The sequence below is a fragment of the Sorghum bicolor genome, chromosome 1 (genome assembly GCF_000003195.3).
Source record: "Sorghum bicolor cultivar BTx623 chromosome 1, Sorghum_bicolor_NCBIv3, whole genome shotgun sequence".
In the NCBI taxonomy this organism is placed as follows: Eukaryota; Viridiplantae; Streptophyta; class Magnoliopsida; order Poales; family Poaceae; genus Sorghum; species Sorghum bicolor.
Window position 1 is genome coordinate 68,982,502 of NC_012870.2, and position 117,038 is coordinate 69,099,539.

The 117,038-nt window shown below is 44.0% G+C and overlaps 15 protein-coding genes, 2 long non-coding RNA genes and 1 other non-coding gene across 19 annotated transcripts in view; 5 read left to right on the forward strand and 13 right to left on the reverse strand.

Moving 5' to 3' along the window:
* Positions 1–573, reverse strand: part of LOC8084713 (trihelix transcription factor ASIL1) — a 609-nt gene extending 36 nt beyond the window's left edge. Inside the window, exon 1 of the mRNA XM_002467983.1 lies at positions 1–573. This exon is cut by the window's left edge and continues 36 nt beyond it. Within this exon, the coding sequence (XP_002468028.1) occupies positions 1–573 (573 nt within the window).
* On the reverse strand, positions 6,045–18,311 carry LOC8084714 (6-phosphofructo-2-kinase/fructose-2,6-bisphosphatase). Of its 2 annotated transcripts, none has more exons than XM_021463922.1 (23): positions 18,060–18,311; positions 17,913–17,976; positions 17,272–17,570; positions 16,271–16,486; positions 15,444–15,584; positions 14,541–14,636; positions 12,792–12,890; positions 12,682–12,711; positions 12,439–12,492; positions 12,297–12,350; positions 12,153–12,230; positions 9,363–9,454; positions 9,226–9,283; positions 9,058–9,132; positions 8,739–8,786; positions 8,293–8,390; positions 7,670–7,745; positions 7,526–7,588; positions 7,341–7,432; positions 7,098–7,166; positions 6,940–7,003; positions 6,795–6,860; positions 6,045–6,483 (listed from the first exon to the last, which is right to left on the reverse strand). In XM_021463922.1, exons 1-23 carry the CDS (start codon positions 18,195–18,197, stop codon positions 6,382–6,384), a joined length of 2,172 nt encoding a protein of 723 aa, XP_021319597.1. In that variant the 5' UTR covers positions 18,198–18,311; the 3' UTR covers positions 6,045–6,381. The 2 variants fall into 2 exon arrangements, with proteins under 2 accessions (XP_021319597.1, XP_002468029.1); XM_002467984.2 differs by having other exon boundaries at positions 14,541–14,633; positions 18,060–18,228.
* On the forward strand, positions 18,414–24,088 carry LOC110436583. The gene is made up of 2 exons (XR_002454382.1): positions 18,414–18,696; positions 23,429–24,088. It is a non-coding gene; the product is annotated as an uncharacterized LOC110436583 (long non-coding RNA).
* LOC110436581 (protein CHUP1, chloroplastic) lies at positions 19,326–22,720 on the reverse strand. The gene is made up of 5 exons (XM_021463931.1): positions 21,948–22,720; positions 20,137–20,453; positions 19,896–20,007; positions 19,637–19,768; positions 19,326–19,554 (listed from the first exon to the last, which is right to left on the reverse strand). Exons 1-5 carry the CDS (start codon positions 22,566–22,568, stop codon positions 19,480–19,482), a joined length of 1,257 nt encoding a protein of 418 aa, XP_021319606.1. The 5' UTR covers positions 22,569–22,720; the 3' UTR covers positions 19,326–19,479.
* LOC110436585 lies at positions 25,777–26,273 on the forward strand. The gene is made up of 2 exons (XR_002454386.1): positions 25,777–25,887; positions 26,000–26,273. It is a non-coding gene; the product is annotated as an uncharacterized LOC110436585 (long non-coding RNA).
* Positions 32,130–35,140, forward strand: LOC8084715 (pyruvate decarboxylase 2). The gene is made up of 6 exons (XM_002465369.2): positions 32,130–32,840; positions 32,942–33,105; positions 33,477–34,127; positions 34,217–34,334; positions 34,422–34,610; positions 34,717–35,140. Exons 1-6 carry the CDS (start codon positions 32,301–32,303, stop codon positions 34,885–34,887), a joined length of 1,833 nt encoding a protein of 610 aa, XP_002465414.1. The 5' UTR covers positions 32,130–32,300; the 3' UTR covers positions 34,888–35,140.
* Positions 37,033–40,992, reverse strand: LOC8084030 (transcription factor bHLH140). Its single transcript, XM_021450857.1, has 6 exons — positions 40,775–40,992; positions 40,541–40,689; positions 39,085–40,040; positions 38,148–38,847; positions 37,874–38,044; positions 37,033–37,586 (listed from the first exon to the last, which is right to left on the reverse strand). The coding sequence occupies exons 1-6, from the start codon at positions 40,830–40,832 to the stop codon at positions 37,254–37,256; spliced, it is 2,367 nt and encodes a 788-aa protein (XP_021306532.1). The 5' UTR covers positions 40,833–40,992; the 3' UTR covers positions 37,033–37,253.
* On the reverse strand, positions 41,142–41,213 carry TRNAH-GUG. Its single transcript has one exon. It is a non-coding gene; the product is annotated as a tRNA-His (tRNA).
* On the reverse strand, positions 41,273–42,421 carry LOC8084716 (translation initiation factor IF-2). Its single transcript, XM_002467986.2, has 2 exons — positions 42,262–42,421; positions 41,273–42,179 (listed from the first exon to the last, which is right to left on the reverse strand). The coding sequence occupies exons 1-2, from the start codon at positions 42,370–42,372 to the stop codon at positions 41,445–41,447; spliced, it is 846 nt and encodes a 281-aa protein (XP_002468031.2). The 5' UTR covers positions 42,373–42,421; the 3' UTR covers positions 41,273–41,444.
* Positions 45,691–50,039, reverse strand: LOC8084717 (dnaJ protein ERDJ3A). Its single transcript, XM_002467987.2, has 7 exons — positions 49,716–50,039; positions 49,259–49,314; positions 49,069–49,142; positions 48,032–48,570; positions 47,598–47,939; positions 46,376–46,732; positions 45,691–46,206 (listed from the first exon to the last, which is right to left on the reverse strand). Exons 1-7 carry the CDS (start codon positions 49,953–49,955, stop codon positions 45,925–45,927), a joined length of 1,890 nt encoding a protein of 629 aa, XP_002468032.1. The 5' UTR covers positions 49,956–50,039; the 3' UTR covers positions 45,691–45,924.
* On the forward strand, positions 55,332–58,291 carry LOC8081427 (ran-binding protein 1 homolog c). The gene is made up of 4 exons (XM_002465370.2): positions 55,332–55,637; positions 55,742–55,893; positions 55,999–56,124; positions 57,780–58,291. Exons 1-4 carry the CDS (start codon positions 55,480–55,482, stop codon positions 57,971–57,973), a joined length of 630 nt encoding a protein of 209 aa, XP_002465415.1. The 5' UTR covers positions 55,332–55,479; the 3' UTR covers positions 57,974–58,291.
* LOC8084031 (mitogen-activated protein kinase kinase kinase 2) lies at positions 60,300–62,081 on the reverse strand. Its single transcript, XM_002467988.2, has one exon. It carries the CDS (start codon positions 61,923–61,925, stop codon positions 60,393–60,395), a length of 1,533 nt encoding a protein of 510 aa, XP_002468033.2. The 5' UTR covers positions 61,926–62,081; the 3' UTR covers positions 60,300–60,392.
* LOC8081428 (mitochondrial succinate-fumarate transporter 1) lies at positions 72,435–75,171 on the reverse strand. Its single transcript, XM_002467989.2, has 2 exons — positions 74,541–75,171; positions 72,435–73,256 (listed from the first exon to the last, which is right to left on the reverse strand). Exons 1-2 carry the CDS (start codon positions 75,006–75,008, stop codon positions 72,723–72,725), a joined length of 1,002 nt encoding a protein of 333 aa, XP_002468034.1. The 5' UTR covers positions 75,009–75,171; the 3' UTR covers positions 72,435–72,722.
* On the reverse strand, positions 81,715–83,703 carry LOC8081429 (probable protein phosphatase 2C 32). Its single transcript, XM_002467990.2, has 3 exons — positions 83,071–83,703; positions 82,541–82,879; positions 81,715–82,372 (listed from the first exon to the last, which is right to left on the reverse strand). Exons 1-3 carry the CDS (start codon positions 83,554–83,556, stop codon positions 82,025–82,027), a joined length of 1,173 nt encoding a protein of 390 aa, XP_002468035.1. The 5' UTR covers positions 83,557–83,703; the 3' UTR covers positions 81,715–82,024.
* LOC8081430 (BTB/POZ and MATH domain-containing protein 1) lies at positions 91,565–92,407 on the reverse strand. The gene has a single exon (XM_002467991.1). The coding sequence runs from the start codon at positions 92,405–92,407 to the stop codon at positions 91,565–91,567; it is 843 nt and encodes a 280-aa protein (XP_002468036.1).
* On the reverse strand, positions 97,430–98,542 carry LOC8081431 (BTB/POZ and MATH domain-containing protein 1). Its single transcript, XM_002467992.1, has one exon. The coding sequence runs from the start codon at positions 98,540–98,542 to the stop codon at positions 97,430–97,432; it is 1,113 nt and encodes a 370-aa protein (XP_002468037.1).
* On the forward strand, positions 99,016–100,274 carry LOC8081432 (BTB/POZ and MATH domain-containing protein 1). The gene is made up of 2 exons (XM_002465371.1): positions 99,016–99,121; positions 99,184–100,274. The coding sequence occupies exons 1-2, from the start codon at positions 99,016–99,018 to the stop codon at positions 100,272–100,274; spliced, it is 1,197 nt and encodes a 398-aa protein (XP_002465416.1).
* Positions 104,698–109,234, reverse strand: LOC8084032 (protein trichome birefringence-like 28). The gene is made up of 4 exons (XM_002467993.2): positions 107,875–109,234; positions 107,027–107,407; positions 106,747–106,905; positions 104,698–105,545 (listed from the first exon to the last, which is right to left on the reverse strand). Exons 1-4 carry the CDS (start codon positions 108,654–108,656, stop codon positions 105,173–105,175), a joined length of 1,695 nt encoding a protein of 564 aa, XP_002468038.1. The 5' UTR covers positions 108,657–109,234; the 3' UTR covers positions 104,698–105,172.

Consider the following 117,038-nt stretch of genomic DNA (forward strand, 5'->3'; position numbering starts at 1 on the left):
CTGCGCCTGCTGCATCTCCATCTTGACCTTCTCGGCGGCGATCCTGGCCAGCTCCACGCGCTCGTACACCTCCACCAGCTTCACCACCACCGCCCCCGGGCAGAACCCCGTCCCTGCGGCCGCATTCCTCGGCCTCCTCGGAACACTCCAGCGATCCGCCAGCCCAATGCCTCCTCCGGCCGCCTCCTCCGCCACCTCTTGCTTGGCGTCGACCGCCGGCTCCCCGGCCGGAATGCCCGGAGGCGAGTCGTCGTCGGGGCTGGCCAGGAACGCGTGGAGCCGTGGGAGGTGGCGCCACCCCGACGGCGGCTGCTTCAGGAGCTCCTCCTTGTACCGCTGCTTGAGGGTGCGGACGCGGGTCTGGCACTGGACGCGGGTGCGGTTGAAGCGGCGCCCCGCGGCGGCGCGGTGGGCGTTCACGGCCCTGGCCGCGGCGCGCCACTCCTCCAGGCGGAGGCCCCGCGGGCGGCGGCGCAGGTGGACGGGGCCCCACGCGTCGATGAGTCGCGCCGTCTCGCCGTCGCTCCAGTTCCCGGAGGCACTCTCCGGCGGTGGCGGGCTGCGTCCGGGCATCTCGTCGTGCGTGCGAAACTAAACGGAGGCTGGCTAAACAAGCAGGCCGAGGGCAGGGTGGGGGTGGGCACTTGAGCTGTTGAGCAGAGAATACTAGTATGGTGGTCACAGGCCGCGCAGGCTGTTCACTATAAAGGAAAAGAAATTGTGGGTATGGTATGACTCACAATTACCGTATGAGCAGGTCACCAGCCCACCAGCGATCTGTAATTGTGAGTCACAGCCACCAATGGTAATTGTGGGTGGCTGGTGTTTCTCAACAAAAAAAAAAAAAAAAATCGCTGGTGACTATTTACATAATTATTACTACTATAGTAAATTTTGTGGGCAGAACAGGAAAATATCATTCGTGGGTAACTAATCGTTCTCTTCTTGAAACTTCTCTTTATTTTGGGTAGTGCATTCTTCTAAACACTAAACGACACACTTTGTTTAGTATTTAGATTGTTTAGGTAGTATTTAAATAGAGTCAGATGGTCTAAACATTTTTGTATATTAACATTAAGATATAAATATTATATGTGTAAATGTCAAATATGCTAGAAAGTTTACATATTGCCGTCTATAAAAAATAAATATTCTACTATTTTTTAAAAAAATATTCCACTAGATCTTATGTACTTACTATGTTAATTGGTTGGGTGTCAAATGTGGTAATTTTAATTCTTTTATTTATTGATTAAATCGTGAAAATCTCTCATAAATTTTCCAAATTTTTGGCTCTCTTGTAAATTTGAGTTGAATCATTTGGTGCCTTACGGATCCATAATTGCTATCTGTCATCACACCAACATCCATTGGTAAGCATTTCAAAGCAAGCCATGGAACCATCATTGACAATGAGCTAATGATCTTTGATTTGCCCTTATGACACTCTACTGCATTGTTGTGGACCATACTATGACCATGTTAATTTTCACTTTGTGACCACAAACTCATGAAGAAAAAAAAAGCCGAACTATGTCCCTTGCACTTCTCACAAGCTTCTTGCACAAACATTCATGACTTTGTCACAATCTTGGATGCTAAACCTGCTTTACTCTCCTTGGTCACCACTCGCCACCATGGAATAAATAAAAATTGAGCCATAATCATCATAACTGACACATTCTATTTAGTTGTTCCCTTCGTCGATATTGATGGTAGTGCTAAAACTTTGAGAAACATATGAAAAGAGTGATCAACGATCTTAGAGCGATGATGAAAGGACAGTTTTAGATGGAGAGGTTTAGAGCACAACGGCTGAAGCAGCGACGTGGAAATTCAAAATGCTTCAATGATTTTTATGGACATGCAAAAAAAAACCATTAGTGGCTAGATTGGATATCTCTTATGGATGCACTTATCCATAGGCCATAAACATTACTAGAACATCAGGTTTTGGGCGCCCTACAATGATTTCACGACATACTAATCTGACTAACAAATATAGCTAAGATATAATCTTTGTCACTATCACGCAAATGGAGGACATAACTTCAATAAGCACATAGCACAAATTATGAGCCATCGTACTTCTGCTCTCAATGATGCATTACACAACTAAATAGTTACAGTTGGGTTCAGGATCCTCCTTATAACATTAATCTTAGATCAAGTTTTTTGAAAAGCCAGAATATGTCTTCCACCGAGTGTGTAGCTGACAAAAGAACTTTCACAATTTTCAAAAGCAGGCATATGAGGAGCAACAGAAAAAAAGCGCTAATTAATGCAATAAAAACACTACCTTGTCACCCTTGATGGGTTCATAACATGCACAATGGCTTAGGTTATGCAAGATATAGCAGGTAGAGTAGAGAAATCCAATTTTAAATATAAATGAAACATTATGTCAAACTCTCTGTTCATTGCTTTCCATAATCTAGAGAGAAAAAACATTGAAAGAAGCCAAGAAGCTGTAGAAAACTATAGCAAGAATGGCGTTATATAGTTCCACTTAACAAGCATCAAGAAGTCATATACAGAAAACCCAGCACTGTCCTCTTACTCTTAGAATCCGTAGGACAACCAAAAACATCTAGACGAACTGCCAAGAAAGATCAATTGTTCCATTCACCGCTTTACAAAATCCAGCAACAGAGCTATATGTGTGCTCCCATTTCATAGCTGAATTTACTGCCAATGAAGGAGGGGAAATAGTAGGCACCAAGAGATAGCAAACACACTGGAAATTGGAAAACTGCCACAGAAAAAGCATTGGAAGAAGCCAAGAAGTTGTAGAAAGAAGCATTATAATAAAAACATTGCAAGAAGCGAACTATGACAAAGGAACATATTGACAGGTATACAATATAAATCAAATGGACAAAGTATCATTTGAGGTAGCAGTAAGAGAGTATTCGAAGCACTGACTAACAATTGGATTATTATGTTTTTTTTGTCCAGTAGAATCCAACATTGTTGGATGCAAAAGTGATGGATGTCCACATCCAAGTCAGTTCAAATACAGTGATATTCAAGTGCTAAAGTCCAAATGGGTGTTGAATTAAGCTCAATCCAATACCAGCTCTAACCAAACTGTGATAATCATGAGGGGAAAACAAGAATGCTGAATAAGCAAGTATACACCGATGGATTAAATTTAAACTTGATCTCTTTTTTTCTTATTTCCAATCCTTACTATCTAGCTTATTCCTGCCATAATATGTTCAAGTTCATACAGAGTGATATTATAGTAGCAACACCAAATGAAGAAACGGTCATCAATATAAGCACCAATTCATTTATATGTGGTTTTGAGAAGACAACTGCTGAAGGAAAGCCAGCTAAAATGAAAACCATTCAAAGGAGATGAACACAAGGCATTCACATAAGCATAAACACTTGCATGGTATGGCTACTTGCTGCTTCTAGGTGTTAAGGCCTGTTTAGATTTGAAATTTTTTGGCCCAAAAAGAAAAAAATTTGTGGAATTGGGGCCTAAGAACTAAACGGGGCTAAAAAATTTTAGGGCTAAAATTTTAGGCTACAACTGTGCACGCACTCCCATGGAAGCCCACCAATGATAACTGCAATTGCATGCAGCTCAAGTTGTTATTGGTGGGCTTCCATAGGAGTGCGTGCACAGTTGCAGCCCAAAATTTTGGCCCCAAAATTTTTTGACCCCGTTTAGTTCTCACGCCCTAATTCCACAAAAAAATTTCTCTTTAGGCCAAAAAATTTCAAATCTAAACAGGCCCTTATACTGAACCTCTTGTGCTAAGGAAATAAGCAGGTCGCCGGCACACGTATGTAGATGAATAGGCGATTGGAGCAGAGGGCGTCCAAAACTCACCGGGAAGGATGTAGTGCGTAGCTAAATAGACCTACTGGCTTCACATGCGCCTTAGATGAGGTAGGTGCATTGGAGCCGGAGGAAGAAGCACGAATAGCCAGATTCGACCCTGCACCCGCCATTCTCCCTGCGCACGCATGTGGCTATGGGCGAGCTGTGGCCAGTGTGCCACAGTCGTGCGACAGGTTCTCTGTAGGTGACAGGTGCCTTATCTCCCTTCTTCTAGATCTAGTGGCGCTTGACGAGGTACACTCACATATGATGGAGAGCTCGTTGATATGGTGGAAGAAGGAACGCTCCCACATGATGGCCAAGGAGCTCGCAGATCTGGTGGGAGCAACGAAGCTGCTGGTCTTCATGTGTTGGACTGTGTCCCAGCCCATGGCGCGAGGTGGAGCCATCGAGGGCTCCGGCTCTGCCGCACCACACTCCTCACTTCATAGATCAGGGGTGGGGGCACAATCGGAGCTACTACAACATATCTGGAGGCGGAGGAGCTCACTTCACCGGATTATGAGCCATATGGTCGAATTCGTGCACATGTTGACGTGGGGAGTCCGTCGAGCTCAAACAGCGGGGAGAAGAGAGAGAAAGGAGAGGAGAATGATTGAATGAGGAGCAGACGGGGCTAGGGTTCAGGGCTTCGTGCTGGGTGGAGGGGGCTGTCTGGAAAATGAACATCAAGAGGCTGGCTGGATTGCGGGTTAGTTTTTAGAAAGTACAAGGGCTTTTCTAAAAAATAAACAACGCTAGTTGTCAACAGGGATGAGCCACGAATCCCCGAATGCTTTGGTGCTCCCAGAATCGAGTGGGTTTTAATAACTTCCGATATGTCGTTTCCTTATCTTTTCTCACCATGGAAAAAATGAGTTGTGCTCCATAATGCTATATAATTTCTATGCCATTGTCTCTTTCTGTACTTGAGTTTGGTCTGCATGCTTTATTTTTTATATATCTTTTGATAGATCTAGACACTACAATCTAGACCTGTAGGATCAATGTGGTAGTTCTAGCACATGAAAATGAAAAGAGAAGACTATTTTTTTTAACCTGAATCCCTAATATAGTTGTAGTATCTGAACTCTACTCAACACACTCACACCGCACACACCGACACACATGCACACCCCTAGAAACTACAACCTATACACATCGCGTGTCTTTCTGAAGATCACCGAAGCCGTACAGACCTCATAGACGACGGGCACGTCATAATCCCATTATGGCGCCACACGAATATCTAGAACCTATAGAAAACAAATATGGGAAAAATCTCGAGGCGCGACACCTGAGTCATCCCAGTCGGGAATCGAACTCAGGTGGGTGGCGCTCCCACTGGCTATCTGCGAAAGTTAACTTCACTTATAGCAATACACTGTTTTTTATTTGTGTTTTTTACAACATGAAAAAGAAAGACTTATATTTTTATCTCAATTGATTTCCTGTCTAATTTATATTGACTACTTATTTGGGTACCTTTTCGTTTCCAATTCATTTTGAGATAAAAATATTATTTTTTTCATAGTTTTTATTTAAATGTCGCCTTTACTACTTGTGTTATACATGGACCGTTTATTTAGGTATTTTTTTCTTTCCAATATTTGGCCACTTTTTCTTTCCAAACTCAAATGTTACTTTTTTTTCTTACTTTATTATTTCAAATTAACTATTTCTTAGTTGTATCCTGCACGGACTCTTTGATTTAAAGTAATACATTAGATCATCTTAAAACCAAATGGTTTATATTATTTTCTTTTTTCATTAATCTTGTTATTTCTAGACTCTATCAGCGAACGGTCAAATTCTTTTTAACAATATAGTGTATCAATATATAATAGATTCAATTAGTTTAGGACTACCAACCAACGTTGTGTGCGTGATAACTAACAAGAACGAATGTAATTGCACGGTCTATTACAAAATCCACTGCAGTGTTTACTGAATTTAGTAGTGCCTTGTTGTATATTCTTCGCATGTACTAGCAGAAAAAAGAAGGAAAGTTGTACTGGAAAATTTCAGAATTCGGTTCAATTATATCCAATCATACCTTCAAATTCTGGGGGTTTGGGATGAAGATCATGTCCAATCATATCTTCAAATTTCAGGCCCATTTATGTCAATTGGACAGGAAATCAACCCACTAAATGAGACCCATGAAACTCTTATATTTCACGAAGACAGAAGGGGCAGGCAGGCGCACACCAAAATGTAAATATTTTCCAATAAAAAAATGTAAATATTTTTGAAAGGGAGTTCGTTACGAAAAAAATGTCTTCGGCACGAGCCCCGAGTCTTGAGGACCTGAATAAACTTGCTTAAAACTCATACCTGACTTAACATGCTCAGAACTCATGAATTACGAAGAGTACATAACCAGCCAAAATTTGTAAGTCAAATGTCAAATCATCTATGAGCTAAACCTAGTGGGGTAATATTCCACTTCGAACTATAGCTTCTAATTGATTGAATGTTGTGATGCGTATATCATCACAAAATTTATTTGTGCCGCCATTGCTTTTAGAAGGCATTGTTTCTTACAACCCCGCTGTGGGATGAATTGCGTCCATGAGTTTGTACCGTTTTTCTTGAACACCAGCAACACCCATTTGTATCTCAATTATTGTATGCAGAGGTATCTGCAGGAACATATTTTTAGCCACAGTAAAATAATCAATTACTACCTCTGATCAGAAATATAAGTCCATCTATGTTTGTGTTAAGTCAAATTTGTTTAAGTTTGATTTCTAATATTTATAAATATATACATGAAAATCATTATGTATTATAAAGATAGTTTCCATAATGAATTCAGTCATGCCAAACTATGTTGTCTAACTATACAATTTTTAAGATATTGATAGCCAAAGCTAAACAAGTCTGACTTAGGACAAGCCTAGATAGACATATTTCTGACCGGAGAAAGTACTGTTGGCACAAAATGCCTTACCTCAATATTTGGGACTTCCTCGAGTGGTTTGTCCGCAAAATATGCATAAAGTGCTCTTAACACAGCCTATACAGAATATTCTTCTCAGGCATCTACAATAGCTTAGTACCAAAAATAACAGAAGAATGAAAATGGTGGTCCTTACCTGGTGAGCTATGACTACAACTGGAGCACGCTGCCGTTCAAGCTCAATTATTACAGGTTCTAATCTGGACAGAGGAATTTTAAGATTAAGTATCAACACATATAAGTAACTGAATCATGTATAGAGGCATGCAATAGTATCAAGTAGGCCATACCAACCTTTGAATGACGTCAAGGTAGGATTCTCCTCTTGGATAACGATACCTCAGCTTGTCTTTTCTTCGTGATCTGAGAAGGTATATAACATGAGGCAAACAGAATGGGGGAGGGGTGCTACTGAAAAATTGTGTAATAACAAGGGTCCCCAATCAGATTTACAAGCTAGTGGAACGTTGACCAAAATTTCAGTGATGAAAGGGAATTTTTAACATAAAATGCCATGATATCAGTGAATTCACGTACTCATATTCTTCAGGTTTACTTTTCTTTATTTCATCGTATGTCATCCCATCACATACCCCAGCATTTATCTCGTCAAGAGCACGCCATTGTATCTGAACACAAGGAGAAACAAGTAGTTTTGGTAACACTTCTATAAGTAGAGGACAGTCTTGCTAGACCGTTTTCTATCACCTATGATAGCTAACCTTTGGAAAACCAATGATCGGATGTGCTGTTAATATTGTTCTCTGGAGTGTGCTAGTCCATATCTGAAATCATTGTCATTGTTGCAAATGAACTTAATGGTTATTTTTTCCTTCACTGAACGGAGAAGCAAATGGCATACTTACAGAGGCAGTCCGCTCGGACTTCAGTCGCTTCTCCACAAAGCTTGCAAGCTTTCTTGAATAAAGCTCACCAACCTCACTGCATACCAATTATTCCATCACATGAAAGTCAAAAGCAGAATGCAAAATTAGCATACACCAAGAATTGCCCAAATATTGCATCCATGCAAGCATAAGCAAAGATGGATGGATTTACTTCTCCCATACATGTAACTCCCTCTCTTTTTCCCCCTTTCAAGGTAAGCTCACAAGTCCAATTTACAGTACATATATCACAAAGTTCATCAATGATAATATAATAAATAAGGGCAAGGTGGTGTTTGTTTGTTCATAACTTCATTCCTACTTTACCGCAATGACATACAGTTCTCCTGTGCACTTAAGTAAAAAAAATGAGAGCAAAAATTAGCAAGAAACGATTTTTTTACTTGGACTTGATCTTCTGATGTTTCACTTCTACTGGTTGTGCATGTTGGCATGCAAGACCGCGAACATTTGAAACTTACTATGGATTTTTCCTTAGCATGGCACCCAAATTAAAATGACAGCAAAGAGGTAAATAACAAAAGGCAGAACAAAGAAATCAAAGATACTAATGACAGAAATACAAATAAAGAAACTAAGACCTCAAAGAAGAGTCTCCACCAATTCTTCCTCTGACATTATCCATACTTTCGCCATGTCTTGTTAGCAGGATAGGACGAGGCGTCAGATGACAGTTAACCTGTAACAATACATAACCCAGTTGAAAAAGCTCATCATGATTTGATCTATATCTGTCAGTGGTGTGTTGAATTCTCCAGGTTCAAGCGAGAAAAAAAGATGCTGTGAGGATTCACTGTTACTCAATTACCACATTGTGAGGATAAAGAGCAGAGTAGAAATTTGACAAAAATATTCATATAAACATAAAACTAATCAGATAGACCCCAGCAGATTAGATAGCTGTATTATTGAATCACTAAACACAACACAAATTATGATTTGACCTACAAGGGTACACCAAACTGCAAAGGTATCCAGTAGTCTTAATGTGCGCACAACAAAAGGATATGATTTTCTGTGTATGTACCAAGAAGAAAACAATCCGTCCAGGCAAGTAACCACTTATGTCATTAATCTGCATGAAAACCAAAGTAGGGTATGAGATTAGGAATATGCCACTAGAAGCAAGGCTGCAAGGTATGCCATTAGTATATATATGCAGAAAGTCAATTTGTCTTACATTTCAAAACAGTGCATATGCTTCTACTCGATATATTAGTATTTGTATGATAAGCAAAAGAACCAGTTCAAGATTGTACAATTAAGCAATCATAAAGTAGCAATATCACAGGGAATAAAACTTTTGATATTACTTTTACATGTGCCACCTGACTGTTCATACATACCTTTATTTGGCCTCCCTTCCCACTAACCATGTCAATCATTTTTATGTAAGAACCTTCTTCCACAGGTTCATAGACCTGAAAAGGTTTCAAAATGTTACAGATAACTATACTATATTCTCTTGACAAAAAAATTGTGTTCCTATATAATATAATTTGGCAATTATAGACCTTTTCATAGTAGGTCAATCGCTCTTTGAAATCTTGTACACCAGCTTCAAAATCTGTTCTGTAACATCAGACAATGATTGCATAAAATGGTGCACCAACAGGATGCAAATAGGCAGGCAAATAAATTTATTTCTTACTGCTCTGCATAATCGGGACTTTGTTGAACTTTCAATCGTATATTTCTCTCAAGAACATCTTGGTCATTACATAATGTTTCCAAAAAGATGATCTAGAAAGCAAAGGCAAGGACCCATATGTTAAAGGGAAATAGTAATACACCCCATACAGGAGCACAGGAGCTTAATATAGTGTTCCATAATGTACATATGCGACGCCTCGTGAAAAATCTTATCAGAAAATCTGTTTTGTGCAACTACACAAGATTACTTTGTAAATGCTGTCACAAAACAAAACAAAAATTCTTCCAAAGGAGTGCACTAGATCTTCACTTGTTTTAAACTGTTTGCATTGAAAAAAGAAAAAAGAAAACTTCACACATTTTTTCAATAAATGAGGCAAATGGTCCAAATTTCACTCTTGTGATTGTAGTCACCCACCCTCTCCCTAAGCAAATCTTCAACCTCTCCCCACACTACCATATAACACTCAGAAGAAAGATTTATTAGTCTAGGTTCCAGTTGGGTGGCAGCAACAGGACCATAAGTACCTCAGCAATGACTTTTCTGGATAATCTAATTTGCTCTCAATATGTAATACTTAAGGTTTGGCGGTATAGCGATTTTTGTTCCTGAACTATCCCTCGATGCTCAATTTTGTCCGTAAACATACTAAAGTGGTTGTTTCAGCCTTTAAAGTTTACTTTTTTTTTTCAACACGGGAACTACCCATTTCCATTACGAAGAACGGAAATACAAAGCAAGTAGCATAGTTTTACAGATAAGGCAGATAACCAGAAACCGAAGAAAAAAACCAGAACTGGACCGCTAACGAAAGTCACCCAAACAAAGAACATCGCCAGCAGTCTTAGTGGAGCCTACCAAAAGACCCCCCAAAAAAACTATTCCGGTTTTAAACGATCTTCACCAGATCACCTTGCAGCAAGACTAAAACAAGTCCAAAAGGACCCCCCTAGCTCAAAACCTACAAACGGGAAAACACAAGAACACTCCTCAGTTTTCTTTTAAAGTTTACTTTTAGGCTCAATTTCATCCCTGAACTATCAAAGTGGCCATATCAGTGCTCAAACTTCACTTTTTAGCTCAATTCTGCACGAACTATCAAAGTGGCCATTTTAGTCCCCAAACTTTACTTTTGGGCTTATCCTTGCTCCTCATCCTACGTGGCATGCCACTTTCATTTCATGCCTCATCAGCTCCAGCACTGCTCCTCATCCTATGTGGCACACCATGTTTACTGTTCTAGAGATGCTAAAGCAAATCCTGGATGCATTGCAGCTCAAAGGCCTTCTCCACCAGAACACTCCACCACCTGCACCTGCCTGCAGCCCTCCACCCCATTGGTGTCATGCACTTGTCCCATTGTGCACAGTTGTAGGTCACGCCACCTTTGGCATAGTTAACGGCCCCTGCGGTCACTTGACCCAGCCGTGTCATCACCCGTGTGTATCCCAACATCCCTAGCTCAACACAACCTGCAGTCCTCTCAATAGAGACCATTCACCTCCGCTCGTGATGGAGCTGGGGTTGATGAGGCATGATAATGTGGTGTGCCACGTAGGATGAGGAGCAAGAATGAGCCTAAAAGAAAAGTTTGAGGACTGAAATGACCATGGATGAAATTGACCCCAAAAGTAAATTTTGAGTGCAATGGCCACTTTGGTAGTTTAGGGACGAAATTGAGCATCAGACGATAGTTGAGGGACGGAAATGGCTATCCTGCCTTTAGGTTTTTTCATGGTAATTCCTGTTTTGCTGAGTCTGCTGGCAAGAAGAATCTTTGCATGGTAAATGTATTCTCAGTTCTTTATATTTTAGTGTTAAATCAGAATGCTGATAGCTCCCATGATCCTAACATGGAAAACAATGACGTGTTTCAAATGCTCTGGAGTGGCTGATCCTATATATAGTGATAGGATGGAGTAATGTTTATTTTTTGAGCCAGATAAGACCAAATCTCTTGCTGATATAACTTTTTTATGCATTACTAAGAAGCAACAGGCCATGAGCTATGATCTCCACACCATGGTGCCAAATGCATAGACCATTCAAAGAGGTTTCCACTTTGCAACCGAGCAGTGGCGAAGCTAGCTACAAGCTAGTGGGTGCAAATGCACCACCCAAATTTTGGAAAAACAGTGATTTTTTCTAAAATTTTACCATATATGCACCACGTATAGCACAAGTCTATGCACCCACAAGACAAGGGCACCACCCTCTAATTTGTTCTAGCTTCGCCACTGTAACCGAGAGAAGGTCCTTTAGAGAATGCAAGTACATGGATCCAGTCTAGACGATGATAATACTATTCGCCAACTGTAAACTGCCAAGCAAATTTCTTAGCTCTTCAGGAATGAATACACAAGAGAACCTTATTAGAAGCCACCATTTCTCTATTTAGATCATGTTCACTAGGTATGCATGTCTACTAATTTAGAAGGGAGGGGAGCGGGGAGGGGGCAGGTTACCACAAGAACAAAGATGTCTACAAGGAAAGGTCATTCATCCTGATATACGGAGTGCACCCAACATAAATGATTTGAAAATGTCATAACTTCTAAATGCAGTGGGCATGAATGCTTGACAGCTGTAAAAGTGACATGTGAACAAAAAAATAATCATGAATCATAGCTGACAACTGCCAAACACTACTATTGGCACTTTCTTAATGAAATGACACGTGGCACTCCTGTTTAGTTCGAGATAAAAAATACTATTGCCACTTGGCAGGAGACAAAAAATTCAAACAACCCAAAGGATGCCAATATGCACACAATGATTTAATCATACCTTACATTTTCCTTCAGCCATTTTCATCAGCATGTTTCTCCGTATTCTTGTGCTGTTTGTGGCATCGAAAATACCAACCTGCAGACCAGCTGAAAGTAAATCATCGAGAAGCACTAATGCAGAGCTACCAAATCAATGCCCTACCTGACCACCTTCCTGCATCCAAGATAGCATATCTTCCATTGCTAATGCAGCCACCTGAAAAAGCATGGGGAAGATCTTACAAGAAAAAAAGAAGAAAATAGTATATGTTTCTAGAAAGGCATGCCTGATGCAATTCACTAACCTCGTTGCGTGCCTCCACACCCTCCCTGTTATCTCCACGAAAGAAATCAGCAGTCTGCTCAAAATAACAAGATGCTATTAGAAATTCTTGGACAGGGTTATATAGGAGCAAAACGAAACTGGAATTGCAAGCTATATATTTCATAAAAATAACAAGAACTAAATAAAAGTCTGAGAACAGTAATGGATCCCCCCCCCCTCCTGCCTGAAAAACCAGTACAATGAGTCAATAAGTTGCAAGTACCTGATTAGTTCCATGCTTGAGCCGGCGGTACTACAAAACAAAATAGCAAACACGATTAGTGATACCATACACATGTTTCTCTACAAAATTAGCTTAAGCTAAATGATCACCTTTCCAACATTGAAGTGCTTTGTTTCATGACCTAACCATCTGAGATATCTTGTAAGTTTAGCTGCTGTAAAGGTCTTACCACGAGCTGGTAGCCCAACCTAGAATATCAGCACATGATTAAAAAAGAAATGCATGCATACTTGTCTGAAGGAAAGTAAGGCATCTCAGGAATAGTTCCAGCTATCTGAATATATACATACCATGTTTTAGATGCAATATATAGAGCTGAACCACGCACATCGAAAGGCTATATTTTTGTAAGACTGTGCTGTTTTTTTAAAAAGCAACAAAAGGAAAAAAAAGCCCTCATAGCACTCAATCCAAACCGTTATGCTGCAGTACCATCATTTTTAGGGTTGAAAACACACCACTGCATCCGTTCCCCTCCCCCTACTATAGCACTCTGTCAAGCTCTGTCAGCGTCGCCTTCTCTGGTGATCTCTGTTCTCTCTGATAAGCGGACATAACCAAAGAGAGGTGAGAGGAAAAGCAAGCTGGCACTTGCCTGCTGTAGAATGTGCGATGACTTGGCAGCCTAGGGCACACATCTCCACGTGCTCCTCACGGCTTCTCCTGTTTCATACCATTGCTCTAGATGCAGGGCTTGGTGGGCGGGCAGCTCAGCAACCGGGCACAGTATCAGGCTTGCTCGTCCCCTGATTGGTGGTGGTGGCTTGATTTGAAGCAGTGACTCGATTTCATCGACTGCTTGTTTTGTGCAAAAGAGGGTCCAAGGGCGCCAGGGGGATGGGGTGAGGATAGTAGGGAGGTGACAGACTATTGGAGATATGTATAGTCTAACACATGTATATCATGTAACTTGTACTCCAAGTTGTATCTTGACTATATATATGAAAGCCACCCCTCCCTAATGGTTGTGAGGTGTTCCCATAATTCTCTACATGGTATCGAGAATCCGGGTCCCTTCCGGCTCCTCCATCTACCCCAACTTCTCTTCTTTCCCGCACCACCAACTCCAAGGACCACGGCCACCCACCTCACGACACCTCTGCGCGCGACTTCCTCTGCCCACAGGTCCTTCTCCCCGCGCGCATGATCCCCTCCTCTCCACCCCTCCCGGTCGCGGCTCCTCTCCGCCCCTCCTGATCCCTCCCTGAGCGCCTTCCCATGATACTCTACACAGACGCAGGAGACCTTGCCACTTCCAGATTTGGGCTGGATGTGAATGAGCATGAACCATGTTCATGGGATTAAATGGAGGTGATTCAAGGTGTGATCTGGACCATTGATTTGCTATCTAGTGGTACAGTGCTAGATGAAGCATGATTCGCATCTGCAGTGTTATTTTTGCAATATGGTGAAAAATGATAGCATGGGAGCAGACCCTTCAAATTGAGTGCTATCAAAGAAAGTGCCCCCATTTTTTTATCGGTGCAATACTTAGAGGAAAAAAAGCTTGCTGGATACACAGTGACAGTGCTATTTGACTCATGTACATGAGTACATCAGAACAATTGAACAAATGATGTGCAAACTAGGCAGATGAGGTTGCATATAGACCACTCATATCACTTAGCAAGTTATTCTTTGTGGATTTTGGGCTGAGCAAAAACTTCTGCTGAGATAAATTCTTAGTCTTACGAAACCACTGTTTTTTATATTTTATACAGAAAATGACAATTCTGCAGAAATGGAAGACACTTATGTAGCTTCAAGTTTAAGTAATCTACAATAACTGGGTCATAGTTACCAAGGTAAAATGAACATTCTAAGTGTACGAGATTTACCAACACGATGGCCAACTTGCGGTCCTCTTTTGGCCCATACATCTGATCAGCTACTGCAGCTGCTGCAACAGCGCCTTCTGCTGCTGGCATACCCTGCTGGAGGCAGCAGTCAGAAGTTAAGGTGACAAAAAATGAAGCAACAAGTTTTAACAGATTCAGATGCTGTTACAACAAATATCATAGGATGACAAGAAATCAATCTTTCCACATATATGTGGCAGAATGTAATAATGAACCAAAGAAAGGGTGAAATGGAAATAGGTATCCTCGATATCTCTCTACCCTTTTAGCTTGAGAGTTCAAATTAAAGCAGAAGCCAAGGGTTGATTCTAGCTACTTAACTTCATGAGCTTCAACATTGTGCAACTTTTATTGAAAGAGTGAAGCATTGAAGCACAAGTAGGGGATGCAAGTTTTGTTTATTTCTGGGTAATTGGGTTGATAAAAAACTTATCAATTGAACTAATCTGGATTTCGAAGAAAGAAAAATGGGATGCGAATGAACTGTAGTAACCCAAAAGTACCCACTGGGTACCCAATTGCATCCCTAAACACAAGACATGTTTCTATGCATTGAATGTTGCTGGACATTTGAGATAACTAGGTGTGCACCCTCTACACATGTTATGGCAAGGGCATATTTGTTTCTCTTGCCCACCATTCCCCAACCTTGCCAATGGGCAAGAAAGAAAATGTGCTGAAGTATATTCTTCCTTCCCTGGAACCAAAGGTACCCTAACCAGTTGTGATTTGTGAAGTTTCCCTTTGGTACTTACAATTTAATACTACCTATTAGGACGTGTGAAATAGCTAGTGACATAGCATATAGAGATTATACTTGCTATAAGCCCACGAGTATTAAGTTTTACTAAATCTAGTGACCTGAAGTGAATAATGTACAACCTTTGAGTCAGAATCCAACTTAAAGTTGCTCATCGAAAAGGTTTCCTTTGTTGGTCTTGCAAAGTTTGGTGAGCCAACACCTCTATCAACAAACATTGCCCTTTGTTCTTCCAGTGATGGCGCATGCCCTCCAATTGCACTCTGAGCAAAATATTAGAAAACATCTCTAGATTAATTACATCTAGAACTGCTATATGTATATATATATATTCATAGGGCTATATACAACAGATGGCAAGAAAGGGTCAAAAATCAGTGTTCCTTTCATCTAAACAGGATGAAAATGCCATGCTGGCCATACCAGAGACATAAATCATAGCAAAGTGCATAAGTATAGGCCAAAACTCTTTCAGGCAGAAAATGCTAGCTATTAGGTATTCAAGGTAGTGAGGTACAGAAATCTAAATGATCCAAATCTTGTCAAGAGATAGATTCATCCATTGTCTGGTGTTGCACCAACAATATGTATGAGAAACTTGAAGAAATTGATACTACGTGGCTTATATTCCAATAAGTAAAGGGAAGTTGGTAACTCATGACCATAAATCCACGCACTTCAGCACTAAGTTTTTCTGGCTAATGAACTCAATCAAATTAATTTAACCTAATTTTTATTTCGGGGTGAATTAAATAGCTAAAAGCAAAAGTTAACTGGCTGCATGCTTGAACAAATTATGATGACACTATTGAAGTTACTTCTAAGCTCCCAAAATTCTCACATATTTCAGCCCACAGTACAACTACCTTTTCTACAGTGGAACACCTAAATTACCATAGTTGCATGATTTAAGCTAAGATTTAATCAAACAATGAAACTGAAGTTATACCTTCATAGTGTTAACATAGTGATTCGAGGATGAGTCTCCTTTAGTTGAGCTGTGCAAAATGTCCTTTGTGGTATCATTGTTTGAGGAACTCCCAGTTTGCAATAATGAGCGTGGATTTTCAGTCAAGTTAGCTGCATAAACAACACCTGAGCCCATGTTTGGTGTTGGAACTACATACTTCTCTAAATCAAGCTCCAAACCAGAAGCGAAGCCATTCTGTTTGAATGAACAAGAGAAAATTGGCAGAATGGAAAAGGAAGCAGCATTTACTTTGATACAGAAACAACAGCTTTGTGGGAAGAGTGTTCCTTTAAAAGCATGCGTGAGCCCACACTATTCTTGACCAAAATAATTACTTTAATTCAGTCCTTTATGGTTGGACATATTTTGCAATGTCGGTTCTATCTGTACCTGAGAAATATTGTGGTTTCTCACTTTCAATGGTGACAAGTTAGTATAGTACGTTTTAAATGCTTGCAACTCTTCTTGAGGTAAAAGAGTCATCATCAAGTTTTAATGCATCATGCAAAGATCCCCACTTGTCACAAGTTACAGTTCGAAACAGGCCGTTAAACATCTTGACATTATCCCAAAAGATGGGCATACACTCATACTCTTCATAGTGATATGCTTCGTAATTCTATAATATTTTTGCTAAAATATTTACAGTCCTACTCACATATCTCCAGTAAGTTCATCATGTCAATGTAAACTAATAATAGAAAAAACAACACTTGGAATAAATGTGTTCTCCTAGGGCCCAAAGAATTGTCAAGTCCTGCAACCAAGTAGCAAAACGTGCCAAGTTGTCTACATCTACAACAGCACCCTTGAAAGTAGCAGACTGTTAAGTGTCGACCATTGCTTGGGAACCATTTAGACTGTGGCCAGTGTCACTAGTCGAATAGTTGTTTTCATAACCAATCTTGCAACTTTTAAATTTCTAAGCATATCACTGATCTATGCGCGTCCAAATATAAAATGATAACAGTGAAACAGACCTTGGCCCTGCCTTCTAACCCAGGGTTGATAGTGACATCGTGGGTCCCTCGCACCCTTGAAGGCTGAAAATACTCCTGATGAGCCCTCCAACTAGCTGCCAGGTCAAATGGGGATAACATTTCTGTCTCAATCTGAACCTTGCACTCAAGTACCTCCTTCCCTTCATTGAGTTTAAACACTGCAGTCCTCATTTCAAATTCATTGCTCTGGCAACCGAGTGGTCGGTTAGGTCCCTCCTCAATAATGTACTGAGAACTATCATCTTCTCGCTTCAAAACAAACTTGAAATCCAGCGATTCTAGTAAAAACACAGAACAACTGCTTATAGAATGCTAACAACCAAAACGAAATCCAACTGAACATATACAAAAAAGAAAAATCCTCAGAGACAATCGACAAGTCACTAATTTTCATATTTAAAGCACAACTTGACACACTACATTGTTTCCCTCACACACAAGAATTCATTCATTCCCAATTAAAAGTAGCACAGCCCAATTCCTGAAATATCAGTGCATGCGCATCCCAACAGCATAGCACGGATTGCGCTCGTCCTATCCCAAAACTCGCTATGGAGGAACCAAGGACCTCTGCGGCCCTACGAAGCTATCAAACTCCACGATCAAACCAACCAACTTACCGTGCTGCGAAGGCACGACGCAGCTGAACTCCCACACGGAGGTAGCCGCCCGCTCCAACGGCAGCTGCGTGGGGGAAAAAAAACGAAACGAGTCAAAAATCCGCTCCGCGCACACATCACGCGGAGTAGAGGCGATCCGGAGCTTACGGCCTTGCAGGGGTCCCACGAGCCAGCCACGGGGTGGGAGCCGAAGAGGTGGGGGGCGAGGTCGAGCTCCGCGAGGCGCGGGCTCTCTAACTTGACGGAGACGAAGAGCTGGTCGGAGATTCCGCCGGAGCTCGCCATCGCCGGCGAGTTCGGAGCGAAGCCTTTCTCGTGACTTGGGAAGGTGCCGGAAGGAAGCGCCGATGTCGTGGGCTCGCCGATTCGGAGTGGGGCCGACACGGGAGCGCGATAGGTGTTACGTACAGCGGATATACTTCCAGTGACACAGCAAGTGGGGCCAGGACATATCTTGGCCCACCAGTCAGTAAATAATACGCCGATTATGACAGTAACACAAGCCTGAACTGAAGCAGGGAAAGTGGGAATTTGATGCGCGACGGTGACTGTGCGCGAGCGTCTCGCTGGCTCGTGGGCCCAGATGAGGTGGCGAGCCGTCCCCGTCCCCGATCCCGTCTCCACGGAGTCTATCTAGTGGGGAAAATGTGAAAAACTGCGGGGAAGCAAACGACGGCGACCGGCGGCGGGGTGTCGCCGCGGCGAGATGACGTCAGTTAGGACCCTGATCGACCAGTTTGTCTCTGCAGCGAATTCACCCACGAAGGGCAGCGCCGCGACCCAGGTATATGCCTTGCCCTCGTTCGTGTGTTAGTGAATAGTGATTTAGGCCCCGTTTGGTTGCCCACATGGAATGTTTGAATATATACGGAGTACTACCTAGGCTCTGTTTGGTTCCTTTTGTTAAATTTTAGTCAGTTAAAAATATTTTAGCTACTCTTGGATGACTAATGAGACTAAACTATTTTAGCTCCTTTTGAGTCGAGGTGTTTAGAAGTTTAGATACTAAAGTGACTAACAAATAGACCCTAAATATAAACTATTTACGAAATTAAAAATAATTTGTGAGATGAATCTTCTAAGCCTAATTAGCCTATGATTAAAAAATAATCGCCAAATAAAACGAAAATGCTACTGTTAAACTCTAACACTCTCAACCAAACACCCCCTTAGAAACCAATTCGCATTGCTTTGTTTTTGTCATGCTTCGCGCTCGCCCTTTTTTTTTGGATGATTCTATGATCGACCAGGACTTAATGATCTCAATTCTCAAGGGTATGTTGGTGGATTAGTTTTTTTTGTTTCTAGACGGTACGCAACAGGCAAATAAGTAGCCAAGTAGGTGTGTGCTTATTTGTACGATTCGTTTAGAAATTTTCAGATCCTCAACTTGTATCCAAGAGATCAGCAACCTGATGCCAAATAAATTAAACTTTATAAAATTGAGCGTTGTCCTCAAGATTTGGTGGAGTCCCCTTTGAGCCAACCTCGGCAAAACTTAATAATCTATGTGTCTCATATAATCTATGTGTGATCTCAACTTTATTTGGACGCACTTGAATTCTGATCACTCTGACTTGCTTGCATAAGTTTTTAGTTCTTGAAATGCTTTTCTGCATCCTTCGTCAAAGCCACCAGCAAGCTGCAAATTTGTTTCGGTGCAATCAGTTAATTAGTTTATGCAAATGTCATTGCAAAGTAATTTGTGGTTCGGAACAAGTTACCTGATGTATGCGGAAGGCAAAGCGGACACCTTGCAGAAGTAGCTCCTCGTCATTCGCAAATGGATCTGACTTCAGTGTGTTGACAATGCGGTTCATGTACTCTTTTGCAAGCTTCAAGGAAGCCTTCTTTAGCTGTTTAATAATGTAGGATGGGCATGCAGATATGTCTATTATTATATTTGGACTCCATACTTTGTGACAAAGTGCCTCTTCTTTATTGTGAGTTGCGACAGAACATACAAGGAGTTTAGGATCATACTTGGCTTATGACTCCAGAGTCGAGCATCCATTCCCATGGTATCTTAAGATCCTTATATCTTCCGCTTGCACTGTCCCTTACTCGTTCAGTGTTATGAATACCTTGTTCAATTCTACAAAAAGGGAAAGTGTAATTAGGTGAATGTTGATGTATTGATTTAGTATCATTGCATATAGAATTTAAAAGAAGCAGGTAGTCAACAATTTTTGTTCTGTTAAATAGATTTCAGTCATCTACTCACTTATCCTGCAGAGCTTGCATGCGCTTGAGAGCCATAGGTGTAGCCACTCTTCTGTCATCATGGAAGGATGATGCTTCTGACTCTAGGTTCTTCAGATCTCGATAGTTGAATGCTGCTTCTCTCATGGCATCTGCTTTCTTCTCAGGCCAGTTAGGGAAGTGTTTCAGCACTGCTCTTTCATCCACAAGGTATGACAATTCCCCATCAAGCCATTTCACAAACTCTTCAACATCAGCTATCTCTTTGTATGCTGCATTTTGAACTTCACTTGCAAGGAAGTTCACAAAATTGCCTTGATTTTCTACGTCTGATTTAATCTGTTGAAAATTGATAATATAAGGTGGTTGATTTGGCTTAGTTCTGAGAAGAGTTTGATAGGGGAAATAACTGACACTCCCAACAGTCACAACTCACAAATAAGTGATGGCTTGGGTATTGACGTGGTACTCCGTCCGTCCTAGAATACAATGCATTGTGGCTATTTTGGGCAATAGACGCATGTAGCTCTCACTTAACTTCTAATTTGTTGAAATCTGATCATATTCCGCATGATTAAAAGGTGTAATCTAAGTTTTTTTTATAGAAAATATGGTAAGCACTCAACTACTTTCATCTCCGTATTTTTATGTAAGTAAATATTATCTTCTTCTTTTTTCCTGAATACACTATATTTGGAGATACCTCTCAAATGTCAAAGTTCACTCTATTCCAGGACGGAGAGTACCCTGTAAACAGCTTGGACCACTACTTTCTATTCTAACATGTTATGGAACCAGTACAGCTAAGTATTGTAAAAATACTTTCTATACAAATATGCACACATATAACCCAGATTTTTATTTAAGACACATAGCAAAGGTTTTATGGTAATGTTTTTTGTGCCCTTAAAAGCACGTGCTCTTACTCTCCCACCTATTGGATTCGCATTGAGAAGTATGCAAACGCACATCTCAATGCAAAATTGCATTGAGATGTGCGTTTGCACACTTCTCAATGCGAATCCAATGAGTGGAAGAGTAGGAGCATGTGCCCTTAAGGGCAAAAAAAACTAAGGTTTTACTGCACACATTCAAAATGTTCTTTTTATTAATGGGGACATATAGAGAACATTAAAGCATGGCTTAAGTTCTACACCATTTGTACGAACCATGATCCATCATTACAATTTTGCTAGTAGTTATACAACTAAAGAGTTGTCAACTATATAGTAACATCACAAAAGTTTTTTTTAAAAAAATTGTTGTTAAGATTCTTTTTTAAAAAAATCACAGACATTATGTACATAGATATATTTATATATGGTCTCTGTAGTGAAGTGTTAACTTAAAAATTCTCTGAAAACTATATGTTAGCTACCAAGATGGACAAGGCAGGGGTATCGCTAGTCTATCTGTGAATCAACAGCTAAAATGGTTGTGGCCAAGACTATCCACGAGAACCTCATTCTGAAACAAACCAAATGTTTTTCCTAAAAAAAAAAGTTGGCTGCTCTCAAGTAACACATGGATGGACAGAGAATATAGATATATTCTGATGAGCAGGCTTTGAACCATGAGGGAGCATGTTATACACGAAACAAATTTCCCTTTGGATATCAGAAATTAATTTATTGGTGACGATCCTTCTCCGATGTCTGTAATCCAACAAAGAACTGCTAGCTAATGCCTTGGAGAAAAATATTGTCCCAACCATTTATTGAAAGTGTTTATTAAAAGGAAAAATAATAAAAGAACAGGAGGAATCAGCAGATAAATAGAACAATATGTTACACCTCAATATGCTTGAACATGATAGAAAAAATATGTACTTACAGCTAAAACATAAGCTGATCTGTTCTCAATCTCCCCAATCATCTCTCTGCTGTTCGTTGCTGCTGGAATTCCTACAGATCCAGACTTTGCATCATTTTTTCCTTCACGCCGCACCAACGACCGGTACAACTCGACTACCTCTGGTACCCTTTGTATCGCCTTTGTGCTCCTCTGCAACTTGGAAGGTAGTGGAGGTGGTGGAGGAGGAGGAGGGGCCATGCATCCTTCCTTTCTGACAGTTGTCTTTGGTTGGGTGCATGTCGGATTGGGCGGTGGATTTGGAACCCTTGGCGCCCTTGATCTCACTAGTGTTGCCCTGGAGAATTGCTGCCTTCTGTGACACAATGAGCTGTTGAGATCCATGGCTTCCTTTGCATCATCATTGCTTTGGACAAACTGCTTTTCCTTGGAGTAGCTGATGCTGGTTGCAGAATTCTCCAGCTTCTTCCATAGCATCTTCTTATCAGTATCCTGGCCTTCAAGAGAGGAGATCTGACCTTTTAATCGGCTCACTTGGTGTCTCAATTGCTTGTTCTCCTCTTCCAGAGCACGGTTCCTTTCGACCAGACCATGGAGCTTGCTTCTTAGAAGCGTAACACATGCATCACCCTCTCTCATCATCTCTTTCTCATCAGAGGAGACGAGGTTACAGTATGGTGGTATGGGTTCCTCTCACTATATATGTCTCCTACCTCCTCACTCATATAGCGGTAGCATTAAAGGTGATGTTTTGTAAGTGAGGTGTCGTATCATTGTTTGAAGCCTTGGCTAGAGAAACTTACAAATGTGCAAGCAAGAATGGGTCAAGCATTGAGTTTGGTGGGAGCTGTTGCTGGGCTAATTACTTGTCCTTAAAGTGATTGCTATGGGGTAGCTGACTTGTCTGTGGAACTTCCCTAAAGTAAAATGCAGTCAATACTTGCATTGTTTTCTCATTTTTCCTGTGTGCCAAATCGATCATCTCAATCGAATCACCCTTGTTTTATTCTTGGATTCAAGTTGAATTTATGTTACTTTAGCAGGTGCTTTTGAGATTTTAGCTCTAGCTGTTGAATTGCTATTCTGTTCTGGAAAAGATGAAAACTAGTATGGTGTCTCCTTTTTCTCTCTTGTTTTTCATTGTTTTTTAGTCTGTATCATTTCTCAGAGATTATGTTGCTTTCTTGGTTCCAATTTTTTATTAATTCTGACTGCAAACCCTGATTTTAAGCTTTCTTCTGCCTCAAGTTGTGTAAAAGTAGTTCAGATAGAGCTCCTTTACCAGCCAGAGCGAGGGACACCTTTTGCTAATAACAGGCAAGTAAAAGTTTTATATCATATAGGAAGAAAAAGAAATAAAGGGAAAGCCGGCCAAAACAGAGAATAAAAGGGTTAAATTCTGTGTGTTTACTTCTTGAACACATGAAGATGCTACATTCTTTCAGGTTGTTTGTTTCAGTTCACGTGTTGTATAAGTAATGTCTATAATTTCTGGACTATAGTTATTGCAGTTAGCAAACCTTGCTGAAACAATCATTCTGATTTATGAAAGTTCATTGCTTTGAGGGTGGAAATCTGAAGAATCAATTAGAGCTTTCCATTTGGTATTGGAAAAAACAACCCATGTCACTGTCAATCTGTTTATGGGGGGAAATGGCAACATGGATTGGTGTCCCTACATATTAAGGTTCTGAAACTGTTGTCGGAGGTGGCAACACAGAAAGAAGAACTGCGTAAACAGAGCTGACAGCAAGAAGTTTCCCTCTGTAACATGGTGCAGAGGTCCTAATTTATAGCAAGAAGTTCCCTGATGTATAGGGAATTGTTGACACATTGATGAAGGAGTTCATTGATTTAGCATTTACGCAGTTCCACATGTTCCCACTATTTTTTTTTCCTTTGGAATTGATTGACAAAATTGCCAGATATTTGATCTATGGTGCATGAACCATGGAAGATGCTTCATCATCTTTCATGTATGGAGCTCCTGAAGGCATATCTGACACTGTGATTAAAGATGCATCGGCAGTGTCACACATAAATGTGCGGAGCTATCGCCAAACTGTAGATACTGAAGTTGTACCAGTGAGTGATCATTGCAAATTTGCAATCATTTGGGTCCAATCTATATTAAAATCACGCTGGATGAGTTGCACAGGATACATGTCGCTTCCTTGAGTTTGAGCTATGATTGTGAGAATCCACCGCAAGAACTATTATACCTTTGATTTTTTTTATATAAAATAACATGAACTCGTAAATTTGTGCTAGTGTCTCCAGTGTTTCTGCTTGGAGATTCCGACAAACGTGTCTATTTACACGCTGTTCACCATCTTGTCCTGGTTAACAATTCATCTGAAACCACCAACAGTTAATAATGACCGACACATCTCAAGGGTGATGGAGGATATTCATATTCATAAATAATCTGTACTAGTTTGATTCAGGCACAGAAGCTGCCAAAGCGTCCGTACATCGTGACGCCACTTTTCTTGGCTGAGGAAACGTTACACCGGAACATTATTGCGTCAGTGAAGGCAACCTCATACTTGCCACGGTGAAAGTGAGTTTTACTCCGGCCATTGGCGTTGCAGCTAGCGCAGCACGCAGGACAGGACGGCTACCCGTTTGGAAATCGGGGCGGCGTGCGCGTCGACATCAACCTTTTTTTTTTTCTGGTGTGAAACTTTTTGGGCGGTGCTTGATCAGACGTTCGCCATGGAATTTCGTTGTCAGTGGTACACAAGATGGAGCCACCGTTTCTTCGCCCAAGCTGACGACGAAGCACTTGTTGAAATTAAAGGCAGTACCACGCCGGCTTCGTTCGGTGAGACGGTGAGTGATCCCATCACGCGGCTCTAGATCACAAATAGCATCCGATTTAGACCAGGGACCAGAGAACAGTTTCAGTGTTCCGATCCACCCTGAACTACCGAGCTGTTTGTAATGTTTCCCACAGGATGGCAGCAGTGGTAGGAAGATAGGGGCACTATCATAGAACAGTAGAAATAAACTAGAAACAGCTTGTTGTATAGCCACTTGCTTCATCAGCAATTCAGCAAACAGCAGTGTTGAATGTTAAATGGATCCTATACCGACGTAGCCGGTGCTCCAAAGAAACCTAGGTGACCACAGGTACATTTTTGTTTTGCTGGACCCAAGCAATGCCTATATTCCTCCCCAGCTCGGCACCTAACTTGCCGTTCTTCGGTTCCAAGTCACTGTTTTGATTCCATCCAGTGGTTTGCCTTTTCCGCTCCAGAAATTCCCCTTCAGTCATCAGAGACAATCGTTTGGGTTGTGTTGCCAACATTCACGCCGCCCGCAGAGTTTTTTTTTTCTATCAACAAGCAGTGTTTTCTTTCATAATAAATTAGCAAACAATACTTTCAGCTAGTACGAACCCGTGCCTTCGGGACATCAATAGTGTGTTTGAAGGACAATGTAGGCCTTACCAGTCTAGTGAAGTCTAAAGAATTGAAGATTGCCAATGGCCAAACGAAACTGCGACTTGAGAGGATCTGAGAGGCGTGCTGAGCAGTAGCGAGTACGTGGTAGGTGTGTGCTTGTACGCAGGTCTAACTGGAGTTTGGTGTTGCTGGTCTAGTCTTAACGGAACAGAGGCAGGTTTGGTGGCCTCCGCTGGTCCTGACGACAACAAGAGTTGGGGGCAATGGCGCCGTCCGTCGCGCTCATCCAACAGGACAGGACCGGTCGGTCGTCCACGGGAGCTTCGCCCACACGCACGGCCGACGTGGGAAGACAGCGACCGGGACCCCGAGCAGGCGGTCGCTGTTGCGTTGCGTCCTCCTCGCCGCCGCGGTCAGTCAGTGATCACTGATCAGTGTGGCGGGGGCATTGCCCACCGACACCCTGTCCCTCTGTGCTCGATGCTTTGGGTTCAGCCGTTGGCATTCGTCCTTTCAGTTTGCCAAAAGCTTTTTCTGCATGTTTTTGCCAGGTTTCAACTACATCAATTTCATCTCTGCTCCAAAACCTGCATAACGCGCTTTCCCTCCTTTTGAACTCTCCTGTGAAGCATTTCTGGAACTAATAAATAACCATTTGTTTAGGTCTAACATTTTTGGGGTGGATTCAGTTCTTCAAGTGTTTGAAGGACTGGGTTCATCGAGGGAATTTCTTCACCAACGACTTCTATGCTTCCAGTGAATGGTGATGAGGCCCCTGGCCGTATCAAGCTCTTCACAGCAGGCTGGTCTAGCAGCCACCATGAATAAGCTCTTCACAGCAGTCATTTTTCCTTTTTTTTCCAAAGAGATTAGAAGAGTGTGATTCACAAATCTAGAAGTACCCTAAATTAATCTATTCAATGGGATACTTTGGTCTTATTACTCTTACCTTAGCTTTGTGGTTTACATCATTTCGAATAAGCACTTATTGCCATCTTTTCTGTTGATGTTGAAGACCATCCATTTACTCAGCAGCAGCTTCAAGCACCGCCAGTTTATACTTACACCTCCGATTGTGGAGTTCAATTTCTTATCCATATTTCATTGCTTGTTAGTTCTATCACAAGTTCATAGCACAAAATGGTTTAGTAATTCAATAACTTGTGCTTGTGGGTGATCAGGATATTGCTGCAATTGCGTTTGTGGGCATAATTTTTATTCCGATATGGTCTTGCCTGCATGGCATGGCAGCCTCAAACAAGGTATGTTTGCACTGTGATGTGCGTTATATAATTCTGTTGTAGAGATCCAGTTCCAATAATTGAAGTTTGGAGTGAGACTTCCTGATTTGAAATGGGTTGTTGAAGTGCTGGATCAATATGAAACCGCGTACCGGAAAAGATGAGTAAATTTGCTTATATCCAAAATCCTTCAACGGAGAATAAGTCATGCACGTGGTTGCTCGTGGTAGTAAAACAGTTGAATGGAAATAATAAACAGGAAAAATGTCATCTTCTGTTTTCAGATGACACGGTGAAAATTTCCATGAGATTAGGCGCCTTCGTATGCGTATGAAGGCACAAATTTACATATATTATAAACTTGACAAGTTCTACCAGAACACAATATAGTATAGGAGGTAAATAAACGTGGGTATCGTATCGCTTGTGACGAATTTCCATAGAAGCTAAACTAGGGCTGTTCACTTCGCAGGAGTATGCAAGAGCCGTAAGCATCTGCCAGCTTGGGGTGGGGGACTCCATCACTCCAAGTTGGGGAAGGACACAAAAACCTGCGGGCCTCCGTTTATAGCTCGTTAAGGCTACGGGCTGGCCTGACTTTCCAAGATTGGGCTGGCTTCAAACGGGCCAGCCTGACTTTCCATGGTTGGGCCACATTCAGACGTTGGTTTCAGACCCCAAATGCAGCCAAGAATAATCTTCTTTCACAATTTCGTGCACCTACATCTAGTAGAGTTTCAGACCCATCTCATCAACAGGATAATAGTAGCTTTTACAATTTCGTGCACCGACTTCTAGAGTTTCAGCTCGCTTTTTACACCCCACACCAACATACGAAAAAGAACCACCGACAAGGACTTTTTTTTTTTGTGACAATACGAAAAAGAACCACCGACAAGGACTTCGTCACGTGGTTCAGACGCAATGCTAAAAAACCTCCTTCTACAGAGCAGCTTACGGCCCATTCTGGTAAACTGAGGACCTGTTTAGATCCATTATTTAGTACTACTAAAAAATAGCTCCTGTTATAATAAACTAATAGTTAGCAGCCTCAGCTAATAATTAACAGGTTTATTAAAAGGTCTATGAATCCACCCGTATATATATTCAAACAAATCCTTAGCAAACACAAAAGGCTTTACCATGCCATTACAAACTCGTGCATAGATATATTAGTGGAAACTATAACCTTTATGAAAATTCGTGTAAATCATAGTAAAAAAATTATCTAAATTCACTAAAAATCACATATGTAAATAATATGATGATACATAGTCTTGTAAAATATCTTGTTTAAACTTGAATTTTTTTATATAAAAATAACAAATTTCTAACAAATCATATGGACAGTTTTTTGGTTTGAAATTTGTATACGCTGTTACAGTCATGCATGGATATGATACTGTTACAGTCATGCTACGCATGCAGTTGACTCGGTCTATGATTCAGCATCAGTGCATGCATGCATGTATCACACACACAGATTTTGCTTTGATGTGTGCGCGCCAACAACTGAGTGACACGGTTGGCTGACGATCAAGGAATTGTTTAGTTCACCCCGAAATCCAAAAAGTTTTCAAGATTCTCTGTCACATCAAATCTTACGGCATATGTATGAAGCACTAAATATAGATAAAAACAAAAACTAATCACACAGTTTGACTGTAAATCACGAGACGAATCTTTTGACCCTAGTTAGTCTATGATTGGACAATATTTACCACAAACAAACGAAAGTGCTAAACTTTTGAAGGCCCAATTCGCGACTTGACGAGCCGATCCAACTGCTGTGCCGCAGTCGTCTATTCGACTCCGGGGGTAACCGAGTACCGAGATATCTAGAACTGCTGCCAATAATTCTGTGGTCGCCTGGTCGGTCGAAACTGGCCGGCCGGGAATGAAATCGTAATAACGTGCACATGTTTTGTATGGCCCCCTGGGTTTGACACTTGACTCGCCCTAGTATTACGGCGATTCGAGCCGAGAGAGGGGCCGGCCGCCGGGCCACACGTACACGAGTTGTCCACAGGCACCAGCGCACCAGGCCAGTTGCATACGCACATGTTGGCTGTTGGGGGGCGTCATGCGTTTGAGAAACTCGTCTACGACGTTGGCTTTAACAAACGAATACGGAGTACGTGCACATGCTTCTCTGTGGGCAGCAGACGATTGTTTATATATCTATGCCTGAACTTAATTAAGCCAGCTGATCGAAGACAGTTAAAATCGTTTTCTGTACTGGGTTTACGTAAAGCTTATGCTCAGCTCATTAACATGACGAAACCGAGCACTGGATCGGAACTCACATTAGTATATACACAAGTATATTCTCTCACACGGCTGGCTTCTACCCTACGTAAGAAGCAGGAATGTCTTCCACATGGATGTGGAAGGTTGGAAGATTAGCCGAATGAATTTGGTCTCCTTCAATTTGGATGGGAATAAGTGTAGGTTTCTGTAGTCGAAAAAATGGTGATTTTTGACTGAATCTTTATATAGGGAGATCATGAAGAAAGAGACTTTTGGTGAGAAAGATCTGTTCTGGAAGACAAAGCTCCCATTAAGAATAAGATTTTTCTCTGATATTTAAAAAGAAAGATCATACTTACAAAAGATGTATAACTTGTTAAAAAGGGATGAAAAGGGGACGCAAGTTGTATCTTTTGTGGTTTAAAGGAGACAACGAAATTAACATCTCTTTTTTTTCGTGTCCTATGGTGACATTCCTGTGAAATGCATTTTTCATCCCTTTTAATCTTCAAACACCCCAAAAAAATATTCACACGTTTGGCTCGTGGCTAAGGAATTTTAGTCAAAGTTTGAGAAGCTAGATAACCATAGGTTTTGTGGTTGAATATACAATATTCAGTAAGAAAAATGCTAACTCCTTGTAGTTATTTTTTAAGGAATCTTACAGGATCATACAATAGTTTCTCTTATCTAAAGAGGAAGAGAGAATGATGATGAAGAATGAGCGTAGACGTTGGAGGTTCTGATGATAGAGGTGTTTGGAGAGCGGGTTAGAAGCACCTGATGAGAAGTTTGGAGATCTAAGTGTCTTCGTTTTGTTTACGTTATATCGTTTGGATCTTTTTTATGTACTAATCAGCTGTATCCACTCACTTGTGAATGTGGAAGGCCGAAGTACTTTTATTTCTTAATTAAAAAAATGGATAGATCAATTTTTTCAACGACTAAAATGAAGAGGTCTCTGACGGCATCTGGAGCAACGGTTAGAATGATCTCTCTTAATTTCCTTTGGTTGTAATAAAATAATAATTGGAATCACTCGCAAAGCAGAAGGGAGCCATCAACCCTCGGGTGTCGGTCGTGACGACGCCAGCTTAATTAGGGCTTGTTTACTTTCAAAAATTTTTACAAAATGAGCATTATAGTAATTTCGTTTGTATTTTGACAAATATTGTCTAATAATATATTAACTAGGCTCAAAAGATTCGTCTTCCAAATTACAGACAAATTGTATAATTAATTATTGATTTTATTTATATTTAATATTTTATGCATATGCGGATGTAACACGAAATTTAAAAAAAAATTGCAAAAAAATTTAAAACTAAACAAAGCCTTAGTCGTTTTTGCACGCGGCAGGCGACTCTTCTGCCGCCGGTCCACATCCAGCCGACGACTCGCAAAACAGTGGGAGGCTTTTCTGGCTTCGCCCTGCATACCGCGACGTTGTTTCGCGCTCGCTGCTCTGCAGTCTGCACCGGTTTCATCATCCATGATTGCGCTATTCCCATTCCGCCGCCATTCGAGTGTTCGTCCGACTCCAACCCCAACGTACGCTAGACCAGCCGCGGAGGGGGACTAGGGAACACATACCATCTGTGAGGCCTTGTTTAGTACCGATTTTTTTTGCAAAATAAACACTATAGTATTTTCGTTTATATTTAATAAATATTGTCTAATCATAGATAAATAGATTCAAAAGTTCGTCTCATAAATTACAGATAAATTATGTAATTAGTTATTATTTTTATCTATATTTAATGCTTCATGCATACGCTGCAAGATTTAATGTGACGCATAATCTGATTTTTTTAAACCCCTAAAACCAAAAACTTTTTCAAGATTTTTCGTCACATCAAATTTTGCGTCACATGTATGGAATATTAAATATATACGAAAACAAAAACTAAATACACAGTTTACCTATAAATCGTAAGATGAATTTTTTAAGCTTAGTTAGATTAAATAATATTATTGCCAAATAAAAATAAAAATATTACAGTATTTATAAAACAAAAATTTTGGAACTAAACACGCAGAGTCGGTGGTCTTCAGTACGGCCGCGCAAGTTCAACCGCTAATGGGACGGCTTCGGCGTAAACGGGGATGAACCATCAGCCGTGACTGATGGATTATTGGGTCGTGATCTTGATCACCACGTGTCAAGGCCGCAAGAGAAATGTCGTGTTGCAGAGTTCTGTGTTGTGCTTCCGGTTGTTCAGCAACCTAGCAGTGCAGCACGACGGCCTTCAGTTTCTACCAAAATTTTTTCATCTGGTTTTATCAAATATATAGACACATGTATAGAATATTAAATATAAATAAAAAATAACAAATTATATAGTCGTTTACATAAAAACTAGGAGATAAATCTTTTAAATCTAATTATTTATTATTAGCCATAATTACTATAATAACACACATGTTTAATGATAAATTAATTGAGCTTAACAAACTTGTCTGGTGTCTCTAGACAAGTTACGTAATTATTTTTTTAATTAATATCTGAACAACCGTTTCAACATCACGTGAAATATCTGGGCCGTGTTTAGTTCGTGAACTGAAAAATTTCGCGATACCGTAACACTTTTGTTTGTTTGTGGTAATTATTATCCAACCATGAACTAACTAGGCTCAAAAGATTTGTCTAGTTAATTCCGATCAAACGTTTTTATTTTCGTCTATATTTAATACTCTATGCATGCGTCTAAAGATTCGTTGTAACGAAAAATTTTAAAAAATTTTATGTTTTGGGTGAAAGTAAACAAGGCCCTGATGCATCTAAAAACTTTTTATGAACAAACGGTGCGACGCGACACATTGCACATGAGCCAGAGCCAGGTGTGCTGCCCTGGCCAGTTGCATCGCAGAGCGTCAGCGCCGCGCGGCGGCTGCTGGAAAGGAGTCAAACCAGAGTCCACCTTGCGCCGCAAACAAACACCCAAAACCGCGACGTGCGCCCCAAACCAAAACCACCGCCACCGCACACGCCTTTCCCTACGAGGCTACGAGCGCTGCGCGAATCCAAAATCCAATGAAACCCACGACGCTGCTACCTCGCTCACCCTTCGTTACACCGACGCATGGGGCCATCACGCACGGCATCCCTGTCCCAGCCCACATCCCAGTCCCACGCGAGTGCAACCCCAGCGGGGCTCGCCGCCCTTCCCCACCGCGGCCGCGCAGCCCCTGGTTTTCCCCGAAAGAGGACGAATTTTACGCGGAACGCCCCCGTGACCACACGAAAATCCCGTGCACGCCCCTCTGCGCCACCTCGGTATAAAACGACAGGTGGTGCCTCCGCCCAGGTCCAAATCCAACACAAGTCAAAAGCGAAAAACCTCAGAAAAACCCCAGGAAACCGCATTATATTCTCACCCACCACTGTCCTCCGATCCGTTGCAACTCCACTCGGCCGCCCCCTCGCACCCACCCACCTTGATCCTCTGGTCCGTTGGTAGCCTGATCGATCCATGGACACCCACGTCGGATCCGTGAACGGATCGGCGGCGGCGCCGGCGTCGAACGACACGGTGGGCTGCCCGGCGTCGGCGCCGGGGTGCCCGATGGCGTCCACGCCGGCGCAGCCCGCGTCGACGCTGTCGGCGGGGGAGGCGTCGCTGGGGCGCCACCTCGCGCGGCGCCTCGTGCAGGTCGGCGTCAACGACGTCTTCGCGGTCCCCGGGGACTTCAACCTCACGCTGCTCGACCACCTGATCGCCGAGCCCGGGCTGCGCCTCGTCGGCTGCTGCAACGAGCTCAACGCCGGGTACGCCGCCGACGGGTACGCGCGCGCGCGCGGCGTCGGGGCCTGCGCCGTCACGTTCACCGTCGGGGGCCTCAGCGTGCTCAACGCCATCGCGGGCGCCTACAGCGAGAACCTGCCCGTCATCTGCATCGCCGGCGGGCCCAACTCCAACGACTACGGGACCAACCGCATCCTCCACCACACCATCGGCATCCCCGACTTCTCGCAGGAGCTGCGCTGCTTCCAGACCGTCACCTGCCACCAGGTGAGTCCGTGCGTGCCCCCACTTTTGCTTGTGATTTTTGGTGGGTAAGTGTCCGTTTCGTCGGGTTGGTTAATGACTTGTTTGTTTGTTCATGGATTCAGGCGGTGGTGACCAATCTGGACGACGCGCACGAGCAGATCGACACGGCAATTGCCACGGCACTGAGGGAGAGCAAGCCGGTGTACCTCAGCATCAGCTGCAACCTCCCCGCGCTGCCTCACCCTACCTTTAGCCGCGACCCCGTGCCCTTCTTCCTCGCCCCCAGGTACCACCTGTCCTGTACTCAGATTCACGGGCTGTTTTTTAGGTAACGTTGATAGTAGCTTTGCTTGGATCATGAAACTTATCCACCAAAAAACTCTTCAGATTTGTAACTATTTATCCCACTGCTGTCACGTGCTAATTGAATAGGTAGCACTGAGGCAATGCAATATCATCATACATGAAGTCATCTGATGAAATCTTCCGACTAGATGAACAATCGGCTTATGTGATAATGCAGTGTCTTATGATTTTTTTCCGAGTCATTTAACGAGTGTCAAGTCTGTAAACTTATAATATGGCACTGCAAAATGTGGGAAACTTGATGCTATCAGAAATCTTGATATTAATAATTCTGTTGTAATAATACTGCAGGATGAGCAACAAGATGGGGCTAGAGGCTGCAGTGGAAGCAACTGTCGAATTCCTGAACAAGGCGGTGAAGCCAGTGCTTGTTGGCGGCCCCAAACTGCGTGTGGCAAAGGCAGGAAAGGCATTTGTCGATCTGGTAGATGCCAGTGGCTATGCCTATGCAGTGATGCCATCGGCCAAGGGTCTTGTGCCAGAGACGCACCCCCACTTCATCGGCACCTACTGGGGCGCCGTCAGCACTGCCTTCTGTGCTGAGATTGTTGAGTCCGCAGATGCCTACCTCTTTGCAGGCCCCATTTTCAATGACTACAGCTCTGTTGGCTACTCATTCCTCCTCAAGAAGGACAAGGCCATCATCGTCCAGCCTGAACGTGTGATAATTGGTAATGGGCCGGCATTCGGATGTGTGATGATGAAGGAGTACTTGTCTGAATTGGCTAAGAGGGTTAAGAAGAACACCACTGCCTATGAGAACTACAAGAGGATCTTTGTACCTGAGGGGCAGCCGCTGGAAAGCCAGCCGAATGAGCCACTGCGAGTCAATGTGCTCTTCAAGCACATCCAGAAGATGTTGACCGGTGATAGTGCTGTGATTGCTGAGACTGGTGACTCCTGGTTCAATTGCCAGAAGCTTAAGCTGCCAGAAGGCTGTGGGTGAGCATTCTGTGCCTTACTCTGTTCTATGTGTTTCTCTTTGAACTGTTCTGTGCCTTGTTCTCATGAGAACTGTTTGCATGCTGCAGATATGAATTCCAAATGCAGTATGGTTCAATTGGATGGTCAGTGGGTGCATTGCTTGGCTATGCTCAGGGTGCAAACCAAAAGCGTGTGATTGCCTGCATTGGTGATGGGAGCTTCCAGGTGATGTCTCAATTAATATTTTTGCTATCTGCTTTAACTTGTTGGATGATGGCTCAATTAATGTGATCCTGGGGCAACCTTATGCAGGTTACAGCACAGGATGTGTCAACCATGCTGCGATGTGAACAGAACAGCATAATCTTCCTGATCAACAATGGTGGGTACACAATTGAGGTGGAAATCCATGACGGACCATACAACGTCATCAAGAACTGGAACTACACTGGCTTTGTGGATGCCATCCACAATGGAGAGGGCAAGTGCTGGACCTCCAAGGTAAACTGTTTGCTCTTTGGCTAATGCTTACAGGAAACATTTGAACTAGCAGATGCTGTTCAGCTGAAGAACTGGTATTGACGGATTGCAATGATAACTTGTGCAGGTGAAGTGCGAGGAGGAGCTGACGGCAGCTATTGAGACGGCTCTAGCGGAGAAGAAGGACTGCCTGTGCTTCATCGAGGTGATCGCGCACAAGGACGACACCAGCAAAGAGCTGCTGGAATGGGGTTCCAGGGTTTCTGCTGCCAACTCCAGGCCACCGAATCCTCAGTAGAGCAGCCTTGCAAGCTCCAAGCCTCAGACGACTGGTGTCGGGAGTGATGGTAGCACGCTGGGGCTCAATCGAATAACGTGAACGCATTGCCCGTTTCTGTTACGTTGGTTCTTTCTCTCTCTCTCGTGTTTCTGTGGTCCTGTATAAATTTTGTTACGTGTTCCCTGTTTCCCCATGTGAATCGCACAAGAATTATGAGAATTTTCAGGTTGCTGATCGCCCATTTTGTGTTGTGACTATTTGTGCTGTGAAACCAGCGTGATTTTAGTGATCAGGTGAACATCGCCACCCAGGGATTGAATCATGTGATCCGCATCACGATATGTAGCGGTAGATGCATCTCTTTGTGCATCGTCGGTTGGGCCTTGTTTAGTTTTAAAAGAGTTTGTAAATTTTTTTAATTTTTATTACAAGACGGATCTTTTGAACTTAATTAGTTTATAATTGAATAAAAAATAACTAATTGTACAATTTGCGAGACGAATTTTTTGAACCTAGCTAGTCTATGATTGAATAATATTTGTTAAATATAAACGAAAATGCTATGATGTTTATCTTGAAAAAAAAAGGAATGTTTGAAGAATATAGACGAACAGACGATATGTAGTGGTGGTCTGGTAGATTTTATCTCTTTTGATCTTTGTCCATTGTCGGCTGGCTGAAGAATATAGAAGGGGGGCTAGAGCCTAGTAGTAGTAGATCCTGATACTGTGAGAGATCGTGCATGAACTGATGTGCACTGAATCTGGCGTAGAGGCAGCATGTAGAGCACAGAGGTGCGCGCCCCGGTGCGGATTGCTTTATCCTATCATCCTATCAGTGTGCAGCCGTGCAGGTGGGTAAGGCCTTGTTTATCCAAAAACTTTTTAGATTTTAACACTGTAATATTTTCGTTTTTATTTGACAAACATTATCCAATCGTGGAGCAACTAGGCTTAAAAGATTCGTCTCGTGATTTACAGATAAACGGTATAATTAGTTATCTTTTTTATCTATATTTAATGTTCCATACATATACCGCAATATTCGATGTGATGGAGAATCTTGTAAAGTTTTGGGTTTTTGGGTGTACTAAACAAGGCCTAAGCCTAGATAAAATCAACTTGAAACTTTCTCGGCAAGTTGCCGTCCTTCGTGCATCATTCTTTACATAGGCAAAGCATGTTGTTGCCAATCCTGGATCCATGTGAAAACGTTATTCATTCTCGGAGACATGTTGTGTTGCTTTTGGCAACCCATGTGGCCCTGCATAACCAATTAACCATGTTTTTTTGTATTTGATTGGTGGTCTGTGATGTGATGGGTTCGGTGGCGGGCCACACAGGAAGCAAAGGTTACTTTGTATAGAAACATACACAGCTATACAAAAAACAATTGAAGCTTTTGCAGGGGAAAAAAAAAGACATCGCCGTTGTCATTGATCAGGACGTGGGAGAAAGCTCCCTGCCACTAGCTGGCGCGATACAACAGCTGCGCTTGCTGTTTTGCTCGATGGAGCATTGCCAAATTCTAATTTTGTATTATCCGGTTCAGTAATCCTTTGGCCCCTGCACTCGAAAGTCGAAGCCGATCCCGAGGCAGCAGCTGGATAAGGACGCTACAGGATGAAGTGCATTGTCATTTTTGTCAGTAAGGATGCAGGCGAGTTGGGTACGAATGGTTTTCTAGTTAATTATGGGTAGCATTGCCATTTGAGTCTTTTTGGCACCATAAATCGTTCTCAAAAGACATGAATCGGTAGAATCGGAGCATCACAGGGACCAAGAAGCGTCTCTGGCACAAAATGATTCTCCATCGCTAGTCGCTACCTGAGAGCTCGACACGGTGAAAACTGGTTTCTATTCATTTCGTTTCTTGCCTCTCCTCTACACCGGCCATTTTATTTTTCTCAAGTTAATCATTTTAAAGTGCAACAGATTAAAATATATATTATATTTAAGTTGCTCTTCGCCCACAAAAAGTTCAGAATTTTTTAAAACATATTTTAATTTATATGTATTTTTTTATATTCATTATGAATCAGAATTCAGTCTATTAGACAAAATAGTATCATAAAATGAGTCTGATTGATCACCTAAAATGTTTCCTGAAAAAAATCTGGATCCCAAAACATTTTTACGAGAACCTAGACCTAGTTCATTTTTAGCAAATTTCAATATTGATCCAATGACCCAAAACAAATGTCATCCCCAATCTTCAGTAAGCACACTAACACAGGTAATGGTCTCTGAAAACATAAGTTCAGAGCAAGGCAGGATTCCACTAGTTCGCATTAAAAGAAAAAAAAAATTGATCAACACTATCCTTAGGCAAGCACGACATGCAAAATGTGCGTGCAAGGACAACTGATCATCGAGTTCTAACATCTACTTGCGGTCCATATGCATCGTAGAGGACAACAGCCTGTTTTTCTGCAGAAGATGGGAAGGGAAGGAAGATTTACAGATCGCAATGTGGGATTTCAGCTTTGGGATGTTTGGATGAGCGCTCCTGCACCTGTGGCACCGGAGTTCCATTGCGAGTATCTTTTCATCACTGCTGGTGGTTGTTGATCCATTTTGTTCAATCTCCTCAATGACATCAACAGAATCACGGAAAAATGATGTGGTGAAGGAGTTCCAATGTTTCTTATTTTTCAAGCTTGCAGAGTTGAAATCCTGACTAACGATGTGAAGATGCAATTGTCGCATTGATGGAACCTGTAATAAAAAAAAACATGTGAAATTGCACATGCCACTAGTGTGTTTCGAGAGGAATGACGGATAATGAACCCAAGCATAACCAATTTCTTTGGTTTGAGAAGTCAAATCAGTTAGCCATCACATTATCCCTCGTAAGAAAATGTTTATATAAATTGAGTAATGAGGTTATCATACTTAAGTTCTGGATACATGCCATGATGGACCAGTCCAATAAAGATGAGGCAGTTCCTCAAATTAAAACACACTCTACTTCTCAAGGAAAGGAACTTGAGTTAGGATCATACCGAATGGTATCCAAGTCTGAATTCCAAAGCTGCATCTTCCTCTAGGAACTTCTGTGCCCACTTCACCCCAGCTGAATGCATCCTCCTCAACAAAGGCAAGTGTTCTTTCTTGACATCTGCTAGAGAGTCAAGACCATCCATTCTAGATATCACCAAAATATGCCTTTTGGCCTGCATATATAAAGATTTTTGCTAAGATGACAACTGGATCACTAAATATCATTAAGAAGCACACAACAGAAAAGGTATGTAATTAGAAAAATCCATAATAAACCTTTGGATAGAGGTCTTTCAGAACAATATATTCATCTGATGTCTCTAGGATAGAATCTGAGTTCTTGTATTTTTCTGGGTTCATGGCAAGTTCATAAAGAGACTGGGCCCAGGATCCCCAAGTCTTTCTGGTAACCACATCATTCCTTTTGTTGTCTACTTGTCTAGTTTGGCTAGGAACAGCAGATGAAGTCATGGCATCAGCATGGCATTTTGGACCATTAACCTTTGTACACTCATGCTGTTGCTTTGAAGTCATAATGGGTTGAAACAACTTATGTTTTTTCATCCTTTCAGATCCATGGCTGTCCTCTCGCTTCATTTTTGTGTCATTGGGAGATGTCCCTCCAGATGCTGACTTTTCTGCTCCAGATTCATTGTTCTGCTTTCCCATGTAGCTCTGCACAATGGATGCAAAACTCTCAAAAAGTGAATTGTATGCTTCACAAAGAATCTTAGACCCTCTGGTATAGTCATTCTTAAGATAGTCTGGCCGCATTGGATTCATATTTGGCCCGAGAACATGTATGACATGGGTCACACCTTCCCGTTGATGCAGAGGAGAAGTTGATGGAAGTGGAACAACAACAGAGGTTCCTGGTCTCAGTGCATCAGCACATTTTTTAGTTGCATGTTGTAAAGATTCTCCAGCAGCATTATATATTGCCGCATTAACCCCTCCACCTCCAGGTTTTAGCCTCCTGCGTTAAAAGGGAACAAATATCATCTCCCTGTCTGTAATAAGTTTACTGACCTTCTCCAAAAGCGAAACAGCCAGTTTGGTCCGCCCAGAAACATAATAACACAACTTGTTCAAAAAAAATGATTCAACCAAAAGAAAAAAAATTAAACATAATGCTTCTGTTCTAGTTGAGGAAGCGTAAATTTAAGAAGGTACGTAGGAATACCAAATATTTTTAAGTAACCAAAATCATTACCAATTAGCAGCATTAGCAATCACGCTGCACTGAAGACCTCCTTTTGTGTGCAACTGAGTGATATCTCCAACATATGTGAAAAATCTGTTGGAGTCGATGCTCTTCTTAGCAGCCTTCTGTTTGACCAATGACAAAATTCTTGATTTCTCGCTCAGGTCTACAAGAACTAGTCTTATATTATCAAACTTCTGCAAGAACTTAAAAGCTGTGTCCACTATAACATCAGATGCTCTGTCAAGATCAAACTGGAAGTCAGCAGTAGAAATAGATGGAAATGCCAGAGTACGGGAACCAACATCACAATAATCAATTTCTTTAGCATGCTCTTCATTTTCCATCTTGTCATTCAACCCCTTCTCAACTTCCATTGGGCAGGCAAAACCAGCTTCAACATTTTCCTGTTTTGGCAAAGGATTTTGCTGCGCTGGCTTTATTTCTGTCAATGCAAGCTTAGGTCCACTAGATGTCTCAACACTGGAAGTATCAGCTTTCTTTAGAAACTTCATTATACCAACTTGTACAGGTTTTTTGCTCTTCTGACCAAAAACTCCTGATGGAAGACTATCTGAAGGCCCTAAACCATTATACAAATCAACTGCTTTTTTAATGTCACCATCATCATTGCAGCACATGATCCGACTGAAACCTTCTGTGAGCAAGGGTGTCTCCTTCTTCTGCAGCATGCGGTTCACAACAAGGGCAGCCTTCCCACCCTGCAGATTTCCTTCATGGCCCTTTCGGCTCACTGCACGTGAGATACAGACCTTTGCAGGTAGATCCAGGGAGATAGCATGCACATCTGTGTGCAATGTGCCGCCCAGCTTCACAAAATCAGCACGCTGCTCGCGTTCCAAGTTACAGCGGTCAATGAGAACACTCTTGCCCTCCTTCAGAGCATCTGATGCAGCCTTCAAGCACTGTATTTTTGTCCCAGCTTTGCCGTTCCCGATTGTATCCTGGATAACAGTAAGCACCAAAACAGAGTTCTGTCAATATGTGTAACTGTTGTGTTAGTTAATGAACAGGTGAACAGTCATCGTGAAACTGTAAAACACTGTGAGTAAAATTGTCTAGATAAAGTGCAAAGCAAGTTGATTGGGAACAAAGACATTAGTATTTGAGATTCTCTGCTTCCCTATGTGTGACGGCATCCTTATTGTAACATACTAAATTGTTATTACAGTGTTGATCCAGTAAGCAGTGAAGTAAACAATGAAGTGTCCACATGAGAGCATAAATGGACTTGGACTCGCAAGTTGCAACGACGAAATTTCGACCAAATCAAGTATCGGTTGGCAATTATTAGCACTCAACTATTCAACAAGTGTGTTTTTTCAATTAAATAGCACACTGTCTTGAAACATCACATTTGTATATGTAAGGAATAAGGGATAACTTAACTAGCAATAGTCAGCACATTTGCACTCATTGAGACCAAGAGCGAAGGAGGACCCACCTGGCAGACGCGAACCCAGGGGCGGCCGGCGGTGGAGCCGCCAACTACGGCCTCGGCGAACGTGGACTTGCCGCTGCCCGGTGGGCCCACCAGTACCAGCACCACCTGCTGGCTGCCGCGCTCCTCCTCCTTCGTCTCCGCGCCCGCGCCTGCACGACGGTTCGAGACAGCACGCTCTAGGGTTTAAGCAGCGACGGCGGGAGCTGTTCGATTAGAAGAACGAATCGGGCGCACCTGAGGTTGCCGACGGAGGTGGTGGAGAGGAACTGGAGCCGCCGGCGTCGGGATCCATCCAGCAAAATGGACGAGACCTGGTGTGCGAGGCTACGGCGAAGCACAGAAGTGGGCGCGGAATAGGCGAGAAACGAAGGCGAACGCCGGAGCGGTGGAGGCAGCGACGCGGGAACCGGCGGGTTCTGGCCGTCCGCGGCTCAGCACGATCCAATCTGATACGTCGGTTACGCAGCACGGTCTAATCAGACAATTGGCGAAAAATGGGGAAAAAGAGAAATTAACCAGATCTAATCAGACGAGTGAAAAAAATTAAAAGAGCAATTAGCCAAGGTAATCAGACGAGGGGAAAAAAAATCAAAAATGAATTTGTGGCTGCTGGGATTCGAGCCCAGGTCTCTACGGCCACAACGTAGAATTCTTACCACTAAACTACAGCCACTTTGTTGTACTTCTTCATAACAAACTTCTTAAGTCCTCACTCAACATGACACCAGCATCGTGCAAACATTCAACATTTCTATATTCTCTCAAAAATCTGCGCCAAACCGGTGTTGGCGATCAAATATAGTACAGTACAAAGCCACGCAATTCTCTCATCTAACACTTCAAGAACCACTGAATAATCGCCCTTTATTTATCCCCCATAAATCTAGAGACAGTCTACAACAGGCTAGTACTCGTTGAAGTGTATGGCGCCGAGCTTCCACACGAGGAAGGCGGTGCCGAACATGATGGTGGTGATGAGCGTGAAGGAGACGAGGACGAGGAACACGTCCACCCCGAACGGCAGCTCGAACGTCCACCCGTCCTTGGGCATCCCACGCTTGCTGTCGTCGAACAGGTTGCCCGGCGCCTCGGGCAGCCGCGACCCGCGCCGGCCGCCACCGCCCCCGCCCTTCTTCGCGTCCGCCTCGCGCAGCGCGTCCAGCACGCCGCTCCCGAACTCCGGCTTGGCCGGTTTCGACGACGACGACGAGCCTTTCGCCGATGGCTCCGCGTACTTGCCCAGCACGCGCGCCGCCCGCAGCCGCTCCCGCGCAGTCAGCGGCGCCCGCTTCGGCGGCTCGCTCGGCGCGCTGCCGTTGGCGTTGGCGACCGGCTGCTGCGGCTGGCCGTTATTGCCGGGCGTCACCGGGGATCTCTCCGCGCTGGGAACGGGAGAGCCTGGGAGAGGAGGGGTGTTGGCTGTTGTTTCTTGCGCCGCGGCCGGCGCCGCTTGGTCGTTGTCCGTGGCCCGCCGGCAGCTGGTTCTTGCATGCTTGCTATTCCTCGCCGGGTAGCTCAGCCGGAGGAGCTCGGGTGGGAGCTTCTGGAAGGCTGCAGCTGCCGCCGCCTTCTCGAAGGGATGCCTCGAGCAAAAGGTCAGCTGGGTGTAGTACGACGATGATCTTGGTAGTCCTGCTAGCTGTGGAGTGTGGACATGAGAGGTAGCATCAGGAAGCAAGAGGAAACAAGATGAAGCGCGATGATTTAGAGAAGAAGCTTACTTTTGCAGTAGCCCTGGGCAGGGAGGAGCAGGAGCTGAGGCTGGTGGCAGCCATCTTCCTCTCATCCGCTCGGCCACAGCATTTTGTGCTCGAGGCCAGTGAAGATAGCATTCGTCTGAGGATGAGGCTGTCCACGAATCGGGGCTGTGGGGGCGTTGGCAACTGGATAGATTGGGCTGGGCCGAATTTGTTACTCGGCAGTCATCAACCGTAGGCCCAGACTTGTCTTTTGGAGAATCGTCAGCAACTTTTTGTCATAAAAAAGATTCGAGGGCAATTTTTTTTCTTGGATCTCAACAGCATTTTAGTTTGAACTTGGAAGTAAACTCTCCGTTCCAATAAATGTGGGGGTATAAACCCCTATACCCTTACGGCTAGATTTGGACCAGGAGGCTTGGCCCATTACGAGACGAGTTCAAGGCTTGATCCGACAGCTTGGAGTTTTGCGCAAGGAAACAAGATGTGGAGATCAAGCAGGATTCTAGTCGGTTAGAATAGGAATTGATATCGAATTATCCATGGCAATTGTAACCGACTAGGATTAGTTTCCAGATCTGTAACCCTGCCCTCCAGACTATATAAGGAGGGGCAAGGGACCCCCCTAGGACAGATTATCTCTCAACACAATCCAATACAACCAGACGCAGGACGTAGGTATTACGCCAACTCGGCGGCCGAACCTGGATAAAAAGCTTGTCCGTGTCTTGCGTCACCATCGAGTTCGTAGTTTGCGCACCGTCTACCGATAAACTACTACCGTGGGTATACCCCAAGGTAGACTGCCGACTAGCTTTCGTCGACAGTGGCGCGCCAGGTAGGGGGTGTGCGTACAGCTCTCCCGACGAACAAGATGGCCATCATCCCCGACTTCGCGGCCATGGCGGGCGACTTCACGTTCACCGTCAGCTTCAACAACTTCACCGCCATGACCACGGAGGAGGTGTAGATCCGATCTGCGCCAACCACTTCTTCATCCACGTCGGCGGCGGCTTCAACCACGCTGGCTACGACTCCGACTACTCCAGCAACGTCTCCGACCACGCCGACAACGCGTCACCCGCTTCCCTGCTACAAAGAGAGGCAGATCGACAACACCGACCTGCTCGGGCCATCGACCAAATTGTTTAGCCTACTTGCTCTGACCACCAGTCGCAAATAATAATCGCCGCGAAGAACGACGCTACGACAACCGCGACCACCGTCATGACAAGTCGAAAAGCTCGAGGGCCGGACAATTTTGTCGTCACCGACTAGACTTTCATCCAAAGATAAGTACACTTCTAATATCTTATTTATTTTTGGCATAATATTTTTTATTATCATTCAAAAAAACTTTTTGTTTAGCCACACTAGTTTTTTCTTCTACACGAGCTTTCCAGAGCCGGTACTGTCTCCGACTCCTCCCTACACGTGCACGAGATCCGCCCTCTGCGTTCCGGGTGGTCGGCAGTAGCTCTCTGGCGAGGCTGACAATCCCACGCGTGTCTAGGTTCCGCACCTCATGCTGATTGTTGGCTAGACCAGAGCTGGTACAAGCTCTAGGATGAATTAACTACTTGTGCTAATTTTATAACAAAAAATCTAAAACTTATCTCAGTACTGATTTTTATCTAAAGTTTATTTATACATCATGTACTACCTATTCTTTATATTTATTTTTCAGGGGTTTGGCCCAGTCGACAAGCTACGCTCGGGGACTCGTCGACTATTCCCTACGCTGTGCCCGGGGACTGCTCCGACCACCGAGCACGTTTACGTTCCCAACCACGCTCGGGGACTTGTCGACTACTCTCTATGCTGTGCTCGAAGACTGTGCCGACCACCGAGCACGTTTACGTTCCCAACCACGCTCGGGGACTTGTCCACCGGTCCCTACGCCGTGCTCGGGGACTGTGCCGACCACCGAGCACTATACGCTCGGGGACTGGTCGACCAGCTCACCAATTTAAGAACTTGGGGACTGCACCGACCACCGAGCACTATACGCTCGGGGACTGGTCGACCAGCCCACCAATTTGAGAATTCGGGGACTGCACCGACCACCGAGCACTTGATGCTCGAGGACTGGTCGCCCAGTCTATTAACTCGGATGTGAAGGACTGCACCGACCACCGAGCACTTGATGCTCGGGGACTGGTCGCCCAGTCTATCAGCCCGGAACTTCGAAAATTCCGGCGACCACTGAACGCTCGATGCCCGGGGACTGGTCGCCCAATATAGCAACTCAGAATTCTAAGGAGTGCGCTTGGTGCTTGGGGCCTGGTTGTCATACTTTTGTACACCCGGAGACTGGTCGATTAGTCTATTCAACTGCAGACGGACTGGTACTTTCAATTTTTTTAGACCTTGCTACAAGGCTCATACTTCGCCTTACAGCAAGCTCGGGGACTACATCGGTACGATGCATCTGGCGATGCATCTCAGTTACAGAATTTCTTTGAGGACTTTTCTTTTAACCCTGGCACCACGTGCCTACGTCACCTACTACCAGACTTGGGGACTAAGTGGGCACACTTCACCTTGCGGTGAATATGTTTGCTTTTTTGAGAATAATACCTTACAAAAAAGTAAAGTGGGCACACTTCACGAGGAAAGAAATCTTTTTTAATTTAGAGCACCATGCATTCTTCGAACAACCTGCTTCTTCGATGTCAATGTTGATCAACTGTCTTTTGAGTTGGTCAAAATACCGTTGCAACTGTTCGGGCAACTTTCCTGAAGACGTCAAGCCTCACTGATCGAAGAAGCTCAAGACGGCGTGTTACATCACAATACATGGTGCTCGGGGACTAACTGTGGGGGTATAAACCCCTATACCCTTACGGCTAGACTTGGGCCAGGAGGCTTGGCCCATTACGAGACGAGTTCAAAGCTTGATTCGACAGCTTAGAGTTTTGCGCAAGGAAACAAGATGTGGAGATCAAGCAGGATTCTAGTCGGTTAGAATAGGAATTGATATCGAATTATCCATAGCAATTGTAACCGACTAGGATTAGTTTCTAGATCTGTAACCCTGCCCTCCAGACTATATAAGGAGGGGCAAGGGACCCCCCCTAGGACAGATTATCTCTCAACACAATCCAATACAACCAGACGCAGGACGTAGGTATTACGCCAACTCGGCGGCCGAACCTGGATAAAAAGCTTGTCCGTGTCTTGCGTCACCATCGAGTTCGTAGTTTGCGCACCGTCTACCGATAAACTACTACCGTGGGTATACCCCAAGGTAGACTGCCGACTAGCTTTCGTCGACAATAAATAACATCAAAAGTTCAAACACTAATAGACCGTCGACCCTTACCCGTTTGTGTCTCTGTGATATTAGCTTATCCCTGTGTTCCTCCACCACGTCAGACCAACAAAAAAAAAAGGCTAGTATAATTGGCCAAGACACCAGAATCTTGTGAAAACAAAAGACAGTACACATGGTTAAGTATAGAAATGGTCCGCTATGTATTCAACATCTCGACAGGACTGTAGCACTCGCCCAATTACATTGGCAGAGTTGAGGGAGAGATAAGTCAGTAATTCTGGTTTACCGAACGACAAAACTGTCCAGTAAACGTTATACACAATTTTACTCTCTTCGTTCAGCTATGTACAAACCGTAATAAAGATAATAAATGTTAGATCTAAAACTCTTGCAAAACTTGCAATAGTCGTCTACCTAAGGACAGGCTTTTGTTTGGTCGGTGACAGTTGAACGTCTCCGTTCAAAACAGATCCCACGAACCTTTCAGCTTCTTCCAATGTCACCTCGCCGTCGTACACCGCGAACCTCCCCCGGCGAGGCTTGTAGGCGATGAGCAGTTTGTCAGATGACCTATATCCAGACTTGTCAAACGATGACAGGAATGCAGATTGTTTGTCCTTATCCAACAAAGCATAGGAGACTGCATTTCTGGAATTATAGTTCTGCCCCCTTATCAGAGTCTTCTTAGATATCTGGATGCAATCACCAGAAAAGAGATGGGATGTGTGAACAAATGGCTATACCGAAGATTAAGGAAAGAACAACCACAAGATAATAGATGTTACTATGCATTCAGAAGAACAAGAAAACATGTGCTTCTGCTATCTACTATGATTTGGCTTTTCAAAACAGAAGATATACCTCAGACAGGACTGTTTCAAGCTGCCCCTTGGCTTTGTTTGATCCGAAAACACCAATGATGCATACTGAAGTCTTATCTCCACATATTTCCTCAAAGTTGGAAGCTGTGAGGAGAGGGACCTTTTTTTCTTCCCATTGACTGGAAGGTTTGCTGTTAGCTTGACTCGATGACAGCTTCTTATTCTTCTTCTCAAAACTTTCTAGCAGTGTCTTCAATTCCTTGATACCAGATCTGAGATCTTTCACCGAAATGCCATCCTTCAGAAGGAGCTCCTCACCATTCACGGTTCGGCCAATTACAGCTGGAAGATTCTTCACACCAAGACTTTTGAGCAGCGGATGAGAAACATCATGAACCTAAACATGCACAGCAGTTTCTCATGTTACACATGCTTCGGTTGTTGTTGTTTATCAAGTCCTAATAGCATATAAGAGTTACCCCCTGATTGTTCACCAGCATGGTAAAGGTATGCTGTTTTAATGGAAGCTCAAGCATCTACTGTCTTCGTTCCAAACTGTAAGTCGTTTTAGATTTGTCCTAAGCCAAACTTGTCTAACTAATTTATAAAAGAAAAAATTAGCATCTACAAATCAAACTGATACACTATCAAAATATGTCATGGTGTATATAATGAATGGCGTATCTAATCTAACGAATCTAGTTTGATGCTGTATATGTTTGTGTGTGTTTTTATATAAAGCTAGAAAAGGTTGACTTAGGATAAAAGTAAAACGACTCAGAGTTAGGAACAGAGTGAGTAAATTATTTTTCATACCATTTTTATATTATAACCATTCATTACTGCTTACTGCCCAGAAGCAACTAGACCCCACACCAATCGACATCTCACAGTATGCTACTCCCTCCATCCCAAATAATAAGTCTTTCCAGGAATCTTGGAGAGTCAAAACATCTCAAGTTTGACCAATATTATAGAAAAAATTAGAAAGATTTATAACATCAAATAAATATTAATATGAAAATATAACTAATGAAGAACCTAATGATACTTAGTTGGTATCATAAATATTATTATGTTATCATATAAATTTGGTCAAACTTAAATACTTTGACTCTCCATGATTCTTTGAATGACTTATAATTTGGGATGGAGGGAGTATGTGCCAAGTTTTCCCATGTCGAGCATAGTAATTATTAAGGCCTAGAATTTCCTAAGCCTGGCAACCAAATGGAGCAGTAACAGCTGGTCAAATTACTCACCTCAGCATCATAAAAAATTAATCGATTGCGGAACATCCCACTGATAGCACGCCACATTGCTGGTGTGTCCTTCTTACTCGATAGTAAGAGCACTTGAGGAAGGTTTGGTAGAACATTTAAAGGGAAGCTGAATTGGCCAATATCTACCCGTTTGGAGAATCTTGGCAGGTGCTCTTGACAAAATGTCTTCAAGCTCTTAGCATCATGTTCTCCAGAATACTCATGCAAAGACCCTTTTTCTGTAGTAGCATATGAATAGATGAAGAGGCGGGCCAATTTCCCTATAGAAACACCAGACCTTTTGCAAAGAGTTTTTTCATTGTCACAGTTGACCTTACCAGCCTGCACAAATAGAAGGCTATTAGGTATGTATGTCCGTGCCATATGTTGAGGAGTGCTATATATTTCATTATCGTTTTTGTACATCAGCTTACCCTCAGAGCACCATCCAGTGAATGGACCACATCCTGCATGACACTCTCTAGCACAAATTGACCTTTTGACTGGGGTGTATAAAATAATAGAAGCCAAGTAGTTCCTTGGTCAGCTACTTCTTTATTGAAAACTTGCGTGGTGACATCCTGAATCTTGGCAGTGCCAGAATGCTGACCAGAAGTTCCAGAGTTGGCTCTAGCTGAGCCAGTTGATCCACCAAAATGGCTGTCGCCCATTGATCCACCACTAAAAAGGTTCGAGAAAACATCACCAACATCAAAACCACCACCAAACGGGTTTCCACCACTGGCGCCAGGTTTACCACCAAAAGAAAAGGAAAACGTTTTTGTATTTCCTTGACCACCCATTGTCTGCCATCCATTACCAGATGTAAAATGACTGGACTTGGGGCCACCACCAAAGTATGTATAGCCCTCATGATTTCCAAAATTCCCACCACCAAATCCAGGGTTACCCTTCTCATCCCCGTAGAGGTCATAGTTTTTCCTCTTCTCTTCATCAGATAGAATCTCATATGCTGCAAAGGCGGAACAATGTTCCTTCAGTATTACAGAAAAAGGCACTGCTACTCTAATCTAGCATTAGCAGATAATCTGGAACGAAACTAGTTTATGGAATATAGTTACATGACCCTTATTTGCCTGATAATTCAGAATTAAGAGAAGCAGAATGGGTTAAACAAAGAGCATGTACTATTACAAGACGTTTTGCACCTAAACAAACCCAGGGAGACAACATGGAATGTTAAAAATAGGTAATAGCAAGGAATTTAGAGTTGACTCCACCACTAAAAGAAGAGACAGGACCATCCATCCCTGATAGTCCCAAAAGGCCCAGACCAAACACACTGTTAAAAGCAACCAGATCAATTCAAAGGACTCCGGACATGTGCAGATATGATGATGCCATGGCCATTGCAATGGACAATGCCAAATAAAAGACTATCTCATACACATCATCAGCATATACAAATTCTTAATCAAAATAGATATTGAAGAAAAATAGAGGTTCTTACCATTGTTTATTTCTTCAAATTTTTCCTGAGCACCCTTGCCTTTATTCTTGTCAGGGTGGTATTTTAGAGAAAGCCTATTATAAACATCATAAATAAGATGAGTTGATCTAAGCTATAGGCTGAAACTAAATTGCATCGTTTATCGTTTACTTGAATTAAAAGTTGAAGACATAAACAAATCTGAACTTACTTGTGAAAGGCTTTCTGAATATCCCGTTGGCTGGCATTCTTGTCAACTCCTAGAACCTGAAACCAAAAAAGATCAATCATGAGAACACGCATCAATCATCTAGAACAGATATAGCTACTCATAAATGTTAGGATTATGCCTGGATTTGAAAAAGGCTCAGATGGAAGTAACATTTCCGGTTTGAAGCGGGACCACTATCTGATATTTACTGCTTGACAATTATGGAATTTACAAATAGTGAACATAGCTACCAAACCATTTTAGTACATTGTACATGTAAAACTGTTTAGAGACAGATCAACAGATAGTATCACACCACTACGAACCGCACGCGTGCAAAGTTAGCATTGTCATTTGTTCATTAATATTTCATATTGCATACGCCGTGTAATCAGTTGAAAAAATGCCTAGAGGTTAACCAAGGAATACGCAGCAATAATCCACAAAAATTACTCGCCTTGTAGGGATCTATAGTTTTGGCCGCTGCGACGTGCAAGACGACCGAACTGAGGACGAGCGAGGCGACGAGGAGAGACCGGAGGGGAATCCCCATCCCGGCGTTGCGAGCGGCTCCGATTCGATTCTGCTTCGCCGGGTGAAGCTTCCAGCGCTCGGTTTGCTCGGGTTTTCTTCCGCTGGGCAATATCTGGGTTGAATTCAGGCTGGGATTTGGAGGGAAGCGGAGGAAGACAGGCATTTGGATTTGGCCATGGAGGAAGGGCCGCCGTTTTTAGAGAGGAAGGCGTCGGTTCGGTCGAGATGTTTCGCGACACAAGGTACACGTGGCGCTTGAGAGGTAGCTCCAGCGAACTCGACCAATAGAATTCGACCATTCGAGCCCGGTTGCGTGGCCAGCGCACTGATAAGTTGGGACCACATGCCATGTAGGACGCATAGGAGTGTGTGGACTCGCGACAATCACAACGGCGGATCGACTTATTTACTTATTTATTTATTTAGACCTCGTTTAGTTCACTTCAAAACTAAAAAAATTAAGATTTTATATCACATTGAATCTTGCGGTACATATACAAAATATTAAATAAAAAATAACTAATTGTACAATTTATCTGTAATTTACGAGATAAATGTTTTAAATCTAGTCAGTCCATAACTGAATAATAAATAAAAACGAAAATATTATAATACTTAAAAAATTTTCACCCGCTCATTAAACAAAAGGCTTAGGACTTGTTTGGATAGGAGAATCGTTTCGGATTTTCACTTGGAACCTAAGAGCATCTCCAACAGTTTGGTATTTTTAGTTTGCCAAATCACATCATTTGGCAACTCACAAAATAATAATATGAGGAAAAAAGCATCCATCTCCAACAGTTTGGCATAATTTACTCCCCAAAATCTAACAAACTTGCATTAGGAGCCCTGAAAAAGAAACAAAATTGCATTCACGTCCTTCTTCATCGACCCCCGGATGTCTCCGGGATGGATCCAGCTACAACCAACGCTCCGGACGGCCGGCCGGCCGGCGGCCGGGCAGCAACTGCATGACGAAGGAGATTCTCTCCAAGCGGTTATGCATGTACGTACCAACAGTAGGCTGATGGCCCTGGCCGTGCAACACCACACCGCCGATGCGCTACGCTGCCCTGCATGGCGCGGCCCTACGCTGTGCTGCATGGCGCACGCCGGCGGGGCGATCCAATCTGTCGCACAAAAGGGTGCCCCCGACCACGATAGCATGACAGCCCGTGCAGGTGCCAAGCACGACGCTCGGCCGTGGAGATACCGCGCTACTACTGCACGACGAAGAAGGAAGCCGCGGGTGACGAAGGGGCGATGCGCGGCGATGCGCGCGCGTATATTTGCGCGCACAAGGGCTACTTTTAGCAAGTTGGGAAATTTTGGCAAGTAATATGGCAAACTGTTGGAGAGGGTTTTTTTTCACATTTTGCTAAAAATTAAGGATGGCAAGTTCGAATGGCAAACTAACGTTTGAACAGGAGAGATGTTTCAGCTGATGAGAATTAGGTGCATTACTTTCAAATGGTCTTTTTAGCAAATGATTTTGAACTGAAACGTTTCACCGTTTTCACATACGCACCTGAACGGCTGGAGCTGGTTTTGCACAAATTCTTATCTTATTGCTTCTTACTGTTTTTTCAATTAATTTTTTTAAGTGTAAAAAGTAAAAATGGTTTGTATTTAAGTTGACCTCCATCCACAAAAAAGTTTAGATTTTTTTTTCACATATTCTTATTTACATGATTTTTTGGATCAGAATCAGGTTACCAGCCAAACGGTTACATAAAGTAATTCCGATTCATCATCAGAAATGTTTGTTGAGAGAATCTTAAATGCTAAACATTTCCACAAAAACTCTAGAGCCCAACCAAATTGGTAGGAATCCATATTCTCATAGAAATGCTAAACGTTCATGAGATCGTTTAGCTGGTATGCTAAATTGTAATTCGCAGCAATATATATATACTTTCTTAGAAAATCATATAGATAAAAACATGTTCTAAATTTTTTTTTGTCAGCGAAGAAAAGCTTATATTTTATTTTATTGCATAAAAATGAATTATAAACAAATATTTTCTTAGAAGAGAAGGGGGCAAAAGAAACTATAGTAAAATTATTGTCTAACCAGCATGTAGGTGATTCTACTTTTTTTTTTGATGTTTCACCGGGGGGGAGTAAAACTCCCCATCTGAATTTGTATATATGATTAGCCCAAAACGGCTCGGATGATTACATAATACATTTACTTTTTTACACGCCCCTGGTGCCGCTGCACGGGGGGTTTTCTCCACCGATCAGCCTATTGCCAGATCGAAAACAGCACACCAGTTGTCTGCACAGTTCTTCTCTTTCCTGGGCAGCCGGTGTCTCCACAATTCCGCCACCGATTTGCAGGTGCGAAGCAATTGCCCAACGCTCAGGAATAGTTCCTAGGCAAAGAAAGAGAAACCTTTCTGAGCTTTTTAGCGTTTGATCGTTTGGCACACATTGTTGACGTCTACCCTTAATAGGGGGGCACGGTTAGTGACTAAAATACCAAACACCTTTCTCTAAAATCCCACTAAATTTTAGAGACTTTAGTAACCAATGGGCTGCTAAAAGTTACTAAAGTGTATACTTCCCAGGGAATACTCACAGCACCACAAATCAGTATTCACAATCCTGCACTCGTGCATCCGCTCGCGCCCGCGAGCAGTTTCGCTCGCTCGCTCGCTCACTGCGCCGCCACCGCCTTCTCTGCCGCCGTCGGCCCTCCTCTCCACGTCCCCACCACCGCAACTCCTCCTCCAGATGCCAGATCGACATGGCCGGGAAGGTACGTGGCTACCGCGACTTCTTCTCTCAATCTGCTTCTTCTTCCATTCGCAACTCCTTTGGTTTCGCCAACGACTACGACTTCTTCTCCGATGCGCCGACAGCTCCCAGCCTCTCTACTTCCCGAGCGCGCATGGAGAACGTGGATCTCAAATCCCATGTGGATGGCTTCCTCTACCTTGAGTTCTACTCTGGCTACCTACAGTCAGAAGGAATGGACGGTGAGTTACCCTCTCTTGGTCATGGCGCCAGATCGGGGCACGACAGCAGCGTGCGGGAGCAACCATGGGTAGCAGCACGCCAAGCCAGGGGCACAACAACCTTTATTTAAGTACTTCAAAGCTATTTAGTCACTTTTAGTTAGGGAAACCAAACATAGTGCTGCTAAAGTTTAGTAGGATCACTAAACGAACCAAACTGGCCCTAAGATTGATCAACCGAGTCTTACAACACGATACCATAAATTTTTATTTATAGTAAAAGTACTTATAAATCAAATGTTTAAGAATTTTTATTAAGAATATATTATAGAAGAATTACCAATAATATGCTCCTACAAAACTAAACTTCAAAAATATTTATAACTAGGTACAAAATTAAGTTGGATGTTTTCTCAATGCTAGGATAGCTAAACTAACGCCATGACTCATGAGTCTATGGGCGGAGCTATGTTGTTTAGTATGGGTGTGGCTGCACCCACGTAAAATTGAAAAGATAGTAGAAAAACTTAAATTTTCACTATATTTGCACCACGTTTTATAGATCTCTGCATGCACAATACAAGGTGCATCCCACTTGGATTTGGTCTAGCTCCGCCACTGCATGAGTCTATGTTTGCCTCGTGAAAATAAAAAGTGTGGAAGTAAGAGACAAGAAAAGTGATATAAGTGGCTTTAAATTATGCTCTATCTTATATGTTGAAATAGCTTGGATCTTAATAGAGTTCATTTTTTGTGCTTGTTTATATGAGTAAAAGATCTCATTATCTATTATAATTAATTGATGTAAATCACCCTATATTACGTTGAAACCACATGCAAAACTACATACTCCTATGTGGGTAGGATATGGATTGGCTCAACTAACACCGAGTATCCCTATCCATCGGTCCTACTCTCCGTGGGATTAGGCCCAAACGAGAAACAGCGGCTAGACTTTAATTAAAAGTTAGGTGTTAGAGTATCTCCAGTATTTTTTTTCATCGACTTTTTATTTTTATTTTATTGGTAAAGTAAAAAAAAATTCTTTTTAATAGTTTAGCATCTTTCCTTCCCATCTTTTTCAATCTCACAAAATTTTATCCTAGATGCACATATATGCGTGTGGAGTAGGAGCCCACATATGAAGTTTCCCAGCCCATCTAGTAAGAAAAAGAAAGACAAGATTTCAAGTGAGAAAAACGTAAGAGAGAAAGATTCGGTGGAAAGGTTTAAACGTGTATAGAAACAAATTGAGGGATCCTCGTACAAAATTTAAAACCGGGTCGTAAGAAAAAGTGCCGAGAAAACAAATATTAGGATAAAAATATAGAAAACTCTTAGAGATGACTTCTTTTTTTCTCCTCATACCAATTTTCTCTCTAATAATTTGGCATCTTTCCTCCATATTTTTTCAACCTCACAAAAAATTTATCCCCGAGCGCATATATATGCGCGTGACCTAGGAGCGAGCATCTTAAGTTTCCCGGCCCATCTAGTAAGCAGAAAGAAAGACAGAATTCTAGGTGAGAAAAATATAAGAGAGAAAGATTCAGTGGAAAGGTTTAAATGTATACAGAAACAAATTCAGGGTTCCTCATACATAAGACTGGGTCGTAAAAAAACCGAGAAAACAAATATTAGGGTAAAAATATAGGAAACTCTTAGAGATGACTTTTTTTTCTCTCCTCACACTAATTTAGGAGTTGACAAACACCATATTTGGGAAACAAAATATGAAGATCTCTTGAAGATGCTCCTAAGCATTGTTTAGTTGTTGGGGTGAAAAAATTTTGGATACTGTAGCACTTTCATTTGTATTTGAGAACAATTGTTCAGTTATGGATTTACTAGGCTCAAAAGATTTATCCCATAAATTACAGACGAATTGTGTAACTAGTTATTGTTTTTATCTATATTTAATACTCCATGCACGTGCCACAAGATTCGATATGATAAGAAATCTTCAAAAGTTTTTAGATTTTGAAATGAACTAAACACGGACACGGCTTTAGAGAAACTCCAAGAGACTCTCTATATCTTTCATAAATGATAGGAATAGATATTTTAGTAAAAAATACCCTCCTATAACTTGTCTAAATGGTTATGCAAATATAACCATCTTGTATTTCGGGTATATCTTTAGCAAAAATAAAAGACGAGAATGACTTTCTAGTGTGCATATGAAATATAGAAAAAAAATTGGAGGATGAAAATATATAGAAAACGAATTTTATAAAAAAGATAATTCATTTAGATAATGAGTTTATGAGAACTCTTGAAAATACTCTAAACATACGAGAGTAGTATAGGAGTACTACGAAATTCCTCTACGCAATTATAAAAAAAAACGTCTACGCAACCGTAGTGTATTCGACAACACATCTCAACCGTCAATTGAACAAATCACCTGTAAAATCGACGGCGTCAGCATTCAAATTCGATTGTAAAACATCCATATATTCAATCTAGACTAACCAGAGGAGACGGGTGAACGTGAGACTCCGCCCGGAACGCAACGAGTACGCAACCCTACTAGGCAAATCGCTTTCCCAAAGCCGAACCCTTTCGGCCGCGCACGTCCCCACCCCCACGTCTCAACTTTATAGCCGCCCCCTCCCCACCGCCGCGGCCGCCACGGACAGCAGCAACCGGTAGCAGGAGCGCAGCCAGCAAGCGCAGGCCCCAAGCCCTACTGCAACCGCCGACGCCACCGCGCCGAACGCCATGGCCGACCCCGCGGAGCACCGTCCAGCGGAGGAGGAGGAGGAGGCCGCGGCGGCCGGCGAGGATGAGGACACCGGCGCCCAGGTCGCCCCCATCGTGAAGCTTGAGGAGGTCGCCGTTACCACCGGAGAGGAGGACGAGGACGTGCTCCTCGACATGTGAGTCATCCGCGTCCGCTTCGATCCTTCCCCTCCCCGATCCATCCGCTCCGATCCGATTTGGCTAGGTCTTGTTGATCTGACGATGTGTGGCGATTGTGCAGGAAAGCGAAGCTATACCGGTTCGATAAGGATGGGAACCAGTGGAAAGAGCGCGGAACAGGCACTGTTAAGCTGCTCAAGCACAAGGAGACCGCCAAGGTCCGCCTCGTGATGCGTCAGGCGAAGACGCTTAAGATCTGTGCTAACCATCTCGGTAATCACTAATCACTGTCTGGGATTTTCGTTGGCGATTTCGATCTGGCTGGTTAGGTTTTGACATTGGAGAGTATTGCTTACCGCTTTTTCTCCGTATGCACAGTGGTGGCGACGACTAAGATGCAGGAGCACGCGGGGAGCGACAAGTCGTGCGTGTGGCACGCGCTGGACTTCGCCGAAGGCGAGCTCAAGGAGGAGATGTTCGCCATCCGTTTTGGATCTGTCGAGAGTGAGCACCTAGAACCATATCTTACCTCTTTATTCCTCCTTGCATCTGTTCATTAGAGCTAGCAGCTTGCACTGTCGTAATGTTTTGGTATCTCCGTTGATTGTACTGGTTATTGTTGTTTTTGCTTACTTTTGTCTTGAGAAAAGTTGATCGATCACTGGCCTATGGATCTATGAATTATGTGATAAGCTAAGTTTGTTGGATGCGATTCATATGTTGTATTTGTTTTTGATATATATTGTTCGGTGATCCTCCTTGATATCATGAATGCCCCAGCAACTCTTAGTTGCATCGTACTGGGCTTCGATCTCATAGTGCTGTCCACATAACAATCATCAATAAAGCTTCCTGTTTCTTGTTTCCATGATATGGTTTTGTTTCGCATTTGCCTATAGATCTTCCTGATCTTAGAATTTATTTCTGTATTTCTGGCATGCTACCCTTGGTGCAGTCACAGGCTGTCTGCTGTTCTTCAAGTATTTCAAGTCATTTCCAATGTGGGAGAATACTTGTGATAAAGCAGAACACATTTTATTTCCATCAATCACGATAGAACCTATTTTCTTAATCCAGACAAGACGAACACTCTAAATTTAGCGAACTGTTACTTTGGTCTCTAAACATGAATAGCAAGTTTCAATCGTGGTCATGACTTCGTAGCAAAAGTGCCAAGTTGGAAATGGTCCGAGACAGCTACTTTTGATCACCATTGGACCTTTTGTTGCCATGTGTCGTGTATATCTAGCAGTACCTTTTGTGCTTAGCAGCCATGCCGTTACTTCTTAGCTAATGATTCTCTGCATTAGCATGTATGCATTTTACTTGCATCATGAATAACTGATTAGTTTTGCTCACTCAGGTGCCAGATTATTGAGGTTAATGTTGCTGCTCAATGCACCATGAATAGTTAACTTTAAATTCACACTTCCATTCAGCTACTGCATCTATTGGTTAGCCTACACAGACATTCATGTTTATAGGACCATAGTAGCAGTATACTCCAAGGACCTAACAATTTAGTTTCCAGGGATCTTGGCAGCTTTTTCCCTGTGTTAGGAGGGCATCAGGTGCTTGCTTGCTTATATTGAGACATGTGGGGGATGATGATATGTATCATGCTTGTGTTGTTGGAAATTTTGTTTGATTATCTACAAGTATCTGACAGATCATCAGCGCTGTAGTTTAGGTATTTATTGCTATTTTTAGTTATAGTCTGGTCTCAGAATAAATCAACTTCTAGAGTTGTCGTAACTCGTAAGTCAAAACTATTTTAAGTTTGTCCTACTTTTTTATAGAAAAAGAACACTAACATGTATTGACATCAAATAAGTGTGTATATTATGAAAAACATATTTCATGTTGTATCTATACCTAATTATATGAATTTGGTGTCTTAAACATTGGTGCTCTTTTTGATGAATTTGGTCAAAACCTAAAAATGTTTAACTTCAGACAACTTTAGAAGTTGGAAGCTAGAAATTGTTCTTTTATACATTTGATGATAATTTGAGTTGTGGTGTTAGGTTGGGTTTACTTTTGTTTCTTTCTTTCTGAGATATCAATTGCTGTTGAATGATGATATTATGACAATTTAATATTTTTGGCATCCTTGTTTATTTTGAATTTGCTGCTTACTCTCTTGCGATTCTATTCAGATTGCAAGAAGTTTAAGGATATTGTTGAAGAGATAGCTGAACAGCAAGGAAACACTGAGGAGAAAGAAAATGAGGAAGCCTCCACTGCCGCTGATTTGGTAGAGAAGTTGACGGTGACAGAGGCCAGCAAGGAGGAAACTGTGGAGAAAGAGGAGGCTCCTGCATCTGATGATAAGAAGGATGCTAAAGAGTGAAGGCGTTTTTATCCGCAAACCAGGGTCAAATGAGTGTCCTTCCATTCATTTTGTTGTCAAGGTTCATCTTCCCTTCACAAATTTTCATTGTGTTTTCTCTGGGATGAATGCTTGTGGTAGGTGAAATCAGAGTCATCAGTCATCTACATGGTTTTCTTGGTTGATAGACTGTTATTTTTTAAGTCGTCTGTTTATCTGGGATGGCTGGGGTCAGCATGTCTGTACAATTATTTGGAGTTGCTTTTGGAATGGACGCGGTTTGATGAGTTTGCCTAAAGCTTGAAATGGTGGTGTTGTCTTTTCACTCCACTTCTCTTATTCGTTCGTTCTCAACAATATGAGATGCTATACTCTGTTGATCTATGTGCAAATCTTCTTGCCAGGCCATCCACATAAGGCCTTGTTTGGATGCATGTATATACACTTCAACACATGTGGATCAAGATGCATACATTCGCTTTCAAACAAGGCCTAAGACTGTTAATTGTTTGGTTCTGCCAAATAAGGCAGACCAGGATATATTGACCCGTCGATAAAACCATTCAACCCGCCTCCTTCGTCCTCGGATCTGTTGTTAGCGACTTATCATGTGTAGTGGTCACGCGTTCACTCGCGCCCACGGCACTCGCCCTCGCTGGAGCGGAGCCGGAGCCGAGCAGCCTCTTGTCACGTGGCACTCAACCTCGCCGGAGTTGGAGCCAAGAACGCCTCGCGGCGCAGGCCGCATGGTGCTCTCCTCTCCTTCGCGAGAGCCGGAGCCACAGCAGAGCAGACCGTGCCATGCCTCATCTCCTCGCCTTGCAACGACGCACTTGCGTTGCGTGGGTGGGGGCGTGATGAGGCGCGGCGCCGAGTACGAGTACCATTACGGCACTTGCCTGTTTCGCTACCGCTTCTGCCTTCTGGCCAGACCGTCGCAAGGGATGCACCAGCGACTCAGCGAGCCGTGCTGCTGCAGCTCAGTGCGGGGACGGGAACGAGGACGTGTACCTACGGGTCAGTGCGGGATGGATCCAGCCTATGACTATGAGCTGTTGCGATCAGCAACCAATGGCCATGGCGCGAAACAACCTGCAGCTCCGGCGCCTCTTCAGCACCGGCCACCGGCCACCAGTACACCTCTCGGCGCCTCCTTCGCCACTCGGCCTGGATGCGTTCGACTGAGTAGTAGATTGGATTAGGCGGTTTAAAACCATTAGCCTGCCTAAACCAACCCATTCAAATCTGCTCGTGCCTCATCCTTCAATCTTTTTTTCAAGTGCAGCAAGGCAAGATCTCCCGTAGGATACCTTGCAATATTACGTACCTACTGTACCGTGGAGCAATCTGCACCTGCTATCTGAATACCTATACGGTGGAATTGTATTGTGTCATGGTAGGCAGGAGTGCAGGACACGATTTTCCCAATGATGTGCAATAAAAGCCTACGCTGAAATCTTCGTGATCCACGGGATGCGCGTCGTACTCATTGCCGGTACGTACATTCCCATGGTAGGCAGGGCACGAATACCTCCAATGGGCCCATGGCATTGGTGTGCATATCTTCCATGTTGCCGGCGGAACGTGATGAACGCGTGGATCCCCGCGTACTTGGCTCGCATCCAACCGTGGTACAGGCACATCGTCTTGAAGCCACTTTGTCACGAGACAAGGCGAGGTGACAGCAAGCTGTTGGTGTACCGAAGATGTGTGATCCCATGGCTTGATGCGGGTTGTAGCGCGGGTACACATGTTTTCAGCGCGAATATGTGATGCTACCGGTAGCCACCCATTGATGGCGGTGGTTGCGCGCGCCTTACGACGGGTAAGAATGGCAGGCACGGCCCAAGGGGATGCCAATGCTTCCTTCCCGGCTGCTGTTTCAGCAAGGGAATTCGGCGGTTCATGTACGTGCGTCGTGCGGTACGGACAGACCCGATCTCTGAAGAAAAATTTGGCAATTCGCGTACAAAAACAGCCCAGCCCCTCTCTGAAATCGGAACAAAATCCTTGTGCTGCAAACATCTCAGAACCACGCATTCACGCGCTGCTGTCTGTGGGAGCCTGCGACTCTACCGTCTGCTCTGCTTCGGCGCGGTACTCAGCACAGCAATTGTGTGTCTGCTCTGCTTCGGCATGGTACTCAGCACGCTTGTACTACCTGGCATTTTGCCAGCTGCGTTTCCGTAAAAGAGTAGAATCTATCGTTTTGCCGTTCTGCAGATCCATGCCTACCTGTCATTCGGGGCCAGTTCAGAATCCAGACCACCATGGCAATGACACCATGGAAATGCCCTTTTGCAATTCCAGAAGAAGCGCCCTGTTTTCTTTTCTTCCTTTTTTTACCCCTAGCGAGTAATTAGTTTACTAATGTAATTAGTCAGCTTGGGTCTTGGCGCTTGGGAGTACTGAGCAATAGCATTTCTGAGAAAAAGAAATGCTAAGTTGAGCTTGTGTCGATACGCGGCGGCTCTGACGGCTGATCAACCCGATCATGGACGGCCACCCAGCCGATCAAAGAAGAACGCATACAAAACGCAAACGGCGTGCAAAGCTCATTGGCTGCTTGATTTGACACAAATTTTGATTGAATTGGGTGGACAAAGGGAACAACAGTACATAGTACTAGCACAGGCACAGGTACAACGGCCAACGGCGGCCAGCCGAGCCCTACTCCTACCACCCCAGACCCGCATTTATACCGACAGCGGTGACTGTGACAACCAGGACGGCCATGGCCACAGCGGAGCCCGCTGCTGCTGCCGCTGCCGACGGCGAGGACGACGACGTCACGATCACGGCCGTCCGAGAAGGCGGCGGCGCTGGGTACGACGAGCGCACTTGCGTTGCTAATTCTTGGCGCCTCGGAACTGGCAGGTGGGGCCCAGGTGTCGGTTGCCCAGGTGGCCCCGGTCCCCCACTCCACTTCCTCCCAGTCCCAGCTAGTTCGCGGCACGTTTGAGGCCAATTCGGCGACCCGCCCCTTGGCGCGCGCCATGACTTCGTCGTGCTTGCTCTCGGTCTCCGCGTCGTCGTCCATCGCCTCGGAGTCCGAAGTATCTGACGGGGCCCAATCGAGGACCGCGCGAGGCGACGGAGATGGAGACGGGGACGGCCACGGCAACGGCTCGCTGGCGTCGTCGCCAGCGTCCGTGGAAAGGAACGGGTGGCGCAGCAGCTGCTCGCAGCTCCACCGCTGGGCCGCGTCGCGGCGGAGGCACTTGTCGAGGAAATCGCGGCACGCGTCCGAGAGGCACGCGGGGATCGCGGGGCGCTTCCCGCCGAACCCGACGAGGAGCAGCAGCTCGCCGACCTCGCTGGCGCCCCCGAGCTCCGACCACGGGCGGTTCCCCGTGAGCAGCTCGAGCGCGGTGCATCCCAGGGCCCATACGTCTGACGCTGGCGTCGCCACGCCGCCGCGCGCGACCTCCGGAGCCATCCACGCGGGCGTCCCGCGCGGCCCGCGGGGCGTCGTCGCGGCGTCGTCGGAGACCAGCCTCGCCGCGCCGAAGTCAGCGAGCTTCGCGCCGCCGCAGCCTTGGCCTTGGGCGTCGCGGGGGCAGCCGAGGAGCACGTTCCGGCCCTTGACGTCCCCGTGCACGACGCCGGCCTCCTCGTGCAGGTACCGCAGCGCGGCGGCCACGCTCCGCAGGACGCCGCGCGCGCCGCGCTCCCCGAGGCCCCCGTGCGCCGCCGCCGCCGCCTCCGCGGCGCTGCCGCCGGGCACCAGCTCCATGTGCAGGTTCCTCGTCGCCCCCGTGGCGCCGTCATCGCCGAGGTACGCCACCACGTGGGGTGAGCTCAGGCGCTTCAGGATCCTTATCTCGCTCTCCAGGCACGCCATGGCTGCCGCCGGCGCGCTCTTCGCGTCCACCGACTTCACGGCGAAGGCGGTGCCCGTGGCCGTGTCCACGGCGAGGTGCACCGTGCCGAAGGCGCCCCTGCCGATGCATTTCCCGCGCAGCCACTCCATGTCCGAGCGTCTTCTTTGAATTGGAGTTGGAGCAGAGCCGACGAGTGGGAGGAACAGAGTGGGACAGGGAGAGGGGTGGAGGATGAGTGAATGAATTGCGAGAGGAGAGGAGTGCAAGAAACGGGGGAGTGTGCCGAGGGCGCTTATATAGTGTGGGGTTCCGGCGCGCTGCAATTTGTGTGGGCAAGGATTTCAGCCTGCGAATTTCGTTTTCTTTCGCTCTTTTTTTTCCCTCTCTCTCTCGTTGGCCTGTCCTTTGCTGGGATATCAACTTGATTCGCATGTTGGGCGGACGGGATATTAAACTCGACCGAATATTTATGGGATATATCATGGGGGGAATAAATCGGCTCGGGGCCTTGGTTTTCCGTAGAGGAGAGAAACGGAGAGGGTGCTGTGCAACTTGTGATGTTATCTTCGAGGTGCCGCTGCGTTGAGGCCACATGGGCGAAGATTTGGGATGAGTTTGATGGGGTTTCCCCCTGGATACATGGATGGATGACATTTACTCGCAAGGCTTCCTCACCTGTTAGGCCGAGTAAGGCTGTCACTATATATATGACTTTGTTCTATGTTATGTATGGTATTGGTAGATTAGGTTCACCGCAGTTTAAAAAAAAAAGATTAGGTTCACCGCAGTTATTTTCTTTGACGGTCACCAACTATATTGAACTAACTTGTTCCAAGGTAAGATTACTTTACTTTACCACCATAGGTTCCAAGAAACTTGTTGAGCTAGGAGAACCATTTTGGCTCACCAAGGATAGCAAGGGGGAATCGAGAAAAGATAGCTAAATATCCAAGCACAATAGCAACAGTAAATCCTTGTTCGACAATGGTAGACAAGATTCTGGTAAAGAAACAAACACCCTCTGAAGACATGGTAATGGCGAGTGGTAGTATGGAGGGTTTAGGGTTTTAAGGTTTTAGGCTAGCAGGCTAGATGTGGGCTACCGACATTAGAAAAAGGGCGTTGGAGTTTTTAGATTGATAGAGGAGGTGGGCATCAGGCGAAACGCTAGATGGCCTCCATCAACCATCAGTCACGAAACAGGGAGTCACAAAAATATAGTAGTTAGTGAAGAAGAATGGTGATAGAATCACAACAATAATGATAACAACGAGAAGAAGATCGAGGAATGCGTTATGGACAAAGGGATATGTGGAGGACAACACTAGTGTTAGTAGCATAGTGGCTAGCAGTAGAAATAGTTTGTTACCCGTATCATTAGAGTATCTTCAGGAGTTTGGTATAATTTACTTGCTAAATTAATCAATTTAGCAAGTTAACAAAAAAATAACAACCTTAAATTTTGTTCTTCTTCAACAGTCTCCTATAATAATTTTCTAAAAGGTATAGTAGGACCCATATTTAATAATTTTTTGGTTTATTATGTTGTTCATAAAAAGTTAAAAAGAAAATTATATCTTTTGTCAGCATCGTACTAAAGCGAATATTAGCTGCCAGCAAAACGTGCCTTGCTTCCATGCTTTTTGGCCAATAATGTAAGTGATGAGCATATATAAAGATAGCAGACTATACACATGTGAAGGCAACATGCCATGCTTTCAAATCAAAGATCAATAACACACGCGGAGGCAAGCACGGAGCGATAGCGTTGACCTATAGAATGACGACAATGAAGATTGTACGAGAAATGACGTGAAAATAGGTTCAAGAAGGAGAGATAGGAGTTCTCTCGACTTTAAAAATTTATGAGATGAGAAGAATATTAGACAACTTTCTATTTTTTAAGGAGTTATTTTAACAAATTGGAGGAAGTTTTTTTTTCTCTTTTTGCTAAAATATTAAGATATGGAGTTGTTTTACTAAACTCCGGAGATGCTCTTACCAAGTTAATTCTGAAACATCATCTACTATATATAACATCTCCCTTACATTCAACTCTGAAGTAAAAAAAAAAATAAATTGACGCATAACATCTCCCTTACATCCAACTCTGAAGTTAAAAAAAAAAATGACGCTAGAGGCGGAGAAACGATTTGTGTTTGGTTCATTTGGTGTCAGCGCCAACCGAATATACAGAGAAAGCGGAGATCTTCTAAGAATCTCAACATATCCTCATAAGCACCAGCACGTCGACCCTACCCGCATCATCAAAATATATGAGATGGATTCCGCGCCTGCGCTAGCATCCAAAAAACACCAGTGGAGCTTTGCTGCCCCCCAGAATAAATATTTTCATTCTGTGATGCGTGCATATCATTATCATTATCTAGTAGAGGATAAATTATTGTTGCCCCAGAGCGTGGCGATCCACACCACACCAAAATGCTGATTTCCGCTCCTCATCCCGTGCCGCCGATGTGGCACGGTAGGGCCCGCGTAGCCGCGATGACATGGCAGGGGCCACTCGTGGCCCAGGTGGTTCGCCCGCCCGCGGAGCCAAAAAAAAAAGAACAGGCAGGGAAAGAAAGGAAGAAATTGGAAAAGCAGGACCGGCGGCAAAAGTAGTGGCCTGCGGCGGTACGAGAGCGAGGTGTGAGGCTCGGACCGGCGCGGCATTCATCGCGCGGATCGCCATCCGGCGCGCCCCCGGTCCCGGCTCCCTTCCGCCCACTGGGCACACTGCTCGCAGCGGTGGGCGGGCGGACGTGCGCGCCGCCGAGCCACACAGACAAACGCGGAGGGGAGCGAACCGCGGAACCCCGCGGCCCGCCCGGCGCCCCGCTCCTCAACGAACGTAGGCGCCGATCGCTAACGTGTGGCCCTCGCCTGGGAAACGTGCGTGACTCGCATCGCGGGTCGCGCGGGCTCTTTTCCCTTTCGCATGTCTGTTTGGACGAGCGACGCCCACCGCGCGCCACCGGCCCGTGCGTGCGCCCCGACCCCCGTGGTTGTTCGATTCGACGGCGCCCGCGCGCGCGCTGGTGGCACGTCCAGTCTCGTCGCTCATGAAATCGCCAACGTGCGTAGGTAGGCAGTAGTATCAGCAGTTCTCCCGGTACCCTCTTCCAATCATGCGGTTGCAAAAGCATACACACGCACACACCTAACGGAAAACTCAGGTTTGCGTAATTGTATCTTTCGCAGCTGAGTACGGACACTGGCCATCGTTGGTGGAGTAGCAACGTCCCACGAACCGAACAATAATTTGCTCACTCGTCGGTAACAATGATTGGAAATAACATAATTCGACGACCTCTGTGTGTCGATCTGAGCAACACGCAATTCTCACTCGATCCATTTGTAAAAGTGGGCACACCGATCCCGCCGCAAGCTTACATAACATTACATGGATTCCTTGCGCGCTGATCCGCGCCCAACGATGGTTTTATTTTTTCGAAAGATCTCGCACAGCGTTGGTGTGCACACATTGGCACGATATATGCCGGGGCATGTGCCCAAAGCCCAACATGAGGCCGACGTTGGTGCATCGTATCGCCTTATCTACGGATCTCGAAGATTCGGGCCGTGCTATGCATGCATGCAACGGTTTTCAAGTTATTATTACACGGGTGTATCCCAATTCCAGCCGATGGACCCAAACACCGGTGGCTAAAAAAGATGCCTAGCTAGAGGGATCGGAAGGCATTCATTCGCGGCTCGTGATGTATCTTTTTTCCGCTAGTTGCAGGGTTAGTTGATGCGTGCGACCAACCCTCCCCATGCATGCTGGCCCTGTGGGATAAGATATTAAGATCCGCGCTTGATTCTTGTTGTATGGTGGTACGTGCTGGCGTCAAGCAAAAGCAGCACTAGATCGCCGATCGCCCAAGATTCAATCCAGGCCGGGTTCCCCATTCGATCGTGCCGCTTGCAACATGAGAGAAGCTACGACTGGACGGAACGGAGGAGGCGACCTGTTACAGATTTCACTTGCTCTCCATCTCACTCAACTTTGAAGTCCTTGTACGCCATCGCGAGACCTATTTCTCAAGCTTGTCAGGCTAGATACCGTCCTAATCTGGGGGTGTGCTTCGTGATAACGTAATCTACTCCTTCGTCTTGCTAGAATCTGGGAAAAGACGGCCCCACACCACAAGCTGCGAGCAATTCCCTGGTCAAAATCCTTTTCGGCATCGCTTTCAGGAGGAGCTGCCGGAGCCGCAAAAAGGCGCTTAATAATCACTAGTTTATTTAACTGGGCTAACCCAGGGCAGGCACAGCTGTTTTGATTTGATGATTAAACAAACAGCCCTTGTGTCTGGGCAAGTGAGACGCATGGGATGCACCCACCACCCAACCTATGCACCCCCCCGCGTGGCCCAGGTTCTCAGCACGATCGATCGATCCCAACCCAAGGCAGCCAGGATACGGTGAACTGGGACCAGACCAGCAGGCAAAACGACCGGGGAAGAGCAGGCAGACTGCATGACGACTAGTCCTTGCCCACGACGGAGACACGGTCAAGGCAAGAATTAATCCTTCCCGGGAGTCGGCACGACGCCAACATCCACCACCGCACCCCGCACGCATGCGCCGACCGCTGGGGTTGTTCCTGCCGGCACGGTGCCGCGCAGCCGACGGACGGACGGGCCAAGAGGCCACAAGCATGCCGGCACGGGGTTTGTCCCCGTGAAACGCGAAAAACGTTGCGCCTGCGCTGCGCGCGGCCGGCCGCGGGGCGGACGGACCCCCCACGGCGTCGGCGTGAGTGAGGGGAATGGATGGACGTGCGTGGACCAGGCAGGCAGCGTGAGCAAGCGACGCTGTGGGCTGGGCATGAGCCACCCCCGCCCAGGATTGTCGCGGCGGGGTGTCATGGGATTGCGCGACACCGCGACGTGGGGTGGGAGGGCCAGTCTCGACTAGGCGCGCCCGGCGACCCGACACCACGGGGCCCAGGTGCCGGCCGCGCGGCCGAAGCCCCGAGAGCCGAGAGAACCTCCGGGCGCGGGCGCCGGGCGGTGTCGCGAGATCACGCGGTCATGCATGCATCCCCCTCTGCTCTGTGGTAGTCCTTGGCGTGTTGCCCACCCCGCCAGTGGCCCTCCCGTCCCGGCCTTTTGGCTCACCGCCCAGTCGTTGTCGTGCCAGTTTTGGCGCCGGCGCGACGGTGCTGAGCTGACTGGCCGACGCCGAGACGGCATGCATAACCGCGCCGCGCGCGCCGGTGGCGAATCGGGGCGTCACGCGGACCACGAAACCAGGTTGCTTCGGCGGATGGAGCACCTGATTTTTATTAGTGACTCCCTCGCCTACACTACACACATCGACTTGAGAAAAGGTAGATGCTGCCATCACGTGGGATGGGAAAGCTCAAAATATAGCTGAAAGCAAGATCCCTTCTCAGGCCGAGTTTGGGGCCTTGGCGCGGCTGGCTGTCTCCACCCATGCTAAACTGTCACCATCGTCCATCGGCGCCGCACAAAAATACACTTGCTTGTCGATTACTTTACCGAGCGACTGACTCTTCGGGGAGGGAGGGAGAGACGGTCCTGTGACTTGTTCATTTCTTCCACTCGGCAGTAAGGTCACATGGCTGCACAATTTTACAAAAGGGCCGTGACCATCGGTTCACAGCACCTCAAAAAGATGAGACGCCGACTTACGCATGCTAACGGTTATCCGTCAGCTCAGCGAGCTCCGACACTGTCTGTTGAACAATCTTTGGTGTTTTATAGGTTGATGAGTAAGTTTTGCAAGAGAGGTATTTCCGGTGAAAGAAAACAACAAGAAGTTTCACTCCGGGAGATTTGCTCAAGCTGTTAGTAGGAGCTGATCCTGATGCCGTGAGCATCTGGGATTGCGAACACAGAGGCATGCTCCTCGAAGCAGGGGAAGGGAAGCATGTAGGTCCAGAACACCTTGGCAAGATCTAGGCAGGGATTGATGGTTTTATGCTACTATGTCTATACCAGAATACCAGAGCAGCACACAGCACTCGCGCACCGTCACCTGTGCTGTGATGCAGTCCGTTTCGGTCTAGAGAGCGCGTGCGGCGCGCGACACCCACCCGCGGCGCAAGTTGGCACTTCAGCTAGACACAGAGTCCGTGATCCGTGAACCCTGTGACGGCCGACCTTTTTTGCGGGAGGCGGCTGCGCATAGGCTGGCGGCCAAAAGGCCCGGGTGCGGGGCAGCTTGGCAAACCAATCGAACGGAGCTGTTGGGGAGGTGCAGGGTGAGATGCACGCACCGGCCGACCGGCCAGCCAGCCGCAAAGGCCCCGGTCCCGCCTGCCTCGCCTTCACGCATCATCAGCCCGCAACCATCGTGTTTTTTTATAGTAGCCGTCCGTGGCATCTGAGTCGTCGTCGCTTCGCCCGATAAATCACACAGGTCATGTCAAACATTTTGATGCAGCAATTAGAGCACTCACAATACAGACTCTATCATAGAGTCTAAAGTTATTTATTACCTCGAACAATGTGGACTTAAAGTCTAAATAAGACTTGGAGTCTTATTTTTTCTACCTCTTTCTTCAATAAATACGGTACCACATCAGCAAAATATCATAAATAATATGTAATTAATTGTCTTAGACTTTATGGTAGAGTCTTGCATTGAGAGTGCCCTTAGGCTACTCGGTCCCGGGAACATGCTGGTATTGGTGTACTAAGATTTTTCTTGGTCGCTTTTTTTTTTTAATTGAGATCCTCCAGCTCGCAATGGATTGCTCATCCGTCCGTATGGTATGGCATCCGACGACGTATTACGCCATGCCTGAATGAGCTCCATCGTTTCGTTGGTTTTTGAAAAGCCTCAGGTCGGCGCCTTTTGTGACGGTGTCTGTCACGGTCAGACTAAAGATATTTCTGGTATGCAGATAGAGATGATACCGGGTCAGCCATGTTGTGATGCTGTACTACGCATCAACTTGATCGTTTTTAAGGCCCTGTTTAGATTGGAAATAAAAATTTTTTGGGTGTCACATCGGATGTGTCGGAAGGATGTCGGGAGGGGTTTTTAGAAACTAATAAAAAAACAAATTACATAGTTCGTCAGGAAACTGCAAGACAAATCTATTAAGCATAATTAATCTATCATTAGCACATGTGGGTTACTGTAGCACTTAAGGCTAATCATGGAGTAACTAGGGTTAAAAGATTCGTCTCGCGATTGTCAACCAAACTGTGTAATTAGTTTATTTTTTTATGTACATTTAATATTCCATGCATGTGTCTAAAGATTCGATGGGATGGATGAAAAAATTTTTGGTGGGGAACTAAACAGGGCCTAAGTGGTCTGATGATAGCAGAGTTCGCACATCTATGTACTCGTCGGACAAACGAAGGATCGAGAAAGACTTAACTGCTCCAAGTTGACGAACTGCAAGGTTTGCAATCGAAAAAATAGAAAGAGAAAGGCGAATTCAGGGTGACGCAGTCGCTGCTCTTTCTCCAACGCACTTCGTAACGGAAAGAAAAAAAAACGAACATCAGCTGAATGCCTGAAGCATCGTTGCATTCGTCGTCGAGCATCCGGTACACCGGCCAACCAATGAGAAGTTGGTTTTCAGTTACGGTATCATGGACGGTGCTCGCCATGCTGCATATTCAGTGAACTCGCTGTTCATCTGTTCCGAGTTATAAGTAGTTCTGGATTTTCTAATACATATAAAAAAATTATGCATCTATCTATAGTGGTGGAAGTATGGAGTAGAAGGAGTATTAGACAAACAAGTGCGAGGATTGTTTCCAAAATCAACCATGAGCTAGGATCGGATATAAGTAGAGCTATAGAACAGTGTTTCAACCCACTCAAGTAAAAAAGGGTCAGAAATCACAGTTTCGTTTCAACCCACTCAAAACTTTCTTATAAGAATGGCCTAATAAGAAACGCCGAAGATGAGTTCTTAGGACCTGAGTGCAAGTTGAACGATCCTTTATTTTCTCCGTCACTCATTTTGAACTTTGTAATTAAGTATTTAACCTGATTACGACATCAGCTTTAAATAAACACACACGTGGAAACTTACTCGACAAGTTCGTTGTACTGTGCAATTGTGGAACACCAGATGGAAAAGAACACGTCCACCTCAGGCTTCCAAGGATGGGTTTCCGCATGCGACCGCCCTAACTAGTTCATTAGTACTGATGACAAATAGATTAGGATTGATTTGTTCATGGGTTCATCTCAAAACAAGCCACTATAAAAAAAACATCTGCCTTAGTTCTCTGACGAATTGTTAGTTGTTACACCACTGTAGATTAAGGTAGGGGCCGAGTCACTTTTACCACGCGACCAATGAGCGTTAGTCTTTCCATTTCCAGTACCGACACACCCTAGTGCTTTTTACCGTGTAAAGTTTGCATGTGACGTACTGTACACTGCATCCTTTCCTAACAAAGCAGTGAGGATTGAAGGTGAAGCAGCTTCAGACAAACGACTGTTCTTTTAGTCATCAATTCAGAAAGACTGATTAACCTACTCAAATGCATTACCAGAAATAGGCCCCTAGCCGCCTATGCAAACTGTTCATGACTCCGTAACTGTGCCAACTGACAAACATTGAAGATGAACGTACATAAAGAAGAAAAGAAGACAATGGTAACAGCCTTGAAATGGCATCTGCCTCCGTCTCAAGTTGCATGAAATGGGCACGCAAATGTACTTCAATCTGCAGTGGACTACATTATACACCAATTAATCGTGCAACGATGTTTTGAGACGCGCGTATCGACTGTCCAATGCCTACCCCAGTTTTCCATCTGCCTCGACCTAGACTACTGTCAATTTCATAGCCTTCATGCAAGCAGTGCGTGGTCGCTGTGCAACCACAGCTTGTATCTGTGTCCCATGTGAGGGAGGGCCAACCTCTCGTGGCCACCATGGCATTGCAAGCTAAAGAGTAAAGAAGGCACAGCTTGAGATGCTACGGTGGCCACGAAAAAGGCGGCCGCACAATCCATGCATCTACTTGTGTGGGATTATGACGCAGACGAGAACAGCAGCGTAGAGAGGCTGTTCCAGATAGGCATCGAATCCTTCCTCTATCTTGTGTGTGCTGCCAGAGCACTGGTCCCTAACGTTTAGGAAACAAAAATTTGGCACGAGCACGCCCATAGTCTCTCAGACGACCAGCAAAACCTGGCGCTACTGAGCATCACATTGCAAAACTTGGCGATGACCCGTCCAGAACACAACAATTTCCCGTGAAAACATCGCGAGATGCACGCAGTCACGCAGAGACAACATGTGAACCCGTCCTGTTCCAAACGTGCTGGCTGCGATCACGCGGACGCAATGGCCGCCGGCGAGAGAAAAAAAAAAGGAGCGTGCACACATGGGGCGACGGGCGTCTCAGAAACAGAATTGCACGGAGACAGCAACCGGGCCGGCGGCAGGAAAGCGTGCGGCAGCCCGGCGACCGCGGGCCTTTTTCCGAGGGTGCAGTGTCTGTGGCGACGAAGGCGGATGCTCGGTCGATCATCGGAGAACCGGATCCTCGGAGCTTTTCGTCAGAGTACGCAGGTAAAAGAAGGCCACTGCGTCGCAGGCTCAAAGCTCGGAATTGGATGCCCTGCTGTAGCCATCGAGCTCGGGGCCTGGCTGCGCCGTGCACGAATGCAAATATGCAGTGTTGCCGACAGCATCTCGTCTCGGATTTGGAGGTCAGTCAGTACTCCTCTGTCCCTCCCAAGTGAGATCATGAGCAGGTTATCTGTTCCCTTACCTTTTAACATGGCACGTACTACTATTGTGCTATATCAACTGCAACGATGAACGAATTGAAGGTTTAGGCACTTTGGAATACGGGAAAGTTTTTTTTTTCCAAATCACGTGGTTTTTCTTGTAAAATTGAACTATTTTTTTAAAGTGTCTAGCCTGCATTCGAGAGTTTTGTGGGGAGGAGCAATTGATTTTCTTCTTTACTGCTCTTCCCGCCGCTCCGCCGCATTCCACTGTAGTGTGGTAGGGTCTCGCGAGAGCTCCACCACCGGTGAGACCTAACCGCGCCCACGACAGCCTCCCTCTTCCCCTCCCCTCCCCTCCTCTTGCCTTCCTCCTACAACTATTTCTTCTCCAACTCCGGTGAACGGCAACTACCCCCTGCCCTAACTTGGTCTGGCTGCCTCCACCACCGCCAAGGCTCCGAACTGCTCGGATGCTATCCTCACCGTTGGCCTGCTTAAGCCCGCCAGTTGAGGAAGAGGGATGACCAAAACCCTAGCCGCCGCGCTGGAACTAGGAAAGATGATAGCGGGCACGGGCAAGGAAGAAGATGGCGGGCGAGGGCGCAAATTGAACCCGCCAAAAATCATGTGTCGATGGCGGCTAAAACAACCTAGTGTTGTTTATCAATTTTTATTTCTTATCTTATATATATAATTACTCTAAGTTTCCTATAAAATCTCACGTTCCAAAGCCGTAGTCATCTACGGCCTGTTTGTTGCCTTTCATATTGTCTTCAAAAGATGTTCGTACCAAAGAAAAAGGAATTGCGCGAGTAGCAGGACGAACAGTGTACGAGAAAGGCCATGCTTCGATCTTGCTCATGGGCTGCAATATCACTTCTAGCCCAGGTAAAAATGGTATCCTATTGATGGCCCGGCCGATCATAAAGAGAACCTTCAGCTTTCCAGATGAACATAGGAGTAGATTCAATCATACAAACAGATGCTACTGGCTACTGCAGTTTATAACCATAATAGTCACCACAACGGAAATATCCTCCCACTCCAAATAGGGAGTTTCATGATTATTGACAACAAAATAGTAGTACAAGAGTTCATTGCTTCCATCAATACCCAACTCTAGGCAATGAACAAATGAATATCCAGGCACTGGAACAGTTTACACTTAATGGACGGCTTCCACGTCTAACCACCGATTCAAAATCATGAGAACCAACCAAAAAATTTCAGTGCAGCACTGAAGTAGGATGGTCAAATATGAACTGGCTGCAGATAAGTTCGCTCATAGAGGCCCATCACCTGATCAGCCACTGCCCACATTATAGCCTGTCCAGGTGGAATCCTCATGAGCCGGGGAAGCAAGCCTTTCCACAGTGCTCGCAACCCCTCTTCGGAATATATTGTTCGTATGGCATGCACCATGCCATTGTATTTGATGTCACCAGTTCTCCCTTGAGCCATCAACCTAGTCTTCACGACATCAAAGGGTCCTGTGCAGACAGGGCCTGCTGTTCCTGCAAGGAACCCAGAGATCATTGACTGCCATGGCAGGAGCACCTTCCCGTCCCCTTCATGCTTCTTCCATAGAACAATATCAAATGTGTTCTTGGCTGAGAACATTGCCGCTTGATTTGTGCCATTGCGCATGACAGTTGGCAATGCTCCAGACCAAAGACCAAATATGCCTTCCTCTCGAACTATAGTTCTTGCGCAGTGTATGGGACCTTTATATCTAAGCAAGTCTGGGCTTAGCCCTTTTTGTTGTTGCAATCTAATCTTTACCACCTGCATCCATGACAAAGAAACATTACAAGTTACAAAATTCTCTCAGCATAGTTTTGTAATAAGCAGAAGCGTCACTCACAAAAATGAAAATCGCTTGCCAACCACAAGTGGAACAACAAAACACACAAAAAGCTGCTGAAGTTTATGCAAAATATTACTGGTTCTAAGATCCCGACTTTACCTCAAAGAATATGAAAGTACATACGATGCTCGGTTGGCTTGGGGTGATTCCATTTCCAGATGGTACTGATGTAAATATTTCACAGAACATTGTACATCCAGATCAATTTATAACAAAAGAAATGTAATGTGTTTTTCCAGCAACCTCTAATTATTAGGTACCCCTTAATCACTGTGAATAGGGAGAAGCTGCACATTATCTATGCCCGCTTGGGACAACATAAAAACTAAACAGTAAGCTCCAAGCTGGTATTCGAAATGGCAAAATGTAGTTGTGTTATTAATCTCCTGATCCACGACTGGAACAGAGCATGTTAGTTGAGACTTTGTTTTTCTTCGAACTAATATTAGTTCAGACTGAAGCATACAAAATTGTGATCCTAGTACTATCCCATTGCTCCCATTTGTATCTAGCCTTTGTTTTCCTCACATAGATTGATGACCCTGCTTTTGTCATGTTAAGCAAAACTATGGTGTATGTTAGCAAGGACCAGAGAGGTAATAATTTTAAAAATAGTGTTTCCATTGAACAAACGGACAACATGACTATGGTAAGAAAATAAATTACTTCATCCTCAGTCACAATCAAGTTAACACTAGAGGAGAAACAGGTGATTGGCAGCAACTTCTTGGCCAAATGTGTTTTGACTGCATCAGAGTTTAAACATACAGTATTTCCCAATTGCTCCATTTTTTTTTAATGTCCCAATTGCCCAATCACTGCCTGGTCGTGGTTCTAGCAAACTCCAATTTGGCTGCAAAGTACATAGCTGTCATTTCTTTAATCCCAAGCTGGCAAAAATGCATCCAACACCACTAAGAGACAAGAATAAACAATATAAACCATTCTTTTTCTATACAGTAAAGATGCCGCTTTTACATAGGTAATCTGAACGTAAGCTCTCTCACGTCGGGTTTTTTTTCAGGTAAAAGGAAGCTAGTAGTTTATTCAACAGGAAACATCTAGTATAGAATACACGATTTGTGTCTAAACGGCAAACAGTTCTTGTGCGATCAGTGTAAGCTATAGCATGCAGAGCAGTGCAGGCAGGGCAAAAGAGAGTACAAAGAGCGGCTGAGGAACAGAGGGATGTTCAATCTTGCCTCGAAGGGGGTAACGATGAGGAGCGCCTCGATGACGCCGGCGCCAAAGCCGGAGGCGAGGCGGCCGTGCGCGGAGACCTTGCCCGTGTCGGGGTCCTTGAACGCGGACTGCAGCACGGCGTTGGAGCCGAGCCGGAGCGCGTACTTGAGCGTGAGGTGCGTGGCGAAGGGCGTGAGCCCCTTCCAGAGCGCGCGCACGCCCTCGGCGCGGGCCACGGTGGCGCCGCAGTGCGCGATGCCGCGGTACGCCCCCGTGCGGTCGAGCTGCAGCCTCGTCTTGACGACGTCGATGGGCTGCAGGCAGCACGCCTCCATAACGCCGCCCAGGGACCCCGCCGCCGCCTTGACGTAGGGCGGGACCGGTGGCCGGCCGCCTCCGCCTGCGCGGCGCTCCTCGGACGGGGAAGCCGCCCCTGGCGACGCCGCCGGTGGCGGCGGCTGAGGCGAGGAGGAGGAGGTGGAGGCCATTCGGGGAGCGGCGGCGGCGGCCTTACCGGGTTTGGCGTGGAGGAGCGGATCGGGCTCTTCTTTCACTTTTTTACCGCATCTCAACAGCGAAGGACCCGGAAACTAGCGGCGCTGGTTATATAGGAATCGGCGCCAGGCTCAGAGATGCGTCAGCGTTTCCGCTTCCGCTTCCGCTTGTGCGGTCCGCCACCTGCGTGACGGTACAGAGGCCCGGAGCGTGGGCCCACTTGCGAGTGGCGGGGAGCAGTACGCGCAGGCTGCAGGAGCCGGCTGCCATTTCTAGGGAGGGGTGCACCACCTACCGCCGAATCCCGTATTCCTCGGCGTCGGGGCACATGCGCTCGTGTCGCCACGTAACGAGGCCCAAATCGACCGTGCCGCTCTGGCTATGATGTCCGCAGCGTGCCGGCATTTTTGCTGGTTAGCTTCTTTACGGTCGTCAGAGATGTTCACCTGAGATAGAATACATACTGGACTTGAGACGGACGCTCGTCTTTGTTTCACATAGATGAGTGTGTAGCATGATTTGCCTCGGAAAGAGGTGTGAAGAAAATAAGGGACTCCACTTGTTATATTTTGCCTTGTCAGTTTGCTCCTGGATGAATACATGTCAATTTCTTTTGATGTAGTATATGACTATGAGCACTTCCGTTGCCTATTTTAGAATTATAATGTGACCATATTTCCCCGGTTGTTAGATCCATGAAGGCTAGCTTCCTTTCATCTGATTGTTATTAAAATGTGTTTAGCTCAAGGAGTGACGATGAGGGATAAGATGGATCGATCTCATTTTAGGGCATGTTTCGAATGCAGGGACTTTTTAGGGATTGTGCAGGGACTTTATAGGGGTTAATTCATTTTGACAGGCAGAGAATATTTCCCATGTTCCCAAGTCTTAGAGAATATTTCATTCAGGAGCGGACATGTATGTTATACCCTTTTATAGTTGCAAGTCATCTCATCTGTTCCAATAGAGGAGATGGCTTCATCCCTCTTGGAAGGCATGGCTCCTCTGTGGTTGAGCTCGGCGCTTCTCCATTCAGGGGCGGAGCTAGAGCAGATGCTGCTTAGGTTGCGGCATCCCTTCTGAGACAATGGAGCATTACTGATACTTGTATTTTCAGTAAGACAAATAGTATTTGGAAAAAGCTAAATTCAAATATTTTAGCACCAATGTAGCCAACATAAATTACCCCTATACAGTCTTAGCTCCGCCCCTGCATCCACCAAAACAAAAATGAGATAGGACGATCTCATTCTGTATCGTACTGGTATGGTACATTTGCAATCACTTCTCACTTCTCAGGCCTTGTTTAATTCCAAAAAAATTGCAAAATAGATATTATAGTATTTTCGTTTTTATTTAACAAATATTGTTCATTCATGAACTAACTAGATTTAAAAGATTCGTCTCGCAAATTACATGTAAAATAATTATTTTTTTATCTATATTTAATACTCTATTTTAATATAATGAAGGTCTGAAAAATTTTACAAATTTATTTGGGAACTAAACAAGGCCTCAGTAGTCAGTACTATATATGTTCTGCTGCTACCATTTTCGGGTGCAAAGCAAACGCATCAGCGAGCCTGGCAAGCTTGGACACGCTTCTATGGGAGCCTGGACAACACGTTACACGAATGCACATGGACCTCGTGCGGGGCCCGTATAGCGTGGATACTTGGGCCGGGATTAGACCTGGGAAGGCGACTCGGGGTCTTGTTCTAGGCTCACACGGCACGTGGATATGGTTAAAGCTCTATTTAATTTGTGGGACTAACAGTCAGTTGATTAATTTAAAGACTAAAGATCCAAATAAATAAACTAATAATTAATTCACTAGTTATGGACTATTTTTTTTTTAAGAAACCACTAGTTATAGACTAGTTGTACATCAAGTTGCAGGCGGGTTCACGGCCGGCCGCTAACCCGCATCGCTTGCCGCAAAGTGTGTTTGTAGGCTTTCGGCCAGCCGCTAAGCTATAAACTTCGCGAGAAATTTTTCCGCAGACATAACAGACTAGAGTGTCAAACCCCCGAGACCTGCTACACTATAGAGAAGATTACGTGTATCTCTCTCCACGTATAGTATCTACATATACTATAAGAATTTAGAATCTAAAAGCTAAACATTCATATCCAGTTAATCGATGAGCTCAAATGATACAACTTTGCACTGATCATTTTAATTTTCATATTGCGGCTATCTATATGGAGAAAATATTCCTAAAGTGGCTAGTCAGGCCTTGTTATGTACAGAAAGATAGATATATTTATATAGGAACTTCATGAATACAACGATCACTCACCCAGGTAGAGCTCCAACAGCAGATGTGCCAAATCATCTGAAAATGCCAGGGATGCCATCGCATCTCAATATCCTCCTAAAACCAGCAAACCCGGACATATGTGCAAGCCCCCCTTCAGCAACCTGCATCCTAGTCTTCACAACAGCTGTTGGGTGCAGAGCACGTTGCTGGGCCGTAAACAGGATAGCTCCGATCACATAAAACCTCGTTTTGTCTAACCTTCAGCGTGATACAAAAAGATAGCTACATCAGTTACAGGAATATGTAAAATTGATATCCTTTCTATAGATTTGAAGCCCATAATTTATGCAAATTGCCATGTTGCTAGCATGACATTTCCTAAATAGCATGCCAAAATTATTGTCCATCACACCATTGATGGAAAAGATGCAGAGATGTGACTCTTCACTCTTGCGGGCTCTTGCAGGTTCTTATGAGGTTTCTCGCTCGTCCAACGGGCTTGGCGTGTTGATAATCATTGGGCGATAAAAAAATTGCAGTTTGTCCGCAATAGCTACGAAACCAAGTTTTGCGGCGTGAGCGGGCAGACTATGTTAACAACCTGCCCCGCCTACAATCTGAAGTGTACAAATACAAACCAAGGCCTTGTTTAGTTCACTTAAAAACCAAAAAAATTTAAGATTTTTCGTCACATCGAATTTTTCGGCACATGCATGAAGCATTAAATATAGATAGAAATAAAAACTAATTGCACAATTTGTCTGTAAATCGCGAGACGAATCTTTTAAGCCTAGTTACTCTATAATTGGACAATGTTTGTCAAATAAAAATGGAATTTCTACGATATCAAAATCCAAAAACTTTTTAAATGTAAACAAGGCCTAACATGACTAGCCGATAGTCCCAAGGATCTCGAGGTCCTGTTCGCTTGAAGTTTCTTGCCTTATCGTGTAATCCTGGCTTGCCTTATCTGAAAGAGAAGTTTCTTGTTTTATCCACAAATTTATATCTAAGTTATATATCCACTCTACCATTATGATAGATAATGGAAAATAGTCCCCAAAATTTACTATAAATTACCTACATATGCCACTAAAAAATAATATGAAGTAACTCATCCGGTTTGTATTTAAATTGGCCCCTCCACCATTATAAATAGGTAAACTAAAATATATCTCAAAGCTACATCTAATATCTAATAGTAATATAAGCTCTTGCAAAAAATAAGTTCTATAACTAAATAGTACTCTATATATACTTTTCATAAATTAAACACTTTTACCGCAATCAAATTAAACATTAACGTAAATGGTATATGCCAACTAAGACCAAGTAATAAATACCTATTTAATAGTTTATCCATCATGAATATATTTCTTTTTTTTTACCGAATCAGTAGGGGAAACCCCTACTTATTTTTTTATTTTTCATTAAATGAAATAATGTTATATACAACAATTAAACAAAAAGAAACAGAGAGAAAGAAAATACAAGGCATCTAGGCCCCAAATGGAAAGGAACCCTAGGGATTGAATGAAAATATTTCCTTAATAAACCACAAACCAATATCACTAACAATTCAGTTTAGATTATATCACTATTCTACAACAATAAATTTTTAAGTTATTATATTCATATTAAGTCTATAATAATGTATAATCAAAACAACTAATAAAATCAAACGTTAAAAGACAAAATGTATGTTCATGATGTCACATGAAGGCCATATTTAGGCCTTGTTTAGTTCCGAAATTTTTTTGGATTTTGCTACTGTAGCACTTTCGTTTTTATTTGACAAATATTGTCCAATCATGAACTAACTAGGATCAAAAGATTCGTCTCGCGATTTACAGACAAACTGTGTAATTAGTTTTTGTTTTCGTCTATATTTAATGCTTCATGCATGTGCCGCAAGGTTCGATGTGACGGGAAATCTTGAAAACTTTTTGAATTTCGGGGTGAACTAAACAAGACCTTAGTATAGCTTCTCTCCGAAGCGCTTCTCAGATAAGCTGCATAGATAAAATAAAAGCATAGTCAAACTAAGTAGGTCTGGTCCAGCTTCTGCTTTTTAGTATAGATGAAAGTGGTGGAAATAAGCGCACCCAGAATAAGCTGCAAAAAGCATGTTATTTGACTATTGGTTTTAGCTTATTTTGACCATAAACACCTTATAAGCTATACACTAAACAGACCCAAATTGATGCGACAAGAATGTACCGATCGAACACCTATTAAAGACCAACATAGGTGCAATGTAAATTATGACAACGTATATCTTGATGTTGCTAATGTCATGTCCCTAATGAAGCATCTCAATTAATCCTTTAATCCCACAAGATGTGTTAAGAATCAAATTTATCTTGTCATTAATTCAGGTCACACTAGCCACATAGAATAATAGTCCTCCAATCTATTTGAGCATTAGAGCATCTTCAAGAGTTTGGCAAATGGCTTTCTATCCATAATATTTTTAGCAAAATAAGAAAAAACTCTCTCCAACAGTTTAACATTCTAATTCTCTATCTTTTCTAACTTGACATATCTCCATATCTAACACGCAAATATGTGCGCGGGCTCCGTGCTTGGCATCGGTCTTTCTCCTCATGCTTAGTGCGGCTCTTCGTTCGCTTAGTGGGGCTCTTCATTCGCTTAGCGGGGCTCTTCGTTTTGTTAGCGGGTTTTTGGAAACAAAATTTGTCAAACTGTTGGAGATGTGATCATTTTTTCTCCCCATATTATTTTGGAAGTTGGGAAACAACAAGATTTGGTAAACAAATTTTGCCAAACAATTAGAGATGCTCTTAGGAAACAACGTAAATGTCCTCGAAAATCTAAATCTAAACTACCAACATCTATCATTATAATAGATAATTTAAAGTAACATCAAAATTTACTTTTCAAATATCGCATATACCAGTATAAAAGATATTGTTCTATCTTGCATCTAAATTTTCCACATCAGCCGTTGTAAAACATAAACTAAAATGTCCCTTAGTTAAGTCTAAATTACTAGTATAAGATATTGTGGAAAAATATATAAACAACCATAATGACAATATATATTTCTAAGCTAGATGATAAGTGTCATTGCGCATAATGCATTAATGTATACATTACTAATAAGTATATGTTTTATATTTATTGATTGTAACGAAAATGTTATCATAACAGACCACAAGCTAATGTAGTGACATTGATAATTCATTTTGAATTATGTGAAAACTTCGTTGCGGTAAATTTTTTAGTCCCTATAGTTTAGTTTTAGCACTATAATTCTTTTATACAACAATACTACTGCTATATGCATATAATTCTTTAATGAAGGAAGCTCAACATATTTAGTGTTCTTATTATGGAGCTGGAACTATTATTTATGCTTTTGTAGTAATTAAGAGTTAAAAATTATATAAATAAATGGGTGTTGTATTAAAAAGAGAGAAAGTACAGATAACACTGTAATTTCATAAAAAAGATAACATTGTACCATGGCTGATGGTTTCTATGAAAGTTTGTTGATGCTTATTTGTTGTGAGAGAAAAATAGTGTACCATAGTTGATAAATCGTGCTAATAAGTTCAAACGAGTAGAGCAAAATCTATCTGCAATTTTTTTTAACATTAGATTGTTTTATGAAAGATTATTTGATGGGCAGTAAACTATAAACGTGAGGACACCACGTACTCCTACTTGGGCTATATATAACAGAAGTGAAATCCTGTAAGAAACTTTGGTCAAAATTAATCGGAACGCGGTAAGTGCGTGGCATAAAGACGGATCAAAGGAATCCCTACGTCAAGACGCAATCACCTCAGAAGAGGCGAATTTTTCTAAAGCTGGTTAACTCTGCATATACTGATAATCACAACCCTTGACTAGAATTGCTTCTCATAAGAAAATGACTTGACTGCCTCTTCTTTGGTCTCAAAACACGTGGCCACGCGCAAATCGCTTGGAGCCTACAAAATGGATCGTAGCTGAACTAGCATGTTTTGATATGTCAGTTGACTTTGAGAGAGTGATACCATAGAAAAGGAGATCGATTGGTAGCCCTACAGTATTCTACGCGGTTTCCTCCGCTGATGTACTCCAAAAGGAGATCTCAAATTAAACACGGGTTTCATGCTGAAGCCAAAAAAAGGGAAAAAAAAAAGGAAAAAATGATTAATGAAAAGAACACTAGGGCTACATAGGAGGCTTTGATCAGTCCATTCCGTCCATGTCTGATAACTTCGGTCTTTAAAAAACAAAAAAAAAACTAGCAGCTGTATCCTGCTTCGATGCAGGTTGATAAGGTGCGGAGGACAAATACATGCATATACACTTCATTTGATTGACAATCAGAGGTCTAAACTACTAGGAAAAAGATCAGGGTATGGCGCAAAGGTTAGTATTGTTACTTTTGGATGGAATCGACATACATTCAAAAGGCAACGAAACGAAATCACAGTAAGTTTTAATCTATGAATATATCATTGTACACAGGCAAATCGCCTTTTACAGTAAGATACCATGAAGCGAGAGATCTCCCCGCATTATGAACCGAATGGTTCTACGATAAAGAATGAATCAAATAATGAACCGAATGGTTCTACGATAAAGAATGGATGTTAAAATCCCCACAAAATAATGCCGACTAATGAAAACTTTCGCCAGCGAAGTAACATGATGTCTACCTATCCTGCTTTCCACCAGTCTGTTAGTGCGCTACTGGCTAGAGTTTTGGTCCAGTTTCTCCAATTAGGTTAGGAACTTGAAAAATTCTGCAGCTGCACGATCACGACACTGATGTCATCAGTTGAGCCCCTGGAAATCGATGTCTCAGTGAGCATCCTGCAGGCAGCCATGCGCGAGGTCTTGTCATTGTTAATGCAGAGAGGTCGTGCGAGGTCTACTGCCTCCTGATTATCGATCTTATCCCAGAGGCCATCAGAAGCAAGTATCAAGAACTCGCACTGCTGGTCAACCAGGACCGTCCTGGTGTCTGGGTCAGCCACAACCCACTGCTTTAGGTGTCCATCCCCAATGCCCCTAGACACTGCCAGGGAGCCCTGGACTCGCCATGTTCCACGGTAATTCACCACAAATCCACCCTGAAAAGCAAATGAGCAGGCACATAAGCGAAATTGCAGAACAATGAACAATTCATGTATGCTCGATTGTTAATTAATTGCTCAATCATCTAGTTGATTCAGCTAGATGCATTATTCAATTGCATTAGCAGAGTTTGTGCAAGAAATGAGAAGGCTAGGAGGACATACCAAATTCTCAATCCTCTCCTTCTCGTCCTCCCGAGAGGCCCGGTGGTCAGAGGTGAGTGCCTCCGCCTTCCCTGCTCGGCTGAGCACCGCACGGCAGTCTCCAGCATTGGAGACGACCAGTCCACCCTTTTGGAGAACGGCTGTGACACAGCACGCGCCCCCGCTCTCGTCCCTCTTCAGGAACTCCTCGTCCGTCTTCAGGTAACCCCTCTTGACGGCTCCTTCGATCTCTCCACCGTTTACCTTCTTGAACTCCTCGGCCATAAACTTGGGCATGTTCTCAGCAGCGAACTCTGCCGCGTTTTTCCCGCCGTGGCCATCGAATACACCAAATAGCGCCTGAGAGATGAAATCAATCGATTGAGTTCTAGTCCTGAAGGCAATTTCAGAGCAATCAACGCAAAAATTTCCGCCCCCCAAAACACCCGAATAATCGCCACTGAAGGAGAATTCCAAGTTCGTCTTTTTTTTTTCAAAATCAAGAGAAAAGTACACACATCGAAACAGAGAGTCAGAGCAATCGAGATTACCACTTGGGGATCTCCGCCGAGAGCGACCTTGGCCACATGCCGGTCTTCCATTTCCACCCTTCTCCTCCCCTTTCCCCTCCGGCAGTACGCCGCGAACTCCTCCCCCTCCTCCTCCACCTCGTTCCTCGGATCTGCCTCCACAGCGGCCACCGCCGCCGCCGCGGCAGCAGCCGCAGCAGCGCCGGACGCCGGCACCACGAGCGGCGCCGGTCGCCGCCGCTTCAGCACGGCCCCAGTAGGTGCGGTGGCCACCGCGGCGGCGGAGGCCGACTGGGGCGACGGAGACGGGGAGACCTCCTCCCGGAGCAGCGCACGGAGCGCGAAGGGGCGGAGCGGCGAGCCGGCGGCGGCGGCGGGCGCGGGCGCCGGGGAGGAGGCGGAGACGGCGACGGCGGGCTCCGGCGAGGCGGAAGCGGCCTTGCAGGAGAGCGGGCGGCGTGAGGGCGAGAAGACTGGCGAGCTCGGGATGGCCACCGTGCAAGACATCGCGAGGCGGAGGCGGCGGGGCTAGGGTTTCCTGGCGCTCTCTCTCTCTCTCTCTCTCTCTCTCTTTGTGTGTGCCCTCTGCCTCTGCCTCTTCGCCGAGTCCTGGTCTCGGTTGCTGGTTTGGAATGGCCTGCGGAAATGGCCGTTTGAAAGGGGGGTTATATACGGGGGACCGGCCACCACGCGTTGTGCTGGACGCGCCTAACGGGAGAGGATGGACAAGGATAAGAATGGCCTTTCGTAGTCAATGGAGATCGGAACATATGTTATGCCATGAAGATGCTCTTTTGAAATGTTTTATGTTTCCTCTAAGAGAAAAGGTTTCTTTTGCTTCAATATTCAAGTACTTCTTATTTGGAACCCGGGAATCCTATTTTTTTTTTAAAAAAAATGGGAATCTTGTCGGAGAACATATCAGTTGAGATTTTTTCTTAAAAAAAAACAGCATAAAGAATTGCCCCATTCACTTGAGATTATTTACCGAATTTGCTACCATTCAGCAATATTTTCTCTCAAAATAAATTAGTGAAGAATACTTTCAGCCATACGACAGGACCGGTGATACAGAAACTCTCATTATTATCTTAATAAATTCTCTCATTATTATCTTAATTATATATGCACGTGGAACTTGAAACACTTGGTTTAAATTATAATAGTTATTCTCTTTGTTTTAAATAAGTCACTTTAATTTTTTCGGTTCATTCATTTTGCTACATATTTAGATATATTATTTATCTAAACGTATAGTAAAATGGATGTCTAAAAAAATCAAAGTGACTTATATTATATTTAGAACAGAGGGAGTAGCACTTATTGTTCATTATTTAACGACCACTTTGAGATAGTGCATTTCATTTTGGTTCCCAAGTTAGGCCCTGTTTGGTTTCCCTTGTTAAATTTTAGCTAGTTAAACTTTAGTCACTTTAGTAGCTAAAGTTCTAAACATATTAACTAAAAGGAGCTAAAATAGTTTAGTTTCATTAGTCAACCAAAAGTAGCTAAAATAATTTTAGCAAGTGAAATCAAATAGACCCTTAAAGTTACATTGTCTGATTATGATATATAAAGGCATAAAGCCAACCAAATTGCAAGGTCTATAATTCTTCCGCGAGAACCTGAGTCTCTGTGCTTTAGTATTTGCAAGACGCAAGCACCAAGCACTAACAGCCTGGAAATTTCGAAATGCGTAAGAGATAGTGAAAGCAAGCGAGTTTATTGCTACAGTAGTAGTGAGAACAGAAAACGAAAGCGGCTGTTCCGGAGTGTTATACCCGGTCTCCAGTGCCCAGTTATTTTTCACACTGGCAAGTCCAAGGAAAAAGACAGAACACACGGGATGTCGTATGGCACGACCACGAGACGTCGAGAAGGAAACGAAACGAGCGGAGCCGACGCCCCAGGCCGGCGGTGGTGGCGGAGGCCGGAGGAGCAGGCGTTAACTGGGAGGAGTGAACGGCGCGCGAGCGAGTCAAAGCTACGTTAATCCCGTGTGGGAGACCAGACCACGGGCACCACGGGAAGCGACAAACAAAGGGCCCGACGCCGATCCATCTGGCCTGGCCTGGCCTGGCCTGTGGACGCCGCTCTCCGTTCCACTCGTGTAGGACGCGGTCATTAAACAATTGATTTCCTTGGAGCCTGCATGCCCATCATCGGTTGCACTTGCACGGGCCGAACCGCCGCTCGCGTCGCGCACCCTTTCTTCCCTCGTCCCTCGTCCCGCGGCACGGAACACGGACGCCGCCCAACCGCTGTCCGCCACGGCGAGAGCCGGGTGGCGCGTGGAGCGGTCTCGTTGGATGCCGCCCCTTGTGCCGTGTGTGGGCGTGGTCGCGTGATGCGACGGGAGTTGGAGCCCGGAAGAAGGAAACTGCCGGGAAGCTGCGGGCGCGGACGAGGCGGAAGGAGGTGGTGGTGCCCTGGAAGACTTTGGGGGGATCGGGACGGGGACGCTCGCGACGAGAGGAGGGGGGAGAGAGGCCGGTGGGAGAGAGACGCGACGCTGACCATCTAGGATTGGAGTTGGACCACACCCAGACGAACGTTGGAAGCAAATCACATATCGCGTCCCGTACGCGTACGATTACGTTCGTGCAGCCGTGCAGTCATCCCATTGGCATGACACACTCGGCTAAGCAACCTCGACCCGACCTCGCCGGCTCCCGCGTGTGGCAGTTGGCATCTTGTTTCGTGACAAGGGCGTTCCGGTAATCCGGTGGGTGTTCGGAAAGCAGTTGGCATCTCTTTCTCTTTTTGTTGCCACACTGATGAACTCTGGCGCGTTTTGTCACGGAAGAAGCTGTCTCGGACTCGGAGGCTGGCGACCTGGGTTCCCGGTCCCACCAGCCAGAGCAAGGTGCTAGTTCTGGGTGGAAAGGGCGAGAGTGCCCGTAGCGGCGGATGCGTGGAGAGAGAGATGGCCACGTCCACTCCACGAGCGGACGAGCCGGCGGCCGGCGGGGCGGAGGAAATGGAAATGCACTAGCCGTTGGCACTTGGTCGTTTCGCACCGTGGGCGGCTGGACCGACGCGGGCCCACCCAAGGAAAACGGTATTCGTGGCTGCAGGCCACTAAAGCCAGGGCCGTGGCCTGTGGGGCAGGGATGATTGGATGAACGGGACCGATATTTTCCTGAACGGATTTCTCTTTTTTTTTCCCTTTTTACATCGGTTTGTTTCGAAATGGTTCCGTCTTATATGGATAGTCCATCTGAACATTTAATATTCGATCGTATGTGAATAAATATCAAAGATTGGATTTTTGGTATCTATATGAATTAGAATATCAATATCCCAATAATTTATATCCGGCTATCAATATTCCAATGATACGTATCCGGCTCTAGTACCCGAAGAAAAAAAATCTATATCTATACCTATTAATAAATTATGAAAAATTTAGTCTGTCTTTTTCTGCCTGCCGATCACTAGTCTCAGTCTTTGGTCTTGTTTAGTTAACTCCAACAACAAAAAACTTTTTTCAAGATTTTTCATCACATCGAATTTTGTGGTACATGCATGGAACATTAAATATAGATGAAAATAAAAAACTAATTGCATAGTTTGCCTGTAAATCGCGGGATGAATTTTTTAAACCTAGTTACTCCATAATTAGACAATGTTTGTCACATATAAACAAAAGTGCTATAATATCAAAATCTAAAAACTTTTTGGATCTAACAAGGTATGCCAACCATTCAGCAGTGTTTTTATCTCACAATAAATCAGCCAACAATACTTTCTGTCATGGCTTATCAGCCAAACGAACAAGGGTGGTGGTACACATCGAATCTTGTGGTACGCATAGTTTTGATGCGTGTCTGGCGCAGCCGTCTGACGTATGCAACGATTGAGGGGGCGGGGGTTCGGTCGAGGTGTTAAAAAGTTATATAAAAAGATTCATCTCGTAAATTATTATTTATTTGTGTTTTTAATTTCATAAATAATTTATATTTAGTACACTATACATATGTCCACGATGTGATGGGTACCAGATGCAACAAATAACGGCCTGAGTCCATTTGCTCAGGTCCGAGAGAGGAGAGACTGAGAGGCAAGCAGCTCCATTCGTTTTTCTTGTAAGCTATACATTTTGTTAGCTAATAGTGTTTTTTTATAATAAGTTAGTAAAAAATATTTTCAGCCATGATTTAAAAAGCATCTTTCCGGTCGTCTAATTTTTCTCTATACTCTTCGATACTTTTTAAACCGTTTGTTTTGCCTCCGTGGTTATAAGAGGTTTTTGTCTTTTTTATATATATTTTGATCAAATCTTTAAAAAACTATAATAAATCATAGAATAAAATATAAAATCTAATTTTGTTGAGCTCCACATGAATAGATCTACACAACGAACATATAATATAACATATTTTAGTATAAATTTTACAAGCATACAACTAAATTATGCTGCCCATAACAATCGTAAACCACCATAACTAAGGCCTTATTTAGATCCAAAATTTTTTGGAATTTAACTACTGTAGCACTTTTATTTGTATTTGATAATTAATGTTTAGTCCATAGACTAATTAGGTTTAAAAGATTCGTCTTGTAATTTACAGATAAACTATATAATTAATTATTATTTTTATTTATATAAGACTAGAAGGTCTGGGTAAGAGTGAGGATGGGTATGGGCCAGAATGGGCTGTCCGTCACAATTCACAAGACACACGCAAGGGCTCTTGTTTAGTTTTCCAAAAAAAATATAGATAAATAACTAATTATATAGTTTATTTATAAATTGTTAGAATTTTTTTTAAAAAAATATAATTAGTCTATAGTTAAACAATAATTGGTAAATACAAATAAAAGTGGTACAATATAAAAAATCTAAAAAAATAATCTAAACCAGGCTAAGGTGTCATAGTTTCTTTCGATTGCGTACTATGCAGTATGCCTCTCGGGAGTCTGGGCCGGCTCTAGTACGAGTACGAGACACTGCGAGCCAAGTGGACCGACTAGATGGTCATATCGCGAGATCCACTGAACCAAGAATGCACGTGCAGGTGCATCGTTCCGTAGGTACGCAGCCGCCCCAGGCCCCAGCTCTGCTCGTGGTTTTTTCGATTCGATCAACGGTCAAAAGTCCAGCCCCTGCCCGGATGCCCCCCCCCCCCCCCCCCACCCCATTCGCCAACCAATCCAACCTGGCAACGCATCCTGGGCGCTCCGCTGATGCCAACTAGCTACTGCTGCTCACTTGGCATGGCATGGCATGTGCGCTGCCACTCGGGCCGAACGTGGGCATACTACGAAACGTAATCGCTGGCGCACGCACGCGCGAACGAGAAGGGAGTAGTCGGTCAACCATGAGATGCGAGGCTCGTCTGTGTGTCTAGACTCTAGACACTAGAGACGTTCACCACTGCGCGTGTGTTGTCAAGGTTCAAGCGAGGACGCAGCTGTGGTTTTGACCGCTTTTGCCTTGCCTTTGCTTTGCTGCTGTCGACGACGACGATCCTTGCTGCCTGGCTCCCTGCTGCGTTGACTCGGACTGCAACTGGACTACTCTGCGAGCATCATATTTTATTCCTGGTCAATAGTCTACCGGTCAAGCTTTATCCACTGATGACGGAGGCCTTGTTCAGTTCGCAAAAACTTGTGAAAAACGGCACTGTAGCACTTTCGTTTTTATTTGACAAACATTGTCCAATTATAGAGTAATTAGGCTCAAAAGATTCATCTCGCGGTTTACAGATGAACTGTGCAAATAGTTTTTGTTTTCATGTATATTTAATGCTCCATGCATGTGCCGCAAGATTCGATGTGACGGGGAATCTTGAAAAATTTTACGAACTAAACAAGGCCCTTGTTCAGTTCGCAAAAAGTTGTGAAAAACGGCACTGTAGCACTTTCGTTTTTATTTGACAAACATTGTCCAATTATAGAGTAACTAGGCTCAAAAGATTCATCTCGCGGTTTACAGATGAACTGTGCAAATAGTTTTTGTTTTTATGTATATTTAATGCTCCATGCATGTGCCGCAAGATTCGATGTGACGGAGAATCTTGAAAAATTTTGCGAACTAAACAAGAAACAAGGCCTGAATCCTGGAAGCTTTTGCTTTTCTTCTTCGCCCGCGCCTATGCTACGGCCGTACGGCGTCAGTGATGACTGATGAGCGACGACCGATTATGTATGGTTTTGACGAAAAGAGGCGGCCGACGGCACCATCGACCGAACTGCCCTGTTTTTGTTTGTACAGAGACTAGGTAGTGTGTCCGTTGTTACATGATACGTAAACTTTTATACTACAAATAATGTAATATATTTTTTTCCTCAATCAAACTTCTTTTACTTCAATTAAGTTTATAAAAGAATACACTTAATACTAGCTAGATGAATATGCTTTACTATGGACAAGAAAAAAAATATTATAATAGTTTCTCAAATAAATAAAAATATATTTGTCATAAAATGTGTTGCTATTCTTTTTATATAGGGAATACTGACCTAATTTGATGTTACTTGTGGTTGTTCACTTAGATATTTCGTAAATTTGATTAAAGTCAGATTAGTTTGACTTAAAGTAAAACTAAAAGGGATTAACGTTCGACAGAAATGAGGTGCCAAAACATTTGTGTTTTTAGCCTTTGGATCCAACACCGACGTCATTACTAGCAACCCCACAAAATTGTGTAGTTACGGTGTATGTAGTTACACTGCAACCATGTAGACTGTGCGTTCAATATCGACACTTGAGTTGGCTTTTACTAAGGGGAGGGTGCATGATCTACTCATGTCTATTGCGCCATTTTCTGATTTTTTTTTCTTCATCTCGCGTGCACGAATCTCGAAACAATTCTAAGGGCTAAAAACCGACATTTTTTTTAAAAAAAATGTTGCAAGTTTTATAGCAATTCCGAAACTAAAATACCTGCATATGTAATTTGTTAGCTAACAATAAGCTTTTGGACTTAATTTAGTTCTCGAAAGCCTTATCAGTTGGTCTAATAAGCATATTTTTTGAACTTGATTTTGAAGTTGATTTTAAGATATTTTCAACATAATTTCTTTTTAGCATTAGCCTTTAAGTCGATACGAACGAATATATAAAAGTTTTATCTGTAAATGAATTTTTAATTCTCTTTGTGATTTTATATATGGGCAACCAATGAGGCTCTTAGTGATTTTATATCCTGATGAAAAATTATGAATACACACAATTACGCGCTGACCTGCAGAGCAAATGCATCATTCTATGGACAGACATATCAAAATGAATCTGAAAGTACTTACATGTCCAGGGCACCACACTAACCACATAAAGGGCCATTCTAAAGTCGGAAAAACATCCAAGCGTCACCTTCATGATGAAGATGTACTACATGTAGGAGAAAATGTATGGCAACGAGGGGCATGTAGAGCTAGGAAACAGGGAACCACTGCCCCCAACTCGGAAAAACATCCAAGCATCACCCTCATGATGAAGATGTACTCCATGTAAGAGAGGATGCATGGCAACAAGGGTCATGTGGAGCTAGAAAACGGGAAACCACTATCCCTCTCCCAACTGGGAAAAACATCCAAGCATCACCCTCATGATGAAGATGTACTCTATATAGGAGAGGATGCATGGCAACGAGGGTCATTTAGAGCTAGAACCACCCACACACACACACCAACGGAAAAAACTTGTCTGCCTGCAACAGGCAGGAGATTCGTTGGTCAGTTCTCCCCAATGCCAACCAGAAGAGGCATGTTTCTCCTAGCGATTGTGGGGTCAGAAATACAAGCTTGGTTGCTACGTCTTCCCGTTTCCTTCCAAGAATCTGCGTGTTTAGATTTTGGATCGATCTATCGAATGGACATTTCATTGTTGAGTAGAAGAAAGTTTGATTTAGATTATTATTGCAAAATATTTACTCGACAACAACAATAATAATAAATTAAATATTTTAAGAAATAAGCTTAACAAGTAGATTAAAATATAAGTGGGTTAAGCAATGTAGTAGGAGAAACTTTTCTTAGGAGAATGTATTTTAATATGTGGAGCAAACAATCTATTTCAAAAGTGTAGCAAATAAATTGAAAAAGAAAAGGACATATGAAGCTGAGGTGTGATGCTGATGCCCTCTGTTTCAAGGGGAAAAGGACGCCTTCATATATCATTTTTTTTATTTGATGGCATATAACCTGTACCACTATTATACATGAGACCACTGATCCACCTTCAAATGGAATTGAATTCAGGTTCTATATATTTTTTTTAAAAAAAAACAGCCAAAAAAATTCAGCCAAGACCACCGGCCCACCGCTGCACTGACTAGATAAAAAAAATTGTTACAACTATTTGCTGATAATTAAAAAGCTATTAGTACATGCAGACTATTAATGGTGAAAAGAAGGTTCAAAACTGCTTTAAACAGGCAGCTGCATGCAGAAACCCACTACGCCATAGAGACTTTATTTTGTCCACGTTTAAAATCTTTAACTAATATTTCTCTGTCGACTTTTTTGCTATGGCTGAATCCTGTAACTAAGATGTTATTAACTTGACTTATTTGTTCACTGAAAAAGGATCAGTCCTCTCCAATTGATGAGCAACAATATTGGAAATTAGATCCTTCAAAACAGCTGGGCACGTCTGAGTTAAATATAGAAAACCATCAGTTTCCACGACCACAGACAGAGTTGCGGATGAGCTGAGGAACTCGAAGCATGCTTCCCTAAGCCCTTCACAATGGTACTTGTCGGCTAGCACCAAGATGGTTGCCACAGAACCTATATCAATATGTCTGCATAACTTATTTTCACATGTCAATTTTAACCTCTGTAGTTTATATTTGTCCGCCGCAACAAGCAGACGTTGAATCATTGTCATCTCATCATCATCCTCATGTTGATTAAACTCTGGCAAAGTATCAGTGTAAATGAAGGTAAGTAGAGCCTTAAAAGCTTGTGCCTCCATATCATCTATCTGTACCACCTCCTCTGCGGCGGTGACCTCGTTCATTAGAGGGAAGAGCTCCGCCATAAAAACTGGTGATCGTGCTGCGAGCACCAATCTGTGTGCCAAGAATGTCTCCCCTCCAACTAGAAATTCAACATCGGTATATTGTTTGCTCGAAAGGAGATGGCCGTAGTGTAGGTGCATGTCCGATGGTGGTGGCGGCGCCACCGCAGTGGATGACGCTGCAGCTTCCTTGGTAACAACCACATAGCACCCGACGGAGAAGGAGTCGTCTGTGAGATGTCCCGATCGCTCTAGGTCTACCCTTCTGATGAAGTTCTCGTATCCCTGTGACTTATTCACTGAGAAGTTGCACATTTGGGTGGTAAACGTGTAGGCCGGCACCGGGTTCCCTTCTTGGTCGAGCAGGCTGAAGGTCACCCGTGCCATGACTTGCTCGCTGCAGCAGGCGACGGTGGTGGTACGGTGGTGGTGGTATCCTCCTCCTCGAGAACCAGGAAGAAGGACATGTATTCTGTGTTGCTTTTCCGGCTTCCCGTGGGGCGGTAGTTGATGTGCCAGGTGTGGCCGCCTGATGTAAACGGGCAGGAACTCAGCTGGTGGCTACGTTCGGCTTCCAATGTGTTGGAGTAGCCCTCGATCTTGATCACGTGGTAAACGCTTGCCGCTACGATGGTGGAGGCGGAGCGCGACGGCGACACGCCGTCGTCGCGGGTGCTGGAGGAGTTGAGGCTCATCATGAACGACGACGGAGATGCCTATACGTACGACGTGCGTGGACGGTGTGCTAGCTAGCTATAGCGCGACGGGACGATCTTTATTTGTCCTTTGGTATCGATCAGGCCTTGAAATAAAAACAAGTATATTCTCTCTCTCTCTCTCTCTCTCTCTCTCTCTCTCTCTCTCTCTCTCTCTCTCTCTCTCTCTCTCTCTCTCTCTCTCTCTCTCTCTTGAATACGGAGTACATAAGGAAAGATGCATCACGCAACCATCACGTATAGGAAGCTGCTTAATTTAAGAAGAAATCGTTTCTCCAGCGCAAATGGAAATAATGTCTCTATAAATATACGTTCCATGCATGCATGGGGACGGACTCAGATCAGATACGTACATAATTAAGATGTAAAATTCTACAAAAGGAAAATTGCTCCTCATATCTGCTTTGAACAGAAATAATTACTACTAGACACCCTGCTCTCAACTTTTACGAAGAAAGGAATTACAAGACTCAGATGAGGATGAAGATGAGAACATGGAAGATCTGGTTAGCAAAAACGAGGACACTCAAGCGGACAGTTAGTAAAATCTTGAAAAGAAGAAATAATTACTATATATACCATGAGATAGAAATACTATATACTACGTAGCTAGACATTATTTTAAATGGAAAATCAAAAAAGCATCCTGGAATAAAACAGCCAGAGTAAATTTTACTTACACTAGCAAATATGTACGTTGCAACGGGAGAAAAATATCAAATAGATGTTACATATCAATTTATATTTATTATTTTTATAAATTTAAAGTCTATAATTTATTTTATTAATAACCATGACATCTATGGTATTACATAGTTAATATTTAAAATAATATGTACGTCGAAGATATATTTATTTAATAATAAAAATAGAAATTAATCAAACCTTGTCTTACTCTAATGTTACCTCTTAATATACCTTAATATTATATTAAAACATGAGAAGTTTGTTGCTAGCTTTATTTTTTTATTTAGATTAGAATTTCTATGAAATATGATATATCAGTTAAATGTATGTGGATTATGAATACGTAGACTTATGAAGTGTTCATATGACATAATAACACATCATGCAAAGGTAGTGGAAGCATCCTCAAGCATAAATTTAGGTAAATTAGTAAATTAGTGAGATATGCAAGAATAGTGCTAAAATTTTTACCATAAATCAAGCATAACATTAAATAAGCTACCTTAAAATTTTCATAACAATCGGAGCAGATACTACAATTTTAATTTTACACTAAAAAGCATAGACAAGCATCTCCAGCAAAAAAATGTACTAAAATTTATGATATTTTTTATTTACTACATGGATCTACATATGTGGAGCTGAACAAAATTTGTTTTGTAATTTTTAGATTTTTTTATGAATTACTACGTATTTATCAATTTACAACTAATCAATTTTACACTAAAAAGCATAGGCAAGCATCTCCAGTAAAAAAATGTACTAAAATTTATGATATTTTTTGTTTACTGCATGGATCCACATATGTGGAGCTGAACAAAATTTGTTTTATAATTTTTGGATTTTTCTATGAATTACTACGTATTTATCAATTTTCAACCGTAAAGAATAAAAAAAGTAAATTAATAGGGTAAACATTTTGCACATAGGCTCCTATACTTTTCTTATTTGATTTGTATAAAGATTTTGCATTAGAAACCCTAGAAAATATTTTATTTTGTTTTTTCTCTTCCACCTGTTGCCGAAGGAGGCGGAGGAGGTTTTGCACCTAGGTTTCTATAGTTTCTTTATTTAATGTGTATATAAAATTTTGTATTAGGAACCTTAAAAAATTATTTTATTTTTCTCTTCACCCGGAACGAAGGCGGACAGAGAGGGAGGCAGACTGAAATTTTGATGATTAAGTAATAGGGAAAGATTTATTAATTGTTTTATTAAAACTAGTATAAGAGATAGAAAACGGTGCACGATCGATCCACGCCCGGCTAGCGCGACCCTCTCCTAGTTTCTATATTTAGGCCTTGTTTACATCAATTTTTTTTTGGATTTTAATATTGTAACACTTTCGTTTCTATTTAACAAACATTGTCCAATCATAGCATTAAAAGATTCGTCTCGTGATTTATAGACAAATTATGTAATTAGTTTTTATTTTCATTTATATTTAATGCTTTATGTATGTGCCACAAGATTCGATGTGACGAAAAATTTTAATTTTTTTTTATTTTTAGGGTGACCTTATTTACCTCCTCCTCTCCCCTCCGGCCCTCTCCTGCGAGCGGGTGGACCATCCACGTGATATTTTTTTTACCTTGAGTCGTATCCATACATTGCAATGGAAACCCATACATCTTAGAGTTAGACTCTGCGCTGTTGCTGCTAGAATGATTTGTTTTAATTTGTATTAACACACATCTTGAGTATAAGTCATATCTAGGATTACACTGATGTACATGTATAATTTATACATACATTTATTTATATTAGTTTCAATAACAAGTTGCTTATGGTTTTAGTTTTACAATTTAATATGTGGAATCATTGATTGATCCTATTTCTCTCATTTTTTTAGAATGATTGATCCTGTTTCTAAGAAGAATAGGTTTTATTAACTAAATATTATCATTAACTTTATTGCTAATGTTTGTTTATGAGAAAAGAGTCAAGGTTCAAATACCCATAATATTAGATGTATCATTTGTTTTTTATGGTTATACGGAAAAATAAAAATATAAAAAAACAAAAAGCCGGCAAAGGAAAATACAGTAAAAATACGCAAGAAAAAAACAAAAAAGAAAAAGAAAAACAACAAAAACAGATGCAACACACTGGCAGTTCTCTACTTTATCCTTATCCACGTACCTCCCGACATCGCTAGTAGAGGCTCGGTATTTCCGCCACCGGCCTCCTTCGTCCCTCCCGATGCCACCTCGTAGAAACCTCCTTGTGCTACCCTCCACCTCTCCTAGCATCGGCCTGGTCTTTTCCCATGCTGACTCTCCTCCGCTGCTGGCATCCACACTAGCCTCCTTGCCCCTTCCCGCGGCGGTCTTATGGCCTTGTTCTCACACCTTCATTTGTTTGTAATAAATATTATCTAATTATAGACTAATTAGGATCAAAAGATTCGTCTCGTAATTTACAGCTAAATATCTAATGTTTGATGCATGTGACACAAATTTCGATGTGACGGAAAATCTTAAAAACTTTTTGATTTTTAAGGTGAACTAAACAAGGCCCTAGCCTCACTCCTTCCAGCGTTGGCCGGAGGCCCTACCACCACCTAGTCGTCATGGAGTGCCGCCGCTGCCTCGTGTGTCGTGCTGCCGCCATTGTTGCCTTCGCCGACGTCGCGACGCTGATGGCCTCCGATCTCGCAGACTTCGTCTAGCCCGCAACATCAAGCAGCTGCCACCCCACCCCCCCCCCCCCCAAATTACTGATTAGCTATTGTATAAACAAAATTACTAATTTTAGCTATAGTTTTGAGGCCCCCAAAAATTTGGGGCTCTGTACCGGCACGGCCATACACCCCTGTACACCGGTTCATAATCACCAAATGCTTAACTATAGGTATTGTGGAACGTGCATTGCATGTGCACGTACGTTTACAAGTCTCTCAACAAAAGATCAGCCAGTTACCAGGGGCAAATAGGCTTTACATTCATGTATTTGTAATAAAATCTAAAAAACACCTACCCAACGGTTTGCCAATTGAGGCCTTATTTAGTTCGCAAAATTTTTAGTTTTTGGCTACTGTAGAACTTTCGTTTTTATTTGACAAACATTGTCTAATCATGAAGTAACTAGGCTCAAAAGATTCATCTCACAAATTACAGGTAAATTGTGCAATTAGTTTTTATTTTCGTCTATATTTAATGCTCCATGCATGTGACCAAAGATTCGATGTGACGGGGAATCTTGAAATTCTTTTGTGAACTAAACAAGGCCTGAGATTTACAATTTTGTTAACTTGGCAAATACTCCCTCCGTCCCAAAAAGAATTTCAGACATCTTGTTTGACCATCTGTCTTATTCAAAAAAATTACATAAATATTATATATTTTGTTAAGACTTATTTTATCATTAGATATACTTTACTAATGATTTATTTATTTTATAATTTACATAAAATTTTTGAATAAGACGAGCGGTCAAACACGATGTCTGAAAGTAAAAAAAACGTCACTCTTTTTGCGACAGAGGGAGTAGAGGGGAAGGACTCCCATATATGTCAAGCCTCTCCGCTCTTGGCATCACGTCCCTCGCGCGAAATCTGTCGCCCCCACTCGTGGTCGTTCGACTACTCCCTTCTACCGTCGCCAGATTTTCTTTTTTGCCAAGTGATTAATGCCAAACCATTGGAGATTGTCTCTTTTCATCTTTGTCATATTTATTTGGGACTTGACAAACTCTCTCATTTATGAAATGAACTATTGCAAAATAGTTGGAGATGCTCTTACAGAGTAGTAGTCATATGTACCATGCATGAATCTTGTGTTGAGATATATAAAGAAATGTAAAAAATGGCAACATTTTTTGCAAAACCAAATGGTCAAAGGGCTACACAAAACTGGATTAAACGGTTATTATAGTTATAGGAACGCCTGACCCACACAGATATTTGTGTTTTAACAGCATATAAAATCTTTGATCTTTCCGAACAGTCGAATCATGATTGAAGCAATTTTCCTTCCATCATTCACCAAATTAAGGAAAATATATTTCATTTTCCATGAGCGGCGACGACATTGTAAATCAGATCCTTGAAAACACTAGGACAGCTCTGTATAAAATACAGAAAGTCACTTGATTCCGTGAACTCGACTAGAGCCGTTGAGGCGCTGAGGAACTCAAAGCACACCTCCTTAAGACGTACGCAGTGGTGCTTCTCGGCCAAAACCAACATGGTTGCCACGGAGTCTGCATTGATATGGTTGCACAATCTATCTTCGCAGATCAACATCAGCCTCTGCAGTCCATACATATCGGATGCGACGAGCAGATGTTGAGCCATTGCTGCCTCGTCTTCCTCGTCGTCTATCTTTGGCAACGTGTCTGTGTAAATAAAGATAAGTAGAGCCTCAAACACTTGTGCGTCCATATCATCAATCTGTATAGCATCTGTCGTGGTGCCTTCCTTCATCAGCCCGAAGAGCTCCGCCTTGAAGACCGGTGACCGTGCCGCAAGCACTAACCGGTGTGCCGTGAATCTCTCACCACCGCTGACAATGAACTCAACGTCGGTGCCCTGTTTACTTGAGAGGAGATCACCGTAATGACAGTGCAAATTTGATGGTGGTACCTTGACGGAAGGCGACCCCTTGGTGATAACCAGATGGACACTGATGGCGAAGCGGTCGTCTTTGAGATATCCCGATTGCTCTAGATCTTTCCTTCTAATGAAATTTTGGAAGCCAAAGGAGTCACTAAGTGAGAAGCTAAACAGACGGGTGGTACGGGTGCGCGACGGCACTGGCTTGCCGTTCTGGTCGAGTAGGCTAAACGTAACCTGCCCCATCACAGGCTCGTCGACCTCGTCTTCGAGAGCAAGGTAGAAGGAGATGTAGTCGTCGTCGTCGGTGCTGCTGTTGTCGCTGCTTCCCGTGCAACGATAGTTGATGTGCCAGGTATGGCCTCCTGCACTGAAGGAAAAAGATCTGAGCGTTCTGGCTTTCAATGTGCTGGAATACCCGTCGATCTTGAGTACACGGTTGGCTCGTGCTGCTACAATTGTGGAGGCGGACCGCGGTGGAGGAGCATCGTCGTCGCCGCGTGCTACTATAATTGACCACGGTGGAGGAACATCGCCGTCGCTGGAGGCGAGGGTCGTCGTCATGGCAGGACGATGTACGTATGATCGTCCAATTTTGATAGGGAATCTGGGAACGGGACGAAGAAGCAATTTAATTAATGTCCCGCACGGTTGTTAGCTTCCAACTCCAATTGCGTGCTCGGAGAACTGCCATTTTGGATTCACCTTTCCGTTTTACTGATGATAGACCTTTCCTTTCATTTTGTATGCACGTGGGTACCTACCGTGAGCCTAAATAATTTACTACTAGTTTACTACTAGGATATAATTAGTTTACGAGTGCAAAGAAAAGCAAAGAAGGAAAGTGAATCCAAGATTTGTTTGCAGAACAAAATCCAAAAAGAAGGGTTCTGTCAAAAAAATCCAAAAGGAAAGGGATCCTTGGTAAACGAATCCTTATTGTCTCCTCCCTGTAGCTAGTTTATTACCCCTTATAAAAAGAAAGGAAAGATGAACGAGATTAATTAAGCTCCTCCCTACGTCGTCCTCCCTTGACGATGGCGACGACCCTCGCCTCCAATACCGGCGATGGTCCGGCGCCATCGTCCGCCTCTACGGCCGTAACGACGCGAGCCAACCACGTTCTCAAGATCGACGGCGCGGGTACTCCAGCACTCTGAGTGCCAACCGTTACAGGTCGCTCAGCTCTTTTCCGTTCAACGCAGGAGGCCATACCTGGCACATCAACTACCGTCGCAGGGGAAGCAGCGACAACAGCACGGACTACATCTCCTTCTACCTCGTTCTCGAAGACGTCGTCGACGAGACCGTGTCAGCGGCACAGATCACGTTCAGCCTACTTGACCAAGATGGGAAGCCGGTGCCGTACCACACCCATACCACCAAAGCGTTCAACTTCTCACCTGGTAGTAGCTCCTTTGGGTTCGACAACTTCATCCTGAGAAAGGATCTCGAGGAATCGAAACATCTCAAGGACGACTGCTTCGCCATTGGTGTGCATGTCATTATTATTGTTACCAAGCAAGAAGCGTCGTCGTCGTCGTCGTCTGTCAAATTAGTGCCACTGCCGTCGGACATACACCGGCATTACGGCGATCTCCTCTCGAGCAAACTAGGCTCCGATGTAAAGTTCATAGTCGGTGGCGAGACGTTCGCCGCGCACCGTTTAGTGCTCGCGGCACGGTCGCCGATCTTCAAGATAAAGCTCTTTAGGACGTCAACCTGCAAGGACGAGGGCACCACCCCAGATGCAATAACGATCAACGACATGGATGCACAAGTGTTCAAGGCTATGCTTTCTTTCATCTACACAGACAGTTGGCCAGAGATAGATCAAGAGAATGAGGCGGCAATCGCTCAACATCTGCTCGTTGCGGCGGAAAGGTATGGCCTGGATAGGTTGAAGCTGATGTGTGAAGATAGATTGTGCCATGGCATTATTGATATGGGTTCCGTGACAACCAATTTGGTGCTAGCCGAGAATCACTATTGCCATAGTCTCAAGAAGGCATGTTTGGAGCTGCTAGGTTCCTCGACAGCTCTAGCGGAGTTCATGGAAACGGATGACTTTCGGTATTTAACCAAAAGCTGTCCTGGTATTTTGAATGACCTAATTTGCAACGTTGTTGCTCGTGAAAGGGAAAGGACAAAAATTTTATTGGGGAATAAGGGAAGACAATGTGACAGCATAGATATCAGGCTTCAACCATGGAAAAACTCAGCTGCTGCCCAGAAAGATCAAGTAAAGATAATGCTGTCAAACACAAGTTTCTATAGTGGAACCAGTTTTGTATGAACCTTTCACTGTTCTATGTTTCTTATATATATATATATATATATATATATATATATATATATATATATATATATATATATATATATATATATATATATATATATATATATATATACACACACACACACATACACACACACATAATATTAGCATAGTATTTTTTTCATGAATATATTGATATAGTTTTTTTGTCAAGTTGGGTGTGGTTGTAGGTCGTCAACTAAAGAGATGCGCCCCTCCCCAAAAAGAAACGGATGGGGGACGACGTGAGACCTAATCTATTGGGCCAGTTGGGCTAGACCAAATTCACGACATTGTAGCACTGGCACAGTATTCTCAGTTTAGTCTCATACAGAAACGGAACGAACGCTAGACGAGCTTAAAAGCCTAGACCTAGGAGGCTGTTAACTCTGAATCGATCCTTTTACACGAAGCGAGAACAAAAGTGCAAAAGAGTTAGAGTGAGCCTTAGCTATCTTTTGGGCCAGAGCGTTACAAAAGACCACTCGGTTTAATTGACGTAGCTATGATTATAATTAACACACAGATTTGAAACATAGATGACTCACATTTAGCCTGTCACACGGAAGCAAAGCATAAACCATCAATATAAATAGTCTACACACGTTCTTTTTTTTCACGCGAGCCAAATTAATGAACGTTGTAGTTAGTTGCTAGAGTGATTATACAGTATAAGAGGTAATTATTTTCTAACTAGAAAGAAGCGCGGGCATTTTTTATTTTCCCTAACAATCTAAACCGTAAAGTAGCACATGAATCTTCATTACTAATTGACTTATAATAATTGTCGAGAAAAAATATTTATGATGTAAAATAGGCCACACACTTTGATATATCAGATAATCTTTTTTTAGAACAACGAGCTTCATTCATTGATCATAAACATGGTTACAATCGGATTCTATGATACCCATAAGCCTGGTTGTGGTACAAGCCACTCCTCCACTGGGTTTGAACGGAATACTAATTTTGTACATTTATAAGCTAATCTATTACAAGTTCTGCTAGAGAAAATAAAAGAGAAATCAACTAAGCTCCGGCTCAAGTCCTCGATCTCTGTAAGATAGGGCCAACTTTAGAGTTTTGGTACTGACGATTCTCCCACATGTTAACAAACACCTGGCAATCCGTCTCCAGCAGTAGACGCTGCACTCGACCACACTAATTCACGAACGTTTATTTGAAACGAATTCAGCAAACGATCTCCGACCAATCAAACTATTCTTTTTAGGAAAGCACTCGATACCGCATGATACCATTTTTAGACGGACCTAGAGACACGCGACTCCGAGACTTCTTTCGGGCGGACATTGTGTGCACTTTTTTTCTTTTCGTATGCAGCCACACGAGCGACGGTAGTTTTACTTTCATTTTTTAAAAAACCACATGCATAACTTAGAAAACTGAGTTACACAGCATAACTTTTAAGATTAACTTAGTAATTTTAAGTTACACAACGTTATCTTTTTCTTTTTGCGCAAAATTTATATTATTAAAACCGTTGCGAGAATAGCATTCTCTTTACGTTTCATTGGCTTTTTTTTCAGATATTAATCATTTGGGAACATAGAAAAAAAGATTTTAAAAAGGATGGAGGAGTAAAATAAAACTAACTTTTACACCTTATATTACACAACAACTTCCATATAGATAATGCGAAGCTACATAACAAGTTACATAATAGATTTGCATAACTTATACAACTATGATATTCAGCATCCATATATTTTTAATTGGAAGATATGCAAAATATATAATGTGTAAAATAATAAATTCAAATAACAAAGTTGACTAGAAGAAACACTTTAGTTAATAGCAAATACTAACATGGTTATCTAATATAATGTGATAACACATGAAACTAAATGCAGTAAGTTCATCAAATAAGTTAAGATGGTATACACATGAAAACACAAGTTAGATATATAACTATGTACATCAAGTTAATGAAATAAGTTAGTTAGCATTCTTTTGTGGACGGAGGTAGTAATTTAGAATAGAGGGATTATATAAGTTACACAATACAACTTATGTATATAAGTTACCAAAATAATATATTAGTGTATATACAAAGTTTTGCTTTTATAAAAGTTATTCTACATAAACATAAGTTACACAGTGCAACTTAGCAGAATAGGTTAGCAACATAACTGCAGAATAAGTTAAGAGCATATTATATGTTATAAGTTAATATACATAAATTGCTACTAAAAAATAAAATTCTTCGAAATATATGAAATTGGGGTCTAGTTTTGTTCGCCTTGTCACGTTGAACACACATGCGGAATTAAAAAATAGACACATCGTTTACAAATTATAGTATTTTAAAATAAATATTTTGTTTTTTGTATGGTGACGTAAGGAACAAGAAAAAGAGGAGCGGGGGAGTAGAGTGGACAGTCAGCCCTGCATTAATTGTCGGGTCGTTCGCTACATCTGGAATCTAACTTAAAGCCTTGCCTTAATGCCTTGCCGCACCCCTCATTCTATGGTGTAGTGGACTTCATTGCGGCAAGTCATTGCCTTCGAAGACAAGGCATTAAGGCAGTGATCACACCACCATGCTCGGACCCCATAGGTGTGCCCACTCTGATCTCTAAGAACAACTCCAGTCGCTCCACGTCCTTCCTCCATGACGATAGAGGCGTCAACATTGCATTTGGTCAAGCACGGGCAGTGGTCACCGAGCAGCACCCTCGATACCCCATTGTCTTTGATCATATGTGAGAGTTGCCACAATTCAAATGTTGTATATCTTTGGCCCATTCGACAACCTTCTTCATAGGAATACCCGGCTCATCATATCTCCTTCTGTTCCTCGCCATCCACAGAGACCACATTCCACATAGGAAGATTGTTACAGTCTACTCTGGATAGCAATTCAAATCAACCAAGTCTCATGCCCATGTCTGGGGATGTAGCCTCGACATCTTTGTGCCCATCAGTACATGAGCCTGATCCCAAACACATCGGGCCACTGTACAATCCATGAGAACATGTTTGATGGATTCCTCCTCTGCGCCACAAATGTCACGGTTTGGCACATGCTCAATATGTCTTTTATGAAGACATTTCTTTGGCCGCAAGAACCCATTCACCACATGCCACTAGAAATACACGGACCTTCCGGGAACAAATAATTGCTAGATACGTTTCCATGTTAGATCCACCCAAAGCTGACGCCACTCCTTGATCTCCTTAGTGTCAATGCTCATCGTATAGACACCTATAAGTCAATCTCATAGTGTAGGTACCATGTATCTCGACTCCTAGGACTAAGCTTCCTGCTCTGCTCCCCTAATCGGTGTCCGCAAAATAGCATGAGCATCAATATCTGCAAACAGTTGCTTGATCAGGTCGTCATTCCATCCACCACTCGGAGTCAAAAGATCACACACCAGGGACACTTGCGGATAAACTGGCACACCGGTTATGCCATATGCTTGTGGAACTTCCATCCCCAATTGGTTTCAAGAGCCCATTCTTCAAGACCTCTCTTCCCGCTATGATTGCACGCTAAGTCTGGTTGGCATGCTTTTTCTTCTAGATGCTAACAGAAAATCTATTTTTTGAAAATACCGGCCCTTTAACACCTTTCCACACAACGAATTTGGTTTGTCTGAAACTGACTCATGCCTGATCTAAGATATGGTTAAGAGATCCTGATCAATAAGCACCTAGGTGTTCTAATAGTGAGCTAGGCACTCAGAGCCTGCAATTAACCCTAAGTAATTCTAACAAGGGACTCACTCAATATGGCACGAGCAGATGCTGGAGCATCACATGATCGCAACCAGGAATCTAGTTATATGCAGTGCGTTTGGCGGTTCCTGCGAACGAGACTGTCTTTTATGCGGCAATATACTTTGATTCGACGGATAAGTTATGACTAATAATACTGTTTACTAATTTGTTATAAAAAAAATACTACTGAATGACTGACAGATTCGACAGATAAGTTCAAACGAACAGAGCCAATTAATAAAGGTTAATCCCTCTGCTTGTTTTTGACCTATATTTTGCAGCTCAGGCTGACTGCCTCAATGAATGCGGTCGGAATCCTTTCGTTTTTGTGGTTGATTCCTGTTCGGTTGAACTTTTTAGTCACTACTTTTTTTCTTGCAACATTGTTTTTCTCTCATAACAATTCAGCATCACTAAAAATTCAGCCGGACGAACAGAGAGAACGTAGAGGAAGGGAAGCTATGCTATTGCTATGCGTTCCTCCAGCGTTGGGAAGTTTGTCCGGCCTGCTTTCAGCTAGTAGCTTTCATCTTCAGAGAGGCGTGCACAGTAGGTCATTCTCCTGCTTTTTTTTTCTGAAACTGTTTGGTCACTTGCACACCTCGTAGGGGAATGGGTAGTAGTAATAGCTAAAAATAAGACACAAGATTCGCCATGATTGAAGAACAAATGCACCTCGTACTACGAGGGTAATCTTTATACCTCTCTTGACCTTGGGTGCACTGGCCGGCATATAAAATGTAACACAAAAAATTCTTCTTTACATGTACCCCCGCTTTGCTTCCCTTCCCCCCCTTACATTACATTACATCCGATGCATACTCAGCTTTTGCTTTCTCCTAGGCATCCTAGACCTCCCACTTGTTTCGTTCGACAAAAGAATCGAAGGTTAACAACAGGGCACAACAGCTTTACGCAACCAAAAGAAAAACTGGTAAAAAAAAAAAGCGAAAAAGAAACAAAGATGGCGAGCATCCCATCCCTTGTTTTTTTGTCAATGCAACTTTGTCCTGGGCTCAGCTTCGAGCAGAACCGCCGGAGAGCCCAGCCCAGCAGGCCCGTGTGTCGTCCGCCAGATGCCGTCCGGCCCGCGGAGCAAGAAGAAGAAGAAGAAGAAGAAGGCGCAGCAGGTCCTACTGCTGGTGGGCGGCGGGCCATGGGCTGGACGCGATGCGGGCGTAGAGGAATTGGTTCCAGGTGTCGGGCAGGCCCGGGAGGCACCAGTGGATGCAGTCGGCGTACGTCTTGGGGTCCGCCTGCTGCTCCGGGGTGAGCAGCTTCCCCTGCCGGAGCGTGTGCACCGAGGTGTGCGCGTCCTTGCGCAGCTCCGACAGCGCGGTGATGTCGACGAAGTGGACGGGGACGCGGCGCAGCGTCGGGAGCACCTCCCGCGCACCCGCGTAGAGGCGCCAGTCCGTGCCCACGTCCAGCGACGCGCTGCGGTTCGTGATCGGCAGCGTCTCCATCGCGCACTTGATCCCGCCCTGGTTGCCCCACGCCTCAGGCCTGCAGTGCACCATTCCATGCATACTAGCTCTTTTCAGTTTCAGTTTCAGAGACGGACGGGATGATGCACATGCACACGAGTACTAAGATTATTCGGTCGTCCCTGATCGAGATACTCTGATGTGATGATGCAAGATATCACAGCATGTGACGCGTTGGTCGTCCCACACCCATCTTTATCGAGGCTCCAATCCACGGCAAGGATCTGTTTGCGTAATAGACTAATAGTAATGCTAACAATCATTTCCAGGAAAAAACAAAGGAGGCTAGGATGCAATGGCGAGGCTGGTCCAAATCTTTGTCGTGGTCTTGTTTACGGGCACAACCAGCGGACTGGGGCACAGGTGTATCCCGGCGTGGGGCTCGGGAAACTGGAATCGTATGCTTGCTCTTGTTCTTAGGTTGGTGGGCCCACATAGAGGTGTGGGCCTGAATCGAGTTTTGTATGATCCACCTTCATCACCGTATCTTCCCACTCTCTACACGTATCTTTGTTTGGAATGGAACAGCGTTTCTCGTCGTAATCGCTAATGGGGCTGCAATGCTACCTAGATTTTCGTAATATGCGTTTCTAGCTAGCTATATCTCTACGTGGTTGGTGTCAATCGATCACGTTCCAACTTGTTATACACCTACGCCAGCCATCTTTTCTGAGGCATGTGACCCTGAATTTTCGCAGGAAGTTCTTTGAGCAGATGCCATGCTGCTACAACACGACTGGATTAATGTACGTCGGCTAGCTAGCTAGCTAGCTAGCTTGTGGTACACCTCTGAAGGTTCGCTGGTCTTTATCTCGTCGATCGGCACCTAATTGATCAGGCAAAGCAGAGGTGTCGCTGCTGCTAGCAAGGTGTACGATCTAATTCACCGTCGTCACTATCACTAGTTTTCTTTCTCCTCGCAAAGGCAGCACTAGCTGATTGCCACCTAAACTGACTGAGCCGTGTCACTGTGCGTGCCGCCGTTTGGTGTGGTGCACCTAAGCCGTGCGCCCGTGCAGTACGTTCTGGCCGACGGATCGGATCCCCCCTCTTGGTAAACCAATTAATAATGCATGCAACAATGCAAATGCTCAAGGAACCGTGCACGTGCTTGCGTTACGGAGAAATAAAATTAAAATGCACATATACCGAAAGTCCTATAGCTAGTGCATGCGGAGGGGGGAAAATAAAAATAAAAACGTGGCTTACGATCGACGTACGTGATGTGGTTGGGCGACATGCCCATGAAGAAGACGGTCGTCCTGTTGGGGTCGATGTTCCGGTCCACCCATTTCGCCCACGTCTTGAGCACCTCCTTGTAAGCCACGGGGCGGTCCACCTCCACGTACTCGGTGGAGCCCTGGTCGAAGGACCCCTTCCTGTCATTTTTTTTTTCGTTTTTGTTATTACCGAAACAAAAACAATAATGTCAGCCATATATAGATCATCATCAGCACGAGCATCAGTATCAGCATCAGCAGCTGTCGTACTACTACTCACAGGACTTTCATGTCGAGCGTGTTGAGCCACCAGATGTAGGTGTTGAAGACGAGGTAGTCGACGCCGACCCAGTTGCGGGCGTGCTTGGCGATGGCGTGCCACTGGATGACCCGGTCGGGGACGCTGTGCACCTTGGGGTTGTCGGAGTTGGACTCCACCAGGAAGGGCGCCCAGTAGAACTCCACCGTCGCGTTGTACTCGTGCGCGTAGAACACGTTGCTGGACCCGCCGTTGACGAACTTTGTCAGCGTCTTTTTGCCCTTGGGGATCACCGACTGCACCAGGCACACCATCGACTCCCACTGGTTCCGGTTCAGCGAGTCACCCACGAACATCAGCCGCTTGTTGCGAAGACGCTCCAGCAGCAACCGCGCGTCGAACCTGCATTATAGTACGCTTCGTCATGCGTCGGTTTCTCGGTTGGAAAACCGAAGATTTTGACGTCCCTGATTCGAACTCCCACGTACGGGTGCGCATAAACGCAACGGACAGTAGTACAGTCCTGCGTCCCACTCCCACAGTAGTCCTACTCCACTCTTCATGCGCAAATCTCGAACGCTCTACGACATTAATGTATCTGACGCGCTGACCATTAATTTCCGTGTTCTTACAAGATCACGCTTTAAAGAAGAGTATAGGAGTAGTGTCCCCTTTTTTTTTTTGTTGTTGTTTTTGGTTTTCTATAGAACAGTGTACTACTTGTCCTGTCATGTGGAGGACACGAGAAGCAGAAAACGGTCGAAACCGAAACAAACCGGCATCAGGGGAGGTTTCTGAAACCGACGATGATCTCCGGGCGGCGCGAATGGGAGCAAACGGATCAGATCAGAGAGAAACAGAGAACGTACCGCGGGAGGTCGCAGTCCGCCGGCTGCCAGCGCCACTTCTGGTAGGAGTCGTCGCGGCGGCCGTTGCGCATGCAGGTGACCTGCTCCGTCAGGAACTCGCACTCGCCCTCCTTGTACACGGGCGCGTTCACCTCGTCGTACACCCAGCTGCCGCGGTACAGGTCGCACGTCTCCGGCACGCTCACCACGGTCCGCAGCGCGGCGGTGGCGGCCGCAGCCTTGGCCGACGCGGCCTTCTCGGCGACCTCCTCGTCCGCGCGCCGCCGAGCCTCGTCGGCGCCGCCTCCGCCCGTGACGGTCGGGAGCGTCACGTCCCTCTCCTTCTCCTGCCCGACGTCCACCACCGCGTTGGCCTTGGCATTGGCCTTTGCTGCTGCTGCTGCTGCTGCGGCGGCGGCGGCGGCCTTGACGACGACGACGCTGGTGGTGGTGTTGACGGGCGCCGCCTGCGACTGCGACACGGGCGCCTCGAGGACGCGCACGATGACCTCCTCCCCGCGCTTGGCCAGTGTGTTGACGGCGGCGTGCGCGGCGGCCTGTGCCTCCTGCAGGAGGTGCAGGTCGGGGGACTTGGCGCGGATGGCGCCCGAGCTGAACTGGAAGTCGGTGATGGACTTGATGTCCTCGTTGTACAGGAACGTGGCGAAGACGAAGAGCGCGAACACCACCGCCGCCAGCGACAGCGGCGCGCCGTTCTTGCGCGCCGCCACGCCGGCTCCCAGCGCCGCCTGCTTCATCGCGAACGGCGCCGACGCGAACACCGACTTGCGCCGCTGCTGCATCTCCGCTGTGCGTGGCCTCCGCGCTTTTATATTATACAGACTTACCGGTCACCGTCCCACCCCGCCGCCGCCGCCGCTGCCTGGCGTGGCGTGCGCACCCACGAAAGGTCGATCGATGGAGAGAGCGAAAACAACGCTTGCTTGCTTCTTCTTCCTCACTCTCTGTAGCCTGTTGGGCGATGGAACGGAGGTCGCTTAGCTTAGCTTAGCTTAGCCTGCTCGCCGCAGTCGCAGCTGTTGCTTGCTGCGGCCTGCGGCTGCGTGCCTTCTTCCCCTCCGCTGTCCTTCTCGATGGCCTTGGCTGCCGCTCCCTATATACGACGCCGATCACTTTACGAGTTTGGTGCGCTTTTGTTGGATGGCGTGGCTTTCTTTTGCTTGGCTTTGGTATGTTTGGTTTGGTTCGCCTGCTTTCTTCTTTTATGGTTGCAGGATCTCTTCCTCCACCAACACTTCTTAACAACACTCTCCTCTACTATTTTCTAGCGCTAGGATTAGGATTTGCATTTGCATTGTCTAGCTCCCTTCCTCCTCATCCTTCACGTTGCTTCTCCTTCTTAGGTGTTATAGAGAGAGAGAGAGACTGAGAGAACGAGACTGGCCTACTACTGGTACTGGGGTGTGGGTCAAAGGAGTAACATGCAAGCTTGCAAAGCTTCCATATGGGGTTTGGAGGTTAAGCTGCTGTTGTACATACATGTAACCACAACAGCAAGTCAGCAACGTGTGTTCTATACTTGTATCCCGGCACCCATCGCCATCTCCTTTTCTTGCCTTCTTGGTGTGTACGTATGTATTCCTGCATTCAGTTGTTGCTTGTTCTCCATACTTTTTACTCTCTCTCTCTCCCTCTCATTTTCGTCTTGGGTACGGGATGGATGTAGGTCGGGCTGTATTGTAGTATGGTCGCGAGGATGTATTTGTTTGTTTATAGAGTGGGTGGACTGTGGCTGTCGCGCCTGGGGTGGGAAAGAGCTAGCGAGATGGCGAGAAAGGGAAGCAATGGCGACTCGACTGAAGCACAGTACCAGGCAGGTGTTCACCTGGCTGGGACCTGGGAGCGATTACGTCACTGCCCCTTTCGTTTTCGTTTATTTTCGTTTCTTGTTTTGGAATATATACCATGTGCGTACACCTTCTTCTCAGTATAACATCAGTACCGTTGATGGAATGCGTGTGAAATTAATCGGAGAATGATGTGCTAGCTTCACTGTTCAAGTTACAGATTAGCTTTGATAGTGTGGCTTTGGCGCAGGGAAAACACTGTTGACAAGCTCTGCTACTGATTACAACTTCAGATGTGTTGTTGTGTTGAGAACAGAGTCTGGCTTTAGATTCAGTAGTGGAGTAGTTGTAGGTCGTAACGGGTAATAGTACTGAACATGGGAATACATGTATATGTATATATTCAGTTGCCCACTCCACTAGTTCAGAAATCACTTTTTTTGAAAGATTACTAGTTCAGAAATCAGGCCACTAGTCATGATCAAGGGATAATATGATTACACCCATCATTTTTTTGAGACCTCTACTGAAAATTTATTTGATTACACCCATCATCACAATTAATATATCTGGGGACGAAGGATGTAGGGCTGCAAAAGTTTTTTTGGCTGTCTGTCATGGTCAGTTGTCAAGTTTCTATAGGCCAACACATTTTGAACTTGTGTCTTTTCACATCGATGCTTAAATAGTCTGCAAACTATGGAAGCCAATTCTTCTTAGCATGCGTAATCTTTTCTTTCCACCACCAAATCTCATGGGATTTTTGTATGGGCTAAAGAAAATGACCATGTAACCAGTCTCAGTGGTGAGTGTCATGTCAGCAAAACTGCACTTTTTGCATGAAACAAAGAGGAGAGAGAAGGAAGTAGTTTCACCATGGTGAAACCCCGCGGGCGTTGTTTCCCACGTTGTGAAACGGGATGAAATCCCCACTGAGGGCTAAATCGTTTCACCATCTTGCATGTGATCCAATCATTTTGCAGTAATTAAATGCTTTGCCCAGCCTAGGAAACGTCAAGGTGAAACTCATGTATTGTGGATGTTGTTTCATTATTCGTTTCATTGATGCCCTGTCAGCGGATTTGTTTTGGAAACAGTGCATTGAAATGGGTCACTGAGACTGGCCTAACCCTCCCTTAATCGTAGAGAGATACTATAATTACCACATATTTATGTTAGTGATAGAATTAAGGGATGCCTAGAATTAGTGATAGGTATGTATGTGAATGAAACATTTTTAAAACTGAGCTGGGAGTTATTTCAACTAAAATGTCTTATAATTCAAGATAAAACTTGAATGCTTGATACATTATGTTGATTCGGGATGGAGAAAGTAGTTATTATTATCCTAGCCTCATCTAGAGATATGTGCAACTATTGCTATGGCCATTTCAGTTTATGCAAAATCCACGGATTGCAAAAAAAAAAGGAAAAAGGATTGATCTATAGGGCATAGAGCTAAACTCTTGTATTCATTATTAAAATGGAGTCCCTCGTGATTCAGGAGGGTTCTTCCACTCCGTCAACTTCATCGGGAATTGACCTGCATACAATTCTCTCCGACAAAGAATACAAATTGTCTTTGGGAAGCTGTGTTGCTGTTGGAAATAAGCAGAAGGTACATTTCTTCCTTATGATACCTCCAATGGCCGGTGCAAGTATGCAACCATGAATTCTACATATATAGGCCAGCCTCACTTGAATCTTGAAACATTCAAGTTGCCCTTCTTTACAAAATTATCTGAACACCACTGTATATACCAGGACAAGCTTCAAACCATGTGCCAGTGACAACAGTAAGTAAAAGAAAAGAGTCATGTGAATGCAATCATGGGAATCCCTTCCCTTCTGAGCACCAGCTTTGTTTGTTGTGAAGAGATTCTGGGCCCAAATATGATTTGCATGGACCCAAAGTCTTGCCGAGCTAATTCGCACGGAATGATGGAAGTTGAACGTGTGCACTGCTGCTAAGGTCAACTAGTACTATGATTTGATTATAATTTGGTCCAGGAGCAAGATCAGGACCAGCACATTAATATATTGTCCTGTTTATTAACCTGATTACCCCTCAGTCCTCAGTCCTCACTGCATGCCATGAATATGAGTAAATTATCACAGGGCAGAGCTATCACTCCTCACCTGCATGGTACTGATAGGCCGCCATGTATGTTCGTGTTCCCGGCCTCTACGTTATGCCAGTTGCCTAGTTACCCATGAAAGATCCTCTGAATTAACCTCCGATGAAGCTATTGTATTCTACTTCAGATGAAGCTTCTCCAGCAGTGTCCTGGCAAGTTTTCGATAGGTGTCCATGATTGATGCATGAGGAATAGAGGAACTTATAATTCCAGCGTGCAACTAATCTTGGGAGTTGGGAGCTCCACAGTCTGAGACGATGAACAGGTCTCGTCCCAACTCTGAAAAGTGAGTGAGCCTCTTCTGAAGTTTTAGTACAGCAACTATGCTAGCAGTTTATGTGTACTAGGACCTAATGAGTATTCGTCTTGGTTTAACTAGGATTGGATGGAGTAGCTAGGTACCGTTTGTTTGGTATGTAATGTAACAGAAATCGCAAACGTGATCCCAGTCATTCAATGTGCTACATGTACACGGTCACACCTGCATTGGTTGGATTTATTTCTTGGATAAGTTTGATCGATCGGATGTGTACCAAATGCAAAGATCACAACAACCTGAAAATAAAACACACCAGATGCTTGCTTTCTGGTGCTAACAGATCAATTTGTTTTTTCAGAACTCTGGCTAGCAAGAGGTTGCTTTTGAAACGAACTGAAAAGCTCATCTGAACCACTGTGAATTATAAAAGCACCTCGCCCGTTATTACTTAATTTGCTGATGGCGCAACCTTTTTGCGGAGAAAGGCTCTAACTAATAATCTTCTCAATCAAGGTTTTGAAATGCACCTTTTTGTTTTGCAACCTACTGCAAGCGGGTCAACAGAAACACTTATTCAGGGCGTTTGGTGCGAGCTCTTTCAGGTAGTAGTACTGCCCCGGCCCAGCAGTTTGGACCGGCCATCAGATAAGAAATGATTCTTCGTATCAGGGAGTCTTTTCGGTAATTGCTGTGGACACGAACATCTGATCAACTTTTCCACTCCCATCTGTATAATTTCTTTTTAATTTCTCCAACACGCATGCGTGGTAGAAGAACCGCACGCCATTATTGATGTATTGTATCAATCATAAAGGTGTCAATAAATTGTTAATCCTGGACTACTGTTTTTGCTTAGCATTGTTTACACATATGTCTTCAAATCGCCAATGTTATTACATAGTACTCCCTCCGTCCCAAAATAGATGTCGCTACGGGATGCGTGTGGGTCAATTTTTCTCAACTTTGACTAGGTTTGTAGAAAATACGTGCAACATTTATATCTCCAAATAAGTTTATTAGAAAAATATATTCAACGATCCATCTAATGATAATTATTATGTATCATAAATATTAGTAATTTTTTAGATATATTTGGTCAAAGTTAAAAGTATTTGACTTCTTGAGAAACGAGAATGACATATATTTTAGAACGGAGGGAGTAATAGTCTATTTTTTGGTCGATGTTTGCGGTTTTCCTTGTAATTTAAGCTTTCTGAACTCCCAGTAGTCTAGGTGCTCCTTGCTAGAGCATTGGCTTCTCGCCTATGACTCCTAGCTCCTTGCAACATTTGGTTATTTAATTTTCTCCTCTTAATGAAAAACGCGCTGAACACCCGATCTACGGAAAAAAAAGACTGTTACATTGTTCTACGAAGTTTCCTGTAGCCATAGGTCGAGTACTACTCCATAGCTATAGGCTGGCTGCAAACAGTGTGTGTGGCTCAACCTCAACCGCAGTGTTTGGGCATGCACCAACCAATCTTCTCAAGCAGCCAGAATGTCACATGTCGATGGTAGCTAGTATTTGTCTGAATTCGATGAGAGTTGATTTATATATATGTGTGTGCTGACGGATGCATGGACGATGGGATCGAGCGCATGATTGTAAAGTAGCATATGTAAGGGACACACACAACCCACATATACATGGCTTAAGGTTTTAACAAAGTGGGATGGAAGCAACCTAGCTATCTAGCTATCTTATATGCAGCAGCTTCCCTTTGAACGTTGTACTGGCAAAGGATCGTCAAAAGGAGAAAAATGAAAGGAGGAAGGTTGGGGGTGTCTGAACTGTGAAGGAGAAGCTTATTAGGAGAGGAAGGAAGGATCGAGGAAGCAAGAATGAGGGCGGGTGGCTACCTGGCCGGGGAGAGATCGTTTTCTCTTCAAGTGAGAGCAATCCCAGCTCGCTCGCTCCAGAGCCGTCCTAACCAAATATTAGCTCGCGGGTAACTTTCTCTCGCTCGCCAGAGAAAGGAAGGAGGGTGAAGAGGCGCGCGAGAGCTCAGCTGTCCGGGCCGTTTTGCCGTGGCGCACAAGGGTCGGAAACGCACGCTGCTGCTAGCTGCTGTTACCCGTACAGATGGTGACCATTCGGGGTCAGTTTAATGGAACACCGCACCACATGCTAATGGCTCTTGCTAGTACCGATCGATTATATATCTCAGGCGTGCGTGCGCAGACGTCGATTGGGAATTAGGAGGCCCCAATGTGCGCATGCAGTCAGTACTCAGTCAGTAGCTAGAGAGCTAGTAGTAGTGAAGCGAGACATTCGCATTGGTACACAATGAGATTGTTTCAAGGACCAACAATGTCGTCAGCACTAGGTTGCTGCTTGGCTTGCAAGGCTACGACCGTACTGATCCGGCGAAAGCACGCCGTACGTCGTCCTGGCTATATATTTGTGTAGCTTCGTACAAGCGACAAGCCGACGGCAAGCCTTTTTGCCACGGCAGCTGTTGCCGGAACAGGCACAGATACGTACGGATACCTGCTGAGAAGGAGAAAGTCACGCGAAATTCGTGCGTCCGGCTCCTCCTGAAAAGAACGTTTTCGGATCGCAAGGCCTTTTCAGCTTTACCGTTTGCTGAGGACGTACGTACGACGACGTCCTGGTTTAGTTTGCATTTTGCAGCAGCAGCGTAAACGTTGCTGGCAGAGTGCATGCAACGGTCCAACTAAATGCAGGTTAGTTAATTTGGCGCAGAGAGAATGACGAGAGAGATGTAATAAGATCGTTGCATAGAATCGGAGCTGACTTGCTCATAGAAAAGAGCGATCCTTGTATCTCTCGGCGTATAATAGTGAGGATTTTAACATCGGCTCCTTGAGGTACTGCATAGGATTACGCAAATGCAGTTTTTTCCTTTCCAGCATATGGGTGCAGGTCCAGAGCTGTAGATAGATCAAACAACTAATCCGCTAACGATCCTGTCATGGTCTATCTTATATGCTGGTTGCAATTCAGCTTGCGAGATTATATGATGAAGCTCAGGGAGGAATGAGTAGTTACACTTGACGCGACCGCCGGGCGTGGTGTCTTATCACTCTCAAATCAATAGCAGAAACTGATTAGGAGCAGTACTGCATGCTAGACAGCACCAGTAGGTGCAGTACCACTCCGGCCGGCGGCAGTTCAGTCGTGGGGCATGCGAGGAAGCTTGCAGACACACCGCAAGGGGCAAGTCAAGCCGCAACCGCCGCCACATCTGCTGCACTCCCGTAATCCCGTTCCATTGGAAGCTGCTGCTGCTGCTGCAACCTAATAAGCCCACTAGCTGCCAGTACGTCGCCAGAAGATTGGGCCCGATCGTCCTACCGCCGGTACTAGTGCTCTATCGAATATCCATGACCGTCTCGGGTAGTTAGCTTAGCGGGCTCCACTCACAAAAAAAAAAAAGTTAGCTTAGCTGGCTATAACTCTGTTCCCGCTGTACAGTAGCAGTAACTATAGCAGGATAGCATACACTGCATCAGACAACATCTGTATGAGAATTAGATATGTTTCTCCTTTATAAGGCAGGAATAAAGAATATGTACGAGAATGGAGACACTAGTACACAAGTCTGTAGCAAACTGAAAGTCTGAAACCCTGGAGGCCGGAGCACAATGTTGGCGTGAGAGCAAGGATGCTGCAAATCAGTCGTCTGCCTGCGAAAGAGAATTGGGCATTATGCCATCCGGCCCATACGCGTTCTTCGGCCCAGTGTAGGAAGGCTTTCTATGGGGTTCGCGGAGCAACCCCAGCCGCGTGCGTGGTGGTGTGTGGGTCAGTGCGCCACCACGAGCCCATGTTTTGCTCTCGGCACACGGGTGGCTAAAGCCTAAACCAGGCAACTCGGGCCACTCCACTCGTTAAGCTTTGGTTCATCAAGGCCTGTTCCAGTGAGGAACTACATTGTCCTGCGTGGCTTGTTAATTCATCGAGGCTCGTTATCCATATGAATTTGGATAAAGACAAATTTATATAAAAAATTGTAGCTTGATGGGGTCTACAATTTTATAGTTGAAAAGTTTTGAATTAAAACTATTTAGGGTCCTAAAATATTATTTTAAGTTCGTAGATTTTTAATTTTTAAATCTAAAATTTAAAATAAAACAATCTCAGATGTTGACATAGTCTATATAAAAGTTATAGTCCTCAATATGATTTACAACTTTGTAGTTGAAATTTTTTTTTGAAGAAGTTTAGTGTCCCAAAATATGGGTTCAGTTCATAGATTTTGAAATTTAAAATTTAGAATTCCTAAACGATCTTAAAAGTTCACATAGTTAATACCAAAGTTATAGTAGTTGACAAGAGCTACATGTTTTTTGTTTGAAATCATTTAGAGTATCAAATATTTGTTTAAATTCACATATTTTAAGATTATTTTTTTAAAAAAAAATCAAACAATCTCAGATGGAGATACATCCTTACCAAATTTGTAGTATTTGACATGATTTAAAACTTTGTAGTTAAAAGCTTTTTATTTGAGTTTATTTAATATTCAAAATCCAATATAAAATTATGAAATACTGATATAGAAAGATAGCATATTATATATAATCAGAAACGAGTGTGTAATGTAGTGCTAGAAAGGTGGTGTTGTTAAATAGTAAGTCATGAGTTCGACTATCTAAAATTACATTATTTATAGGTGATTCACCCCTCTAGCAATATAGGTCCTTAGAGGAGAGGGAGGTAGACTCGGTAGAGGCGGGAGAGGGAGAGGGAGAGGGAGAGGGAGAGAGAACCAGGAAGGTGAAAAGGGGTGGACAATTGCACAAAGTGAAAAGGGATGGATGCATTGGGTGGACTTGAGAGGGAGAACTAGGAAGGTGAAAAGGGTGGATGCATTGGGTGGACTTAACTGAAATCTAAGAAACTTTGGATCCAAAATAGGACATTACCAGTGGTTGTGAACAAGAACCGGCAATGATAGTGTCATTGGTGGTTATGAACAATCGCCCACAATAATAATGCATTACCATTGTTGG

Coding starts and splice junctions, on each gene's coding strand:
- LOC8084714 (XM_021463922.1), bottom strand. CDS start 18,197: ATGGCGAGCTCCGGCGGAATCTCCGACCAGCTCTTCGTCTCCGTCAAG. Junction 7,746..8,292: donor GGTGGAGACTCTTCTTTGAG/GTCTTAGTTTCT, acceptor ATTGGTATGCAG/TGAGGTTGGTGAGCTTTATT. Junction 6,861..6,939: donor TTGTAGTCATAGCTCACCAG/GTAAGGACCACC, acceptor TATTCTGTATAG/GCTGTGTTAAGAGCACTTTA.
- LOC110436581 (XM_021463931.1), bottom strand. CDS start 22,568: ATGATGAGAGAGGGTGATGCATGTGTTACGCTTCTAAGAAGCAAGCTC. Junction 19,769..19,895: donor ACTCTGGAGTCATAAGCCAA/GTATGATCCTAA, acceptor ATTATTAAACAG/CTAAAGAAGGCTTCCTTGAA. Junction 19,555..19,636: donor TTGCCTTCCGCATACATCAG/GTAACTTGTTCC, acceptor ACAAATTTGCAG/CTTGCTGGTGGCTTTGACGA.
- LOC8084715 (XM_002465369.2), top strand. CDS start 32,301: ATGGACACCCACGTCGGATCCGTGAACGGATCGGCGGCGGCGCCGGCG. Junction 34,128..34,216: donor AAGCTGCCAGAAGGCTGTGG/GTGAGCATTCTG, acceptor TGCATGCTGCAG/ATATGAATTCCAAATGCAGT. Junction 34,611..34,716: donor GCAAGTGCTGGACCTCCAAG/GTAAACTGTTTG, acceptor TAACTTGTGCAG/GTGAAGTGCGAGGAGGAGCT.
- LOC8084030 (XM_021450857.1), bottom strand. CDS start 40,832: ATGGATCCCGACGCCGGCGGCTCCAGTTCCTCTCCACCACCTCCGTCG. Junction 38,848..39,084: donor ATTGCTAATGCTGCTAATTG/GTAATGATTTTG, acceptor CTTTTAACGCAG/GAGGCTAAAACCTGGAGGTG. Junction 37,587..37,873: donor TCAGACTTGGATACCATTCG/GTATGATCCTAA, acceptor TTTTTATTACAG/GTTCCATCAATGCGACAATT.
- LOC8084716 (XM_002467986.2), bottom strand. CDS start 42,372: ATGCTATCTTCACTGGCCTCGAGCACAAAATGCTGTGGCCGAGCGGAT. Junction 42,180..42,261: donor TGCCCAGGGCTACTGCAAAA/GTAAGCTTCTTC, acceptor CACACTCCACAG/CTAGCAGGACTACCAAGATC.
- LOC8084717 (XM_002467987.2), bottom strand. CDS start 49,955: ATGCCTGTCTTCCTCCGCTTCCCTCCAAATCCCAGCCTGAATTCAACC. Junction 49,315..49,715: donor AAACTATAGATCCCTACAAG/GCGAGTAATTTT, acceptor TTTTGGTTTCAG/GTTCTAGGAGTTGACAAGAA. Junction 48,571..49,068: donor ATTTGAAGAAATAAACAATG/GTAAGAACCTCT, acceptor CCGCCTTTGCAG/CATATGAGATTCTATCTGAT.
- LOC8081427 (XM_002465370.2), top strand. CDS start 55,480: ATGGCCGACCCCGCGGAGCACCGTCCAGCGGAGGAGGAGGAGGAGGCC. Junction 55,894..55,998: donor GATCTGTGCTAACCATCTCG/GTAATCACTAAT, acceptor CCGTATGCACAG/TGGTGGCGACGACTAAGATG. Junction 56,125..57,779: donor CCGTTTTGGATCTGTCGAGA/GTGAGCACCTAG, acceptor GATTCTATTCAG/ATTGCAAGAAGTTTAAGGAT.
- LOC8084031 (XM_002467988.2), bottom strand. CDS start 61,925: ATGGAGTGGCTGCGCGGGAAATGCATCGGCAGGGGCGCCTTCGGCACG.
- LOC8081428 (XM_002467989.2), bottom strand. CDS start 75,008: ATGGCCTCCACCTCCTCCTCCTCGCCTCAGCCGCCGCCACCGGCGGCG. Junction 73,257..74,540: donor TCATCGTTACCCCCTTCGAG/GCAAGATTGAAC, acceptor TCATGGATGCAG/GTGGTAAAGATTAGATTGCA.
- LOC8081429 (XM_002467990.2), bottom strand. CDS start 83,556: ATGTCTTGCACGGTGGCCATCCCGAGCTCGCCAGTCTTCTCGCCCTCA. Junction 82,880..83,070: donor TCGGCGGAGATCCCCAAGTG/GTAATCTCGATT, acceptor TTCATCTCTCAG/GCGCTATTTGGTGTATTCGA. Junction 82,373..82,540: donor AGGAGAGGATTGAGAATTTG/GTATGTCCTCCT, acceptor TTTGCTTTTCAG/GGTGGATTTGTGGTGAATTA.
- LOC8081430 (XM_002467991.1), bottom strand. CDS start 92,407: ATGGCACGGGTGACCTTCAGCCTGCTCGACCAAGAAGGGAACCCGGTG.
- LOC8081431 (XM_002467992.1), bottom strand. CDS start 98,542: ATGACGACGACCCTCGCCTCCAGCGACGGCGATGTTCCTCCACCGTGG.
- LOC8081432 (XM_002465371.1), top strand. CDS start 99,016: ATGGCGACGACCCTCGCCTCCAATACCGGCGATGGTCCGGCGCCATCG. Junction 99,122..99,183: donor TCTCAAGATCGACGGCGCGG/GTACTCCAGCAC, acceptor CGTTCAACGCAG/GAGGCCATACCTGGCACATC.
- LOC8084032 (XM_002467993.2), bottom strand. CDS start 108,656: ATGCAGCAGCGGCGCAAGTCGGTGTTCGCGTCGGCGCCGTTCGCGATG. Junction 107,408..107,874: donor GCGGACTGCGACCTCCCGCG/GTACGTTCTCTG, acceptor ACTATAATGCAG/GTTCGACGCGCGGTTGCTGC. Junction 106,906..107,026: donor ACGCTCGACATGAAAGTCCT/GTGAGTAGTAGT, acceptor AAAAAATGACAG/GAAGGGGTCCTTCGACCAGG.